Source organism: Equus quagga, chromosome 5 (assembly GCF_021613505.1).
Source record: "Equus quagga isolate Etosha38 chromosome 5, UCLA_HA_Equagga_1.0, whole genome shotgun sequence".
NCBI classification, from domain to species: Eukaryota; Metazoa; Chordata; class Mammalia; order Perissodactyla; family Equidae; genus Equus; species Equus quagga.
Window position 1 is genome coordinate 17,849,468 of NC_060271.1, and position 130,251 is coordinate 17,979,718.

The 130,251-nt window shown below is 38.5% G+C and overlaps 3 protein-coding genes across 4 annotated transcripts in view; all 3 read right to left on the minus strand.

Annotated features, from left to right (window-relative positions):
* ZMPSTE24 (zinc metallopeptidase STE24) overlaps positions 1 to 32,880 on the minus strand; it is a 45,754-nt gene extending 12,874 nt beyond the window's left edge. The window contains exons 1-7 of one of the 2 annotated variants that reach the window (XM_046663078.1): positions 32,564 to 32,877; positions 30,584 to 30,730; positions 23,791 to 23,877; positions 16,663 to 16,779; positions 15,923 to 16,075; positions 14,463 to 14,604; positions 9,226 to 9,410 (exon numbers count right to left, since the gene is read on the minus strand). In XM_046663078.1, the coding sequence (XP_046519034.1) occupies positions 9,226 to 9,410; positions 14,463 to 14,604; positions 15,923 to 16,075; positions 16,663 to 16,779; positions 23,791 to 23,877; positions 30,584 to 30,730; positions 32,564 to 32,686 (954 nt within the window). In that variant the 5' untranslated portion in view covers positions 32,687 to 32,877. Of the gene's footprint in view, positions 1 to 9,225; positions 9,411 to 14,462; positions 14,605 to 15,922; positions 16,076 to 16,662; positions 16,780 to 23,790; positions 23,878 to 30,583; positions 30,731 to 32,563 lie in introns of both variants that reach the window. The other variant, XM_046663079.1, reaches the window with a different exon arrangement.
* A 5,815-nt stretch (positions 32,881 to 38,695) lies between these two features.
* TMCO2 (transmembrane and coiled-coil domains 2) lies at positions 38,696 to 41,567 on the minus strand. The gene is made up of 2 exons (XM_046661758.1): positions 41,077 to 41,567; positions 38,696 to 39,067 (listed from the first exon to the last, which is right to left on the minus strand). Exons 1-2 carry the CDS (start codon positions 41,311 to 41,313, stop codon positions 38,753 to 38,755), a joined length of 552 nt encoding a protein of 183 aa, XP_046517714.1. The 5' UTR covers positions 41,314 to 41,567; the 3' UTR covers positions 38,696 to 38,752.
* A 6,839-nt stretch (positions 41,568 to 48,406) lies between these two features.
* Positions 48,407 to 120,226, minus strand: RLF (RLF zinc finger). Its single transcript, XM_046661757.1, has 8 exons — positions 119,978 to 120,226; positions 94,214 to 94,368; positions 92,721 to 92,802; positions 88,568 to 88,700; positions 82,085 to 82,287; positions 62,643 to 62,779; positions 57,309 to 57,450; positions 48,407 to 53,524 (listed from the first exon to the last, which is right to left on the minus strand). The coding sequence occupies exons 1-8, from the start codon at positions 120,209 to 120,211 to the stop codon at positions 48,872 to 48,874; spliced, it is 5,739 nt and encodes a 1,912-aa protein (XP_046517713.1). The 5' UTR covers positions 120,212 to 120,226; the 3' UTR covers positions 48,407 to 48,871.
* Between the last annotated feature and the right edge of the window lie 10,025 nt (positions 120,227 to 130,251).

Here is a 130,251-nt window from a genome sequence, read left to right on the forward strand (position 1 = left end):
AGGAAACTAAAAACATGAGGAAGAAACAAGAGACTACCAGAAACGACCAGACTGAGTTGAAAAGAACGAAATAGAACTATTTTTTTCTTTTTAAGGTATAGTTTTTGTGAGGAAGATTGGTCCTTGAGCTAACCTTCTGTTGCTAATCTTCCTCTTTTTTTTTCCTCCCCAAAGCCCCTGTACATAGTTGTATATCCTAGTTGCAAGTAATTCTAGCTCTTCTATATGGGATATCGCCACAGCATGTCTTAATGAGCAGAGTGTAGGTCTGTGCCCAGGATCAGAACCAGCAAACCCTGGGCCACTGAAGCAGAGCACACAAATTTAACCATTTGGCCACAGGGCCTGTCCTCCAAATGGAACACTTTTTTTTTTAAGATTGGCGCCTGAGCTAACAACTGTTGTCAATCTTCTTTTTTTGTTTTTCGCTTTTTTTTCTCCCCAAATCCACCCGGTACATAGTTGTATATTTAAGTTGTGGGTCCCTCTATTTGTGACATGCAGGACAGTGCCTCAATGTGGCCTGGTGAGAGGTGCCATGTCCGCACCCAGGACCCAAACTGGCAAAACCCTGGGCCACCGAAGTGGAGTGTGTGAACTTAACCCCTCGGCCACGGGGCTGGAGCCCCCAGATAGAACTTTAAGATTAAAACACAATAGGGGCCAGCCTGGTGGGGTAATGGTTAAGTTTGTGCACTCTGCTTCAGCGATCTGGGGTTCACTGGTTTGGATCCTGGGCGCAGACCTAGCACTGCTCATCAAGCCATGCTGTGGTGGCATACCACATAAAGGAGAGGGAGATCGGCAGAGGCGTTAGCTCAGTGACAATCTTCCTCAAGCAAACAGAGCAAGATTGGCAACAGATGTTAGCCCAGGGCCAATATTCCTCACAGAGAAAAAAGTAAAATAAAATTAAAACACAATGAACTGGGCCGGCCCCATGGCAGAGTAGTTAAGTTTGTGTGCTCTGCTTTGGCAGCCCAGGGTTTCGCTGGTTCGGATCCTGGGAGCAGACATGGCACCACTCATCGAGCCATGCTGAGGCGGCATCCCACATGCCACAATTAGGAAGACCCACAGCTAAAAATATGCAACTATGTACCGGGGGGCTTTGGGGAGAAAAAGGAAAAATAAAATATTTAAAAAAAAATGATCTGGTTAAATAATAGATTAAATATATCTAAAGAAAGAATCAGTGAACTGGAATGTAGAGCTGAAGAAATTACAGAATGCAGCCCCAAGGGACAAATAGATAGAAAATATAAAAGAGTGGCTACCACTCGTGGGAGACAGGATGAGATGGTCTGACATTCATCTAACTGAAATTCCAAAAGATAGACTGGAGAAAATGGTCAACGATACACTCAAAGATACGATGGCCAAGAATTTTCAAAACTTCAGGAAAGACAGGAGTCCTTAGATTGAGGAATGACAATACATCACAAGTCGGACTGAGATAAACAAGTCCATACCTGCAGAACACGAAAATCAAAGAGAAATCTTAAGAACAACCAGAGAAAACTAAAAAGGAATGACAATAAACTCAGAGCAGACTTTTTCAACAGGAACAAAGTAAGCCAGAACACAATGGAAGAGTATCTTTGAAGTGCTAAGATAAATAGCTCAATAAGATAAATAGTCAACCTTCAACTGACATCCAAGAATGAGAGCGAAATTAAAACAATAACAGAATTTTCCTAAGAAATTTCTAAAACATATACTTCTGGAAGAAGGAAATTTCTAAAAGGAAGGTGTGAGATGAATAAGGAACGCTGAGCAAAGAAACAGGTAAGCATATGGGTAAATCTAAATAATGGCTGTATGAAACAATAATAATGCTAACTTGAGGTGCAAAAATTAAACAAGATAAAACTAAAATACAAGATGAAAGAGGTAATTGGATCAAAGTGTGTAAGGTCTCTGGATTGTTCAGGAAGCAGTGAAGATATTGCACATTTTAAGATTTTAAATTATGTGAGAATGCTTAATTTTTAACAGCAATCATTCAAAGAACAGTAATACAAGACCCTCCAAACCTGAATAACAACCCAAATGGAATTTTTTTTAAAACGCTCAATCAGTTCTAAAAAAAGGCAGGAGGGTATATGTGTGTATGTTTGGTGGTGAGAGTGGGGGTATGGAAAGGGCAGGAAAAAAGGGCATAAAATAATATGGTAGAAATAATTCCAACTATATCAGCAATCATAACAGATATAAATGAAATAAGCTTGTCACAAAAAAAAAGACAGTGATGGTTAGTTTGGATTTAAAACAACCCTAACAACAAAATCTGTCTATATGCTGTGTACGAGACATCTCAGACATAAGGACAGTAAGGTTAGAAGTAAAAAGATGAATGTGCCTAATACTATTTCCTCAGAAGATACTAATTGAAAATTGTAACTCTAAAATGGTTGAAATGGGGAATTTCATCTCAATAACTTTTTTAAAAAGTAAGAAGATGACACTTAACAAATATTAACCAAAAGAAAGCTGGCGCAGCTACAGTAGGATCAGACAACACCGACCTAAGGGCAAAAAGCATCGTTAGAGAGGGTCACAAAAGAATGATAAAAGGTTCAATTCACCAGGAGAGTAGACTGATTCTAAATTTGTATGTACCAATAATACTATCACCTTAGAATAGATTAATTCAAAATTGTCAGATTTGCAAAGAAAACCTGATAAATCTATCATAATAGAGGAGGTTAACATACCTCTCTCAATAATTGAAACATCAAGCAAATAAAATATCAATAAAGATATAAAGATCTGAACAAAATAATAAACAAGTTTGATCTACTGGACACGTAAGTATCTTGCAACAAACAATTAGAGAATATACATCCTAGAAAGTGAAGACGAATGGTTTTGAAATAAACTCCAGCTACTTAAAAGGGGAAGTACAAAAAAACAGATGAAAATGGAATTGATTTTGTTTCATACAGTTAGGAAAAATGTAACCTAATGGAAGCACAGGCAGCAAGATTTATTGGAATCTAGGTATTCTACCACTTTACTCCTCCTTCACCAATTTCTCATTTTTAAGGAAAATAACCACTTAAAGCGAGGCTGGGCAGACGCACGAGACGAGCAGGTAAAGAGATTTGCAAGATGGTATTTACATTTATTATCGGTTTTCCTTTTAAATATTAGAATTTAGGTCAGAGTATCTTTGGTAGAGAAAGAAAAGGATGAGAAAACTAACCTAGTTCTTTAAATGGCTAAGAGACACACGTGTCCTTGTACCTTCAGGGAATGGCAGTAAAGAAAGAGTAATGAATTAAAGCATCCATTAATAGACATCTATTCTAAGGGGGAAATTAAGAGGTGCAATGAAGATGTACTGACAAAGCTATTCACTGCAAGAATATTAACAGCAGCAAAAAACTGGAAACAATCCATATTTCCAACAAGAGGAGGATGAAAAAAATAATAGTTTAGAAAGACTAGAAATATATATAGTAAGATGTTTATGGTTAGTTGGCTTATTCCTGTTTTCTAACTTTTCTATTACTTTAGTAATAAGCAAAAATATGGCTGTCTTTGTTTAATAATAATAATGATAGGGGGGCAGCCCAGTGGTGCAGCGGTTAAGTTCTCAAGTTCTGCTTCAGCGGCCTGGGGTTCGCCAGATTGGATCCTGGGTGCAGACCTACGCACTGCTTGTCAGGCCACACTGAGGTGGTGTCCCACATATAAAATAGAGCAAGATGGGCATGGATGTTAGCTCAGGGCCACTCTTCATCAGCAAAAAAAGAGGAGGATTGGTGGCAGATGTTAGTTCAGGGTTAATCTTCCTCAAAAAAAAAAAAAAAATGATAATGGGGCCAGCCTGGTGGCATAGTGGTTAAGTTGCGTGCTCTGCTTCAGCAGCCTAGGGTTCGCAGGTTTGGATCCTGGGTGTGGACCTGTGCACCAGTAGTCAAGCGCTGCCGTGGCGTCACCCCACATAGAAAACAGAGGAAGATTGGCACAGATGTTAACTCAGTGACAATCTTCCTCAAGCAAAAAGAGGAAGACTGACAACCAATGTTAGTTTAGGGCCAATCTCCCTCACCAAAAATAATAATGATGATGATGATGATGATGATAACTGCTCCGACTCATTAATGGCCCAGGCACTGTATGTATTAGATATTTTGTATATAGTTCATTATCTCCACTACTATAAGGCCATTATCATTAGCCTCATTTTATATAAAGAAACACGGTCCTCAGGCTACTGTTTTCACTAGTTACCTGCTTCACAGTATGAATTATGAATTCTTTCATGAAACAACTAGTTCTCTATTTGATAGCATAGGCTCTTGTCTCTTGAAGTCCAGGTTTAGGAAGCTATTTAGAACTGCATGGAGTCACATTCAAAGATACAGAATGAAAAGAGCTTAAACAAGGATCACTTTCCACAAAAAGGAGACTTGCTTATTTGTGGGAGATTGTCAGACAAAATTGGATTGTCTTTTCTTCTCATACTAATTTCACATAAAACAACAGAAAATAAGTACCGCACATCTTTTACTTTTCTATAGCACTTTCCTTTTTATAAAATTAATACAGACTCATTTGTTCCTCACAACATCAAGCTGGGCAAGATGGAAGGTATTATCTTCATTTTAGAGATAAAGAAAAGGAAGCTGAGAAATTAAAATGTCTTGCTTGAGATCATCTTGCTAATAAACAGTGGGGAAAACTCACCCCCACATTCCGGAGCTTGTGCCCTTTCTATTACACATCACCCAGGTTTTCACATAACCTTGGCACGTGCTAGGGAAATACTTGTTTTCTTCTCCAAAAGGGCAGCTTTTCTATACAGCTTTTACATAGTTTTAATTTTCCTCTTACTTAAACTGCTTTTGAGACAGGTTTTCCAACTATTCTAATTGTCTCCTGAAGGGTAAAATTCCAGAGAGTTAAGTTTCCTAGACGTCTTTTAAAATGTTAATAGCCAGTATGGACACATTCATCAAAATGTTAACAGTAGCTATCTCTAAGAGGAGGGGTTTCAGAAAACCTTAGTTTTCTTCTTTTTTTTTTTTTTTTGAGGAAGATTAGCCCTGAGCTAACATCTGCTGCCAATCCTCCTCATTTTGCTGAGGAAGACTGGCCCTGAGCCAATATCCAAGTCCATCATCCTCTACTTTATACTTGGGATGCCTGCCACAGCATGGTTTGACAAGCAGTGCATATGTACGCACCCGGGATCCGAATCAGCGAACTCTGGGCCGCCAAAGCAGAACATGCGAACTTAACTACTGTGTCACTGGGCTGGTCCCTTAGTATTCTTCTTTAAATTTCTGTGAAAAATGAAATGCTCCAGGGGCCGGCCTGGTGGCGCAGCAGTTAAGTGCGCACGTTCCGCTTTGGTGGCCCGGGGTTCGCTGGTTCGGATCCGGGGTGCAGATGTGGCACCGCTCAGCAAGCCAAGCTGTGGCAGGTGTCCCACATATAAAGGAGAGGAAGATGGGCACGGATGTTAGCTCAGGGCCAGCCTTCCTCAGCAAAATGAGGAGGAGTGGCAGCAGATGTTAGCTCAGGGCTAATCTTCCCTAAAAAAAAAAAAAAAAAAAGAAACGTTTCACTGTCTCTATATCATCCAGACTTAAAACCGTCTTTGCATCTCCCACTGCCTCGTACACAGTAGGCGTTCAGTAGGAGGTGCTGAATAAATCACAGTTTCCTCAGCTTCTGCCTCATCTGTGTACTCTCTGTGATTATTTACTTAACTTTCTTTAAATGAATTCAATTTTTAAAACTTAGCCTTATCTTAAATTACAATATTCATGAAATCGCAATATGCTAGTTTTATCTTTTTCGTAATATACATTAGCAAATATCTAGCTATTCAAATTTAAAATACTGATACACTACCTGAAATCATCTCATCAGTGGCACAGGCACTGGAAAGCAACACAGTGAGTGCTGAGTCCACTGTGACCTTCTCCTTCTCTCCCCATAGCAGTAATCAAGGACTTTAACGCAGGCCCTCATCATTCCATGCTTCTCTTGGGCATCTTGATGCAACAGACCCCTAGAAGTCTCCCTGCCTCCAATCTTTGCTCTATCCTATACGCTCTCACCAAATTTTAATCTTCCTAAAAGAAGCTTTGGCCTCTACCCAAATCAATCTAAATTTTCCAGGCCACTGGAAACAACCACTTGATGTCCTCAGAAGTATTTTATAGACTGGCTATTTTCTGGCCTACCTTTCTATCCCCATCTACAAGAATCCATTTTATCATTAGTCTCAGAATAGCCATTGTGTCATTTTTTGTCTCTATAGCTTTATTCATCCCATATCTTCAACCTGAAAAGGCCCATCCCCAAGTCAAAATTCTGCCTAGTTCAAATATCGTCTCTTTTAAGAAACCCGTCTGACCATTAGGTCTGCATTAACTTCTTGTTCGCTTGATGAATGGTATGTAGGTCTGTGCCTGGGATCAGAACCCATGAACCCTGGACTGCTGAAGTGGAGCGCACAACTTAACCACTACACCACCAGGTCAGCCCCCTGCATCAATTTCTTAATTTCTAAAAGCCACGCTATTTCAGCCACTCATGATATTTACCACACTTCACCTTAAACTATGGGCTATTTATATACATATCTAGTCTCCTCTACTTCAGGTTCTTCAGGGTAGGACTATGTCTAATGTATCTTCATCATGTAACTTACACATAGATGCTAAAATATTTGTAGTTATCAACAAAATAAAGCAGGCTCTTCAAGAAGCCAGCAAGGGGTCAGCCCAGTGGCATAGGGGTTGAGTTAGCACACTCTGCTTTGGCAGCCCAGGGTTTGCAGGTTTGGATCCTGGGGGCGGACCTACACACCGTTCATTAAGCCATGCTGAGGTGGAGCTCCACATAGAAGGACTAGAAGGATCTACAACTAGCATATAAAACTATGTACTGGGGCTTTGGGGAGGAAAAAAAAAGAGGAAGATTGGCAACAGATGTTAGCTCAGGGCCAATCTTTCTTTCCTTTTTTTTTTTTTTTGAGGAAGATCAGCCCTGAGCTAACTACTGCCAATCCTCCTCTTTTTGCTGAGGAAGACTGGCCCTGAGCTAACATCTGTGCTCATCTTCCTCTACTTTCTATGTGGGACGCCTACCACAGCGTGGCTTGCCAAGTGGTGCCATGTCCGTAACCCAGGATCTGAACTGGTGAACCCTGGGCCACCAAGAAGAACGTGCGAACTTAACCACTGCACCACTGGGCCAGCCCCCAAGGGCCAATCTTTCTTACCAAAAAAAAAAAAAAAAAAAAAAACCTTTAAAGAAATTAAAAAAAAAAAAAGCCAGCAAAATAACTCAAACTCCATTCAACACACTTCAAAGAACCACCCAATCTTTTATGCCAAAGAGCACTGTTCTATAGATAATGAAAGGTCAGTATTTCATTACACAGCTTGAAATCAGTGGACTACCAACATCTGGGTTTGGCTATAATGCAATTGACCCCGTATGTGGATACCTCTTAAGCAGGGTGACTTGCTGAACTTGCATGATTCTCCAGTGCTGTCACTGGATTACCCTTTCCGGACACAGTTTTCCTATTCATAAGATGACCTTAAGATCTTGTCCTAGCTTAAAATCCTATGAGTCTTGATCAGAACAAAGTGACTTTTATCCCAATATCCTAACTAGTGAGATAACCCCACTTAAAAAATAAAAACAATCAAAGGAGTTAACCCTCTCCCAATGCTATTTAACCCCTCCACAGAATTTTGTTCCATCTACATATATTTCTAACAGGCTAGGCACTTTACTTAGACCATCTTTTTAGGGTCAAAACAGATGCTCAAATGATAATAGTTATTTTCTGGTACTTAGAATGTACAAAATGGAGTACAAGGTTTTTCACATATATTATTTCACTTAATCTTCATGACCCTAAAAGGAAGGCATCTTTAGCCCAGTGTTTCTCAACTAGGAGTGATTCTGCTCTCCAAGTCCCTGCCCCCGGGGATATCTGGCAATGTCTGGAGACATTTTTGGTTGTCACAATTGTTGGGGGGTGGGGTGGGTTTGATACTGGCATCTGGTGAGGAGAGGCCAAGGATGCTGCTAGACATCCTGTGATGTACAAAATACCTTCCCACAACAAAAAGTTATCTGGCCCAAAATGTCAATAGTGCAGAGGTGAGGAACCCTGCTGGCATCATCTTTTTGTTAAGAAATCAAAGATTTAAGCATAAAAAAAAAAGCCATAACTAGAAGGACCTGCAACTAAGATATACAACTATGTACCAGGAGGGATTTGGGGAGATAAAGCAGGAAAAAAAAAAAAAAAGAAATCAAAGATTTATAGAGCTTAACTTACTTGCCCAGGGTTACACAGATCCAAAACCATCTCTGAATGACACCAAAGCCAATGGTACATTCCATCACACATACAAATACTGGTGAGCGTTTCTGATTAAATTTGTGTTATTTCTTATCATTACCCCTCTCCCCCATTTAGTGTTGGTACTTTGGATTTTGCTAATCAGCATCAGCTGACCTCATCCAGGAAAAGATTCAGAAAAAGCTTTCTCAGACTCTCAGGTCAGATTTAATAAATGTCTTCTCTCGAGCTCTCACTGCATCCAATACATACAGCTTCACTGTAGCAATTATCATAATGTACTGTGATTGTATGACTGTCTCCCCTTTAGATGATAAGCTCCCTGAGAGCAAGGTTTGCCTCTTCATCTAGTGCCAAGCAAGCTATCTCAGCGCAGAGTATACATTTCATAAATGTTTGTTAAACAAACAAAACTGACCAAATTACACAGTGTACCTGTACACAGCTACTAAATGACAGAACCAGGATTCACATCCAAGTCTCTCTATTGCCAAAGCCTATAATTACTACGTCTCCGTGAAGCTATAAATTAGGTGTTTAGCTCCTTTTATCCTGCCTGTGGGAATTCTTTGATTATAAACATATCAGGAATATATATAAAGTCCTTGTTTTAAAGATAGCTTATAATAATAACTTTTCTATCTTATGCTTCCAATTTTAACATGTACATTCTGTAAAAGCCTGCAAAGTAGTCAGCATATAATAATAGTGATATTCTCTCCCAAATACCAGAATTATAAAGGGGCCATGGTGTTTTTATTTGATAGTCTCCCTGAATTCAACACTCACTACAGAGAAATTGAGGTTATTTTGAGTTGTCACAGGAACTGTTTATAAAAACTAAGCCAGGGTCTCTTAGGAAAAGAAGAACTCACTTTAACTTTAGCTTTTATTTCTTCACTGTCCCCTTCTCCATCACTGCGGGGTTCCATGCCAGACTCCTCCTGGATGTCTCTGTTTAGTACAGAATACTCTTCTAGTAGAGTGTCAAACAAAACTATTCGCTTGTTCTTGAAGAAGCCATAAAAATAAGCATTGCTGTGGGAGGAGCGTTTAGATCCTAAGGAAAAGACAGTTCAAAGCATGGAAAATAATTATAAAGTCTGGGGTCCTTTGGAGAGACTCCTAGAAATTGAAGTATTGGAAAGGACATTAACATTTTCAAATTGTTTAATACCTGAAGAAAACTGTCTCAACATAAATCACCGCCAGCCGTGGAGAGTCTATTTCCCTGCCGTGTTGCCAACAAATATTTATGCTCATGGCAGCTTTACAGCAATAAGTACATAAGTGAAGGCTAGGTATCCAAGAGTGGAAGGATTCAATCACGGTGAAGCTATGAAATGGAATTTTAAGCAGCCAGAAAAAAATACTTTTGAAGAAATTTAACAAGATACGAAAAAGCTCACCAATATACTATAAAGGATATGAAACTTCATGTATATAAGGTTCCACTAATTGTCATGAAAAACATGAACATGGAAATAGAAAAGCATAAATACAAGACTACTAAGAAATATGTCAAAATATTAGTGTTCATCACTGACTTCTAGAACTATAGATTTTTGTTCTCTCCTTTATACTTTTCCTTCTTTTCCAAGGCTTTTAAAATAAATATATTTACTTCTATAGTCAGAAAAAAATTAAAGCTATTTTTAAGAAGACTGGAAAAAAATACCTAAATTTTTAACAGTGGCTAACAGTAGCTGACCAATGGTTGATTTTTTATTTTCTTCATTATATTTTCCTTTATTTTCTAAATGTTCTACACTATGCAGTGAATTTAGTGGTTAAGAGCAGACTTTGGGTTCAAATCTTGGCTCTGCCATGTATTAGTTGTGTAAATGTAAGGAACTTTCTTAATTTCTTTAAGTTTTATTTTCTTGTTTATGACATGAGGCTAACATCTACCTCCTTGGGTTGGATAACTGATTACAAGAGAAATTCTAAGTAAATCAATTAGCATACTGCCTGATCCATAAAAATTACTATTACTTACATACTTTTTTAAAAGAAGAAACGATAAAATTTATTTCTCTTGAGAATTTGAGATGTCTCAGAAAATGTGAATTTTGTATCTACTCATATTTCTAACGTAAAGTACATTTAGCAGTATATTGAGAATAATACTATATTCTATATATATAGCAGTATATGTGGCAGTATTTTAGAATACAGCAAGGCTTTGGTAAACAGCATCTCTTATTTATTTATTTTTCACTTTTTGGTTTGGTTGCTTAGAAGTTAAGAGCCAAACATGTGGTCCAATTTTGTCAATGTAGGACCTTAGAATCTGAAAAGCTGTGTATCATTCTGAGGTCTTACACTTGTCTCTCATTTTGATCTTCTCCGATTCTAATTTTTAAATTAATTTTAAAATATTTCTTGGAAGCTGCCTTAAGTTATTTATGGAAGTAGGCAGATTGGATGCATATAAATAAAGTTAAATTACTGCCTTAATATTTCCCACTGGTCCAAGCATCTCAAAGTGTGGCCCAAGGAACACTTACACCAAAATCACCTAGGGGCACTTGTTAGAAGTAGATACTAAAAACACCTACTAAGTCAGAATCACTGGGAATGGAGCCCAGGAATCTTTCTTTCAATAAACTCTCCAGGGAATTCTTCCACGCACTGAAGTTTAAGTATCCCTGCCCTAGACTGTAAGGTTTTTTTTACCACTGTGCCTGGCGTGGTGAGTGGCACACATGTAGTGGCATGTAGTATTTCCCTCCTTGAAACACTTTCTCCTCCTCTCTCAAAAGAAACATCAGGTTCTCTTGGTTTTCTTCCTATCTCAATGGTCTCTCCTTAGCCTCTTGCTGGCTTTTCCTCCCCTGCTGACTAGGACTTGAGCCCTCTTTTCTTCTCTAAGTGCCCTCATCCATGGTATTAAACACCATCTATGGGCCAGATACTTCCATATCAAAATTTCTAGCCCTGATCTCTCTCTAGAACTCCAGACTCATATATCCAGCTACCTATTTGACATCTCTATGTCTTCACAAGGATGTCTATAGCACATATTTATTTATTTACTTTCTTATGTATGGTTTTCCCCTGGCCTACTATTGGAATCTCCCTTCAGAGTTTAGGGAATTCTATACATGTAAATCTTGTGAGAGACCGCTTCTCATCTGAGAAATCTCAAAGCCAGATATTTGCTTCCCCTGCACTCCTGGCAGCTAGCCCCACGCTCTGGCTCAGTCAATCAGATGCACCCACTGGGGACTCTGAATAGTTAATAATTATGCAAAGCAGCAGGGCAGTGAGGAATTAATTCTGCAGGTGCTAGTGGCAGGGATGTTAGGGCTGCACACTGCTGAATCCAATAGCAGGAGGCAACAGCAGTGTCCTCATCAGACTGGACCTCCAGTGTGGTTCTGAGTTTCTAGTCTCCCTATGGAATAGCCCATTTTCCAAGCTTGGTAAACTTAGCTTTCCTGGTGACTTTGTGAGCTATCAAATATTGTTTCAATAAGGAATTTTTCTGCTTAAACCAGCCACAGTTGGTTACTATTGCTTGTTTGCAACTAATTATTGCTTACAGAACTCTAATACAATGTTCAGTAGATATCTCAAAACATAACATATCCAACAGAACTTAATTCCCTAAAAACCTGCTCTTCTTCCAGTTTTTTCCATCTCAGTAAACTACCATTATCCAATTGCTCAGGCCAAAAATCTAGGTTGTTATCCTTAATGTCTCCCTTTCCCCCTTATTCCTTCACATGTAACCTATTAGGAAATTGCATCAACTCTACCTCTAAAACATATCCCCAGTGCATCCACTTCTCTCCATAAATTATTATCGTTCTAGTCTAAGCAACCATTATCTCCTATCTAGACTACTGCAACAATTAACTGTTCTTCCTGCTTCTACTCTTGCCTCCCCCTACAATCTATTCTCCAAACAGCAATTCAAGATATTTAAAAAATACAAACCAGACCGTGTCACTTTCCTGCCTAAAACCTTCAGTAGCTTTCTCCCCTGAACTTAAAATAAAATCCAAGCTCCTTACCCTGATTTACAAAGGCCTATGTGGTCCGACTCTTGCCTATTATCTTAGATTTCATGTCATAACACTTTTCTGCTATGCTGCAACCACACTGGACTTTTTTCTGTTTCTTGAACAAACAAAGCTCTGGAAGGTCTTCCCATTGATCTCAGCATGGATGACTCCTTCCTTCAGGTCTCAGCTTAAATTCAAGACCTCAGAGAGGTCTTGCCTGATGACCCAATCTAAAGTATCTACTCAGTCATTCTTCATCACATCACACTAGTTTAGTTCTCTGCTCAGCACCTGCTATCTGACATTTTTTGAGAGCTGGAATCTTGGCTTTGCACTATAATATCCCTATCAATTTACATATCCCTAACACGTGTTGTTATTGTTAGTAACAACATTCATTCAAAATATCTTTAAGGATTGTTACCACTAACAACAAAAACATATATTTCAGATGAGTAAACTTTTGTTTAGCAAAGGTAAGTTGCCCAAAGTCACACAGGTAATTTGTGATAGAGCTAGGATTCAAACCCAAGCCTACTGACTCCACCACCTTACCTGTGAAATGCTATGCTCTGCCTACTCAAATCTTGATTTTCCATGAAGTCTCAACTCACATTATAACCCTCCTTTAATAAAGCCTTTCTTGACTATTTCATTGAAAATCATACAGCGCTGACGGTATATATCACGTATCTTATTGAGTACCTCTACCGTCATATCATTAGCTGTCATTTCATGTTATCTGACTATAACTTAAGTGGTCAGCAACTTAGACTGCCCGTTCAGTAAAAGCCCCTTAGAGATCGTTTTATTGGATTGATCAGTTTGCTACTAGTTTAATATTAGCTAAAAGGCAGTGATCTCAGAGGATAAAGAAGTAGTAGGAATTGGCTTATTCTTCTACCACTTCCCCATAGAAATGTCCCTATTGTGTCTTTAGTTGGGCTGTATAACCTCAGAAGCCACTAAATATCTGAGATTTCTAAACTATTTTAGTCGCTGTTAGTTCATTCTTTCCAATTGTGACCATCTCCGTTCACCCCTGATCCTGTAGTTACTTCTCAGTTTCTACTCCTTCATCCAGTATAGCCGTTTCTCACTGGTAATTTTTTTTAGTTTAGAGGAGGGATGGGCATACGATGGCTTACAGGCCAAATCCAATCTGCCACTTATTTTTATAAATAAAGTTTTATTAGAACACAGCCATGCTGATTTGTTTACGTATTACCTATAACTGCTTTTGTACAATAATGGCAGAGTTGAATAGCTGTGATGGAGATCACGTAGCCTGCAAAGCCTGAAATATTTACTACTAGCCCTTTACAGAAAACATTTGCCAAACTGTGGTTTAGAAGAAGCAAAACTGAAACCTAGAGGGGTGAAGTGATTTATTCAAGATCCCACAGCTGGTAAGTGGCAGAGGCAGGACGAGTCTCATTCATTTACATGGATTTCAATTTACAGGTTCTGAAAGTCCCGGCACCATACAACAGTTTCACTCCACATGGCTGCAGGCCTCCTTGAGACGTAGTGGTCTCATGTAAGCTAACAGATAGCTTAACTCTCAAAAGCAATCATCAAAAAAAGCAGAGTTCAACTAGTCTGAAGTACCCAACGGTACTACAGCTCTTGGTAATCTGCAGATCAGAGTCCTCCAGAACACTGGAAGTTTTGTTGGAGGAGATAAAGGCAATAACGTTGGTTTTGTTTATGAGCCCCCAAACTAGTGCTAAATGGAATTTGACTATGCAAGAGTCCAACTCAACTATCTAATGGAGCCAGGCAGGTAACAGAAGTGAATAAACCAGTCTAGTATACATGATACAACAGGGAGTGATAAAGGCCTTGGCCCAAAATTTAAAACAACCAACCACAGCTACAGGCAACAGCAGAATTTGGCACCAGGCCACCAGTTTCTATCTCTGGATTATGTCATCAACTCCTATAAATCTTAAAAGCCAAAGCGTAAAACCCTCATCTTTACATAATAAATTAAAAAAAAACAAACTGATTCGTTCTTTCATTAAAGTTTTGAGAACAAAGTACTCAAAGAAAAGAAACTACTCAAATAAAGACTTCTTACCCCCAGGAAGCCTTACCTTCAACAACATACACCTTAGTCAAAGGAAAGTCAATACTCTTTGCCATTACTTCAATTTCTTGCTTAAGCTTTCCCTCAGGCAGAGGTGTGAATTTGTCAAATAAAGGGGCAATATAATCAGCATAGATAGTGACAAGCACCTGAAAAGTAAAGGTCAGAGCAACCTATGAACACACCTCAAACAAAAACTACTCATTATACAGGTTCATTTATATTACAACAACTATGTGATCCCAGCCTTGAGAACAGGGACCTTATCTTATTTGCTCTACTATTCCTAGCCCCAAATAGTACCACATAGCAAGTGCTCAACATCTGTTTGACGAATTAATCAAAATGAGTAATCTCTAGGTGGTAATAATTGAAAAGTCAAATGGTCCATTCAAAACTCTCTTGGGGATTTCTGATACTTCATAAGCCCATCATTAACTTGGAATTCTGCCTTTCAGAGTAATCATGATAGACCTGAAGTCTTGCTAAAAAAAAGAACTACTGTGTGCTGTCTGTTATTTGGTTGGTCTGCTAAAATTAATTATCTGCAGTCTGCAAGCATACACTTTGGTTGAAATAGCACTTCCTTAAGCATTTTTGGAGCATTTCCTCTGCTTTCTTTCCTTTCACTTCAATTTGCCACACAACAGATATGTGTAAATCCAACTAGTGCCAATTTTCTGATCTTGATGCCACCAGTGGGAAGTGAAGCAATGAGCACCACAGTAATTCAGACTAAAATAGTGGAGTTGAAGAACTGATAGATGGCATTTTCTGGGGGCTGTGAACAGACCATTTTGATGTGTTGTAGATGTGTGTGTTGTGAAGCAGTTTCAAATACAGGAGAGAGAAGAGGAAAAGAAGGTGTGAGGGAGGGAAGTGAGAGGAAAAGGGAGGGACAAGGAAGAGAAGTGGCAGTGGGGGAGAAAAGAGAGAAGAGAAGAAAGGAGGAAGGAGAAGGGAAGAGAGAAGATGGGTAAAGAGGTGAGAAAGGGGAAAGGGAAAGAGGAGGAGGGGAAAGGCAGGGGAAAGAGGGCAGAAGAAAAGCAGATACATTTATGCTTTCTTTTTCTCATCCCTCTTACATCTACTCTCTCTTTAAAACATCCATGATTTTTAGGCACTGGAGCTCAGTCAAGAGTCATTAAATTATCAAACTTAGTCATCCATTCTGGTAGCAACTCACAAATGCACAGCCCAAAACTGCCTGACAACTGGATCATTAAAAGTAACTAACAACTAGCTTCTAGGATCAGTAAGAGTCAGCAAGAGCAGAAGAAAATCCATGGTCAGAGTCAACTCTCCTATTTCTATACCCAAAAGCAGAAACCAAGGTGGGAATTTATATGACTATCTATTTATATTTCATCTGCTTCTTAAGAACTGTTTACATGCTAATGAAGATTAAATCACAGTTATCTCACCACGGGACTTTTGTAACAGAAATGAAACAAAGATTTTACTCACCAGAGAAACAACTAATGTGAACAGCCAGGCATAAATAAAAAAATAGTCACCCCCGATTTTAATAATGTAAAGTAGAAGTGAGGACACAGGCAATAAAATGCATTGAGTCACAACAAATTTCTTGATTGCATCTTTCATGAAGAACCCCAAAGTCTGAAAAAAGAAATCATCAAAAGAAACTGAGAAACTGCTTTTTTTTCCAGGAAGAATAGCCCTGAGCTAACATCTGTGCTCATCTTCCTCTGCTTCATATGTGGGACGCCTGCCACAGCATGGCTTGATAAGTGGTGTGTAGGTCTGCACCCGGGATCCAAACCTGTGAACCCCAGACCGTTGAAGTGGAGCACGTGAACTTAACCACTACACCACCCGGCCAGCCCCAGAAACTGCTTTTAAAATGACTAATAAGTGAATAAAAGGATATACCATTAAAGCAATTTTAAAAATTAAAAGGCTGTGAGACTATACTATATGACACTAACATCTTACATTACATGTCTTGCATTTTACAGTTTACAATAAATTCATTTAAACATTATTAGCTGAAAAACACTAGACATTAGTGCTACTAGAGTTTATGACAAGACTTTAAAGCATGATCTTTACATATCTGCAGTTCCTTTTTCCTCAATTAAATCATGTGCTAAAATAGCAAATTATGTTTCAATTGTTACCAGCAGAGGACAAAAGCACAAAAGGTCTTCATATTTAAAAGAAAACATTTCCATTCTCTATTTTACCTGTTGATTGAAACCATGTTTTTCTTCTATCACAAAAGTATTATAAAGACTCCATGGCAAACCAGTCGATGCACTGAAAAGTGTAGCCAACAGCAGAAACACCAAGGACTGAGTGATCTAAACACAAGAGGAAAAAAATGGAAGTTTTTATGGTGTAATACTAATTCATTCTTCAAATGAATTTTTAGTGAACAATTGGATAAGTATTTGCTGAGTAGTTACTACTGTCTCAAACAGTACGTGCTTGATTCTATGGGTAATACAATATCTGAAATATCTCTGCCCTCAAGGTTTACTTTCAAGAGAAGCAGGCAATCAAACAATTCCTCTTTTATTACACAGGCACTATATGAAAATTACCTGAAGTCATATAGACCAAATGGTTCCAAGAACTAAAAAATTAGAGACAGCCACATATGCTGGTGAATTCAAGGAAGATTTACAGGGCTGATAAGACTTGGGATCCCACTCTGAAGAAAGAGACAAATTAGTGGCACAGGAGAGAAGAGGAAAGGAGGAAGAATACTACGCAATTTGCAAAAGCATAGAGAGAGAAAAGAGCACTCTATAAATGGAAGATGACAAGATGAGGGTCCTGGTTGGGACCAGGCAGAGAAACTTAGAGTATCAAGAAAGATGGGCCAGGGCAGGTGGGGCAGTTTGTGCTAAAGTTTTCACAGAAAAGCCAAAATCCAATAGAGAAATTACCCTCAAGAATTACTTTAATTGAATTAAGAATTACTTTAATTGCCTTTACAATGAGTCTTAGGAAATAAAAATCCAAGAACTGCCTCATTTCTCATTACAAACTTTTTCCTAGGATAGTGGAGGACAAGGGCTAATTAGTATGAAGGGAGTTGTGGGGAGGGGGGAAGGGCAATGAGGCAAACAGAACCTTTCCTCTCTCCCTCCCACTACACTGTCACTCTCCCTCTTACTCCCCAGAGTAAAACTAAAGTCTTTTAAGGTAAATGCGAGCATACCACACACCACCAAAGCATATTTCATTTGGTAGCAAAGATGGAACCAATGTAAGTTTCTACCATAGGTGGAAAGGAAAGGGGAAGAGCAAGGAAGGAGATGTGCCTAGCTACAACATGCAGGGCAGTTTACTCCACCATTTGTTCCCAAACAGGAAATGGAAAATTTTTTTAAAAGCAATTTCAGGATCTTTCTCAAAACTACTGAATCAGAATCCCATCTCCCCAAAATGCAATCATACTGTACAGATTATCTGAATACCTGCTTTTCTCACTTAACATGTCATGAACATCTTTCCATATCAATGAATAGATTTACTTCTTCATTGTTAATGGCTCTAGAGTATTCCATTGTATAGGCGGACACCTAGGCTATCTCCAGTACAGCATTCATTCCAATACTAAAATGAACCCCTTTATACATGCCTCTCCTGCATTCATTTCCCACAAATTCATAAAAGCGAAATGTCTGAGGTTAAGCTTTTTAAAGATTTTTGACACATACTGTCAAGTTGTCCTCCAGAAAAACTGTACTAGCTTTCGGGCTGCCAGCAGCATGAGACAATTTCCCTACCCCTCACCAATTCTGCCCTATCATCCTTTTTAACTTTTTTCCCAATCTGATAGGCCAAAACAAACAGGCAAAATTCCTAGAAACTTCATTGTTTTAAAATACATTTGTCAATATGGATTTATATTTTTCATGTATTTAATGACCATATGAATCTCTGCCTTTGCTCATTTTTCTGGTGAGGTATTCAATTTTTTCTAAAGCGATCTTTCTATAAAGAGTTATTTCTATATTAAATATATTAGTTCTTAATCAGTCACATGTGGCAATTTTCCCTCAGTTTGTAGTTTGCCTTTTAAATTTGCTAACGGCAGTTTTTCCCACAGAGAAACTTTAATGCAAATCTACCAAATTTTATCTTCATGGTTTCTACCTTTAGTGTCATGCTTTAAAAAATTCTAGATTACATTAAAATTTATAGTTTTTGTTTTAATACTTTCGAAGTTTCTTTGTCTATATTTAAATATTCAATTCATTCTGTGTCTTTATTTTTCTTGTAGGATATAAAATAGAAACATTTTTTCTCAGTTGTCCTAAGAAAATTTATAATTTATACTTTCCTCGCTGATCTGAAATGCCACCTTTATCATATACCAAGATCTTACATCTATGTAGGCCTGTTTCTGGTACTGATGCAGTGTTTAAGCCTTATGACAGATTTTAATATCTGAGAGCAAAAGTTACCAGTCATTATTTTACTTATTCAGAATTTTTTTGGCTATTCCCTTGTCCTCAGGCTTTCTGATTAACTATAAAATGTTTTATCATGTGCCCCTCACAAGCTGCTCTGGGATTGTAATTGAACTCTATTCTTGTTTTATTCTTTTTTTAAAAGTTCATAAATCTCTTAATAATTCAATATAGAGTTTAGATAAGGCAGTGATATCAAGTTTAGCATTCTGCACAGAATCTACCCCCTTTGGAAATCTAGACATTTGCTCATCTCCTATTCTCCCTAGTTTATCAATATATGCTATAAATTCAAGTTCCTTCTGCAAACTAATACGTAAATCATCGATGTCTGGAGCCTTGAATTAACTTAAAACAACTTGATTCCTTCTTAATATATTTCACTTATCTTATGCATAAATACCACTTTTAAATTAATAACTCTATCAATAAACTATCTTACTTGCGTGAAGAAAATGAACAATAGGTCTGCCTATTCCCCCAACCAATGGGCTTATTCCCTCCTTAAAACACTAAGATTTCAAGAGTTTTTTAAATTATTTTTCCTGAATCCACTAAAACAGCCTCTTAAGTGGTCCCCTTCCTTACTATCAGTCGCTCCCATTCCAATCCATCCTACACGCATACCAAATTAATCTGAAACCCCACTTTAATACTTAAAAAACTTTTCATGGCTCTCTAATATAACACTTCAAACCCATTATGTTTTCAAAGATTTTCATAATCTGACCTCAAAAAACTACTTCCCACTAATCTTCTATAAGACCCTTCCACTCCTAACAGACAAGTGTGAGCTAAAGTTTAGAAAGGTGATTGAGTTAGGGAAAATATTCTAGCTGAAAAAAGGAGGTGTGACAGTAAAGTCACAGTGGGGAAATAGGAGAGTATGCAACCCCCAGGAGCTTTACTCAGAAGATCTCTAATTCTAACTCAGAAAGGAGAAGATTCCTAGGAACGAGGTCTACCAGACAATGACAAGGAGTTTGAACTCATAGCTTCTCAAAGCCTACAAGATCTGGGCTCTAGCCCTATCAGTAAACGCTTGAAGGCTCTAGGACACAGAACATTATAAAGGCCTCGGTATTAGGACCGAGTGATCCAGACCAACACATCTTGAATGGCATGATTTATCCCTTGTCTAAGATGAACCTACTCACTCCATCTCATGCTCATGATGTGGCAACAGAGCTCTGGAGCATTCTGAGTCATTAAGTCCATTACCTGCGGAGAAGAGCTGAGCCATACCTCACTGTTGAAAAATAAGGACATTGATAGCAATAGCCCTTATCGGTAGTTTGGAAAAGCAAAAAGTCCTGCCGAAAGACACACTGCCTATACCCAAGATAAGCTGAGCTTCACCTATTTTTCTTCTTCTTCTTCTTTTTTTTTAGCATAGAAATTGGTTTTAGTTATAAGAGAAGTACATGCTCATTGCTGAATTTTAAGAGATAAGCAAAAATAAGGAAATAAAAATTACCAAAATTCTCTCCAGAAAAAACCACTTCGGCATTTTGATATATACTATTTCAGATCTTTTACAGATGTGAAAGTTGTGCACAAAGATGGGCACCATTATATGCAATTGAGAAAAACTGAACCAATTCACATGTTTATCACTAGGATACTAGTTTTATAAAAAATGTGTATGGATATTCACACATACTTTTATTTACATATGTTGCTTTATAATCTGACTTTTCCATTCAATAATAATTTATATGAAATAATAGCACAATAAAATTTTTCCCCATCAGACTGGCAAAACTAAAAAGATTGTGCATATAATAAACATTGGTGAGGATCCAGGGAAAAGGGTATTCTAGTGCTTCATACACTATGAAAGAACATAAACCAAAAAAAGCTATTTTAGGAGGGAATTTGGCAGCATCTGTCAAAATTTTAAGTATACATAGCCTTTGATCCAATTAATTCCATAAATATTTATACATAAGCATAAAGACTGGTGAAATATGTGCACTATAGCATTATTTGTAATAAGGAAAATTTGGAACTAACCTATCAATACACGAGCAATGAAATAAATGATACATGCATATAATGAATACAAGCAGTCCTGCACCTATCAATAGACGAGCAATTAAATAAATGATACATGCATACAATGAATACAAGCGGTCCTCGCTTTACAGAGTAGTGCAGGAACGTAAAAACGACTGCAAACTCAAACTGTGGAGAGCAATCAATAATCAATATAAAAAACTACGATTGTTCTTGATCTTTAAAGTGTTCCTTAATATACTGAAGACTCTCCTACTGTCAGGTCTAAATATGTAGGGATATGGAAAGAATAATAAAACCAATATTTATTTAGTACATCGTAATTTAAAACATTAGAAAAATAGAGAATTAGTGTTTTATTTCTTTGTACAAAACAGGAGTAGTGTGAACAATGCTCGCCTTCTCATTGTGTAACGTATGATATGGAGAGGGCATCTTTTCTCTGCCTTGGTGAATTGCCTTACTCCTCTCAAAGGTTGGATCAGCTTCCAACATTTTATCCTTTAGCTCTCAATGTCATGAAATACCTTCAAGAAATCCTTTAATGTGAGAGTTTTTGCCAATAACGCTTCCTCTGGGACAGCTTCATCCTTTCTATTACAACCACTTTCCCCATTTATATCAATAACGTTGCACTGATAAGTTCCTCTGGCTGCGTATCTAGAATCTCTCTAATGGCAGCAGCATCAGCATTTCTGTGGTTAGCTATTTCTTCTTCTCTAACTCCATGTAGGCTGGATTTGAATTTCACTTCCAGTGTTACCATTTTTCATTTCTTTGGGACACTTCCATCTTTGTTGGTTAAGCCCCTCCTTCGATTATCCAGTTTTGTAAAACGTCATGTGGATTTACAGCTGGAAGGCCAGGAAGCAAAACAACTGCACACTCTGAGTAACTGACTAACAGATGCACAGCGGCCAACCACTGACAGACTGAAAAATGTGACGTGACTGGTCACTGATCACTATGAGCATCTGTTATTTGCACAGTGATTCGTGGACTAAAGAGTTAGCAGGGAAGTTTGTACTTCATACAGTTAGTCATACAATATCTTGTGGTAACTGAAATCTGAACTGTGCCCTTGAGGGACCGGTGTTATTTAACTAAATAGTGGTAACTGAAATTTGTGTATACCAGAACTGTGCAAAACAAGGACTGCCAGTACCATGCAGCCTTTAAAGAAAACAAAAATCTATATACGCGGACAGGAAGAGATCTCTAAACATTGCTAAATGCAAAAATAATGTCTCAGACCATTACATAAAATATGTCCTATTAAGGTAAGGAATACTTTTAAATGTGTATGTATGTGATTGTGTTCATTCATTTAACAAATATTTATAGAGTACCAATTCTGTGACTGGCACTGTTCTAGGCACTGGTGACACAGCAGTGAAGAAAATGTATCAGGTCTCTTTTCCCTTGGAGCTTAAAATTCTTGTCAAGGAGATAGATTAAAACTAAACAAATAAACAAGATAACTGCAGACAGTGATAAGTGCCTTTACAGTCATGTGCCACATAACGACATGCTGGTCAACAGTGGACCGCACAGACGATGTTGGTCCCATAAGATTAGTACCATGTAGCCTAGATGTGTAGTAAGCTATACCATCTAGGTTGTGTAAGTACACACCACGATGTTCACACGAAAACGAAATCACCTAACGATGGATTTCTCAGAACATATTGTTGTCATTAGGCAATACATGACTGCACAAAGAAAAGAAAATAAGGGGACGTGTTTCACTAAAGAGGGATGCTATTTTAGATGGACTGATCAGGGAAGTCCTGAGAAAGTGACATTTAAGATGAGAACTGAATAAGGAGTCAGTCATGATGTTTATATGAAACCCCTTAAATTGTTTCTGAAACAACGCAGAGCATATCTAAGAAAACTGCAGCACCACGTCCGGCAGGTCAGGAGCCTGTCTGAGGAGATACAGAGATATCACAGGAAGAAGAGGTCTTAAAAGAGTTTGACTGCTTTAGAAAAAGGTTTACAGATAAAGGACACAGCATGAGCTGAATTAAAGGATGAGCCCAAGGTATCTATAAATGTAGAGGAGAGCCATCATTTCAAATAAACAGTCAGGAAAGAGAGAACAGACTTGGCAGTTTCCAAGGAAAAGTCAGGAAGGAGTGTCCCAGCATCCATTACAGGTGGGAGTCTTAGGTTTAAGGCTTTGCCCAGTAATGAGTTCCTGGAAGAGCCGGTAGTCAACTTAAGCAGTGCAACGGAGATGCTAGGAGATACTCTGTCTTTGTTTGAAGCACCTGCTAAGGGTGTATGTGGCACACAGTATCTACTTGGTGTGGGTTCAATAAAATCCATGCTTTCCCTTTCATTGCATCAAGTTATTCCTGAGAAGCAGCTGCCTAAACAGAGACGGCATTTCCCAGATCCCTTGCATGTAAGACTAAATGACTGGTTTACCAACAAAATGTGAAAACAATAGACAGGTATGACTTTGGAGCCAAAGGAGTTAATAAGAGCATGTACTTTCTCCATCCTCTCATTCCATCTGCCTGTTGGATGCAGAGAACTCTGGGGCACTCGGGGGAAGGCAGAGCCATAAGATAAAAACAGACTAGGTTCCTGGCTTATCACACATAAGAATGTCACCTGCTGACCAAAAATACTCACTCTGGGCCATTATGTGATTGAGAAATAAACTGTTCTGATAAGCCATTGAAATTCTGGGGTTTGTCACAGTAACTAGCATTACCCTAACACAGCATGGGTGGACAAGCACTATACAGACAGAAGCAAGCCTAATGATGGTAGGACCCAAAAAATTAACTTTAGTATAAAGCTGGCCAAGCGAAAAGACAGAGTCTGACAAATACATGCTAATGAATCACATACCTCATATTCTGGTCCAAAGCCAGCATAGCCACAGAACCGTCCAGAAAGTCTCCAGAGATAAGGGATTCCTCCAAAGAGAAGAATAAGCTATAAAACAAGGCATACTTTAGTTACATTTGAACAGCACTAGAAACTATCACATGAGAGCATTTTATAAAAAAAAAGGACAAAATAATTATTTCTAAAGAAAAAAGAGACCTGCCTTATTTAGGATAGAATATACGTGTAGATAAATACAAACCAATTGAGACAGCAAGTTTAGACTGGTAAAAGATTTCTGCCTGTACATTTTATATGGATGAATTAGTATGGTATATGAATTATACCACATACCATATACTGTGAAAAGCTGTATGAGAAAAAAAAAGCTTTTGCCAAAAGACCACAATAAAAGCTTTACAGATCAGGAACTAAGCTTAGAAAGGTTACACAATTTGTCAAAATCCCACAGTTAATGAGTGACAGACATGGGATTTGAACCAGGCTATATGGTTCCATAACTGGCTTTTCCTTGAAAGGAAACAGCCCTCTTCAGTGAGGACAAAGTACTAGCATTGGTGTAAGTGGAGAGTCACGTCCACTTACCAAACTAGTGGGACAGAATGGGCTATCTGTGCCTTCTCTGGGTAAGGAAAAGGTGAATCCTGAGTCTGGGTTTCATAAGAGGAGGCCCCTTTCTCAGCGCAACCCTTTGTCTTGGGCAGATAAAGTGAACACAGATATTCACCAAATCACTATGACATTCAAATGAGGGAGCAGCTCTTAAAATTAGAAGAGAATACATGCTTAAGAAACATGACTTCCAGGGGAAAGGTGGGGTGGGGGGTGGGCACAAAGGGTGAAGTGGTGCACCTCACAACACGAATGACAAACATTAATGTACAACTGAAATTACACAAGATTGTAACCTATCATTAACTCAATTAAAAAAAAAAGAAAAGAAACATGACTTCCCACAACAGATACTAAGTTTGTGGAACGCATTTTGTCAAGAGGAATTAATTTATTTTCTCTTTCTGTGGAGGCTCAGGAACATGACAATCAATCACACTCCTTGGTTAGAAGCACAATATTCTCATCAGTTCAGACACAGTTCCTCGCAGTTTTGAAGGTTCATGGCACTATCACATATTTCATGGGTAGCCTTTCAATCTACTTTCCATGTTTATATATGTATCCATAAATAATACGGTGATTTATGTATGCTTTTTAAGACTATATATAAATGATATCATATTGTACTTACCATTCGATAACTTGCTTTTTACATTCTACATTTTTTTAGATCCATTCATGGTGATTTTTAACTTTATTTGGTATTATCAACTTGTTCTCTAAAGTGTTTATACCAGATTACATTCCCACCAGCAGTACTTGAGGGCTCCTCTCCCCCACAATCTCACCCACACCTGATGCTGTCCCTCCTCTAGATTTTTACCAGTATGCTGGGTTGGTTTAATACGGTCTCTGGAGAGCAGCATCAGCAACAGCTGGCAATGGGTTGCAAATGCAAATTCTCATGCTCCACCCCAGAACTACTGAATCAGAAACTGAAAGTGGGGGGCAGGCCTGGTGGCGCAGTGGTTAAGTGTGCACGTTCCACTTTGGCAGCCCAGGGTTCGCCAGTTTGGATCCCAGTGCAGACATGGCACCGCTTGGCATGCCATGCTGTGGTAGGCGTCCCACGAATAAAGTAGAGGAAGATGAGCATGGATGTTAGCTCAGGGCCAGTCTTCCTCAGCAAAAAGAGGAGGATTGACAGCAGTTATCTCAGGGCTAATCTTCCTCAAAAAAAAAAAAAAAGAAAGAAAGGAACTGAAAGTGGGGTCCAACGGTCTCTAGGTAAATCTGACATACACCAACATTTGAAAGCCTCTGTTTTAATAAATTGCCTTTTTAAAGACTCCCTTAACTCTATAGCCAGCTATTTCCACTTTACTACAACTAACTCGATCTTGGACACAAACCCTGTTTTCCCAAAAGACGTGCTTTGGCAGCACTGTATGGTATATGCTCCATTTGTTGAACTAATTGACTTGGGATGGCACTTCTTTCATCCTATTCTCGATACTAATAAATAATGCAGAATTAAGGATTTATAATGCTTTTGGTGAAAGGCTGGAACACCTATTATTAAAAGTCCAGCTTTTAAGTAAGTATCAAGGGTAGTTTTAATATGAACTTTGAATGCATCTATGAATTCATTTGGAAACTGCTGTTGCAAACTTTGTCTAACATACCTTGGGGAATGAAAAACAAAGCACAGCAAACAATAAAGTTTCTTTATACTGATAATCTCACTGAGCATGCGTCTGGCGATGTCCTATGAAAAGAACTAATGATCCCAACAAAAGCAAGCCCAGTGCTTTTACATATACTATTTCACTAAAGCCTTGAAAAGCAGGCAGAGCAGGAAGCACAGTCATCTCTATTTTACAGATGAGGCAACCGAAACTCAGAAAGGTTAAAGTAATTTGCCCAAGGAAACCCAAGGACTAAGTAATTGCTATGCCTTGAGCTCTGTACTAAGTGCTTCATTTACATTATCTTACTGAGTTCTTGCCACGAACCATATGAGATATGGTTTAATACCTATCTATCCTCATCTCAAAGAGGAGAGAAATGAGGCTCAAAGAGGCTAAACTGCTCACTCAGAAACACACAGAAATTGGAGAAGCAACAATTTGAACTTTTCTAGCCCTACTCTACTCCCTAGCTATTCCGTTTCTTAAGAGGGCTCTTTATTGACAGCTACGAGATTTCAGGAGAGTCTGTCTCAGAGAGGCTGGACATTTTCTCTCTGGGTGCTCTGTCACATGTGTGTGAACAGTGGCACCTGTAATTGGTCACATAAGGCCTCTGCTTATGTTCCCTCAGGTAGAAAGTACCGAGGGGAAAGAAGTCTAAATTAATCTTTGCACTTGTTCTTTGTGACCAAAGCATACAAACTTCTTTTCATTTTAATCAACACAAAACAGGAATTAATGAACTTGTCTTCAAACAGGACAGGATTTCAAAGTAACACAAAGTGCTTCCTATCTAACAGTAAATATAGCTACTGATTCCCGAGGATAAATTTAGCACATTTGTGATGCAGTCGCTAGACTTTCAAGAATGGTTTCTTTAATGTAATTTTTTGTTTTTTTTTAAAGATTGGCACCTGAGCTAACAACTGTTGCCAATCTTTTTTGTTTGTTTGTTTGTTTCTGCTTTTTCTCCCCAAAGCCCCCCGTACATAGTTGTATTTTTAGTTGTGGGTCTTTCTGGTTGTGCTATGTGGGATGCCACCTTAGCGTGGCCTGATGAGCGGTGCCATGTCCGTGCCCAGGATCTGAACCAGTGAAACCCTGGGCTTCCGAGGCAGAGCGTGCGAACTTGACGGCTCAGCCACGGGGCCGGCCCCTCTTCAACGTAATTTTAAAGACTCAGAAGAGAAGAGTTTGAAATCCAGGTCTCCCATTTATTAGTGTCACCTGGCCATTAAACAGCAGGCCATTTAATTTCTCTGAGTCTGTTTTCTCATCCATACAAAGGGACTAATAATGTATATACTTTCCACCTCAGAGCACTGCTATAAACATCAAACAAAATAATAAGTAAAAAAACAAGATATGAAGTGAAAATCACTACCCATACAATATTATGAGGATGACTATTACTGTTCCAACCTTCGCCCGTCAGTACTGCTTCTAGTTGAGCCGCAGCACATGACAAAGCTCTCATTCCACACGTGTACTCCCCGTACCTCCATCATCCCCTAGAACTCACTGAACAATTCCCACCATCACCAACCATACCAACCAAGCTATTGCCCATCTTTCCTGGAACTGTTTATTGGTGACAACCAAGGAGACTGAAAAGGGTTTTCTTGTCATTTTACAATGACCATGTGGGGGTAAGTCAAAGAACTTCAAAGAATCAAACGTCAATGAAGAACGAGGATAGCGTCTAAATTCACCATCTCTACGTTCATCTCTTCTGAAGGCTGATTTCCTGCTTGGACCCTGTCCCTAACAGAAGAAATGCTTCAGATAAGTTAACCAAAGCCAAACATAATCCACAATAATGCTACCTTTCTTGGCTTCAGTGGAAGGCATCAAGTTTTAATACTAATCTTCAATATCTCAGTAACTAAACCTGGATTGAACTAGTAAGAAAGTAACAAAAAATCAATATTGAGAAGACTAATTAGGGGCTGACCTGTGGCCGAGTGGTTAAGTTCACGCGCTCCGCTGCAGGCGGCCCAGTGTTTCATTGGTTCAAATCCCCGGCGTGGACATGGCACTGCTCATCAAACCATGCTGAGGCAGCGTCCCACATGCCACAACTAGAAGGACCCACAACTAAGAATATACAACTATGTACCGGGGGGTTTTGGGGAAAAAAAGGAAAAGACTAATTAACTAGCAATCACAGTGTACCCCAAAAGCCAATGCAATTTTATTTTTCAGATCATTTAATTTTTCTAAAATACCAAGATTTAACTCTTCTAGAAGCTTTGCCATTTTCCATCATATTGAAGAAATGAGAGAGGTTTCTAATAACTTGGTTCTAACACACCAGTCTTACTATTCCGTATTTGTCAAGGCAAATTTTGCGACTAGCTAGGCAATTTTGTTATCATTTAACAAAGCTACAAATTGCCAGTTCCTTCTCTGTAACTGATGAAACAATTATGGTAGCCGATCTCAATTATTTCCAATTTAGGAATCTTTCTCTTAGTGGTACTAGGCGATCTAAAAGAGTTCTGGAGGAATAGTGATGATAATCATGATGATAAAAATAATAATAGCCAATACTATGGAGCACTTACAATGGATCAGGCACTGTTCTAAGCATCTTACATATATTAACTAATTTTAACTCTCTCAACACTATGAATGAGGAACTATTATTACCATACAATTTTAATAGATGAGAAAACTGAGGCACAGAAATGTTGAGTGACTTTTGAGGTCACACAGCTAGTATGGTAGAGCTGAAATTCAAACTCAAGCCACCTGAGTTCAGAGTCTGCTCCCAACCTAGACACCATGCACTTTCAACAGTTCTTAGAGGTGGAAAACCAAAAACTGGTTTTTGGGGGTAGAAAAAATTTTAACTTATTTTATGTATAACAGATATACATACATAGAGTACCAAAACAGATATACAGTGCACCTGTGATATTAAAATTTCATGGAGGAACGATTAAGAAAAAAATGTCTAAAAAGATTCAGGGTCAGGGGCCAAGGGAGATCATGAAAAAAGACTGAGAAACACTTCTCTACACTATACAGCCTCTCTTCTTTTAGCATGGGGATAACATTGGCCTTGTTTTGCTAGGTAAAAATGACCTGTCACTCATTGTTTCTTTCAATAAACATGAATGATGTGCTTCTTATATGTCAGGCACTAGGTATAAAATGATGAACAGGGGCTGGCCCTGTGGCGCAGTGGTTTAGTGTGCACATTCCACTTCGGCGGCCCGAGGTTCACCGGTTCGCATCCCGGGTGTGGACATGGCACCACTTGGCAAGCCATGCTGTGGCAGGCGCCCCACGTGTAAAGTAGAGGAAGATGGGCACAGATGTTAGCTCAGGGCTAGTCTTCCTCAGCAAAAAGAGAAGGACTGGCAGCAGTTAGGACAGGGCTAATCTTGCTCAAATAAATAAATAAATAAATAAAATTACGAACAAGACATTAAAAGTAACCTTTGTTTAAGGAACTACCAGTCTGCAAGGTAAGCAGACAAATTCAATACAATGTGATAAGTACTTTGATAGCAATTAATGATAGGATGCTACCTTACCCAGACTTGAAGGACAGGGGAAGTTTCAAATGGTTTTTCAGAAGAGATGATGTCTCAGCTGGATCCTAATGGAAGAGCAGGGTTTCATCAGCCTCCAGTGAGAGAGTGGACTGAAGAGGGAGGGGAAGGGCACCCTAGACAGAGACACCAGCATGCGAAAAGACTCAAAGTCATAGAAACCAAGGGAAGCAGGAGATGGATAACAAAGAGAGCGAAAGAACTTGGGGGAAGGAATAAAAAGATGAAGCTCAAGTAAGCAATAGCCAGGTCAAAAAGGACCTCAAAAACCATGCCAAGAAATCTGGACTTCATCCTGAAGGCCAAAGCAAGCCAGTGAAAGGTTTGATGTAGGACACTAACACGATCAGAACTGTGCTTCAGGATTCTTTGGCTGCCACGTGGAGGACAGGTCACAGAGATAACACAGAGGCAGGGAGACAAGTGAGGCCTGCTACAGGAGTAACTTACAACATAAGGTTCTTCTTCACACCTGGCCTCAGTGTGACAGTTACCATATTCTACAATTTTCAACTGACTAAACAGTTATGTTTTCGTCTCTTTTGCTCCACACCCATTACTATCAATAACAAAGGTTAAGAAAGCACCCTGGGATGTGTAGGTGTGGTACCCTCTTCTGTGTCACAAAAATGTGAAAATGAAAACAAACATAACAAATTATTATTAGTATTATTATTATTTTAAAGATTGGCCCTGAGCTAACATCCATTGCCAATCTTTTTTTTCTTCTTCTTCTTCTTCTCCCCAAAGCCCCCCAGTAAATAGTTGCATATTCTAGTTGTAGGTCCTTCTGCTTGTGCTACGTGGGATGCCACCTCAGCGTGACCTGATGAGCGGTGCCATGTCTGCGCCCAGGATCTGAACTGGTGAAACCCTGGGCCGCTGAAGTGGAGCGCACGAACTTAACCACTCGGCCACAGGGCTGGCCCCCAAACATTATTAAACAATTTGATAGATTATCTCTCCAAGAAGTAAATTACTCACAGTGCCTTCAATCTCTGAATAGAGTCCTGACCAGAAGCTGAAAGTACTTTTATCCAGCTGATACAGTCGAGATTTCTCAAATGTTTCTGAATCCATGATCTGTCCTAACTCCAGTGGCACATGAGTTGTTGTTTTATATATCCGTCTCTGAAATAATTTGAAGAAAACACTTTAATGAAACAGTCAAACCAACTCATTATTTATTACAAGTCATTTATGATCAAACACTGAATGCCTTACAGCATTAACTTGTTAAGCCTGTTGAATTTGCTTTATACATACACAAACGCTGCATTGGAACAAGTACACTGACCACGAAAACAACTGATGCAGGAAAGTAAAAGCAGAACAAGAGAATCTGAGGCTAGCTGACTGGGCAAAAGTAAAACCAAGGTTGTCATCACACTTCAGTTTGTGTATGCCAACCAAAATTGTAACATCACAAAGGGTACCACTTACTCCAGGTATAACATACATCCTGTAATAGAGAAAAGAAATTCATGGAGAGAAGGAAGCAAATATACTAACCGTGAGTATTAACAGATATTGTGGCTAGTCATTAAATTTGGTCCTAGAAGCCAAATTCAGGGAAATTTGAGGAATGAGAGACAGAAGCATATCAGATCGTCAAGAAAGACAAACTTTCTCAGTATACCAAATTCTAACAGGTAATTTCAGCCCTTGGGACATAATACAGGGGATACCAAACAATATAACGGACAGCATCTTCTACAATGATTTTACAACAAATGGCTTCTCTATATATTGTGCACCTTACCCAACCCTCAATTAAAGGCATTACATTAAAGCATAACTGAGTAAAGACTCTATTGAAAAGCAGTTCCTGTAACTAGGCTTATTACTAAAGTAAGACAGATAGATATTCAGTACCCACTCCCAATTTAGACACTATATACTCCGTGTTCACTTTATGCAAAGGATGTTCTCTAGGTCTACAAGCTTGCGTACTAACGAAGCTATCCGAAGAGCCATGTCAGAGAACCTAGTGCCACGCAGCTTAGCCTCACTGAACATCCTGAGCTAAAAGAAGAGATCAAGATGTAACCCAGATACTGACAGAGGAAAATTAAATTTTGTAACTTAAAAATTCATGCAGAATGTAAACTGAGAGAACAAACTGGCAGAGGAAAAAGACTGTAATACTCAAGAAAAAGAGTTCCAGTGAGTTAAAAAGAGAAAGGTTTTCAAAACCATCATGGTTGACCCAATTCAGCGACGACACCGAAGAGTGTAGTAGGTAAAGCAAACCAGGAGTGAGAGTTTGCAATAAAGCGGTCAATTAAATTTAAAATCGATCTCATTTAAAAGTTTAGATCTGTAATCCATCTATTACAAGCTATTAATTATGATAATCTCCAGGGAATGGTTATGTAACTTTCACTTTCTACTTAGCTGTTCTTTTTAAACTAGAATAATAAAGATGCTTTTAAGAAAAACAAGAAAATACTGTTCTTTGGGCAAACATATATACACTTTTTTTAAAGGAAAAAAATCCTTCGGGTCCTTGGAAGGATTGTGAAATCTTTATTTTCAGAAAATGGTGTCCTAATCCGGTGGGTGAGCATGATTACACAGTGTCATGGGTAAATTGTGATTCTAAAGTTTTAGCAGCTTCCTTTTGAATGGGTCGCTGCCAAGGATAAGGAGGTAAGTCTGGGCCAGAGGATCCTAAGGACGCTGTGGGGCAGGCACAAGAGCTCAAGCCTGACAAAGCGGAAGCCCTGCCTATCTTTCACCAGGCCCTAACCGGCCTGGGTCCCACGATCACGCTGCGGAAACCGTCCCTGAGACACCAGATCCCCGCCAGGCAACCCCGCCACCGGGCCGAGTTAGGAGACTCAGCTGGGACCACAGGGTCGGGGCTGGGGCTGGTGCTGGCGCGGCAGCCATCATCCAGGGACTGGGGTCGGACCGAGGCTGGCCGGGGGTCAGGGTCTGGTGGGCTCCGTCTAGGCTCACCTGCCGCTGTGCTAGGAAGGTCTCCCAAAGATACACTGTCCACGAGAAGAGCAGCACGGCCCCGAAGATACGCTTCTCGGCCGGCATCTCCCACATCGCGTCCAGCGACGCCCACATCCCCATGGCCACCCGGTTCCGCCAGCTCCTTCAGCGTGCGCCGGTGCCACACCGACACCAGTCCCCTCAGAGCCTCCTCGCAGTGTCACAGCGATATCCGTCCCTTCCGAGCGCCACTGCACCGATACCCGCCTCCATCTCACCCCTTCCGTGCACTCGGCAGTGTTACACAAACATCCTTCCCCAAGACGACGCCCCCAAGGACTGCCTAGTTTCTGCCGAAAAGGCTAAGCTCCGCCCCCCTCACTTCCGGCCCGAGAGGCTCGAGAGCCCAGAAGCCGACTTCCGGCCTCCGCCAGACCCGGTCCCGGCACACGCCTTGATCACGCCGTGTTGCGTTGCACGAACATTAGTCCCCCTCCCTTCCACGCCGGTCCCTGCCGAGGGTTCCGGCTTCCCTCCTGGGCCTGGCAGCTCGGCGGAGCTCTTCGCTTTCCAGCCTCCCGAGGAGCAGTTGCTTCCCTTCGCTGCGAGGCTTGCCCTGGCCGGGCTGCGGCCGGTGCTGCGCTGTCCCCGGCCAGGACAAGCGGGAACTGACGCAGAGTGGGCCGCCGCTCCCGCCCTACGGAGGCTGGAGGAACCGGAGAGGAGCCTTCTTCCCAGGCTCTAGAAACCATTTCCTCAGCCTAGTGCTCTTCGGGCTATGCAGTGCCTTCCCCGGCGTACCTAAGGCTAAGGGGATAGTCGAGAGCGAGACTGGGCATTCTAAGGGCAGTATTTTGACCGGTATTAGGGTGCTCTGAATTCAGGCACGGTAGAGAGAGGGCGGTCCTGATGAGAATTCTCCTGTAAAGATCTCGTCTCTTCCACCCTGAGTGAAGTCGGAGGCGACATTTTGCCTGAGGGCGTGCCCTGGAGCAAAGCAAGGATAGCGTAGCTTAGAAATACCTAAAATGAAAGGATCTTACTTTATCTAGAGACGAACTCACAGCTGAGACCAAGCCATATCTGCCTTGGAATTCAGAAATGTCGCAGGAATGTGAAATGTCGCAGGGACGCCTGTTAACACGTTTATTTGACTTGAAAAGTGAAAATTTTTCTGACCGAAAAATGTCTGATTTGGTTAGTTGGTTTGACAAAGAGACTGACGTTTCTAATTTGCATAATTATTATTTACAATAAGTTGAGCTAAATCTGCAGCTGCAACTAATATGTATATAAATTACAGTGATATTGTAATGCTAAAAGATGTGTTGAAATTAACAATATCTCGAATTTCCCAACTCTTCCTAAATACTTCTAAGTGAGAGTAATCAGTATAATTAAAAGTCACTTGAGAAAGTAAAGGACTCTAATGACAGAATAATGAATTCTTTTGCAAGTCAGATGATTTCCAGTTCTTTGCTTTCAACAAACTTAGTGGTGGACCTAATTGAACTGTCAGCTGACAAAGGAACACCATTGGATTTTTGGCATATAACTCAGAAGGAAACCAAATAATTAACAATCCTCTAACAAAACTACCAGCATCCCATCTATTTATGTGAGCAATATTTCTCCGCACTGTATCTATGAAAACAAAAAAGAAGTAAAATCGAAACTGAACCCTGTTAATCTAATGGCAAAAAATAGTCATTCAGATACATGAATTAATTGGTGGGGAAGCCCCATCCATCTCACTGAGAGATGTGTTTCCAGTAGAATTTTACCTTTCATGCTTATGTATTATCAAAATTTGTAATCATGTCATTTTGAGCAGCTATATATTAAAGATAATTGTAATGATTACTCAATTCAGAAGAATTCTTTCTAATATCTAGAGCCACACAGTTACAGGAAAATTTTTAAAATTTTACTTTAATACATACATGTTTTTATTGCAAAGAAGTGATCAATAAAAGGGTTTTCAAACATAAAAAGTCTTACATTTGGATAACCTTTTATAGGAGAGTAGAACATAAATATAAGTTAGGGATGATAAAAGAACAGTGTAGAATTACCGAATGTTAAAAAGCTCATTCATGTAATTTTAAATGGATGATGGTGGTTATCTGATTGTTATGTAGATTCTATTGCGAACATTATAAAAAGTGGTTTAGCAGTTTTATCTTAAATTGTCATTATTTACAATTTGCCAGAATTTACATCCATTGCAACTATTTAAATTTATGATAAAAACTTTTAGATACCAACTTAAAAACATACAGGAATACACTTTTTCCAAATTCTCTCTCATTTGGGCTCTCATTGCTCTGTCCTCTTGAGTCTTCTCGTCTTCACCTGTCTGGGTCCTTCCAGCCTGCTGCAGTTAGTCCAAAGCTTCCGAGAAGATCCTCCACCCACACTTTGTGGCTCAGAGCACAGGCTTAGAGCCAGGCTGTTTTGAGTGCCAGTCACAGCTACGCCACATATTAGCAACTTACTCAACCTCTCTGCACTTCCTCGACAGGAAAATGAAAATCATAGTACTTACTTCTTCGTATGGTGAGGATCAAATGAGAAAAATCAGGTAAAGCTCTTAGCAACGTATGTAACTCTGAAGAAGTGCCCAATAAAGATTAGCTACTAGCTCCCCATACTTGGAAGAATCCCATCATAGTGTTGATCTGTCACCATGTGTCTACAGAGAGAGGGGAACAGGAAGCTGGTATGAGATTTCTAAAAGTCAAGACTGGGATTCACTCATTCATCCAACAAATAGAGTGTCTGCTAAGTACCAGGCACTGTTCTAAGTGCTGGGATTATGGCAGTGAAGCAAACAAAGCCCCTTTCTCTCCTGAAGTTTACATTCTTAGTGGGCTGGGGTGGATGGAGGAGTTGTTAGATAATAAGCAATTACGTAACAGTAAAAGTGGAGGAGGTGATAAGTGCTATGAAGAAAAAGCAGGTAAAGGAGGATACAACATATTGGCATGAGGGGCACTACTTTATGTAAGATGCTCAAGGAAGGCCTCTCAGATTAGCTGACATTTTGGCACAGACCCAAGGAAAGTAAGAAAAGAAGCTGTGTGGGTATCTGGGGAAAGTATGCCATGCACAGTGAACAGCAAGTGCAAAGGCCCTGAGGTCAGACAGCGCTTAGTATATTTGAGGAATAGTAAGAGCGTGGTAAGAGTGGAGAGAGTAAAAAGGAGGGAGAGGGAGGATCATGCCATCATGCACAGTTTTTTAGTTGAGAACTTGACTTGGAGGCCGGCCCCATGGCCAAGTGGTTAAAGTTCCGTGTGCTCTGCTTTGGCGGCCTAGGTTCACGCAGGTTTGGATCCTGGGTGTGGACCTACCTCACTCATCAGCCATGCTGTGGAGCCATCCCACATACGAAATAGAGGAAGACTGGCACAGATCTTAGCTCAGGGCTAATCTTCCTCAAGTGAAAAAAAGAGGAGGATTGGCAACAGATTTTAGCTTAGGATACCTCTTCCTTACGAAAAAAAGAAAAAGAACTTGACTTGTACTCAGAGGAAAATAAGAAGCCATTGGACGGTTTTAAGTAGAGGAGTAACATGGTCTCTTTGGCTACTGTGTAAGAATAAATTGAATGAGAACAGAGATGGAAGCAGGGAGTCCAATTAAGGGGCCACTTCAAGAATCCAGGTAAGAGATGATGGTAGCCGGGACTAGCGTGGTGGCAGTGGAGAGAGAAGTGACTTATAGAAAGTGGATAATTACTTGTTCCCCTTTGCAGAAAGATAGTGTTAATAGAGGTCTTTGTGGAGACTGAAATGGGAGTCTGAAAACAGGCTACTGTCTGGGTTTTTAGCCAAAGGAAAGAGACTGAATTTGGAGAATAAGGATTCTCCTCCCCAAAGTGTGGACACTGGTGTAGGGCAGTTCATCTTCCCCATCTAACCTGAATGGTAAAACAGCTCTCCAGCCCTTTCCCTAGCTTGCCTTCACTCTCTGCTTGTCAAGAATCCAAAGTCCCTTAACTGATGCCCTGGACATAAGTGCTCTGATCTCAAGAAAAGAATGACCCCCACTAGGAATGACTACTTGGGAGCAATTTCTTATGATTGTGGTGTGAATCACACATCCTTTCTGGGGAGCTGAGAGCCAGGAACGAGGTGACCCCATCAGTTTCTACCACACAGTGCACCCTAACAGGATGCACAGGCTGTTCTATCTTTCGCATCTAGCTCATTCTATTTGTCTCCCATGCAGACTACCAAATCTATGTCACTCCCCTGTTTAATGGCCTACAAAGGTCCATTTCCAACAATATGGTATGACCTTTAAGGCCCTGCATTACCTGACATCAGTCTTCTCTTCTAGGCCCTTCTTCTGACACTTTCCTTTGCTACACCCCAGAGCAGTCACCAAGACAAGATGCCTGGAACTACGCAGGAAGATGCTGAAATTTAGACAGCACAAAAAACTGAGACATTGACTTCAAAAGATTGCACGACACTCCAGCAGCATAGTTAACAAACTTCTCACCTACAGTCAGAGAAGGCAGGGTTGATAACTCCCATCTGTTCTGTTCACCACATCATGAATTAAAGCTGACTTGAGGATGAGGTTGGTGTGTCTTACCCCGAAGCCAAAATCCTTCACTGTAGCTTTGGAAATAGCCATTTCTTCAGCCATCCTGAAACTCTCCTTGTTCTCCACACAGGCCGCTCGTTTTTCTTATGGCTCAGCGATGATCCCATCAGCAGGAATACCTTCCATTTCGTTGTCTGCCTATGTAACCCTTTATGGGACAACTCAGTGTCACTTCCTCTGCAAAGCCTTTCCTAGCCCCACCCTGTAATCACCGAGCTGCTTTTGCGCTGTGTAGTGAAATTTCATCTTACACAGGGGTTGCATTTAAATGCCAGTGCACTGGACAAAAGTTATGATCAAAATTACCCTTGGAAGTCCCTTAAGAAGATGCCACTTGGGAGACTGCTATATTGTCTCCTGTTGAACAGCATAGCCAGTTTTCCTCCAGTATGGCAACAAATCACTGTTCATTTGCACACCAAATGGAATATTTTCATTTAGGTGTCAGATAGTTAGGGGCTGGCCTGGTGGCGCAGGGGTTAGTTCGCACATTCCACTTCGGTGGCCCAGGGTTCGCAGGTTCGGATCCCCGTTGCGGACATGGCACCTCTTGGCAAGCCATGCTGTGGTAGGCATCCCACATATAAAGTAGAGGAAGATGGGCACTGATGTTAGCTCAGGGCCAGGCTTCCTCAGCAAAAAGAGGAAGATTGGCAGCAGTTAGGTCAGGGCTAATCTTCCTCAAAAAAGAATAAATTAATTTAAAAAAAGATAGTTACAAAGTGTGTCAATGACTGTAAACATTTTTTGTGGCAAAAATGCACACACTATAAGGCATGTGTGATCTGAGACCCACTAAAGGGACCATCTACTCCCATCTCCTCAGTAGGGAGTGGACCTGCACGTAGGTGCCTCCTTTCCTTCTCCCCTCCCTGTCAAGCTGGGATTCACATGAGCAGAATTCACCTAAGTTCAAGGTATGACTCCACTGTGTTACAATTCTTTGTTCTGAAATTACCTGTCCGACCAGCTAAACTGAGTGCTCTTGAAACACTCAAGACAGATTCCCAAGGATTATCACAATGCTTAGCACAGAGTAGGCAGCAGTAAAAGTTAGACAAAATTACACAGTCTCCTTTATGTCAGTGTCCTTCATGTCCACCCCCATCCTTGCCCACCTCTGAGTAATTAATGCAGGGAGACTCCCAGGCTACATACAGTACTTACCTTTGGACCAAAGACCAGCACAAGGGCCACCCTACCTATATAGGACACTACACAGCATTGCCCTTAAACAGCACTTTCTTGCTGTTTTTATTATATGCAATCCAACTTTTTCAACATGGAGCTCAAGGCCATATCCCTGACGACTTTCCCTTCTTTTCCCACTCCCATGGATTCCAGTTTGGCGATCCTTTCCTGTAGTGCTGCAGCAGTCTCCAGCCTACCAAGCGGGCACCACAATACCAGACGTTTTTAACCACCCATAAACACCACATCACCCTACCACACAGACACAAGAAGTTAGGCCCTGGTGGATAGAGAGCCAGTCCTTGCAGGGTAATTTCAGTATAGTTGTCTATCTTTATTGATACACCACCGCACACATGAGGGAAACAGTGCTTTTCTGGAAAAGATTGGAGTCCATCACATTTCGGATGTGGAAGTAAACCCTGATGTGGGCAAGGGACTCTGGCAGTCGGAGCAGCTGCAGTAGGGCTCAGAGGAGCAATCCCTCTTCACGGAAGGTATTTGGGAACTGATCATCCCCTCCAGGTCCTTCACTTTGGTTTCCACCATCTGAAGTTTTTTCAGAATTTTCTCTTGCAGACCCAAGGACAGGAAGAGCTTATTGTCTTGACTCGGGAGAACAGTTCCTTCTGGGTTGACCAGAAAAGCCTGAAAAAAATCTGAGCCCTTCTTGTAAAGCTTGTAGAGAGTGATTACAAAAAGCAATATTCTCTAAAATAAAACAGAAGTTGAACGTTGTTTATTCATGTGAAATGCCACGGTTTACTATAGATGCAAAATAAAATGAAAACCTAATAGTAACAATAATCCCTCATTCCTATGCCAAGCCTCCTGTTTAACAAAACATCTGCACATCTATTTCGTTTTTTGGTCTTCACCACAAAACAGAGTGGCAGGCAGGTCAGGGATTATTATTTGCATTTAACTAATAAAGACTATAATAATAGATACCATTTGCTGAAATTTTGCCACATGCAGGGGCTCTGTGCTAGGAGTTTCCTTGCCTATGCATGACCTATTTATGTAGAAAAAACAGAACTGAATAACCATTTAGATAATTTCCAGTTTGGACTCCGTGGTTGTCTAAGGTCATATACTTGGAAACGGTAGAGGCAGGACTGGAATCCAGGAATTCTGACTTCCATGTTTGTTCTCTCAGAACACAGTGGTCTGAAAAACTGGATTTCCTGGTCATGAAAAATTTTTTTTTACTATACTAAGATAGATTCCTGCCAGGATAAGAAAAAAACCAATCATCTTTTTTTTTTTAATAGTAACTGGCACTGTTTATTGAGTACTTATTATGTGCTAAGCTTTATACCACAACATCTCCTTTAATCCTCACAAGAACTCTGAGGAAGGCACTGTTAGCAAACCCATCTTATAGATAAGGAAACGGGTTTAGAGCATGTTTGTTCTCAGGTCACACAGCAAGTGATGAAACCAAGATTGAAGCCCCAGAAATCTGACCCGAGAGCCCATGCTATTTACCACTCATTATACTACCTCTTTTTCTTGGCCGAGGTGTTCAGTGGGCTGTGAATTCATCTTTGTGATTGAGCTAAACATTAACCAAACAAGAGAAGAACCCAGAATTACAGGTAAGAGTTTGCCTTTTTGCCTTATATTCTACTAGCTAACTGAAATTGGTGTATATGAGTATGTATACACACATATCCCTGTTGGGGATAGAGTTCAGCTGGATTATATCAAATGAAATTTTGGAGAACTGAATTTGGAATCCTAAAAATTGGGTTCAAATCTCAGCTTTTATGTGCTTTGACATTCTATGTCAACTTAGATAGGTGATAACCAAGTTCCCTCGCCTACAAAATGGAGATAATCCCTGCCCTGCCTACCACGCAGGGTTTTCAGAGGTTAAGAGAATGCATGTGACCACAATTCCTCAACAGGAATGACATATGAAAATAAGTGAATGCTACGAAATGATCCGGTAATCACTTCTCTCAGCATTTATCAAGCAAACCAGTCACCCTTTAAGAAAGTCTCCTTTAAATCCTACCTCCTTAAATTTCCACTAAACCTCAATGCACATCAGTTACCTTGTTTGTCATATGAAAATAAACTCTACCCATTTCATGGAATTATTGGGATTCTCAAAGCATTTTGACTATACAGTAAATACAGCTATTATTATTGGTGATTAAACAGATGTAAAATCCTAAATGTTTCTCATAATCCCAATGATACTCCTATTCCCAAAAAGAGCCCTTGTATATTTATAGAGCCCTATCTTGTCAAACCAAGGAAATAATGAAAACATCGCGATGACCACATGAATGTACATGCCTCCTCATCAGTTACAGAGCAGTGGCACCGTGAGAACAGAAAGGCCAAACCCAAGATCCCAGTTATACTCCTATTAAAGGTACCCCACATGGTGTCTGGCACATAGAAGACACTCAAAGATGAATAAGTGATTCAACAAATTTGGGGGTAATGCTGCCTTCTCAGGTTATGAACCTGTTTGTTTCATCTATTTTAAGACAAGCCAAAGACCATTGTGAGAAAGAGCATTTTTATGCTCAAAATCTAATTGGTAGAAGTTTTTAAGGATAGCCTAGTTTCAACCAATAGAGACAAGGGTTCACCCTTGCTCATCTGATGGTCTTAAAACTGAGTGGCAGCAATATGGGAGAGAACTAATCATATTTCAATTTGTAACTATTTAAATTTCTCTGTAACAAAAAGAGTATAACCTGAATTGACCGAACACTTTGTTTCCATAAGGCATATACTCCTACTCCCAACAAAATCAAAAAGAAAATCCCCAGGACAACTTGCAGAGCCGGAGCAAGATTATCTAGTGGCCCCAAATTTGTTTGCTGAGGCACACTAGTCTCTCCCAGAAGAGCTGCTTGTAGCCAATTCCATATTGAGCTCAGAGAGAGATAATCTGTGATGGTGTTCCAGATAGAAGATGAAGATGTTGACATTTCAGTAAGACAGCAGCTCCAGGAACTACATGTGCAGAGGCTTCAGGAACCTAGATATGAGCTAGGGAGAGTAGCCTGGGAGCCGGGGTGTTCTGGAGTCATTGTGAGCTGTGCTCTGTGATGTCACTGTTCCAAAGGTCAGCTTGCTTCCCACTCACCCAGTGAAACTTCCCACTCAAAACCAACCAGGCACTGGCCTGGGTTGGCACTTCTGTCACATTGCTTTCTCTGATCTTTCGCAAGTCCTAGCTCTAGCACAGTACTGTCCAACAGAACTTTCTGCAATGATGGAAATGTTCTGTGTCTGCTCTGTCCAACTGTGGTAGCTACTAGTCACTTGAAATGTGGATGTGTGGCTGAGGAACTGAATTTTACATTTAATTTAATTCAGTTGAAGTAGCCTCATGTGGCTAGTGGCTACCCTCCTGGAGAGTGAAATTATAGAACATTTCCAACAATCCATGGAATGGACAGTTATTATTTTCACATGACGCATGAGAAAGCTGAGGTTCGGTGGAGATTTGAGGAGATGCGCTTAAAGAGGGCTTTCCTAAAGAGTGAATAGTTTACCCGGGAAATGTGGAGGGAGGCTATTAATGGATCATTTTGTAGTATTCCCTTCTTTCATATGTCACTATTGTTTAGAAAGTGTGATTTGGGAAGGCTTTTAACATATTTGAGCCTCATTTTCCTCATCTTTTTATAGATGGGGATTCCACCTCCTTCACAAGGTTATATTAGGAACAAACGGTATAATTTTCTAAGCACTTTGTGAACACTAGCTATCTGCACCATAACCTATGTGATATGTTATCAAATCAATTATTTACTGACTAGTACGAATTTACTCAGCAAGGAAAATATAAAATGTATGATGTGTTCCCCAAAAGCTTAATGAAAAAAACATAGTTCACACACCAGTGTATAATCTAAATTGTAAGATCCACTACAAGGACAGCAAGAATTCAGAGGAGGGTTTGCACCGAGAGGAGGGGTACAATAAGGAAGGAGAGAAAGGCCCAGTTATGACAAGTAGTTTTCAGAAAAATATTGTCTGATGCTATTCCAACTTGGTCCTTCTGGTTGACTGAGACAGAGAACATGAATTTGGGAAGCCTGGGGGAGAAGAAATTACAGTTTTGTTCTTGCAAAGGAGGAGGTATGGCAAGTCATTTGATGTATTAGAGACACATCCAGAAAATGGAGTCCAGAATGCTGTTGGAAATATATAGTACTTACGTCAGGGTGAAATGACCTCCTGATTTAGGAGTGACTGCTACTGATGTTAAACCCACAGTCTGCTAGTGACTGACCAGAGCCAGAATCCTTTCTAGCAAGGAATAAAAGTTATTCAGAAAAGACTTGGGACTGTAACAGGTTAAACGTAGGTCAGAAACCATTAAAGAATGGTAACCAGAAACTTTTTCGAGAAAGATAGGGTTGTGAGAACTGAATCACTACCCAACTCCCTACACTAGATTAGATCCTGGTTACATGGCACCTTAGACTTCACTTTCAAAGCTCTTAAAACTATTAGTTACTTGTGCAATTTTGTTTTAATATGTCTTCTCTATTGTAAACTCAAGGAAGACAGGGACTATGTCCATTTGACTCCTGTATCCCCAATGCTTGGCACATAGCAGGTGTTAAAAAAAGAATATATAATATATAATATATATATATATATATATATATACACATATTGTGCATGTGTGTGAGGAAGATTGTCACTGAGCTAACATCTGTACCAACCTCCATTTTGTATGTGGGACACCGCCACATTATGGCTTCATGAGTGGTGTGTAGGTCTGTGCCTGGATCCGAACCTGTGAACCCCAGGCGACCAAAGCTGAGCACGTAAACTTAACCACTACACCGCCAGGCCAGTTCCTAACATATTTTTAAGTGAATGCAAAGTCCCTTAGAATTCCAAATATCTTTATAGCCTTAACTGTTTATTCGCCAAGTGCCTATTACCATATTTGTGTACTTGTTTATATAGAAGCTTTATAGAGTAGGTGTTAAGAGGATAGGCCTTTGGGAGTACAATGGATCTGGGTTCAAATTTTGGCTATTTGACTATTCACTAACCTTGTTACCTTGGCCAAGTTACTTAACCTGAGGTTCAATATCTTCATTTGTAAAGTGGGAGTAATTCCTACTTTGTAGAGCTGTAATGAGAATTTGATAATTTGTGTAAAAGGACCATGCTATATAAATAGATAAGGGCAACTATTATTTGTGGTGACATTTATAACCAAATACAAGGTATTGTAAATCTCAGTAGTATAAGGTGCTTCAAAAAGAATCTAGTTCGAAAAACCCACTTATTGTTTGACCCCCTCTTGGACACCTGAATACCTCCAGTGATGAATTTATTACTAGGGAAGGTATCTCAGCTCACCTTTAAATAGTGTCATCCTCCATCTATCCATCCAGCCAGGCATCACTCAGTCACCTCCACTCAGTAATCTTCCACATCATGTCCTATTTGGACTTTTTGATTTATGCACTGCAATTCATGACTTATGCAACACCTACTTTCAAGACTTCAGTAGGGGAGCCGGCCCCGTGGCTAAGTGGTTAAGTTTGTGCACTCCTCTTCAATGGCCTGGGGCTTCGCTGGTTCAAATCCTGGGTGCGGACATGGCACTGCTCGTCAGGCCATGCTGAGGTGGCATCCCACATGCCACAACTAGAAGGACCACAACTAAAATATACAACTATGTACTGGGGGGATTTGGGGAGAAAAAACAGGAAAAAAAAAAAAAAAAGATTGGCAGCAGTTGTTAGCTCAGGTGCCACTCTTTAAATTGAAAAAAAAAGCCTTCAATAGGTTCTTCATTGCCTTTTAAACAAAACCCACAATCTAAAACATGGTTACAAGGCACTAAAATACCTGGTTCTTGCTTATCTATCCAACCTTCTCTCCTTTCCTTTTCCCATTTATTCTCTCAACTGTAGCCATACTAGACTCGTCAATGTCACTAACACACCAAGCTGTTGCACCTCAAGGCCTTGGCACATAATTAGATTATCCTCTCTAATTCCTGTTGATTCTTCAGGTTTCAGTTTAAGCACTGCTTCCTTAAGGAAGTTTTTCCAGTCTGAGCTTTTTATTTTTTTGAGAAAGATTAGCCCTGAGCTAACATCTGCCACCAATCCTCCTCTTTTTGCTGAAGAAGACTGGCCCTGAGCTAACATCTGTGCCCATCTTCCTCTACTTTGTATATGGGACGCCTACCACAGCATGGCTTGCCAAGCGGGGCCATGTCCACACCCAGGATCCAAACCGGCGAACCCTGGGCCACTGAAGCAGAACGTGTGAACTAACTGCTGCACCACCGGGCCAGCCCCGGTCTGAGCTTCTTTTGCAGGACTCTGATTTAACTAATCATTTTCGTTTTCCTCACTAGACTCTAATCTCCGTAACGCAGGAAACTTACTTTGTGATGTTCGACACTCTCATCCCCAGGAGCTAGCAGATGGTATGTGCTTAGTAAATATTTGGCTATAGCTTTCCTGTGCCTCCTGTCTTCCTTTCCAGGCTAAACCTGCCAAATACAGGTTGACAGGTTTTTAAATCTCCTGACTATCCTGGTTACCTTCCTCAAAGTGGGCCAGACCTCCAACTGCAGTCTGTCATAGAATCTACCCCTGCAGGTGTAGACCAAGCAAGTCAGAGTAGAGTGGGCCACTCTTTCTAATCTCAGCTTTGTCATAGGAGGCTTTGCCCCTGGATTAGTATAAAGCCAGGAGGCATCACAGTCTCCTGTGGGGTGGAGAGGGGACTGGGCAAGTTTTCTGACTTTTAGAAGGTTCTTACAGAAAGAAAAACGGGCTTCTTCATAGGTCACATGTTATTCACAGAAACAACATGCAGCGGTTTTCCATCTCTTTCTCAAACGAGGAAACGTCAACACTGGCTGTACGGCTGGAGTTGGATCTGCATGACCTGGCTTTTACCTACGCTTTGAACTTTATTTCCCACTATTCACTTTCACAAACAACAGAGTTTAATGACAGAACTGTGGTTTTTTTGGCACTTTATTTTTTTGAGGAAGATTAGCCCTGAGCTAACATCTGCTGCCAATCCTCCTCTTTTTGCTGAGGAAGACTGCCCCTGAGCTAACAGCCGTGCCCACCTTCCTCTACTTTATACGTGGGACACTGCCACAGCATGGCTTGATGAGCAGTGTGTAGGTCCACACCCAGGATCTGAACCTGTAAACCCCAGGCGGCCGAAACAGAGCACGAGAAGTTAACCACTAAGACACCACGCCAGCCCCCTTTTGGTACTTAAAATACCACCTGCAACTTTCCATTTCCCTTCCTTCACCTTAAGTTCCCCTCCCTAATATTTTCCCAGTCAGTGGAGATTGGCAGCTAGGCTCCCCCTCTTCCTAGCTTTTATCAGCTTGGCAAGACACTTCATCTCTATCTTAAGTTTTCAATCTGTCAAATAAGGATACTATCAGTACCTACTTCATGGAGTTATGAAAATTCAATAAGATAATTTTATGTAAAGAGCTAAAAAAAGTGTGATTATCCTGAATTCTCACAGCACTTCCCACTTCGTGTTCTAGGTCACTGCTGATAGAACGTTTCTGCGTCTGTGAGTCATCTGGAGATCTGACTAAGATGCAGATGCTGCTCCAGAGGGTTTGGAGTGGAGCCTGACATTCTACACTTCTGACAGGCTCCTAGGTGATGCCTGTGCTGCTGGCCCACTGCCACACTTTAACAATGTTTAAGCTACTCTAGCCCTCACATTAAAAGTCCACAATGGCAGACACTTCAACAAGTTTACTTTGGTATTTTTACCTCCCAAAGCATCTGGAACTGTCTGTGAGTATGCATGTACTGAAATGTATGGTTAACGACTAACTCTGTCATCCAGTGACTATGTCCTTGGCAGTGCAGCTCAGAAATAGGCAGCCTGGGACTGACAGAGGATAGGTTGGGGACAGAATCCCCAGGAAGGCTAATCAAAAACTTTCCTCTCCATCATTCCCCACCATCTTTCACACATGTGCTCATGAACATGGGGAAACAGTGAAGCAAGAGAATTGTGGGTAAAAGGGAAAAATGAGTGTCAGCCACTCTCGATTTCCACCTATCATTTTAAGGGGCATTCTTGAATTCAAAAACTCTTTGAAATAAAGTCAGTGCCTCCAGTCTGTGCCAGGGTTGGGACAAATCCCAGAAACATCAAGTAAAAATGAGCGTACTAAAAACTTCAAAAATAACCCTTTGACCTTCTGTATTATCACATAACCACACATGCTAGTTTTAACATAAAACACTGTCTTCAGTAAAGATCAAAGGAACCAAGCTTCTCCAATCAGAATCAAAAAATGATCTTAGGATCAACTATTTAGGCTTAATTGAAGCAAACTTTCAATTGGGTTCTAAAAATTAGGGTCTGATTCCACTGGTCCTTCCAGGGGGTTAGGAGTTAGGAGTGGTTGAATGGATATAGTTCAGTCTTAAGCAAACTACAGTTTTCTCTTGTTCTGGGCTAAAAATCTCTAGTAGGAGGAACTTAAAAAATGAGGGCACTAGTTGTTTCTCATGTTCAGATTACAGAAAAGGGCCTTTCAAGATGATCACCTATACCTCCTTTTTTTTTTTTTAAGGAACATTAGCCCTGAGCTAACTGCTGCCAATCCTCCTCTTTTTGCTGAGGAAGACTGGCCCTGAGCTAACATCCGTGCCCATCTTCCTCTACTTTCTATGTGGGACGCCTACCACAGCATGGCTTGCCAAGCGGTGCCATGTCCGCACCAGCGATCCGAACTGGCCAACCCCGGGCCACTGAAGCAGAACGTGCGTACTTAACCCCTGCGCCACTGGGCCGGGCCCCTCATTTTTTAAGTGAGGAAACTGAAGCTCACAGAAGAAATTAGCTCGAGGTCCCAAGAAGTCAGTAGTGGCCTCAGCCTCTAACACATTCCACTGTTTCTGCCACTTTTTCTTTCAACAGATTCTTATGTAAGACTCTTCTGTTACCTACTGAAATCTGAGCCAAAAAACAACTTGTGGATGGGGGGTGCTTTAGACTCTTAGGGTGAGGAGTTGGCAGAATGAAAGTTCTGAAGAGCTAACAAAACAAGGAAACAAGGTGTAAGGGTCAGAGAAAAGGTCTTAAAATCCTAACCGCAGGCTCAAGAAAGGGATGTTATGAGTATCTTGAGTCATTTCATTGCTAGCTAATGAAAGTGGCTGAAAACTTCAAAAGGAACAGAGAATAAAGCTGCTGTATTTACATTGCCTTCCTTATCATTAGACCTGGATGTACCACAGTCCACTGAAACTCAACACATCCAAAAACCAAACTCAACTTGGCTTTCCACCCTCTTCCCAAAAACCCATTCCTTCCTCTTGTAATTCCACAACTGGTTGCATCACTATGAATCTTTTAACGTATTTTTTTCACCAAAGGCTCAACAATCCTCTTTAAACTTGTCAGTTTCATCTCCTCTTCCCTCTGCTGCAACTGTCGGTACAGACTCTCACCAAGTTTGCCTCAGTTACTTCAACAGTCTTTATCTACTGTTTCCATCCTCTGCCCCTCAAATCACTCATTTCAAGTGATCTATACATTATCGTTATTTTGTTTAAAATCCTTCAAAGGCTCTCAGCTGCCTATGGACTCAGTTCCAAACTCCTCAGTGTTCACGGTTTGGTTCCTGCCTACCCATTTCTACAATAACCCCATCCACCCCAGAGCCCTCCTTTTACTGCCAGCCTAATAAATTATTTGTAGTTCTCTGAAACATGACTTCGAACCTCTGAATTTGCTATGCCCTTCACATTCTGCTTGGCATACCTTCTCCTTTCTACCTGGACAATTCCTGGACATCCTCTTTTGAGAGCTAGCATGACTCCTAGAGCTAATTACTCAATCTTAGAATTTTCTTTCCACAAAAATTTCAAGACAACAGTTACTCAAAAAGAAGCTTGATCTGAATGGTTTGGTTAGTAAGAAATGAAAAACTACTGGGATAAAATATAAGTGCACATTCCAGAAAATACAAGTGCAATTCCACTTTATGGGTGGCATGAAAACTCATTATGAGTAAACAAGAAATGGGTGAAAAATTGTAATTTATTGAAACTCAACTCAAAAAATATAAGATGCTGTAGTGTACAATATATTACACAAAGCACCCTCAGGTGCACATTCAAGTCAAGTAAGAACTCCGTATCCCTTTCCCTAGCCCTCCCACCCTGGGATCTTAGTATTTGTTCCATATACAATCATGCACACTTAATTTGAAAAAGGAAGCCCCAATATATTTTGATGTATTAATTAGCACCAAACAAGAGTACAGTTCCATTTTTTTTAATAAACAAAAAACCCAATCAATAAACCAACTGGAGAGCTAATGGACTCAGCCAATACTGCTGACATAGATATTATACATTCATGTAAATACACAGCCTATTCTACCCTAAAACAATGGTGTGGTTGGTTCTCAGCCTTTGTTCGAGTTGGCAACTGTCCCCATGTTGCAGTGTTGGAGCCAGTCTGTTTCTAAAACAAAATTGCTACTTAGGAACTTCCGACACAAAGCTCATCTGTCTTTTTTGTTGGAAACAAGTCTAAAATTGGTGTGGAAAACTTAGATCTTTCAAGGACAACCACTGGCCGAAGATAATGAAGCTGTTTTAAGGCAAGCTCTCCACAGTCTGTTAATGCTTTGTCCAATACGACCCTCAGGTTTTCCAAGGAAGGAACTGTTGCTGTCTCAGCTACTATTAAAGGTGGGATTGCAGTCAGGTTCTCATGAATTGTGGAGTCACTGGAAGAATGAGGTATGTCAACTTCAGGGTCATTGTCATTCACCATGTTGTTTGCCATAACAGTCCCTGTTAAGTCATTACTGGGCTGTGAAGAATTACTTAATGTTAAGTGCTCTGAAGGTTCCCAATCATCAAAATCGTCATCTTTCTCTTCACTTTCCTGAATAAATTTCAGAAATGAAGATTCAAATCCCATAGGTTTATAAGTCTTCAAATCAAATGACCTGGGCTGTGCATGCTTCCTAAAATTCTCTTTTGGGACATGGGTTAAATTTTTTACAGTGTTTTCTTGCCCTGAACTTTGCTGCCCAGTTTCTGAGTCTTTGATCCTTGGTAAAGGCAGCTGGAAACTTGTGAAGTAAGTCCCACTTTCAGTCCCATCAGAATTAGGTATGGAATTTTCTATTTTACAAGGAGGCGGCTGAACTATATTACATTGTTCCAAAGAAGTGGTTTCTGAACTATGATTACATTTCAAAGTTCCTCTGTACAGCAGAGTACCTGCATCAAATACTGGGCTGCCTTCTGTACATCCTTTCTGACCTCCATCCCTTTCACTTGGATGAAGGGAATCAGTGTTCTGGACAGGTATGCCACTGTCACCTGGGGAATGGCTGTGCTTTGTGTGCTCTGATTCACAGCTCGTATTTTCTTCTTTCTTTATACAGGGCTCTGCTTCAGAAAGGGGCTCCTCTTTAATTTTGGTACCGTATTTAACACAAACGACAAGTTTTTCCATCTGTTGCTCTAAATAGGCACTACTCATCTGATGGGTACGTTTGTAATGCCTCACTATGCTGCTCTCCAGCTTCACCACAGATAAGCATCCTTGAACCATGCAGGGGTACTGAGTGTGCTCAGACTGCTCCACACACATATGGAGGGCTTCAGCTCTTGTTTTAAAACTAATTGGAGCCTTCTTTTCTTTGATTAAGCCGCATTTTTTAGCCTTAGCATTAAATGATCTCCTGGTAGTCTGATGTTCATGCCCCTGAGTATGAGCTGTTTGACACACCTTTTCACTCCTTAGCAGCCTTTCATTTGCCACTTTCTGGCTTCTAAACAGATCATCATAATAGTCCTTATGTCGGTAATATACATGTTGAGAATAATTACTGCGATGGGTGAAAATCTGGCCACAGCCATTAAGATCACAATGAATTTCATAATCTGAGTGTATTTCTCCTTCAATATTATGCTGTTCCATCAAGTGGTGCTTCAACTTGCTGAAAGTATAAAAAACAGCAGGGCACTGAGGCTGGTTACAGGAAAACCTTGCCGCAGACTCAGCTTCAGAAAGCACTTTAGGCTCCTCAATCTGGTCTAGGTTATGAGAGTCACTACAGTGCTTAGCAAGAGCTTTGGAACACAGGAAGCGTTTGTTACATTCCTTATATTTGCAAGCAAATATCTTTTTACATTTGACAAGTTCCCTTTTGGTTCTTGCTTTGTCTTTCTCTAAACATAACTGTTCTTTGTTGTACTGATGTACAGTTCTGTAATGGCGAATCAAGCCTTTCAGATTGGTGAATGAGGAGTTGCAAGTTTTATGGATACAATGGAATGGTTTGTGGTATTTATTCAAAATGTAGCAGAGATTTCCTTTAGCAACAGTTCTCCTGCTACCTCTCCCCTCTCTTCCTTCTCCTTCTTCTCTATGGCTACCTATTGGTGATGAAAGATCAGATGTTTTACTTTCTGTTTCTTCACAAGATGACTCCAAATCTGTTTCTGAACTGCATTCATCCTTTTTAGAATGACAGTGTGGCTTCTCAGAGTTACTGTTGGGAACCCCTCCAAGTTCTGTAGAACAATCACCCTTCAACCTCTCTACTGAGCACGGGCCTTCATGATCACATTTTTCATTATCTAATAGTTTGTGAGTTACTCTGTCATGGCCAATTTGATGTTTATTTTTATAATGAATCCTAAGGTGTGTTTTTCTCGTAAATGACCGTTGGCAAATATGACACTGGAATGGAGAATACCGATGTTGAAACATGGTTAACTGAAGGACTTTCTCTTTTGAATAATTATGCTTTCTAAGATAATGCATTAACAAAGCCTCTCTGGTCACAAATTCATATTTGCATCCTTGAAGCTCACAGAAAAAAGGCTTAGCTGCCAACTGTGCAAGGTACTGACTTGGCATATTCTCATCTTGATTCTGAAAATTAAGGTCTGAGATAGTAGGTGAAACCGATTGAAGAGACTTAGCACCACTGGATGGGTACCCCTGCAATGACCCTGAGAAAGATCCGTGTGTTATTGAGTTTTTCAAGCTTAAATGTTTCAAGCGTAACAGAAGTTCCAACATGGTATCCTCTGTACATGGCCTTTTAGAAGCACAAATGGAAACATCTGAGGAATAACCTTGATGTTCTCGTTTACATTTAGTATGAATATTGTGATCTAGACCTTCATCTGGGGAGTCACTGTTTGTATCTGAGCCGGGTTTAGGTTCTGCATCAAACTTTTCAGTTGTTTGATTATGTTCATTACCCAAACAGGGAAAGAGATCTTTTGTCTTTATCTTCTTCGGTTTGAAATGGTATGGATGAACCTTCCGTAGATGTTTCTGCATCCCTTTTGCGTTTTTGTATGTGGAACCACAACCATCAAAACCACAGGTAAACTTAGTCCCATCAAAACAAACTGCCACACTGGAACATTTTTCTTTTAAACTGGAGGGCACAAAGACTTTCTCATGAGATAATAATATATCCTGCATGGTTTCAGAGTGATCCAGTGTGTCAATTAACTCTTCATTCATGGAAGCTGAAGAGCTATGACTTAACTGATCACTAGAATTACTGTCACTGTTTTCTTTCAGATTTTCTGCAGTTTCTATTTGAGAACTAGCTGATCCTGCACAGAAAAGAAGATCCTCAGGTAAATGTGACTTATCAGTCTGGTCAAGTAGATGAGGCTGATCAATACAATCTTGCTTTTCACCTGCTGCAGGCTCCTCAAGTTTCACTGATTTCTTCACATCTCCATTTGAATTTTCAACATTATGCATTGAGAGGTGATTCTGGTATTCAATTTTGGAATAATAGAACTTTTTACAGCCAACAAAGTTGCATGTGTAAGACGCATCCCTAAAGTGTTGTGCTTCATGGTGGTAAAGCTGTCCCAAATCACTGAAAACAATATTACAGCCATTTAATTCACATTTATAACGCAGATCATCATGTTTTTGTTTATGGTTAAGCAGTTCATTCACTGATCCAAACCTGGCATAGCAATCTATAGATACACACATATAAGGTTGAGGACCACAATGTACTTGTTCATGCTCTCGCAGGTGAAAAGCAGACATGAAATGTCGACGACAGTAAGTACACTTCTCTCTTCTATTTTTCATATCCAAGTAGTGCTTGGCATTTTCATCATTATTTTGGTGTTCAGCTTTAAGATGCACACTTAAGTATTTAAACTGCTTAAACACACGGGAACAGTCTGTGCCAGGACATGGGTACAAATCTCTGTCTTGCAGGTGGCAATCTTCTAATTTGCTGAATGTGACATATTCATGAGACTCTCCTTTGGCTTGTTCATTCAATGACTGATTTTGCTCCAGAGTTGCAGAGGGGCTCTTGGGACAAACTCCCTTTTGAGAGCCTTTCAACAGTAATTTCTTTCTAGAGCGGTCCCTTCTGCTTGGTGGCATTTTAACATGTTCCATCACATGAGGAACAAATATTTCTTTTCTCTTGAATTTTTTAATACAAACCGGACAGGTGTAAATTCCATCTTCCATATGCATCTTAGAATGATGAAGAATCCTGGCCTCTATACATTCCCGCTTACATAACAAACAGAAAAATTTATACTGAAGCCACCTCTGGTATCTTTCTGAAGAACCAATGGGTTTTTTGTCTCTTTTCTCCTTATGCTGATCGGTCAAATCTCTTCTTCTATATTGTTTATCTTCTTTACCTTCCTCATAGTCACTGAGAAATGACTCTAAAACATCTGTATCATTAATAGACATTTCATAGCCACTTAGATCATCATCAGAATCTGAGGCTTCTTGTCCTAGGAGTTGGTGGCAGTGTCGTTTTAAAGTTTTCCAGTCCCAAAATTCAGGATCAAAAGGCCAGTGGGCTTTTAAAGCTAATAAAAGCTCACATCGGAGAGAATTTGGAACTGGTGCGTTTTCTTCATCAAATTTTTGATCTGGTTGCAAATACAGTTCTTCCAACATATTAAATCCATCCAAACTGGGTTCAATTAAGAATTCTGTAAGCTGACAGGCTCGTCTAACTTCTAAATCTTCTGGCAAAAGACAAGCAATTGTTTTACAAACTGATGCCTTCATTTCTTCATCCTCACTTGATCTGAGTTGAAGAGCTCTGACACATAGTAAAATCGACACCCCAAGACCTGCATCTTGTGCCTATAAAGAAACAGGGAAGAAAGGGTTTTTTTTAAATTATGGAAACATGACATAACTTTCACTGATATATATCTTATAAACTTCTCAAAACTTTTAGAGTTCTTAAATTTTATCTTAAATCTTCCTTCCTGCAAGTTACATTTCGATCCTTCCTGTCTCAACATGCAAAGGACTGAATTATATGCTACAACCATGAACAACAACAATGTACACTTACAGAGCATCCAACTTTACAAGGCAGTGCATATTAAATCACTCCCTAACCTTCAAGGAATTTACCTATATGCCAAATGTATAAATAATAAAGCCACATGAATTCAAAGGAATTTAGGATAAATAAGGTCACTGAAGGATTCAAAAAAGAATTGTCTTAAGCTGGGTAGGAAAGATAGACCTTAAATAAATGGGTGCAAGAGGAAACATATGTATAAAAGTGAGTCTAAAATTGAATTCAATTTAAGAAACTCATGTGTCATGAACACCTGGGTGTTTTCAAAACCTTAAGGCTAAAATAATTCTCCCCATTTTCTCCCAAAAGAATTAGTACTTTATAGTTACAGGTGTACTGAATCTCAGCTTCTTACGGGAAAACAACAGAAATTAGAAAATCTCTATATAGCAGCAAGTTCTAAGAAACCAGTCAAAAATCAGAGAAAAAATCTGGTCATATGTGATAAAAAGGTAGTGCATACTAGATGACTCTTTTATGTGAGAGCTTGAAATGGAATGCAAAAGTAATATGAGCAAAGAAATGTGGGATCTATTTGGCAGAGTGGCTTAAAATGCAGTACTTAAGAACTTAGAATTTCAAGTCTTTGAACCCCAGTTTCACTACAATGACAAGTTCTTAACTCCTCTAAGCCTCAGTTTCCTCCACTGTAAAACGATAATAGTAGTGGTAGTATTAGATTTTCCTAATGTTATAAAAATGAAAGAAAATAACATAAAGTGATTACTACAAAGTTGGCACACAGAAATATTCAACAGAACACCATGTAAAATAACTGAGGAAAAATTCCACCATTCAAATCAGTAATCAGTTTGCTTAGCAATTATTCTGTGTAGGGTACCATTCTAAATGCTGAGAACACAAAGAAATGATTGCCATTAATTTATAGAACCCTTACTACATCTTCAGCATTATTCTAAACATTTCATTTTTCCTTTTTCTCCCAAAGCTCCCTGGTACATAGGTGTTTATTTTTAGTTGTGGGTCATTCTAGTTGTGGCATGTGGGATGCTGCCTCAGCGTGGCCTAATGAGCAGTGCCATGTCCGCGCTCAGGATCTGAACTGGTGAAACCCTGGGCCACCAAAGCAGAGCATGCGAACTTAAGCACTTGGCCACAGGGCCAGCCCCCTTGGCATTACTCTAAATAAACTCTTTGCATACATCATCCTCATTTTATAGGTGAAAAAACGAAGGCTCAGAAGGTTAGTTGCCCAATGTCACCAGTTAGTGAGCAGAGAAGCAAGGATTAAAACAAAGTAATCTTTTCCCAAAACCTGAGTTCTTAACCACTTTACAGCTTACACTGACTCCAAAGCTTAACAGATTTGGCTATATCCCACGTGCCCTTGATACAATATGCCAAGCCACTCTTTGTTCCTTCAGCTTCCTGGTTTAAAACCTACCAATTTATTCATGTCCATCAACTTCCTCAAAATTTAGCTCCACATTCCATATCCTAATTCTGATTTGTTCACCAATACTTTTACAAGTAACTTCTTCGTATACGTGTTCAAAATGTATAATGCTATTTCTAGTTTCTTTTTTTTTTTTGAAAAGCGTTCTTAATGATGTCACAAATTTTACCCATTTCAACAAGATTAGGCTGTTTAAGAAAACCCAGGCCATCGCAGCAGAGCACACTGAACTGAACCACTAAGACCAGTGGGGCTGGCCCAGGTGAGTGTCTTAATTTGAAAGGAATTCTACACTCACTCCTCTTCCACCTACCAGTCCATATCTTTTCTACCTTCAGGCTAAATATCATAAATGAGGATTATAGTGGAAAGTGCCCTAGACTGGAATTAAAGAGACATGGGTTCTGGTTATACAGATGGACAGCAGATTCCTTGGTCTGTGTCAGAAACTCACTTTCCCTAGTCCTCCAGCAGCTTTCCCCTTTTCTGTGGTTCCTTGTAGTAAGTAGAATTCTAAGATGACCACTAGTGACCATCACCTTTATATAATCTCCCCACCTTGAGTGTAAACGGAACTGTAAATATGTTATGCTATCTAGCAAAAGGGACTTTACATATGTAATTAAGGCCTCAAATCAGTTGATCTAAAGACAGGTAGATTACCGAGGTGGGCCTGACCTAATCACTCGAGTCCTTTAAATCTAGGTCTGGAAGTCAGACATGGAGGAGGTCAGATTCAAAGGAGGATTCCCTTGGCCTTTGCTGGCTTAAAAACGAAGGCATGGAATGAGGGAGGCTTCTAGGAGCTGAAAACAGACCATGGCTGACAACTAACAAGAAAATGAGGACCTTAGAACTACAATTGAAAGGATTCTGTCAACAGTAAAATTGAGCTTAGACGTGAATTTTCCAAAGAGCGTATATGTAAAAACTCAGCCTGGCTGACACTTCAATTTCAGCCTTGTGATACTCTGAGTAGCAAACTGTGCCACATTGTGCTGGACTTCTGCCCTACAAAACTGTGAGCTAATAACGGGTGCTGTTTTAAGTACTAAGTTTGTGGTAATTAGTTATGCAGCAACATAAAACTAATATTTCCCTTGAAGATTAAAAAATAAAACAAAACATTTTAAAGGCCAGCTGTAACACTAATTTTTTTAAACAAGGCAAGTTCTATAATTACTTGAACACGTTCTTTCTGTGATAGGAAACACAAACTCATTCATAGGGATTAGAAATAATTATCACCTAACTTATCTGACCATGAATTTGCTTCTGATAACTGTTTTATCTTTTTATATCTTCACTGGAGAAGGCTAGATCAACATATTTCAAATAAAGTACAGGATATAGAAGGTTGCGTTAAAGGAGATGGGGAGTATCAAAGATACAACTGTGCCTTGACTTTAGTATAATCATCCCTTAGATGTTGTCAAAGAAGTAACCCATAGAACATACCCAGGAGCCATTATAGATATGGGTATACAGAGCTCAGTCAGGAAGAGATACTAAAAACAAAACAAAAATACAGCATGGCATAAGATTAATCCCAAATCTCTGGGCTGGTAGTCTTAGCATACGTCTATAGGGCTGAACTCAAAAAACAAGGTTTTATATATGGCACTTCATTCCATTTTAGGAAATAGTTATTTCCTAAAAATATCTAACTTGTCTTCTATTTGCACAGAAGTTTACAATTGTGTACAGTCAATTCTGGAACTGTTCTATTACTCCAAAACCTAGAAAGGGTATTACTCCATCCTCAAGGAGTTGAAAAATACAATTATATTTTCTTCATTTATAATTATTACGTTAATTGGCAAAGAAACATGCATGTAAGATACAGAACACCGTTCTAGAAAAAGCAGATAAAGGGCAGTGAAGGTGACAGCCAAGAAACATAATCTTCCTTTCCTCCAGTGGTCTGTCACTTCAAATCACTATTTTCCATTAAGAAAAACTGTAGGTTCCTAAGAAGTCAATCTGTAGAAACAGCAAGATATGTCCAATTCCATAATCTTACTAAACCCCATTATTTCCCATTTTCCCTTATCTAAAAGTAGCTGCCTGGCAGAAGTTATCTCCCTACTAATTTCTTGCCTCCAGGACGATCAGCATAACAAGCATAAATTACTCACTTCAGTTTGTATAACTCGAATCAGGCAAAACAAATGCTGCTGTGTTTTAGCTATGACACCAAACTGACGACAGCGCTCCAAAAACGTGTCTAAAGAAGGGTCGATTCTTCTTTGCAGTTTACTCCAAAAGAGAGTCAATTCCCTAGAAAAACAAAGATTAAGGTCAAACATATAAAGCAACTAGTATTTGTTACTCACCTCCCCACCCCATTTTTGGTTTGTAAAAATTAAGCTGACAGTAGAGTAAACAAAAACTAGAAGAAAAAGCTGTCTATATTCCCTACTGCTTCCTTACAAACTGGTAAAATTGTTAAGAATCCTCCTTGAAAATCTTCCCTACTTCCTTATTCTTTTGTGTCTAGGGAAAAATAAAACAGACTACTTCCACTATGCTGACATTTTAAAAGACTTCTTAGATCTCATCTTGTTCCAAAAAGGTTTTACCCCTTATACTGGTAATTATACTGACTGAATTAAACCCTATCCTAGCGGGCAGGGATCATTGGACATCACTACACTGCCAACAAAAAGTATACAATTAACGAATATTCTAATGGTACACTTCTCCACTAATCTCATGGGCCCCTTCCAGCTCTAAAACGTCATGATGCTGTTTAGGCCTGTATTTTGGAATGTTTAAATATTACTAATAAAATTAGTAAAATGGCACCTATGGAAATTGTTAAAATACAAGAATCTCACAAATATTCATTATGGAAACAAAGAAAAGCTTGAAAAAAATAAGTTAAATAAAAGATTGAATGGGTTAAGAAAAAACTCTCAAGGAAAAGCACTAGAAATTCAAAAATGCCCAGGACAGAAATGCTAATGCGAATGTAAGAAAAGCTACTTAGCAACACTGAAGAGAATGTTAGCCCTTAAAAGAACCTTGGCTGTTTTCCATCCAACTTCAATGGATACTGTATATTAGTTAAATGATTTTCATTTTAAAAACCCCATATTATTTTCACAAGTCAGTTTTAGAACACTAATATCCTATTCTTGCTGTTAACACAACTATTACAGTTAGTTGGGTACAAATCCAAAGCTTAAGAAATGAATATAACCTCCTTTTATAATAGATTCAAAATAAAGATATTTACCAGAACTTTTTTTCTTATACTTTTCAGAGGTAACTAAGATTCTCATATGGTGAAATTCTTACATAGATGTAAAATTTGCTTCAAAGGCTGAAATGAATATACATCTCAAAAGATATATGATTAAAGCTTATAATATTTAATGATGGCAAATTTGAGCTATAACAAATAAAATTAGCTTAAAATGCCTTTAAATATTTGTCTTTGGTGACTAGTGTTGCTTTCCTAACCAAAAAAAGTAAAATTAAGACAGGTCAGCTTTGAAAATAGCTACCAGACAGGTAAGCAACTGGGATGACTGCTTGTTTTTTTTAAACTCACAGGACTGCTTCATTCAGATGTAAGCATCTTAGTAATAAAAACCTTTGAGAATAGTGCAAAATTCTGAATAACAAAGGAAATGGAAAATTATATATTCTCAGAGATCAAAAAGGGAGTATTTATCAAAATATATGTATGTGAATTCGATCCTATTTGAAAAGAAGTATCAAAATCAGTAAAACCTGATTATGAAGAAAAAAGGCTAAAGGATATCTACTATCTAAAATTCATCAACTGGCTGGAAGTTTAAAGTTAGGCAAATCTGCTAAAGTGATAAAAGACAGGTTGAGATTTAAGGTCTCTCAAATAATTTTTTAAAAATAAATCAGAAGGTCTAGGGCTTGATTTATTCCAAATTAAGAATTTCAAGCTCTAGTTATCTTAACTTCAAATAACCATGTTTCAAAAAGGACATTCTATCATGTATTTTCTATTTTTATACATATTTGCAGTTACAAGTCAATGATTTAAAACCACTATTTATTAGCCTCCCAAACATATAAACATGCCTGAAACCACGACAACCAGCAGATTACTCATGAGAATGCCAAGATGTCACTTTAGTCATCCATTCAAGTCTGCACACTGAAATAATGAAACCACCAATGAATAGCAACTTAGAGCCTGCTGGATCATACACACACTAGGATAAACACTTCTCCAATTACAACAGTGACATGATTTTTAAAAATGGGCAACCCTTAAAGAATATATTGAAAATGATCCCATCATATGTATGCTTCCAATGTTCAGATTTACTGCACCCTCGAATTAGCCCACTGCCTACCTCAAGTCAACAAATTATACACAAGCTCATAAAATTGGAAAGGAAATTTAGTTCTATTAATAGTAGGTAATACATTTTGGCAAAGATCTAGCTACTGAGCAAGAAATTTAAACTATACTGTTTCTGCACAGCAACACGCCCGTGAAGTCCAGTTAACATGTCACACTGAGATCTAGAATTGAGGCATTTTACAAATGAGGCAAAGAAAACTTTGTGGAATTAAGGAATGATCATCCCCTAAAGAAGGCTCCTGCAAATACAGTAGTTGATTCTCATGACCTCTTTTTTCCCCTACAAGATTCAGTTAAATAAAACATGTATGGATAGCTGGTCTTCACCAGGTGGCAGGGACTCAGCTGTGAATTAGACAACATACATGATGATCCAGGTATATCAGTCTAGTTGGGAGAGAGGAGACACAAATTCACATCTGAAGGAACACAAACGTACAACATACAAGATTTAAAAGCTCTGAGACATTACAGAAAGCAAAGCTCAACCTATCAAATACTCAGTGAAAGCTTAGTGTGGAGGTTCAAGGTTCAACTGTATGATTTTATTTTTAAAGTACTGGTGATAATTACACGTCTGTTATATACACTGTCCCATTCAAAACGGTTATTTTTCCCACTTGCACGGCTACTCTACTTATGTCACCACTGCCAGACATCTACAGGGAACTCATTCCTCCAGCACTTCTTTGCTTTTTGTAAATAGCCAAAAATCTTCTGGATCAAGGCTAATGAATAAGCTAAGTAATATACCTTCTGAGATGAATAATATGGTGACTGCTATAAAGTAATGATATATTTTATTGTGGTTTGTAAATGTCACTGGAGAAAATTTCTGAAAGAGTAAAAAACTGTTTTGGGTGATAGTTATATAGTTTATATTTTACCTATTATCTTCCACGATGATCAAACTCAAGAAGGATACTTCCAATAAATAAATTCTAGTATATATGTTTAAAGATAAGTGATGGTTTTTATTTCCTATTCCAACTTTATTGTCGTATTTTTACAAATATCTCTCATCAAAAATACCACATAATAAAAAAAATTTCTTTTCTAGACAAATACTTTATATAGCCCACTATTTTCACACCCTATTTGAATCTACCCGATTTGAATAGAATTCCTGGGATTCATTTTCCTTAGTAAAAAAAATAGAAAGAAGAAAAAAAAGTCTCTGAAAACAATAGAAGGGTAAAAAAAGTTTCCAAATTCTAAAATTTTAGACTCTATTTCTTTTTGAATTGTTTGGAAGAAGCCTACTTTTAACAAAGTGTGAAGTGATTTAAGATTTTCTTTCCTTCATTCATTATAGCTCCTCAGGAGGCCAACAAGAGGGCAATCCCTGTTAATCCCTTCCTGCTGCAGGGGAACAGCACTAATCCTAGAGCCACTAACATCCTCAGAAGGGCTAATGGTGGCTGAGAGAAGAAGGGAAGAAAAAAAGTTATGGGTCACTGTCAAAGGGAAGTAGTATCAGGAATATTAAAAGAACGGTGTGACTATAGTTTTAAAAACACTTTTAGTCTATAACATATCCCACATGTGATTTTAATATATTCTTTGCACTGAAAACCTAGCTATAACTAGCAGGTATTTTCTCATTATAAGCAAAGAAATTAACTCTAACAAGAAAAATTGGGATTTGTTCCTCAAGTAAATACATCTATTTCCTGAGGTTAAAATCTTTAATCTCTAATGCAGGGGAAAAAAACCTCTTCCACTTGATTTAGTGATCATAAACCTCACTGCTATTTAACAGTTCTTTTTATTTATATCATCTCTTTTTTGGTTTCTTAACAAAATGCCCACAATGATTATTACAAAATATATTTAAGTCCCTATCCCACTATTTCCTTTCTCACAGGACATATAACTCTGGCATAATGGACTTAGTGGCAGAGGACTGAAATCTGAATTCCAGCCATGTGCCAAGAAACCACATAGAAAAAAAGCACTGGATTAGGAGTCAAACAACCTGGCCTTGAATCGAAGCTCTACCACTTTAGCCTTGAGACCCTGGGCAATCACAAGACTTCTCAGATCCCTCTGATCCTCCACTGCCTCATCTATACAATGATTATTATGAGGATTGGGTGAGATAATTTACAGTACAAAAATAATATTTCTATATACAATAGTAAACATAAAGAAATACAGTAAGATACAAAATGCTAATAACGATAAAACTATATAAATACACAGATGCTCCAGAGGGAGATCAATGAGGTCTGAAGTACACAAAAGGTTTTACTATAAACAAAATGCTCATTTCCAACTTCAAGTCATCCTTAGGTTCTGAAATATTCAAGGTTCCTCTAACCAAGATTATGCTAATCCAATCCGTTCTTTGAATTAAAGCTCAAATACTACCTCCTCTCTGACACCTTTCTTAAAACACTGGTGTACAGTGAGCACCTTTCACTATCTCATATAGCATTATCCCCACCACTCATCTCATACTTATTGACAGAGTCTTGCATTTTAGAGATTTCCTGTGTATCAGGTTTGTCCCTCTGGCCTAAACAGAATCAATACCATCAGAATGAGAGAATCATGGGTTACAATTACTGTTTCCTTTTTAGCAACTAAGTACTCTGTAAGCAAACAAGATATAAACTGAATTAAAACCAAACAATGCACTTCTGCTATACAGTACGAAAATTGCAAAAGATTACTATTCAAATGGATTTCCTTCTCTAGTGCAAGACTGACCTAGAAACCTAGATAATTAGTGGGTTTCCAAATAAGAGGGGGAAAGTGACTACCAGAAGATATGATAAATGTAAAGGAAAACAACATAACACCAATTTGTCTCATATTGCCATAATTTTATCTTCAAAGACGACAACATATATTGGAGTTAACAGACAACCCTCTTTGGAATGGTTAAGAGGAGCTCAAACTTTTTACCCTTTATGTTTTGGACTCTTCTGGAAAAGATTAAACCAATAACATCTTTAATTAAATAGTTTAGCTTGTAAGCGAGATTTAATTCACCTTATCATTTAATTTGCTTAGACTTCAAATTTGAAACAAACCAATGTTTTACACAAATCCTAAATGCTATACTATGTACTCACAAATAAAGGGAATAAAAACTAAATATACTTACCAAGAACAATATACACTTGCAGTTTGGAGCTGCTGGGTAAGGTAAGTCGTACAAAGAACAAATGCTGTGTTATCCTGACCCTCGGATTCCAGATTACATATGATGTCTAGTACTTCCTTGCAGTCGACCTTTGCAATCTATCAAAAATGAGATGACTAAGTCAAAAGGAAAATGGTGACTTTCCTGTAAACTCTGTTATATAACGTGAAGCTTCTTTATAACGTTTTCTATCTTTGATAACTGATGAGGCAAGAATTAGAAGGAAATAATTTCCTTCTATTATCTAACAGCTGAGTCTTCTGGAATGACTATTTCATATAGGCAAATATTAAATGGAGAAGAGAATAGATGCTATAAGGAAGTTTCACTGAAGTCCCAACACAGATAAAAACATTTTTGTACAGTTTTAAAAAAATTACTCATGAACACTGCTACCATATAAATGAGTTGAATTATGCGTAGTAACTTCAGGTTATTTTCACCTGAAGTACCTCATCTTTTTTTTGTTTTTCCTTTCTTTCTTTTTCCATTTTATTCAAGTCACTCTAGTTACAGATAGAAAAATACAAGGCTTACCCTTACTGCCAGTAGGGCTAAGGGAGGCCTGCTGAGAAACTGTTTTAAATACAACTGCTGTATTAACATATCATTTTCTCATATAATTAAGGAAAAAATCTTTTGCATAACTGAATTTTTCAAACTAAACACTTTTAGAAACACATCTTTTTCATCTACACTATTCATAGAAATCTTAAAAAAAAATACCTCTGGGAAAATCAGCAGAATTTCCTAGGGGTCTTTTTGTATACTGGTAAAACAGGAGAATAAGAGCTCTAACGACTCCCACTCTCTATTTTATCACTTCTCTGTCAGAATAGGAAGAACATAATCTATTTCATGACTGTGTCAGCATTAGAAATGTCAATTATACCAGGAACCAAATATACAAAACAATAATTTCAGGACAAATGAGGTATGTGGAGTTTAGCTCATCTCTTCCAAAGTGCCATGCAGTTCTAATTTTAGTCACACCCTTAGGTAGTCACAGAAAGACTTCTTTCAAAGCTTAGCTCAAAGGCGATTTTCCTCTCAGAATCGTTCTAACTTCTAAGACCATGTTAGAATTCCTGTCAAAAACTCTACTCTCAAATTCCTCCTTTGCAGCATTTATCACAACTGCAATTCAACCATTAGTTGAACAACATATTAGCATCTGTCTTCTCTGCTAGAATATAAAATCCATGAGGTCAGGGGCTACATACATCTTTTTCAATCTCAGCATTTATCAGCGTCTGGAACATAGAAGACAGTAAATAGGTGCTGATGAATAGAATGCATAAATCAAGTTTAATCAGGGTTAAAAAGTTTATGTTTACAAAGTGAACCCTTTACTATTCTGTGTTTCCTAATCTTTTCTAATACAATGAGATGACATAAGCAGTAGAGTGTAGTGGTTAAAACCAATTATTCTAGAACCAGATTGTGCATATTCTCTTCTCAGCTCTATAGCTACTAGCTGTGTGACCCTGGATAAGTTACATAACTTCTCAGTAACTTAGTGCCTCAGTTTCCTCATCTGTAAAATGGGTGTAATAGAACCTCCCTCCCTCAGAGAGTTACTCTAAGAATTAATAATATGTTTTAGTACAGCATAGTGACTACAGTTAATACTGTATTGAATATCTGCAAGTTGCTAAAAGAGAGCAGATCTTAGAAGTCCTCATCACAAGAAAAAAAAACTGTAACCATGTATGGTGATGGATGCTAACTAGATTTATTGTGGTGATCATTTCACAATACATACAAAGATCGAATCATCATGTCGTACACCCGAAACTAATATAATGTTATATGTCAATTATACCTCAACTTAAAAAAATGTAGTATGTGCGTCTATTAAAGTCACAGCTCAGTTTTAAAATAATGTTTTTAAAAGGATTGGCAAATAGGCAGCACGTTAAAAGTGCCATTAAAAATTGTTTTTGTGAAATATATAAATTTTAAAAAGTGAACCTTAAGAATACTAGAAAGCATTTCAAAAGATCACTCTCAGATGTAATATCACTCGATGCAAATTTACATCTAATGAGTACTGGGAGGCAAAGTAAAGTTGCTAAAGCTTAAAACATAAAGTTAAATTCAGTTTTCAGGGAAAAAAAAAGACCTCATCATACATTATGAAGATAAAATTTTACTGATGCCCTAAACAACCACGTCCTCATCCCTAGCTGAATGAATCAGAAGCATCATCCAGAGAGGAAATGCCCACCACATGGCCACTTAAAACTGCACTGACTGAAGGACCAAAATGAGAATTCCACTGCAAGTGAAAACAGCTGTTCCAGAGGAAATACCGCCTACCATCCATGCCATGTTAAAGTTCCTGTCAAAACCCGAGAATTCTAAAATTTGATTTTGACAGCAATATAACATCTCCAAACTGAGAAACAGCACAAGAAACTCTCTAAACCACACACATAAATTAGAAAGGAAATAACATACAACTTGCATTTCTAGAACATTTTTTATCCTTTTCAAATAACTTTTATTATATTATCTCATTTTATCAACACGATAAATCTGTAAGATTAGCAAGGCAGGCAACATTACTTTTACTTCACAAATAAAAAATGAGCCTAAGGGGACCGGCCCAGTGGTGTAGTGGTTAAGTTTGTGTGTGCCGTTTTGGCGGCCCAGGGTTCACGGGTTCGGACCCTAGGCATGGACCTGCACACCACTCATCAAGCCATGCTGTGTCAGTGTCCCACATACAAAAAATAGAGGAAGACTGGCACAAATGTTAGCTCAGCAACAATCTTCCTCAAGGAAAAAAGGAAGACTGGCAAAAAATGTTAGCTCAGGACCAATCTTCCTCACAAAAAAAAAAGAAAAAGAAAAAGAAAAAGGAGGGCCTATGAAGAGAGTGTTTCTTGTCTCAAGTCATTTTGGGAAATAATCAGAAGTAATAGTAAACAAAATGAAAAACTAATCTCATGTTGTTTTATTCCTATGGGGAAGCCTTTACATTTTAAAAGGGTATATTTCAGAGATGTACAGGCTTTCATCTTTTGGAAAGAAAGTGGTAAGAAAAAAGGGACAAAAGTGAAGAAAATTAGAAATATACATTTCAAGTAAAAATTCTTTAACCTAAAATGATGGGGGAGGAAGGAAATGATAGGAAAAATCTGGATGAGTTTATAAGGTATATATAGTTTTATTATTTCCATTTATTACAAATACTCTACAGATGATCACTAACAGTTAGTGCATATTAGGCCTAAACAGCCCCGCCTCCTCTCCCCTGCTCAGCCAATTCTTCTCATCCTTCAAAATCCAACTGAAACTCTGTTCATTAAGAAGTCTTCCTTCAGAAGACTGCTCTAGCACCCAATGATGTGTCTTGCCCCGCTCTGAATTCACAGCATCTCCTCAACACTTCTATTTGGGCTATTTTTTCTTCTTCTTTGGGTCAACTTTTGAACTAGTGACTCACACTGGCCTTTACCATTCATTTCACTTTTTTGTGCTTGTACTTTGGTCTCCAACTAGACTACAAATTCTTTGAGGACAAGAACACAGTCTTATAAATGATATCCAAAATCCTCTGTGCACAAAATCTCTTAGGAAGGAAAACAGCCACATTAAAATGTTTCTATCTGTCAAAGCAGCGCTATTTACTAAGTACCTGTACTATGCTAAATACAGGGAATACAAGCCAACCTGATTTTTGCCCTCATGGAACTCACAGTCTAGTCAGGGAAAATAAATAAGGAGGCAGGCAATTACAAAGAATAACAATGTACGTTAAATGCTACACAGGGGGCAGTATATAGCATATTCTTCAAATACCTTTGGTAAGAAAAATCTACCCTAAATCTGGAGGATTGAAAACAACTTCCTTGATGAAGTCACAATTAAGATGAGAATTAAGGAATGAGTAGGAATAAGCCATGGGGAAAGGTAGAGCAAAATACAAAAATTGTTCCAGACAGGGAGAAAAACACATGCAAGGGCCTAACGCGCGAGAGTGTGCATAATATCGGAGGAACAGAAATATATTATCTCAATACAGCTAAGGGTAACACAGCAGTATTGTTGGAGCATCAATCTAGGGAGTTCCTAACAGGGAAGCACTTTCGTTCTTCGAGTATCTCAGTGCCTTCTGAGTCTACCATAGGGATGCTGATAACCATACTCTCACACTGGCCTAATCTCTCTACTAACTTCTCAAACTTCACCTCAACTTTCTCAAAGTGTTAAATATTTTGTAGTAAACTTAAAATACTAAAATTCTTTTAGTTTGTGCTTAGTATTGCCATTTACCTGACATTTAGAACACCACTATATGTCTGATAATGAAGTTTCTAAGTGGTCCATAACACCTAAGCATGGTATCTTACACACATTTTTATTATCCATTTACATGATTGTTTTACTTCCATCAAGGTATCTATTGAGAAAGTAGGACTAGTTTATGGTGGTGTTTTTGTACAACCTTCCAATTCTATAACACATTTACTTCACATGCACTTATTTAGGCTAATAACACAGAAACGTCCTTCTAGACTTATTTTCCACTTTCATTTAAGTGATAATTAAAAAAAAGCTGATCATTTTTACAAGTGAAGAAACTGAAGCCAGAGTTTCTTTAGTCTGTTATCTGCCCCTCCTTATAGACTCTAAATCCCTTGAAAGCTGGTACGATATTTTCCTTTTTTTGGAAGATTAGCCCTGAGCTAACTGCTGCCAATCCTCCTCTTTTCGCTGAGGAAGACTGGCTCTGAGCTAACATCCACGCCCATATTCCTCTACTTTATATGTGGGACGCCTACCACAGTGTGGCGTACCAACTGGTGCCATGTCTGTACCCAGGATCCAAACCGGCAAACCCCGGCCCGCCAAAGTGGAATGTGTGCACTTAACCGCTGCACCACTAGGCCAGCCCCTGGTATGGTATTTTATTTCATACTTTTATCTCCCTTAGTGCCTGCTTCAGAATCTCTGCATGACAAATAAGCACTCAGTTAACATTTTTTTAACTGAAGAGAATCTCAGCATGTGACCCCAAATACTTGTATTTTCTTGAATACAGAGAAGAAAGAGGTATGACAAAGAAATAAAATTAAATAAATAAAAAGAAAAATCCAGGTAAATTAAAATGACATACTTTTAACATCTCACTAATAATACAATATAGTTACACTACTTGTCCTCAACCTTTTGTAATAAATAGCTTAAGACCACACTAAAAATCAAATATATGCCACAAAATACTCTTCAGCTAAAGTAAATTAAAATGAAGGTCACTGACAAGCTTTTGAGAATTTCAGTGAGTATCTAGAAAATACCTTGTACCTGGATAGGGAATCAAATAATTTTTTTGTTCTTAAACATGATTCCTATCCCTGGAGTTTACTATGGAGTTTACTATCCCATGGAGTTTCCAGAGCCATTAAGACAAGTAGGACACATGCATCAAATAATTAAATCTTTGTTTATTATCCTTATCTTATCAACTAGCATATATGTTCCATGAGGGCAAAAGTTTGTTTCGTTCACCATTGTATCTTTAGGGTCTACAACAGTGTCAGGCACATGGGGGAACACCAATAAATATTTGTTGGAATGAAAGATAACTACAAGATAAATAACTTAGTGGTCACCAAATGGCAGAATGAATAAGTGGGACAGATTGAAGACAAGAAGAACGTGGACTGGAGTAAGCAAAGAAGTCTCCGAGGAAAACAGCTCTTGGGGGATATCAGGGTCTCAAAAAAAGATGCCAGAATGAGCAAACTAATAAATGTGAGAGTAATCATGGCGTGTGTGTGTGTGAGGGAGTGGGGGGTGGCGGGGGGGGGGGGTAGGTTATCTGATGTAACTGTAAAGAGTGATATTTACCACCTAGCTGGCAGTCCGTGAATGAAAGGTTGAATCAAATAAAGTTAGAGACAATGGAAGATATCCTGAATAAGGCCATGCCATAGAGTTCTCCAGTTTCACAGTACACAAAGGTAACCAGCTAAGGAGGTTAGTGGGAACTAAAATTCACTCTGCTTGCCAAGCCCTAAGTGTTGGCATGGGGTTTTTCCTCTCAGAAGAAGGGAGACCTCTGAAAGGCAACCATGTGAAAAGGGGCATAATGGAGCATGGTATTTTTTGCTGATTTCAATAAAGGTACCATGTGAGCTAATGACAGTAGGAGACTGGAAGACATGAAACTCATCGTTTGGGTTTTATGGGGAATCAGTTTGCTGTTGTTGTTTCTTTTGGATACACATCTGAAAGGGATGACTTGAAATTAGTAATAGTTTTTAGTTTGATTACTTCTATTTATTAGATTTCTGATTATGAAAATATTTATAATCAAAAACCTGAAAAATACAGAGAATAAAAATTGTCCTTAGATATTACAACTCAGTGATAACCAATGTTAACAATGTGGTGAGTTTTATTCCAGCATTTTGTCTATACACACTAACTGTACAGGATGGATTCAATATAAGACTACTGCAAATATACACCTATTTTAAAGAAAGGTGAGATTGTGCTGGCTGTATATTCCTTTGTTTCCCGTAATGTTCTGCTGTAACTTAAGTGAGAGTTTTTGTCAGCCCACAAGATAAACAGGAGAGGGTAAGAAGACTGTAGAGACAGAAGAGCAATAAGGAGATGTGAAGAAACAAAAGCAGTGGAAAGGTAATAAAGATGATGATGATAATGTTTCTAACTCATCCAGCATTCCTATATGCCGAGCACTGCTCTACAAGCTTACATAAACTATTACATCTTCACAGTAGCTCTACAATATAGGTACACTACTGTCACCCCCTTTTGCAGATTACAAAACTTGAGGCACAGAGAGGTTAAGTAACTTGCCAAAGGTTATACACGTAGTAAGAGGCCCAGGATCTACCCCAGCCAGTCTGGCTGCAGAGTCCATACTCTTAGTCACTATAATATATTGAGATGTTTTAACAGTAGAATTGACAATATATTATGACTAAACAGAAAGGAAACTATACCTTTGGTTTTCCTCAAGTGTGTGTTCCTTGAAGACAAGGAATGCTGATTATTTTATTTCGAAGGGTAGTCAATAACCATCTACTGTACTGAAATGAATGGAAAGTGAGCAGAACTAGCTAAGAACTTAGAAGCATCTGAAAGACTACTCAGGATCATTCATTCCACACCATGTTCTCACCTTAAGCCTCTTCCAAATCCTAAACAGTTCCCTCAGATCTTTCCTAATTAAAATTTACTTCATAACAAAAGTCTGATAAACTTAATGATACAAAAGTACAAATCATGCATAAGCACTATCAATGGCATTTGAATTTACCAGTATCAAAACTTTCAGGATAAAGGCACAAAGTGGCTAATGCTGGAAACTCAGGTAGGAAAGATGAAAACGTACCACCTTACCCTATGAATTTTATACATAATGGTTACAAACCTCCCTGCCAACCCTAATGCTGAATAAGGAATAAAAACAAAGAGTTGGATTTGACAAGATTAATGCCTGAAAATTCTCCTGTGGCAAAGCACTTAGAAATCATGGATAAAACCTAACAAATGTCTTTTATAAATGCATAGCTGAACACTCAACAAAGTAAAAGAAATCACTAAGAGGAAAAAAATGTTTAAGTCTAACTAGAGAACTACCCTAACTCACCAGATCGTTGCTAATTTCACTAAGAGGTTTGGATTTTACAAGTTGTGGATAAGAGATTAAAAGGTAAGTTTAGTTTGCTCTTCTTTATCTAGTACTTTAAGGTAGATGCTTAGGTTATTAATTTCAGATCTTCCTCTTTTTTTAAATTGAGATAACACTGGTTTATAACATTATGTAAATTTCAGGTGTACACCATTATATTTCAACTTCTGTACAGACTACATCGTGTTCACCACCACAAGTCTAGTTTCCATCTGTCACCATACAAGAGTGCCCTTTTGCCACCCCTCACCCCCATTCCCCTCTGGTAACCACCAATCTTTTCTCTGTATGTGTTTATCTTCGACATATGAATGAAATCATACAGTATCTGTCTTTCTCTGATTTTTTTCGCTTAGTGTAACACCCTTAAGGTCCAGCCATGTTGTCACAAATGACAAGATTTCTTTTTTTTATGGCTGAATAGCACTCCAGTGTGTGTGTGCGCGTGTGTGTGTACATATACACCACGTCTTTATCCATTCATCCATCAAAGGGAACTTAGGTTATTTCCAAGTCTTGGCTATTGTGAATAATACTGCAATGAACATAGAGGTGCATGTATCTTTTTGAATTAGTGTTTTTGTTTTCTTTGGATAAATACCCAGAATTAGATAGCTGCATCATATGGTATTTGTATTTTTAGTGTTTTGAGGAATCTCCATACTGCATCAATTTACATTCCTAATAGCAGTGTACAAAGGTTCCCTGTTCTCTACATCCTCTCCAACACTTATTTCTTGTTTTATTAATAATAGCCATTCTGACAGGCATGAGGTGATAAGAGATCGTCCTTCATCCTTCTTTTTTAAGATTGCCATTTTACAACTATAAACTTCCCTCTAAGCGTTGCTTTAGCTGCACCCCATTAACTTTAGCATGTTGTGCTTTCATCATTCATCTCAGTGTATTTTATAATTTCTTGGGGTTTTTTTTTTTTTGATCCATTGCTTGAGAAGGTATGTTTAATTTTCACATATTTGTGAATTTCCCAAATTTCCTTCTGTTACTGATTTCTAATTTCATTTCATTCTTGCCAAAGAATATACTTTGTATGATTTCAATCCTTTTAAATTTATCAATGTTTGTTTTGTGGCCTAACATATGCTCTATCCTGGAGAATGCTCGATGTGCATTTGAGAAGAATGTATACTCTGCTGCTATTGGGTGGAGTATTCTATAGATGTCTGCTAGATCTGGTTGGTTCATAGTGTTGCTCTAGCCTTACATTTCCTTATAATCTAGCTGGTCTATCCATTACTGAAAGTGAGGTGTTAAACTCTCCAACGACTATATGTCAATTGTCTATTTCCCCCTTCAATTTTGTTAGCTCATGTCTTTTGGGACTCTTGTTCCTCAGACTAGATAATCTCAACTAACCTCCTTCATTCAAGTTTGCTGATTCTTTCTTCTGCTAATTCAAATCTAATGTTGAGCCTCTCTAGCAAATTAATTTCAATTATTGTACTCTTCCAACTCCAGAATCTCTATTTGGTTCTTTTTAAATAACTCCCATTTCTTTACTGCTATTCTCTATTTATTGAGACATTGTATACTTTCCTTTAATTCTTTAGACGCAGTTCTCTGAACATACAATTGCTCTTCATTATTTGCAGATTCTGTGTGTACAAATTAGCCTACTTGCTAAAATTTCTTTTTAACCCCAAAATTCATTACTCACAGTGCTTTCACAGTCATTCATGAATATGCACAGAGCAGCAAAAAATTTGAGTCTCCTGATGTACATGTCCCCAGCTAAGGTCAAACAAAGTGATGCTCTGCCTTCTTGTTTCAGTTCTCATACCGTAACAAGCATCTTTTTCACGTTCTACTTAGTGCCACTTTTTTTGGATCTTCCATGCTTTTCATTGGTGATTTTGCTGTTTAATACAGCACCCAAGTGGGGCCTGGTGGTGTGCTGGTTAAATTTGCACACGCCACTTCAGCAGCCCTGGGTTTGCAGGTTCGGATCCCAGGCGCAGACTACACACCACTCATCAAGCCATGCTGTGTCAGTGTCCCACATATAAAGTACAACAAGACTGGCACGATGTTAGCTCAGGGACAATCTTCTTCAAGGAAAAAGAGGAAGACTGGCAATGGATGTTAGCTCAGGGTCCATCTTCCTCACAAAAATACCAAAACAAAACAAACAGCCCCCAAGTGTAGTGTAGCAGTGCTGTCTAGTGTTACTAAGTGCAAGAGGCTATGATGTGCATTACAAGAAAATATATTTGTTAGATAAGCTTCATTCAGGCACAAGTTACAGTGCTGTTGGCTGTGAGTTCAATATTAATGAATCAACAATATAAACATGGTGTCGTTAAACAGAAGCACACATAACCCAAGGTTATGTATTGATCAGCTAACAAAAATGTTGTGACCAGAGGAACCTAACATTGTACTTCCCCTCAGAGCAATGGTTTCAGTATTTGCTAATTCATTGTTTGCAGTGACTATATAAAACATAACTACCACAAATAACAAGAATTGACTTATTTGTAAAAGCTGATTTAAAGCCCTGTCGAAGGGGTTAATTTCCAAAATATATAAAGGACACATACAACTCAACAACAAAAAACAAACAACCCGATCAAAAAATGGGCAGAGGATACAAACAGATATATTTCCAAAGAAGATATACAGATGGCCAACAGGCACATGAAAAGATGTTCAACATCACTAATCATTAGGGAAATGAAAATCAAAACTACAATGAGATATCACCTTACACCTGTCAGAATGGCTTTAATTACCAAGACAAAAAATAACAAATGTTGGAGAGGATGGCGAGAAAACGGAACCCTCACACACTACTGGTGGGAATGCAAACTGGTAGAGCCACTATGGAAAACAGTATGGAGATTTCTTAAAAAAATTAAAAATAGAAATACCTTATGCTCCAGCTATCCTACTACTGGGTATTTATCCAAAGAACAGGAAATCAACAATTCAAAGATATTTATGCATCCCTATGTTCACTGCAGCATTATTCACAATAGCCAAGACACAGAAGCAGCCCAACTGCCCATCGACTGATGAATGGATACAGAAGATGTGGTATATATACACAATGGAATACTATTCAGCCATAAAAAAGGATAAAATCATCCCATTTGCAACAACATGGATGGATCTTGAGGGTACTACGTTAAGCGAAATAAGCTGGACAGAGAAAGACAAACACTGCATGATTTCACTCATATGTGCAAGACAAACACAAGGATAATAAGAACAGATTAGTGGTTACAAGAAAGGAAGGGAGTAGTGGGTACAAGTGATAGGGGTAAAGAGGCACATACGTATGGTGACATAAAAATTAAGACTCCTGGTGGTGAGCACAATGCACTCTATACAGAAACTGATACATAATAATGTACACCTGAAATTACACAACGTTATAAACCAATATGACCTCAATAAAATAACTGAAAAAACAAATAAAGTCCTTTGTCTACTAAGCCCAACATCTGTGTGTCCTTAGGAACAGTTCTATTGGCTGCTTTTTTCCCTGTGTATGGACTATCACATTTCCTTATATGGTAAGTAGATATTTTAAACAGTATATTATGGCAAATGTGGAAATCAGACTCCCCCACCTCTTCAGGGTTTGTTAGTGTTACTATTTGTTTGTTTAGTGATTTTCCTGGAATAATTCTGTAAAGTCTGTATTCTCTGTCATGTGTGGCCACTATAGTCTCTGTTTGGATAGCTTAATTGTCAGCGACATATTCAACATATTCAAGAAATCTACTTAAATGCCTTGAACAAGTGTATATCTCTGCTTTTGCCAAGCAGCTCTGTTTTGTGTGTTGGGCACGCCTTCAATATTTCAGTAGCCAGTTTCCAACTCTGCCTTACCTTTCACTTCCTACTTGTGCAGCACCTCAAGGTAATCAAGAGGTGAGTAACTGGAGCCTTCTCAGGTCATTCCTTGGCAGATACACAGACCTGTACATGTGTGTTGCTTTCCAGAGCCCTTGGAATATATCAGAGGTTTTCAAAGTCCCCTATGGACATCCCATATCCCAGTTTTTCTCTTCAATCTTTTTGGCCAGTCTCTGACTGGTAATGCCTCCTCAGACAACTGTCATGTTAAGCAATCACCGTTAATTGTTTTTGAAAATGCCCTGGGCACAGAGCTTTTGGCAGAGGGAGCTCTGAGTCAAATAAAGACAAATCCTGAGGAGGGAGCTTTTGACAAAGTTGCCAGATAGGCCAAATAGTGAGAATTCTCTGGGCAATTTGCAGAATTCCAAAACCATTCTGCTTCCTCTGGTGGCTGTTAGGCTGCTGGTTTTCACAGTCACCATAGTTTTGAGGCTGTTTGTTTTCAAGCCTGGGGAGAGGGAGATGGGAAGTAGGGCAAGGTAAAATGTCACCAAACTCACTGCTCTTACTGATAGCCATCAGTTTTTCTTGAATAAAACCTCCTTGGATTCTGGTAAGCCTTTATTTAACTTCCAGAGTTCTCAAAAAGTTAATCTCATTCATTCTCTGGTTTCAAATGCTGATGACTTGGAACTCTTAATTTCCAGCTCCGACCTCTCCCCTAAGTCTCACATTGTGTGAATACCGTCTGCTCCCTGGTGTCTTGTTTACCTTTGTATCCCCAGTGCCTAGCAGTGTCCTCTAATGAATATATGTTAAATGACTGGAAGGACATCTATTTTATTTCTTACATTAACACGTAAAACTAAAATAATCTTAAAATAAAATGCCTAATATTACTTAAAAAAAAGAAAAGAAAAAAGATCACGTTGGCTATTGTAGAAAATGAACTGTGAGCACAAGAACAGATGCAATTAGAAGACTTTCATAATAATCAGCAAATTAAACATCAATGGTACGACAGGGGCCAACTAACATAAAAGAAGGTGGGTAGAGGCAGCCTATCTGTCTTCCTAAGTTATTTTCATGCTTCGGCTACCAGGGTAAACTAGCATTCAGGTCAGTGCCATTACTGGAATATTTTATCATTTACCTTTCTCTAGAATAGTGATTTTCAATCTAGTATTTTCCTGATCAGTCTGAGATGTAATACAAATAATTTGCTCCTAATAACAGATTTTAAAAACTGAAGCTGGTAAATATTTTTTCAAAAAGGAATCAAGGTGGATTTAAGGTTATCCATATAAGCTTCACCGCACTTGCAACTTTGAGTAGGAGAATGGTGGAAGTTAAGAGTCTACCTTTGGGAGAATCGTCCCTGTTAGGTTCATAGATATGACCTGAAAAAAAAGCTGTGCTTCCAATCGCCTTCTTTTAAACTGTAGCAATACCACAGACCAGCACTATGCTATCAAATGGTCACCTGTATGTTTCTTAAAGAAATAAACGGTCATTGATGTTTCTAATTAAACCCTCTGACTATGTGTATCTGAGAGCAGCCTGAAATGTCCTAGTGAAGTCTTGAAAATGATGTGTCTGACTAACTCTCCATAATGATCCCTCCAGCGTAATCACACATCAACCAGAATACCCATACATAACCCATGAAAGGCAGACTAGAAGTGAGATCCAGATACATACTACCTCCTGGGAAGATGTCTCTTCAAAGCTATTTAAAAGAACTCTGCTGTAGGAGATGAAATGTTTATTAGGCAAATCTTCAATTTTTTCACACAGCCTTTCTACCTTCAGTGCAATTTTTGAGTGTACATCTCATTCCCCATATGACCATAAGAATAAAGTAAAATTATTTAGATTTTAACATTCAATTTAATTATACATTTTGTTGTTATTCCTTGTTCAGGATCCATTTTAATCTTGATTCTTATTTAAGCTACACCTGGAATTTCTATGCTTGTTTACTTTTTCTTCCAAATTGAATTCCCAGTGGGTCCTGTTTGAATGTATTTGCTCTGTTTATCATTTATACCTAGTGACGGTGTTAATTCCCAACAGTGTTACACTGGTGGGTAGATTAGGTCCTGTTTTCTTTTCCTTTCCCCATCATGAGAAGAAACAAGTCTCTGCTACTGTGTCTATTAACCACATTAGACACTGAAGATGTAGTTCACTTAGGGATCGACAGAAATGGACCTTACTTAACTATGCCAAAACCCCTGCTGACAGATTTCTTGGCTCTTCATAATAACAGAAGTGCTTCATGTTTAAAACATCATTATCCTTCATCATATGTGTGGAAAACTTGATCTTTGCAAAGATTTCCTCTTTCAGTAATGAAAAAATATAGGAAACATCCACTTGGGACACTAGGCCATGGCCAGGTTTCTCTCATATGTAAAATTAAAATCCTCTCATACGTAAAACTTAACAGCAGTGTCATGCCATCGCATTCAATTCTAAATGAAGTACTTACAACCTAAAACTCAAGGATTCCACTGAGTACTAAATTTTGGGTTTTGAATTTTGGCTTTCAAGCTGACCTCATCAATTAATCTTAATTGTATGTGTCTGGCTAAATCTTCCCCAACAGAGGTTTCCCATTACACACATCCATTACTGCGATACCCACAGGTGCCAACATACAAGTACTTTTATTCCCAGCTGTTGCTCAAGTTAATTCGACTTCGCTCCTGAACTGAGCTGAATAGCAAAAAGTGTGTATAAATCTACCTTAGAACATATGCTGATTTTAAACTCCAATTAATGAACATCTAGTGATTCATTAGTACTTTTCCAAAGCAAATTTTAAAGATTCTCTTTAATTCTGTTCTCACTTGCAAAAGGAAACATCACTGGATAAGAGAGTAATTACGATGGTACCAGTGTTCCTTTTTAAAATAATTTTATGGATGTGTGTTAAGTGTTTTTGCATTGATATATTTAACAAATTAATCCCAAACATTATAAAAATGTTTTAAATCACACCTATACATGTATAAGTATGAACGGCATGATATACCACCAAGATGTTTCCTATTAGAACATGGCTCACCAGTGTTTACCAACTAGAAATACGTTGTACAGTGGAAGAGGGCTGGCCAGGCAGCCAGGAGATCTGTGTTCTAGCTTGGGCTTGGACTCCATAAGTAGCTTAATGCAGGTAGGGCCTTGGAAACATTACCATCTTGGCCTTAGTTTCAACACTGATAAAACATGGAGGGTTAAACTAAATGTTATTTAGTGGTTGTAATACACTGGAAAATCTGATCCTCGTAGAGCAGGGGTCAGCAAACATTTTCGGCAAAGGGCCAGACAGAAAATATTTTCAGCCTTGCAGGCCAGGTGGTCTCTGTTACAGCTACTTAACTCTGCTGTTATAGAGCAAAAATAGCCATAGACAATAAACAAATAGGCATGACTGTGTGCCAGTTAAACTTTATTTACAAAAACAGTTAGTTGGGTGGATTTGGCCCACAGGCCACAGTTTGCCAACCCCTGTTGTAGAGAATCAAATCACATTTCCTATAGTCCAGTGTCTTGCAAACTCAACAAATTTGTTGAAAGAAATTATATAACTTTAGGAAAAAATCCTGTTTTATTGACTTGTTATTAATAAACCAGGAAAGATCACGTAAAAAACAAAGCTGACTATCTTCCCATTCCCTCCCTTGCCATTCTAGTCAGTGGCAGAGCACCGCCATTCTTCCAGGCCTTATGAGTGTCTTGAAGGTATTTTTACACATCATCCTCTACTTTTGTCCTGTCAGCAAATCCTGTCCCTTCTCCTCTTGCTAACTCCAATCCCTTCTCCTAAACCTAAGGTATACTCTAAGATTCCTAAAACACTGTTTCACTCATTTCACTTCCTACCTTCAAAACTTTCCTAATTTCTAATGCATCAAATCTAAGCTCCAATGCATTGGAGTTCCCAAGGCCTTCCTTTTCCCCCAGGTATTATTTCTCACAAGACCTCAACACCCACTCTCTGCCCCAGGCAAGGTGTTCTCTAGTGGGTCCATGCAAAGTACACATTCATTTCTGTGCCTTTACTACCACAATTAGTTATCCTACAACCATTCCTTCTACCCATCCAAATCCCACCATTATTTCAAGGTACAACTCAAGAATCAATTTTTATAAAGCCTCATATGCCAGCCTACAAAGATAGTTTCTATGTGTACACTTCTACTGAATTTACGGGCAGTACCATATAGCTTAGTACTTATCTTCCTATAACTGTTTCTGAAAACCAAACTAGGCCATACATACTCCTCTGTATTTGCCAATGCCTAATACAATGCTAGAAACAAAACACGTATCAAATAAACAAAGGCTGAGAGATTAAAGGAAGACTTAGCTGGTAATGTCACAGGATGAAAAGGAATCAAATTGAAGCTCTAAGATTTTTGCTTCTTCTGAATTCTTTGGCAGATATCAGGTGGTGGGAATAACCATTACTACATCTTACTCTTATTAAGTTTCCCAAAAACAAAATAGTGCAGCAGTTATTAGAGGTAAGCAGTTTCTCATCTCCTTACCCTCCCCATGTAAATAAACAAATCAGCATAAAGGCTTACAGTTAGTCTCTTATGAATACCTACTATGTGGCTAAGTATTCCTCTACAATGCAGGGATATGGCAGTGAACCAACCTATGTCCCTGTCCTTATAAAGTTTTCAATCTAGTGGGAGGAAACAGAGAACAAGAAAATACGATGTCCAGTGGAAGTAGTAGTTAACATGTACTATAAAGAAAAAACAGATATAGTAAGGGGACAGAGAGTGATGGGGTCCATTTCAGACGCGTTTGAATATATCTATAATAATGACAGCAAGATATTTATTGAAGAAAAATAGGAGAGAGTAAGGGGATAGGGTGTTATTTTAGATGGAAAAGTGAGAACGGCCTCTCTGATATGGCAATATTGAGGAGACGTGAATGATGTAAGGGAATGAGCCATTCAAATTATCTTGCTGGAAGGGTACTGCAGGTGGAAGGAATAGCAAGCACAAAGCTCTAAGGCAGAAAAACGCTTGGCTTGTTCAAAGAACAGCAAAGACAAGGTGGCTGGAGAGCAGTGAGCACTGAAGGTCAGAGGCAGTTAGAGAAGCAACCAGGGGCCATAACACATAGAATAAAGACTTCTGGATTTATTCTGAGGAAAATGACAGCTGTTGAATGGTTTTGATCAAGGGAGTGACATGGCCTGACTTAAGTTTTAAAGAGATTATTCTGGCTACATTTGGGAGGAACAAAATGTAGAGGGCAAGACTGAAAGCAAGTACACCAGTGCGGAGGCTTCTGGATTCATCTTTGTATCCCCAATGCCTAAGACAGCATTTGGTATATAAATCCTTAGATATATACCACCTAGGATAATACTTATTATCCTGTATCTTTAATATAATATTAGTGATAGTATACCAAACTCAGGTTTGAATCTCAGCTTAACCACTTTAAGCTTCATAACCATGAACCTATTACTTAATCTGAGCCTCACTTTCCTCGCCAATAAAATGGGGCTACCTAAGAGTTGTGAGGATTAAATGTGACAATGTACATAAAGCATTTAGCATAGTGCCTAACATATAATAAGGACTCAAAAAAAAAAAAAAAAACCAGTAGCTGGTTATTCACTACCTGCCCTGCCCCTACCACCTCCAACACTGAGAATATAGTTGGAAGGAAACTGACTTTATTCAGAAGAAAACTCATAAAAACAAAGCCCTAATATCAGGAGCTTAGCTGTGGGCATGTTAGGTTTGAGATGCTATCAGTAATACAAGTAGAGACAGTGATTAGGTAGTTGGATATATGAGTCTGGAGTTCAAAGGAGAGGACTGGGCTGGAAATAAAACATTTGGGATTCAGACCACATTTGGTAATCAAAGCCACTGAGTCTAGATGACATCACCAAAGGAGTAAGTGTAGATAGAAAAAGAGAGGACATGCAAGGACAGAGTCCTAGAGTACGGGAACATTTACTCATCAGAAAGATGAGGAGGAAGAGCAAGGTAGAAATGAGAACGAGCAACCAGTTAGGTAGACGGAAACCAGGAGAGTTTCCACAAGCCAAGTGGAAAAACTCTGTCAGAAGTTCAAAAGACAAAGTTAAGAAGTCAGATTCAGTAAAACGAAAATTGAGACATCATCATTGGATTTAGTGATGTGGTGGCCTGGCAGGGGTGAACGCCATATTAGAATGTGTTCAAGGAGAAAAATGTCAAACAGTAAATTCAGACAATTCACTCAAGAAAGTACACTGGAAAACCAGGAGGGAAATGGGGTGGCAGCTGGAAGGGGAAGTAGAATCTCAAGATTCTTTTTTAAAAATGGAAGACATAACAGCATAAATGCTGACGGGATGGTTACAGCTGAGGGGGAAACTGATGACACAGTAGAGAAAAGGAGAACTGCTGTCCCATTATCCTTGAGGGAGCAAGAGCAGATGGGATCTGATGCAGAAGTCAGGGGGACTAGCCTTCCCCAGAACAGATGTAGTTTATCCTTAGTAACAGAAGAGAAGGTGTATATGCAGAGATGCAGGTAGACGAATAGATGTCATGGAAGTAGCTTATGGAAATTCTCTTCCAACTGCCCGAATTTCCTCAGAGAAACAGGGAGAAAGTTCATCAATGGAGAGTGAGATGGGATAGAAGGTATTATAGCATAGGTTTGAAGAGAAAGGAAAAAGTATGAAATGGTAATCTAAGAGTGGGAGAGTGACTGAACTAAGGAAATACAATGTGACTGAATTAAAGTAAAATCCATTGGCAGATTTTTCTCCACCCAAGTTTAGTGCCACTGGTGCCGGTAAAAATATAGAGTAGCTGGAGATTTAGGGATAATCAGGATACTGGTTAGTCAAATAAGTACAATTAATTAAGGGAGAGAACAGCAGAGGAATTGAGTGTGTATGAAATGGAGTGATAACACTGAGTGACTATGGAAAAGCAGAGTACAGAGGGAAGTGAGTCCATAAGAAGGATGAGGGAGAGCAAAAGGTAACAGGATCAATAAGTTGTTGGTCTTGGTGGAGTCTGTATATTAAAGGAGTGAGGAGGAAAGACAGAGTTGCATATTTATAGGTGAAATTGTCATAAAAGTTTAAAAATTACTACAGCATAAAACCAGATCCTTGGGATCCCTACATTTAATAAGAAAATTCAGTGTAGAGGTAAAATGAGAATACTTATGTCAGATCTGAACGACAGGGAAGAGAATTAAAGACGATGGAATAGAGCCTAGGAATTCCTCATTTTTCTCTGTATAATTTATCAAAAACTATTAGAGAAAACTAATTCCAACTTTTCTAAGGAAAACAATGATTCAGGTTAAAAAAAAAGGATGCAATCTGACTGATAAAATAGTTTTTAAAAAAACTCAATTACTTAATTATTTTCCATGATATCCAGTTTGTCCACTTAACCATTGTTCAAAACGTATTCATGGGTTCTAAAGTTCTATACTTCTCTGCTTACAAAGTTAAATGTATAAAGCTACTTAAAGTTAAGCGCCATTGTCTTTAGTTTATCCCTTGACACCAGTATTAATAATTTCTTCATTTCCCAAACACAGAGAAATCATTACTTTAAGAAGAAAAAACAACTTTCACGTTTAAAGATTTAAAAGCAAACCATCCCCCAAACACATAAACATCCATCTGCATATTCTTTAATTATCTACTTTTCAAATCCACCTACAACACATAACTTTATATTCAATCTGTTGAACAGTTAAATATACAACTAAAATAGTACTTTTCAGTAGCCTGAAAAAATGAGTCTTGGTTTTCATCCTGCTGTGCAATATTTATCAAAATCTATTAAATTCATAGTAAGTGTGAATGACAACAGCAGTTATCTGCTTTACTCACCTCCTTAATAGCATCTTCATTAGGGAGAATGGAACATAAGCATGTGATATACGCTTGCTGAAAGGATGACACATTTGAAATTTCTTTAGATTCTGCACACAGTTTTGATAAAGCAGTAGCCTGGGAGATACAGTTAGATTTCAACAGATGTTTTATTCGCATTTGGAGAAAGGAAGGACCCTCTTGTGCAATCAATTTATTGACTAAAAAAAGAAAAAAGAAAACAGTTTAACAAAACATGTCAAGGGTGTTAAGATGAAAGTTTGATATCTTTTGTTGTTGTTGATTTGTTTTTAGTGACTAAAAATTCCTTTGATATAACTGGGAAGTTTATTCTGGTCTCAATACTCATCCAATAGAGCAGAGCAAAATAAATTAATTTTGCTAATGATTCTCATATTACTTAGTAGTTTTCTTTTGAACACCAAAACTTTTAATAAAGCTACTAATATTTCACCAAAATGAATCATTTAACCTTCTCCTCCCTCACTTTCTGATAAGGACAGTAAGACACAGTGAAATGAACTATAAGCGTAACAGTAAGAAAAAGAAGTAACCTATGTAATATTAAATACCATTGGAACACTGAGGAGGTACGAAGCTTTAAGCTGAGTGTTTTTATATACCTCTCATTTATTCTTCACACCACCACCAAGGCAAGTATTATTATCCCCAGTTTAAGGTTAGGAAAATGAATATTCAGAGAAATTAGGTAACTTGCCAAGGATTCCAAAGCCAGTGGTGCTCTTTCCTCTAAACCAGGCATTTCTCAAAGTGTATTCCACCGACCAAAACACCTGAGAGATATTCCTAGAAAAAAAAAGGATTCCTTGGTCAAATCTCTGAACAGTCCTGCAATAAAGAAAACTGTTCACTTTTATTTAACCCAATGTTTCCCAAACTGATTTGACCAGAGAACCCTTTTACGTATATTATCAGTACAATGTACTGATAATGTTCCTGATTCAGTACACACTTTGGAAAATGCTGCTCTGAATAGTACTGAAGATTAAGCACCTGAGCACTGATTTGTACAGTGTTCTGGACAAGCCCTCGATTTATGAATAGTAGATACTCAACAAATGGGTGATATCATTACATAGTATTATTTAAAGAACAGAGGTGAGAAAACTGCATGTCAAGACAAGTAGGGAGCAAATAAACTGCTTCAGGTACTGCTTCAGGTGGTTCATCTAAAATAGTGTTTCTCAAATATGAAAGTGTCTTCTGAATCACCTGGGGAACCTTATCAAAATGCAAATTCTAATTCAGTAGGTCTGGGATGGGACTAGAGATTTTTGCTTTTCTAAAAAAAGCCTCTCAGGTGATACCCAAGCTGCTAGATCTGCAGGGGACATATGAAGTAGAAATCATTAATATTAACCATAAACCACTGAAGGGGAGGGGCACAAACCATTCACCCACTCTTAACTACACAGCAAAATCAACTGTAGAGTTTTTAAAATTCTCTTTTTTTAAATAGGTAATACCATATTGGCACATCACACAAAATTCAAAAGGCACACAAAAAAGGGTAGAGTTGAAAGCTGCCTCCCCACTTGTGGAAGATGTGAGAAACTAATGCTGGATTCAGATTATACATGATGAAAAGCAAAATAAACCAGACAAAAAGAGCATGCACGCACACACACACAAGTTGTCTCCTTTCTACTCTGACTCCAGTCCCCTAGTCTCTCTCTCCAAGAAACAGTAACCATTTCCAATTTCTTCTTTATCCTTTCAGAAACATTCTGAGTACAGAAGACGTATTTCTTTACTCACTTAATATATCATACAGGTCATTCTATCATCACTGGACATTTACAGCTACTGCCATACTTTTAACAACTGAACAGTATTCCACTGTATAGATGTACTACAATTAATTTAAGCAATCCCCTGCTGGTACACTTGCAAGCTCTTTCCAATCTTTGGCAATGACCAATAATGCTACATTTTACAGCCCTGTACACAGGCCGTTTCACATATGCAGGACTGTATCTACAGACAAAATTCCTGGAAGTAGAACTGCTGCCAAATTCATCTCCAGAGATTGTACCAATTTCTACTCTCACTACTTACAGGTAGACAGTACACATTTCCTGCAGCACTTCAAAAGGGTCTGGATTCCAGAGCTCCAACTCTGGAGATTTTGATTTAGCAGGTGGAGCCTGGACTGAGGGGTGTGTGTGTTTGTTGTTTTGGTTTTAAATTCTGTAGATACTCTAATATGCAGTCAAGGTCAAAAAACATGGATGGAAAGCATCACTTTCACTTGCACTTCTCCATTTTAGTCCCACAAAATGAACTCACAATCACTATCTCCTACTTACATAGCTCCTCATTCTTACTTCTATTTTCCATAATGGTATTCTCTCAATCACACAGAAATGAAATTTTGGCATTATCTTTCCTTGTCAACTCCTTTCCTCAAGGATATCAACTCAGTTAGTATAACCAAGCAATTCTTTTTAAAACTCTCTCCAGCGGGCTGGCCCCGTGGCCGAGTGGTTAAGTTCGCGCGCTCTGCTGCAGGCGGCCCAGTGTTTCATTGGTTCGAATCCTGGGCGCGGACATGGCACTGCTCATCAAACCACGCTGAGGCAGCGTCCCACATGCCACAAATAGAAGGACCCACAACGAAGAATGTGCAACTATGTACCGGGGGGCTTTGGGGACAAAAAGGAAAAAATAAAATCTTTAAAAAAAAAAAAAAACTCTCTCCAAACTAATTTGTCCATATTATTTCTCGCCAGCCCTACATCCTATTCTGCCTGACATCAGATTCTGTTCTGTGTATTTGCCCTACCAAGTTGTAAGCATTTTCACAAACCCCACACCTGCAAACAGGCATGTAATCTACACAACCCACCCCCTTCTAAATTCCCACAGCATTTTACTTCCTTCACCACACTTAGTTTTCTCTTTAAGTACAGTAACAAAGGGTTATAGAGTATAAAGGTTAAGATCTCAGGTTTTGAAATCACCAATCTGAAGTTGAATCATGACTCGCACACATTCTAGCTATGAGACCCTTGGACAAATTAACTGACCTCTCTGAGCCTCTGGTTTCTTCATCTGTAAAAAGGTTTTGCAATATCCACCTCACAGAGGTGAAAAAATCATAAATGAAATACCAGTAATGCAGATAAGACACTCAGCACACGGCAAGGCAGAGGGCAAATGCTCAATATTAGTTGTTGTTATTTCTCTCTGATATCTTCCTCATTACACTACCAGCAATTTGAACAAATACATGTCTTGCTAACTTTTGTATTCCCTACAACAGCACTAAGCACAATGCCTTGTATATTAGAGATATTTAATAAAATCATGTATTTTGCTACTGAATGGTTATCACTCATCAATCAAATGCTTTCAATATCTCCTCACCTGGGCTCAAATTCTGCCTCCACAATTTTAACTATGTGGCCTTGGACATATGTAATCTCTCACCTATTTTATGGATTAAATGAGATACAGCAAGCACTAATACAACACCCATCACATAACAGGTACTCTATAGGTCTGCTATTATTTCTATGAGATAAAACTATTTTACTGAATACATTATAACTACAGTTAAACCGCTGTATCAATTTTTAACATACAGATCAATCTTGCATTTTAAAAATCATTCTAAGTTATGTTAAAATCAATTTTTACTTAATGTTACTTTCTAAAAGGAAATCCACCCATACTCTTCAATACTTAAAAGGATATAATAAATGCACACTGAGAAGTCTCATTCCCAAATATGATCCTTTCTGTATTTTTTTCCAAAGATTTTAATACAAAAAAATTTTTAATCATATATCCTCTCCTCCATCTAGATTCAACAACTGAACTGTTTTGCCATATTTCTTTACCTAGCTTTTCTTTTTCCAAGCCATTTAAAAATAAGTTGCAAATATCATGACAGTTTACCCCGTATATATTCCATCATGTAAAAAATGGTAATATTTAAGGCCCAGTTAAAAAGCAGTTTCTTTTTTTCTTTTTTAACAGGAAAGCCTGCTTTTGTTTTTACTGGAGGCTCAGGTGGCATATAACAATTCATAAAATGGCTTCAGAGGTGGGGGGTAGGGGTAGAAGAGAAGCAAAAAATAAACTGGGTTTGGAAAGAAAAACAATTAGGAGGAGGTAAGAGCTGGCTGGTTCCTTTTCAGCCTGATTTAGGGGAGGGAGTTCGTGCCTCTACGCAAGATGGATCCCTTCCTTCAACCCACGGTAGGGGAGAGAGAAAAAGCAGCGAAGGGTTGTTGCTTTGGCCCTCCTGAGCCTCAAGGAAAAGGAGAAAAGCCAGTGTTTTGATGTCATGAATCAGGAAAGTAGGGGAGGAAGGTGCTGGCTAGGGTATAGGTCAGTTGGAAAAACTGGCAGATACCAAATGGTAACTCTGGGTGTCCTCTGAGCTCTGAGTTGGAATCACTCCGGGGGCAGGGGGGTGAAAGTCGGGGGGCCAGGGCCATGTGGTCCACTGTTGATGGGGGCTTAGGTCTCTGGGGCTGTGGCCTGCCTATGCCCAGGCAGCTGGTGCCATCACTCCTGGGGCTCAGGCCATGAAGCATCAATGGGGCCTTGGCCTTACCATCCCCACCTTCTATGGTAGGCTGCTGGGTGTGGAAAGGCCTTCAGTACATGGGCCAGAATCTGGGTGGGGGGACCCACTCATTTCCCTGCTGATCACGTCAGGCAGAAGCATCAAGAACTAGTCATTATTACACACTTCAGTAATAAACTGGGCTTATGGGGGGGGAGGGGATTGGGAATAAAATTCAAGAATTCAAAGCAGAAAAAAACAAAAATCCTATAGACTTTTCTTTTATTCAAAAAAACTACTGAAAAGCACTTATTGAGTTCCTCGGATGTTAAAAAAAATGTGTACTTTTATGCTTCTGACTACTACATTATTGAACAGAAGACAATGAGATGATAATCATTACTTTCTGGCATCAAATGTTAGTATCTGGGCTGCATGGGCAGCAGAACTATAAAGGAAGCTTTCTAATCTTTTGACCGGAAATTAGGGTAAGAGCCAACTGAGAAAGCAGGCAAGCCACAGGCTGCTCACCACTTATACCGTGGTTCTCAGAATAATTCCTTAGATATGTAGGTATTCTGTCTCCATTCAGAGTCTTATAGATAGTGGGTAGTTCATTAATCTTTATTCAATAGATACAATACCATGGAATGTTGGGCAAACAGTGCTTCTCCCCATTTCTTGATCTTTTCTACATGAAAAGAAATTAAGTACTGTTAACTCCTGAGGTGGGGTGATATATTTAATTAGTACATCAGGGGAAAATAAACAGGAGACATTTAACGGAACTCTATCCATTTTCCTCTTGGGCTTGGACCTGCCTACAAAGAGCATGTGTTCTTCTCCACCCTAGTCAGGCCTTATCTGGACTGGGATCTGCCTAATTCTGGCAATTCTGAAATTATTTGGCTCTGTCCTCTAACAACGTTTTTTAATAACAAAGGTGATATTTTGGCCTCCATCTGCCTATATTTACAAAGGGATGCCATTTATTGGGAACCTCAACAGAAAATAAACACCAATCTCTTCTCTATTTAATAGCTCTTTTCCTTACTTTTTTCCTTTTTTGTCAGTCTAACTGATAAGCAGAATTATCAGAGGAAGGGGACCAAGAGAAAATCTAAGTACCCTTACTGACAATCTTCTCATTTTCACTATACAGAAAAACCAAAGAGCATGTATACAGTAGGTTGTCAAACCTGGTGAATGAATAAACTAACTGGAATATTTTAAAGCATCAATATTCAAACGGCCTGTACTAAGACCTAAACTAAGGAGGTACCAAAAGTGTAAATAAAATAAAATAAAAGCTGTTCTGAAACTCATTTTTATTCCCAAAACATACTTAACATAACAGAATGTGATCCTTTTAATTTTCCACTAATTTAAAGCAAATGAAATCACAATTGTTGGTCATATCAAATGAGATACTTTTGTGTGTCTAGAATGCAAATGTCAACTCAAATTCATAAATCTTCTGGTCTTAAACCAACAATTTTTTGCAAACAAAAATTTTCATTCTTTGCATTTCTATACAAAACACTAAATTCCATATTTCATAAGTTTAAAATAAAATAGCAGTTTTTTTCATGGTCCTCAGCTGTAGTAACCAGTGAACAAAATATGAGCAAAGTTCTACTATATACCAAAGACTCAGAAGCAGATTATTCATTTCTTCCTCAGGAACTTTGTATGAACATTCTCACTCAATGCAGCATTTTAAACTAAATACAAAGGGATACTTAACACACTACCAAAAAATGCAAGAATCCTTAGGCAAAACATTAAATGCTAATGGTTAGCTTTTATTATTCAAAGGAGAACAGAATGACTGGTATAGATATACAGGTGAAAATTACAAAATTTTAACCCATAAATAATTTTAATTCTCTTAGAACTAAATCCTCCTTCAATATAGTCAGTGAAATTTTAAGGCTTACCTTCTTCTGTTTCTACTGGCTGTTGAGACAGAATTTTAAGAAGAATTGGGTTTTTCCACACCCCTTCCTTGGTAACATGAACCAATATTTGTAGGTTATTATTTCCAAATTCCAATAATGCATCATGTGACTCCTAAAACAAAAACAGCATATCCAGAAAACAGGCTAATAAGCAATATAAAAAGTAGTTTTGCCTTTTCAATATATCTGGACATCTATGCAAGGACCTCTATCTTGGATTTCCTAAAAAGAAACAAGTAGAAAAGCAACTATCCTGAAAGCTTTGTAAAATTCTGTTGCTGTTTTAAAAGTAGGGTGTGTTTTCACTGTAAAAGTGCACCTTTATAATGTTTTCCTGAATTCTCCGTATGTAAAATTATCACAATTCAATTTACATCTTTGCATTACTAATTATTTTAATTATTTAATTATTTTAAGGCCTTTGGTACAGCTTTCTTTTAAAGGATTCTACAGTATTCACACAGGCAACCTATTTCTTCCAAGAGAAATACTAAATAACACCAATTGTTAATATACTTTTTTAGTTATTTAAATTTTTCTATCAAATGACTTTTTAAATGACGTGGCTCTCTATACTGTCATGGAAAGTATACATTGTTAGGTGTCATTCTACCGCCTCAGAAAACAAATAAAATGTAATTGCCAATGGTTTGTTCTTTAAAATACTTATAAACACAAAGGCTGGAAAGAAAGATGTCAGAAATTTAACCTGACATAAATGGTTAAGTGTATCTCTCACTGTCTTCTATTACTAGTGGATTATTGGTTGTTCCCATATTCTAAAATTTGAATTCATTTTCCCTTATTTTAGACTGCTGAAATTCTCAAAGAACATAAGCTTCCATTTATAGGACTATTCCTTTGTAAAATGTAAGTTAAAAACGTTCCAGGGCCAGCCCAGTGGCATAGTGGTTAAGTTCATGTGCTCTGCTTCAGTGGCCCGGAGTCCACAGGTTCGGGTCTCTGGTGCAGACTAACACACCACTCATTGAGCCATGCTGTGGGGGCGTCCCATATACAAAATAGAGGAAGACTGGCACAGACGTTAGCTCAGGGCCAATCTTTCTCACTAAAAAAACAAAACAAAAAGCCAAAACAAAACAAAATGTTCACAGACATAAGAATATAATCATATTCACTTAAGTAAAACATAAAAAAAAAGTTCATTTTTTCACCTTAATTTTCATGTCAAAATGACAGGTTTTTAACATACACACTCCCAATATGCTGAGTTATCTTCTGCTAAGAAAGGGTTTAAGATATAAAATGAACACAGGAAGTAATATTTCCAATTAATAGTTTACTAATAGCAATATTTAACTAATGCTGCAATTTTCCTTTAATGGCTTGACATGTCTTCAGGCTTCTTTCTCCTTCACTTAGGGCGACAGGTATTTACTTTGCAGTGAAGATGAAGACTCCACATGAACATTCCAGAATTTTCTGTGTTAACCATATTGGTAATATGTAACAGACTACCACTACACTTTAGCAGAAAACACTATCACCTACCATGATACACAGCAACTAAAATAAAAAGCCACAGTTTTGGTTGAAAACAAAAACAGTTTCTACTTTTTCATCTGTTCAAAATACAGTTTATTCTGAGTAAGAAGGATGTGTGTAATCCTTGGTTACCAATAGATATATATTTATTACAGCAAAATTTTTTTAAAAAGTAACATTAAATAGAGTCTTTAAAAGCTATGGTGGAATTTTTAAAATAATTTTAGAACTTAGATTTGTTTCTTTCTTTCTTTTTTTTTTTTGAGGAAGATTAGCCCTGAGCTAACATCTGCCACCAATCCTCCTCTTTGCTAAGGAAGATCAGCCCTGAGCTAACATCCATGCTCATCCTCCTCTGTATATGTGGGACGCCTGCCACAGTATGTCTTGATAAGCAGTGCACAGGTCCACACCCAGGATCCAAACTGGTGAGCCCCAGGCCGCCAAAGCAGAACGCATGAACTTAAGTGCAGCACCACTGAGCCAGCCACTGTTTCTTTTTCAAGGTAAAAATATCCTGCTCCACATCTTGTACTCTACAATACAGAAATACTAGAGTAAGATGTTCACTCTAGCACTTTTTACAACAAATAGTGAAGAGATTTGGCCAAACAATTTATGGTGCAACCACATAAGACAACCCCAGGCAGTAATTAAAAAAGGAGATCTATATATGCAATCCTAGACACATACGCCCATGATAAATTAAGTTTTAAAAAAAGTTGCAAAAAATGAGGATCTTATTTTTGTTTATTAAAAAATCCATTTCAGAGTGTATTTTTATATCCATAGGGAAAAGGTCTGGAAGGGTTACACAAGCTGTCAACAGTGATTGAGAGTATTCTATCTATGGCCTATTCTGATAAAACTATTCTCTTATCAAAAGTATCCTCAAAACCCTCTGCTGCCTTGTCTATTTATCATCTAAAATAGGAAAACTTCAAGGTTGTATTTTTTAGATTTCAACAGGGACCATGTCTTACATTTATCTGTAACTCTACTGCATTTATCTTACTGAACACTTATTCAAAAATACCTCCTGGGGCCAGCCCCATGGCCAAGTGGTTAAGTTCGCACACTCTGCTTCGGTGGCCCAGGGTTTCGCACGTTCAAGTCCTGGGCGCAGACATGGCACCACTCATTGGGCCATGCCGAGGTGGCATCCCACATGCCACAACTAGAAGGACTCACAACTAAAAATACACAACTATGTACCGGGGGGCTTTGGGAGAAAAAGGAAAAATAAAATCTTTAAAAACAAAAAACAAAAAAACCCAAAATATACCCTAAATGTCTCATAAATGCTGGAAAAAGTTATACAGGTGGGAAAAAAAGGCAAATATTTTATTCAGGCATACAATCTAAGAAAAGAATGAAGAAATATGAAAGTATTCTCTGCGCTAAGGATACGAATGAAAATAAGAGTAACAGCCCTAATAAGTAGATTTGCCCTTCTAGAATGTTGTATGTCAGGACAAAACTTCTGGTGGGCTTCAAAACACAGAGTGACAAAATCAATGTGCCAAGTATGAAAGATGATTTTAGCAGCCATATTAACATGTAAGGAATTAGGACCACATTACAGGGATTAAAATAGGCCAAGAATATGAGAAAGAATCCTCTCCTCCCCAAAGAGAAAAAGATTAACGTTCTATCATTTCATTTTGGGTTATATATCCCAGAGGAAAGAAGTTTCCAGATAATGAGGCATGTCTGTTAATATGCAAATCTTTACTTGTGTCTACATGAAACAGGTCCAGGCTACTATGGAGTTTGTGTCCTCCAAGAAGCAGTTAACAAAGCAAGCTCTGGGGATAAATCTCAGTGTAACTTTGGGTGAGCTAATTAACCTCTCTACACCTGTTTCCCCAGTTGGAAACGGAGATTCCTACATTATAAGGTTTGTAATTTGATCAAAAGATATGAAACACGTAAAAGATCATGTAGAGCACTGGCACATAATTAGTGATAATAAATGAATGAAGGCTATTACTATTTATTATATCGTATTTTTTAAAAATAGTTTTTCTGTCTCTACCAGTTACAGGCAAATTTGCCTCCTGTTGCTGGCATTGCACTTGCTTTTCCTCCTACCCTACTCTCCCTTTCCAACTTGCTACTTTCTGATCTGCTCACCTACTACGAAAGCTGATAATCAAGCCAATGAGAGGCAACGTAGCTCTCTTATAAGTAAAATGCATGAACAGAATCTATGATGACAATTATGGCTGTACAGGAGACTTTTAATGCTTGACACAATCCCTGAAGCGTTAGGGGGAAATTAACTAGACAACTGTACTATGAATAATCTAAATATAGCTACCTTATAACCATATACGATTTTACATTTTTAACAGCTTTATTCTGTCTAAAGGTTTGTTTTTGAATAATGAAAACTTTTTTGTTGATTTCCAAGCTATGTAAAGGCTAACAAAACCAAATGAAAGAAAAAAACCACAATTTTTAAGATACCCTCTTCATCTGGAAGGCCTCCTTCTCATTTCATGAATACCAGTACTACAAATATGTTTTTCTTCTAAGTTTCCAATTTTAGTTTTCTGGGAGAAATTAACTAGGTGTCTTGGATACCTAAACAGAAACCTTTTTTGAGCCCGAATCAACTCACCTGTAGAGTCTGAAGGAAGAGTACCCAGACTTCACATGGCAGTTCACTTTCAGACACTGAAAGCAGTAATTCAAAACAACTCCTACAATATAAACAACTAAGTCAGTATATAAAGGTGGTTATAGTCATAATCAGGTACAGTATAACAGTGATACTGAATATACATTTTACATTTGTTTAGACTATTCCAAATTTGTTTTTATTCTTCAAAATTTTCTTCAACATTGTCATATTGGCTTTTCAACTTTAAAACGGAGAAGAAAAACCAAGAGGCTTTATAATTACGCTGCTGCTTTAAGACATTTGGTAGTAATATAAGCCCTTTAGAAATCATATTCCAAGCAGTTTTATTTAGTTTATTAGGGTATGGGGAGGGTACCCATGTAAGAACCATTCTGATTCCAGAAGACAGAAACACGAGTTCATGCTGTTGTCAATTCAGCTGATAAAGTGATAAATACATGTAACTGTCATCTATATAGGTTCCTGTCACTTGCAGAGGAAGCAGAAAGACCGGCAAGGTCATTTCTTTACCTCTAACAAATGAAGCAAGAAAAAAAACCAGTTTCTTCTTTCTACCCTAACCATTACCTGGAAGAAATAACAAGAAGAATTTTAAAAAGGAAATGCTTAACAACTTGAATAAAGACCAACTCAAAATACCAATCAACCAACACCTCTCTAAAATCTTACAGAATGTTATTTTACCCCTTAGCATAGGTAACAGAGAAAGTGGGATTAGCAGGAGAAATAATGGGATTATAAAACCAAGAATGTTTGTGTTTCATAAAGGTATGGTGTTTCAGGTTTTGGGCTTTGGAAAATAGAAAGGAAAACAGGTAAGGCCAGAGAAAAATAAAACGGACCACCCAGACTAGAAGTTATCCCATCAAACAATCCGTAAAGTAAACCAAGGGGACTCCCCAGCTAAGAACTAAATAGCTGTGTATTTTTTCAATTTGTAGATGAAAACTACATTAAAGGTGTAGTTTTGTCTGCTACTAGGCAGCCAAATATTAAAACAGCAGCTAAATCATCAAGGACTCTTAGGGTGGTAATCTAAGAGTCTACTCTGATACTACACCTCAATATTTTCTGCTAGTAAAATTATTCTTAGTTCAAATAATATAATTGAATCGCAGAATTTCATAGTGTTTCTCCCCAAAGTGTTCCTCAAAGACCACTACAGTTTGCAGATACTCTGTCACTTGAACTGATCTATACCTAAGGACAGAAGTATCATTCTTGGATTCTAAGCCTGAGTAGGAAAAGTGACTCTAGAGGCAATTAAAGATTATGTTGTTTGGCTGGAGCTTCATTTGTACTTTATCTCCTGGGAACCTGAGCATGAAGGCTAAGAGCAAAGAAAATTTCGTTAGAAGGTATAGCTCTAATGGTGCTCTGAATAAAGTCCTGCCACAGTAAAGAGAAGTCAGGCAAACATTACAACCAAAAGTACTCAATTTTAAAGTGATTTAAGTTCTTAAACTTACAGTACTAATCTGCCAAGCACTAAGAGGACATCTTCACATTCAGTAGTTAAATACGGGCGTGCACTGGCAAAACTTTGGATGGCAAGTCGATATACCTCCAGAAGATACACAATATGTTCTGATGCATTCTTGTTGCTTGCATATTGCAATAAGGTCTAAAATATAAAATTAAAGTTTTAATTATTTGAAAAATAAAAACAATGAAACAAATAGATTATCTTTGTTCTTAAACACACTACCCACACCACCCTGTCTCTTTTTCCCTAACAGGTGCATATACCTTTTACTTTCCTCCAGTTTGTTTAGAGGATTCTATTTTCATCACTTAATGAATTGTTATGATGAGTTAAAGAAAAGTGAGAACTGTTCTTTTGACATGAGAACAAATCTAATAGTAGAGCCATAAAACACCTACAGTTGTTCTCACTAGAGGTCTCAAGTTAACGTCTCTGAAATTCAGTGAGTTTCGTTACTACAACATTAAATTGAGCACCAACCATGTGCCGAGCACTGGGTCTACAAGAATAGGACTATGATCCCTGCCTTCTACAAGAAAATACTATTGAGTATGGCCTTCAGTTCTAGAGCTCCATAAAATCCATTTTTTTCTGCACACACAGAATTGATTAGGCTTTATTTACACTAACCAATTTATAAAAGGTTGATGTTATATTTGTATTTTTAATGAAGTTTTTTTTTTTTTTTTTTTTTGAAATTAACATATAGGCCAAACGCCAGTTTATTTGTTTACAGTGGGGGATAGTCATATTACCATCCAAGGTACCCCATTTCCCATAGTTTGGTATCTAAGAAGATATCTGGTAAGTAGGAAATCTAAAACAAAGGAAAATTAAACCACAATAAAGTCTAATATGTTACATGTGCCCAACGCTAAGAATCTGTTGAAATGATAGTGGAAAGCCAGCTTATGTTCTCTCTGGGAAGTGCTGGAAAACTACTGCCATATTCTTGCCTAGGGACTCTCTAGGTTCCAGGGAGCTGCTCTCTCTTCTATTAACATATTTCTTTCTTCTAACAAATGATTAGGTTTTACTTATGCTTAAATGATATATCTAGTTAGATTAATACTTGAATTATACATAGGCAGGATACAAGTTTTTCCCCCAGAATACACCTTCTGACTGGGCTAGGGGGTTCCTAACAATCTTTGGTTGGGACTACTTCAATAGGAAAGTTTTTTTTTCAGAGGGTAGCTTCATCTTGAGTGAATTACATATGATTTGAATTGATTACTCCCAAAACTTCAAACATTCCTAACGTCCTGTCTTCACTTTGATTTTTCTGCCTAAAGAACTACAAATAGCCGTGGTAACAATGCCGGATTCCACTGGGTTTTCTGCAGCTTCAGTTTCCACACTAACAGTCCCTATATCAGTTCTGATAATTAAGAACTGACTGGTCTTGATTACGTGGGGCGGGGGGGCCTACCTTACAAGGAAATACATGATAAACCTTTAAATCATATACAGAAAAAGCTCTCTCAACTAACACATTGGATTGTCTGATCTTTGCATACCTGAATGATCAAGCCAGTTAAGCTATTTTAGTATATCCATTCAATTAAGTATCTTTGCTTTATCACAGACACTTCAGAGAAGTGGGCTCCTTCTGTGTTTTCAGAAAAGCATTATGTCCCCATTTTCAAATCCCAAATTTTAATAAAAAAGAAAAAACCTGAATAATAACAGGATCATAGAACTGACTCCATAACAATCCTTTCAGCTAAATGAATAGAGAGAAGTAACAGAGAATATGTGCTTATCTGTTATGTAAATAAGATTTCACATAATCTCTCTTAAAAAATTTATTAAAATCTATGTTAGAAAGAAATTGTTTTAGGTCAGCAAATTACTTATTGTCCGAACTGGTTAACCTAAAAAGCAGAGAGCTTTCCAAATTTATATTCAGTACGAGATTTTATGCTCTCTAAAGTCAGATACCATGTCTTATCAATATAGGCCTAACATTCCTCCACTCACTTCTAGCCCCCACCCCCAGACATTCTCAAGTCTCACTAAATGTTTGTTGAACACATTCACCATTTTATTCATTTGACAAATATTTATTGATGGTCTATTCTATGTATAGCGCTAGGTGCTGGTGAAAAAGATATGGGGGGCTATCTTCATGGAGCTTTCAGAACGAGTCAACACAACATGACAGTTGAAACTACACATGCAAATTAACCAACTGCTGGCTAAAGTATGCAAAGAGAAGGGCAGAGTGTATACAGATCAGGTGTGTCTTTCCACAGTCCCCCCCTTGCCACTTAGAATGTTCCTGCCACCAATCAATATCTTCTGACACAGACATTCCATTAAGACTTCCACAAGTCACATAATTTCAAAGATTCAATATTTTTTATATTATTAAAGATTCAATATTTTTTATATTCCTAAATCTTTTCCCCCTCATGTGTTAGTCCAATGAAACAGTGAGGTCTCTTTAATATATCCGTTATGGGCATACTCAGGGCATCTGAAGAATCACTGGAACAATCTTCACTATCATCTTTTTTAAAAGCTCAAGATTAAGCTGAATGAATTATAGCCATCCAAATAACATTTTACATATCTCATGTAAACAAAATTCTACCAAAAGCAGTAAGGTCTCATTTTCTCTTTAAAAATTTAAATTTTAGACACCAAAAAACCTGAAAGAGAAAGGAGTAATAAATGATAATATGACTCCCTCAAGTTTACTGGCATTCTGCAAAGACCAAATTAATGGGCTCTTCTCTGTTTCAATAAACTCATTTATTCCACAAATGTCTGCCATGTGCCAATAGTGTGCTGGGTAATGAGGATGGAGACTCTCCCTGCCCTTAAAGAGCTAACTACACTGAGAAGTCATGTATAGAAAAATTAGCCCAATCAGGCACCAACTTTGATGATTTTAAACATTCTTATTGGGGTGCTCTCATTCGCATCCCAGGCAGATTACTCTCAAGTCCTCGGTATATACCTTAACTGCCAATTAGACATTTCCATCTGGATATCCTATTCAAATTTCCAACTCAACATGTCCAAAACAGACACATTCCTCAGCAAATATGCTCTTCCTCCTATGTTCCATCTGCCTCTTTTCAGGAGTCAGAGCTAAAAAACTATCTTTGAAATCACTACACCAAAGTTTGTTGATTCAACCTCAGAAATACCTTCGTCTCCATTCCCTATGCTTTATTTCTATAGCCAGTGACCTAGATCAACCCCCCAACATCCCTCCCGAGCTACAACAGTTTACTTCTCTAGGCTAAATACCCTCCAGTTCTGTAAATGTGTTATAATCATGACATACTTGTATAAAAAACTTAATGCTCAGGAAAAAAAAAAAACTAGAAGGAACTCAACTAAAATGCTAATACGGTTATCAGCACTGGGGTAGTGGTAGGATTATGAACAATTTTTTATCATCTTTATATTTTTTAAACTCCCCAAATTTTCTTTAATAAGCATTATTACATTTATAATGAAGGGAAAAAAATCTCCCCTCATCCCTACTCTATCTACACTCCCCACTACATAGTTTCAAAGAGGTTGGCAGTATCCTATTTTCTGAAACTATCAAGGAGGGAGAATTTTCTTTCAGGATGGTCATAATTTATGCAGGGATGCATTCCAATTTAAAATTCAAATGGTTCAAGACTAATTTTTCCAATGAAATAAACAAAATTAATATTTTTGAGCAATAGTATGGGCTAGGCACTTTCCTAAGAGCTTTACAAACTACTAACATTTAATACTTACAACAACCCTGTGAACTAGATGATTTACCACCAGCCCATTTTAAAAATGAGGAAACGACGGCATAGAGAAATTAAGTTATCTGCCCAAAGTCACTCAGCAGGTAAGTGCTGACTTCAGGATTTGAACTAGGGTCATCTGACTCCAGAGCCCACGCTTAATCAGTTTGCTTCATGTCTTTTCAGAATGCACAATTCTACAACTATTTTAAGGGCACTTTTAAATTCTGCTTTTTCCCCCTTAAGCATTATGTTTAATATTTTGCAGCAACTAGTATCATGGTCATCATTTGGCCTCCTTCCTGAGAGTTTACAACATCTAATTTTCAATTAAAGTGGCTGCTTCTGGGGAAAGTTTTCCAGTAATGGTGATGACTGACACTCCACACTTTAGAATGTTGGTGGTTCACAAAGAAATGACAAAATGTTTCTGGTATTTACTGTTAAAGCTGCATGTCCTATGCCCATAGGAAATTATGTGACTTTTAATAGAGGAGGATTTGCATTATTTCACATTTTGCACATAAAGTGAGAAGTTTTACTGATTTTAATTTCTCAACAGATGAAATTCCCAGAATTAAATAAATTTGAGTAAAAAGTGATTGCACTATGACAAACAGACTTCCAGCAGGGGGTAGCACTTGAGCTGGAATTGTGAAGTATAGGTCAAGTCTGAAAACGTGTAAGTGAGGGGAACAGGAGGGCTCCAAGTAGACAACAACTTGAACAAAGTCAGAAAAGACAACTAGAACAGATGGGGACAAATGGTCAGTCGGCAAGGAAGCACCGGAGGCTTCCCATGAAGAGACAAATCTGGGTGTGAGATGAAATGGAATGGGAAGAGAACAGCTGGCTGCTTATACTGAGAAAGTGACTAGAGTAAAGGAAAATCTTTAAGTCTGTTACATACATTGCTATTAGGCACCCCTCTCACACTTTATACACTGGCTACATTTGGTTTTTTTTTTTTTAAAGATTGGCACCTGGGCTAACAACTGTTGCCAATCTTTTTTTTTTTTTTTTTTTTTTCTGCTTTATCTCCCCAAACCCCCCCTGTACACAGTTGCATATCTTAGTTGCAGGTCCTTCTAGTTGTGGGATGCGGGATGCCACCTCAACGTGTCCTGACGAGCGGTGCCATGTCCGCGCCCAGGATCCAAACCCTGGGCCACCGCAGCAGAGCACGCTAACTTAACCACGGAGCCGGCCCTAAACCCAGAAATATGACTTACTTATTACTCTATCTACCTATTCATCCATCCTGATTAAATTTCACTGGATTCCATCCATCATCCAGCCTACCAAGATTATTTTTAGATACTGATTCTGTCATGGGATTTAACTGTGCTTTCTAGCTTCATTTTGTTTTCGATTTTTAAAAGTACTTTGTGCTGTTTTATCATAAAAGTAATATCACTTACTGTTTAAAAAACAGGAAGACAGATAGATGGAGAAGTAAAAATAAATATTTCAATAATCCACACTATTACCACCCAGAAATAGACCACTGTTAATATTAAGTTCAAGGGGGTTTTATGCCTAAATTAAGCATTTTAATAGAATCATACTAGATACTGTTTTGTAAAGTTTTCTTCAATATCAGTATTTTTATAGCTGCACAGCCTCGTGTGCATACCACAATTTATTACCCAATTCTCCATTTCTGGACATTATAGTTTCTATCTTTGCATTATTATACATAATGTTCAGAGCACTCCTCTACCTAATTTTTTCCATGTATCCAAGACAATTTTCTTAGAATTATGTCCTACAAGTGGAATTGCTGAGTCAAAGGATGAATAATTGTTATGGCTTTGTATAGTGCCAAATTCTGCTCCAGAAAATTTGTTCCAATTATTCCTATTATTATTGTCAGATAGTGACAGATTGAGGAAATGTCACAATTATTGTACCTTACAATCTAAACACAATTTTTTGAGGGTCAGCTGGATAGGGGAAATACAATATTTTATTTATTCAATTTACAATCCTTTCATTATTGTTGCAGTTAAAATTTTTCATACATTTCTTTTATGATATAATCTTAAAATTTAATTACTATAGTACTCTGTGTTATCTTCATCTGAATTATCAATATCAGTGAGGAAGAGACCTTGGATGAGAAGAGAATCAACAGTTAACTTTAATCTTCCAAAAAACGAAGAGGGAACACTTCCTAACTCATTCTATAAGGTGGGCATTACCCTGATCCCAAAGCCAGACAAAGATTATAAGTACAGAAAACTACAGACCAATATTCCTCATGAACATTGATATAAAAACGATCAACGAAATACTAGCAAACTGAATTCAATGGTATGTTAAAACAGATTACACACCATGACCAAGTGGGATTTGTTTCTGGAATGCAAGGACGGTTCAGCATATGAAAATCAATGTGATATTCCACATTAAGAGAATGAAGAGGGAAAAAAACATGATCACCTTAACTGACGCAGAAAGGACATTTGACAAATTCAACACCCTTTCATAATAAAAAACACGCAACAAACTAGGAATAGAAAGAAACTTCTTCAAACATAACACAGACCATAGATGAAAACCCAACAACTAACATTTTACTCAATGGTGAAAGACTGAAAGCTTTTCCTTTAAGATCAGGAACAAGGATGCCTACTTTTACCACTTCTATTCAACATAGTACTAAAAGGTCTAGCAAAGTAATTAGGCAAGAAAAAGAAATAAAAGGCATCCAAATTGGAATGAAGTAAAAGTATCACTGTTTGCAGATGACATGATTTTATATGTAGAAAATACGAAAGATTCCACACAAAAAAACTATTAGAATAAACATTCAGCAAAGTTGCAGGACACAAAATCAATACATAAAAATCAGTTGTGTTTTTATACATTAACAAGGAACAATCTGAACAGGAAGTTAATTACTCCATTTACAACAGCATCAAAAATATTGTTAGGAATAAATTTAACCAAGAAAGTGAAAAACTTGCACAGTGAAAACTACAAAACCTTGCTGAAAGAAATTAAAGACGACACAAATAAATGGAAAGACATGACATGGAAATGTTCATGGATTAGAACACAATATTGTTAAGATGTCAATACTACCCAAAGCAATCTACAGATTCAATGCAATCCCTATCAAAATTCCAATGATAGCTTTTTGCTTTGTTTTGGAGAAACAGAAAAATCCATCCTGAAATTGATATGGAATTTCAAGGGACCCTGAATTGCGAAAACAATCTTGAAAAAGAAGAACAAAGTTGTAGATCTCATACTTCCTGATTTCAAAATCTTCTATAAAGTGATGGTACTCAAAGCAGTGTGTACTGGCATACAGACAGACACACAGATCAATGGAATAGAACAGAGAATCCAGAAATAAACCCTTACATATAAGGTGAAATGATTTTCCACAAGGGTGCCAAGACCATTCAATGGGGGACAGGACAGTCTTTTCAACAAATGGTGCCAGGAAAATTGGATATCCATATGCAAAAGAATGAATTAAGACTTTTACCTTACAACATATGCAAAAATTAACTCAAATAGATTTAACAGCTAAAAGCATAGAACTTTCAGAAGAAAACAGACAGGAAAAGCTTAATGATATGGGATTTGGCAATGATTTCTTGGATGTGATACCAAAAGCACAAACAAAAGCAAAAATAGCTTAAATTGTACTACATCAAAATTAGAAACTTTTGTACACTAAAGGACACTACCAACATACTAAAAAGGCAACCCACAGAACGGGAGAAAATACTTGCAAATTATCTATCTGTTAAGGGATTAATATCCAGAATATATAAAGAAGACTTAAAACTCAGCAACGACAAAATAAAACAACCCAATTAAAAATGGGCAAAGGACTGGATTAGACATTTCTCCAAAGAAGATATTAAATGGCCAACAAGCACACATAAGATGCTTAGCGTCACTAATTAGGAAATGCAAATCAAAACCACAAGACACCACTTTACACCCATTAGGATAGCTATTATCAAAAAAAAAGAAAATAAGTGTTGGTGAGGATGTAGAGAATTTGGAACCCCTGTGCATTGTTAGTGAGAATGTAAAATGGTGGAGCCACTGTGGAAAATGGTATGGTGGTTCCTCCAAAAACGAAACACAATTTATCATATGAACCAGCAATTCCACTTCTGGATATATACGCAAAAGAACTGAAAGCAGGGACTTGAAGAGGTATGTGTACAATCATGTTCATTGCAGCATTATTTACAACAGCCAAAAGGAGAAAGCAAACCAAGAATCCATCAACAGATGAATGAATAAATAAATTGCGGTATATACATACAATGGAATATTACTCAGCTCTACAAAGAAAGGAAATTTGACATATGCTACAACATGGATGAATCTTGAAGCCATCACACTAAGTGAAATAAGCAAAGCATAAAGAGACAAATACTGTATAATTCCACTTATATGAGATACCATAGTCAAATTCAGAGACGTAGACTAGAATGCTGGTTGCAGACACTGGGGAGTGGGAGGAATGGAGAATTAGTGTCTAATGGTTTCAGAGGTTCAGTGTGGGAAGATGAAAAAATTCTGGAGAGGAATGGTGGTGATGGTTGCATAACAATGGAATATATTTAATGCCACTGAACTATATACTTAAAAATTGTTAAAATGGCAAATTTTATATTATGCATATTTTGCCACAATAAAAAAATATAAAAAAAAAGAGTTACCTCTATGTCTCAACATTTTAGATTAGAAATTTTCAAGAAACAGAAGTAGGTGAGTGTGCAACAGGAAGACTAGAGAGAGAGAGGAGGATAAATTCAAATATCTCCCATTTTCTGCTTCAGTGAGTCACTACTACTAAAAGGATTGATCTGAAATACTTCTTAAATCTGGAGACTTTAAGATCCAAGCTTTATCACACTGGGGAAAAGTAACACAATTCTGAGGTAGCTGTGTAATAGAGTGAAATAATGTCCTTTGGGTGTGGATTCAAACCTCTGTCTCCATCATTTACCAGCTAACCTCTCTGGATCTTGGTTTTTTAAAATCAGTCAACTGAAATTGACTGAGTACTTATTTTGCGGCAGGCATTGTGCAATACAGATTTTTAAAAACTTGTAAAAATATATAACAAAATTTACCATCTTAATCATTTTTAAGAGTACAGTTCTGTGGCATTAAGTATATTTACACTGTTGTGCTATCATCACCAACATCCATCAACAGAACTCTTTTCATCTTGCAAAACTGAAACTGAACCCATTAAACAGTAACTCCCCATTTCCCTCTCCCTTCAGCCCCTGGCAACCACCCTTCTACTTCCTGTCTCAATGTGCAATACAGCTTTAATAATATTATACTTTCTATGTGAAAAAGCAACACAAGAGTGTGGTAATGGCATCAAGGTAGACAAACAGACCAATGGAACAGAATAGAGTCCAGAAATAGACCCACACACATACGGCTAATTGATTTTCAACAAGGTGCAAAGGCAATTTCTCAACTCAATGAGAAAGCAGTCTTTTCAAAAAATGATGCTGGAACATTTAGATATTCATATTAAAAAAAAGAACTTCCATCCATCCCTCACATAGTATACAAAAATTAACTCCAAATGGATCATAGATCTAAATGTAAAACTTAAAACAGTAAAATTTCTAGAAGGGAACAAAAGACAAAATCTTTGTGGTCTTGCGTTAGGTAGATTTCTCAGATATAAGATAAAAAACAATCTATAAACAAAAATGTAAATTAATTTAAGTTTATCAAAATTAACTTACGTTCTTCAAAAGATACTGTTAAGAGAATAAAAAGACAAGCCATAGCCTAGGAGAACTTCTTTGCAAAGCATGTACTATTTTCCTTGACCCTATCAGCTCTGTGGTTATAGAAGCAATCAACTTAACAGAAGTAACCATGGCTTGGCTGCTCTTATGCCCACCTAATAATGTAGGACTTTTCTTTCCTGTTTGTCTCACCCAGTTTTTCCTGGAAGTTCTTGATGGTATCTCACATGAGTTCACCAACAGTTGTCCAGAACGAGTGACACTCTCCATGTTCTTCTGCTTCAGTTCACCCTTGTTGTGATCTGCTCCCTGCAAGCTGGTGAAAAGCACCTCAGCCTTTCCCCATGCCCACATCACCACAATGTAATCTGTGTCATGGCCAAGAGTGTTCCCTCCAGAGTCCCAAGTGAACCATAGGCAGAGAATGTGTGTAACTTAGAAATGATACAAATCACCATCCCCAATCTGTCTACCCTTTGGCATCTAAGCCCCAGCACTAAAAAAAAAAGAGAATATCTATATCTATGTTATATTTTTGGTGAGGAAGATTGGCCCTGAACTAACATCAGTTGCCAATCTTCCTCTTTTTGCTAGAGAAAGATTGTCGGTGAGCAAACATCTGTGCCAATCTTCCTCCATTGCGTATGTGGGACACCACCACAGCACAGCTTCATGAGCAGTATGTAGGTCTGCATCCAGGATCCAAATCCGCAAATCCCAGGCTGCCAAAGCAGAGCGCACAAACTTAACCACTATGCCACCAAGCCAGCCTCAAAAAAAGAGGGAATGTATTTGATAAGGGTTTGTCTCCAGAAACACATTCCTCTCAAAACTCAACAATAAGATGACAATTTCTTTTCAATGTGCCAAAGATTTGAAAAGATATTTCACCAAAGATATAAGGATGGTAAATAAGCACATGAAAAGATACTCAACATAGTAAGTCATTAAGGAAATGCAAATTAGAACCACAATGAGCTACCATTAACTTTAGAATAGCTAAAATTAAAAAGACTGGCCACACTAAGTGGAAAGGAGGTGGAAAACTAGAACTCTCATACATTATTGGTGGGTATGTAAGATGATACAACTACTCTTAAAAACCCGTCACATGACCGAGCCATTCCACCTAGGTATTTACCCAAGAGAAAGAGAAAGTATTTGTCTACACAAAGACTTACACACAAATGTTCATAGCAGCTTTATTTGTAATAGCTAAAAACTGGTAACAAGCCAAATGTCTATCAACAGGTGAATGAATAAACAAATCATCATATAGCCATATTATGAATACCCAGGAATAAAAGCAATTAATTATTAATATATACATGAATTTGAAAATAATTATACTAAGTTAAAGAAGCCAAACAGAAAGACTGGATAATTTTATTTATATAAAATTCTAAAAAATACAATCTAATCTATAGAGACAAAGCAGATCAATAGTTTGAGTGAGGATGGAAACGTGTAGAGGAGGAAGGTAAGAAAGAAGAAATACAAAGGGGTAGGAAGAAACTTTTAGGGGTGATGGATTTGTTATCTTGATTAGGGTGATGCTTTCATGTGTATATAGATATGCCAAAGCTTATCAAATTGTACATTTTAAATATGAGCAGTTTATTGTAAGTCAATTATACCTCAATAAATGTTTTTTAAAAAGACAAATGGGAAATAAAATGCACAAAATCATAAAAGGAATTTAAATAAATTTCAATGTCTTGATTGTCAGATTTTTAATTTTTACTGCAATAAAATATAAAACTTCTGTGCATAAAGATAACATAAAAAATGAAGAGATAAACTGGAAAGAAGATAATTCTAATGTATATGACCAACAAAGGATTCATGTCTAGAATATATAACTTCATAAAAACTGTTATGAAAAAGACAACCTAACTGAAAAAAGGAGGAAAAAATAAGAAAAGGCAATTCACAGAAGAGGAAATCTGAATAGCAATAAATATATACAAAAAAGATAAAGAACCCTTCCCAAGTAAACAGAAAAAAACAAAACCACAATGAGATACCACAGTCCACTCATCAGAATGGCTAAAATTAAACTGTGTGACTACACCAAGTACTGGCAAGAACGTGGGGCAACAGTAACTTTCATACTGATAACTAGCACAAACTGCTGCAAATACTTCGGAGAGCAACTTGGCAGTATTTATTATAATTGAAGATAGACCTATATATGAACCCAGGAATTCCACTGCAAGCATAAACCCTAAAGAAATTCTTGCACCCATGTATCAAGATATACTGGAAAGATATCCACCCCAGAAGTTAATGTAAATACCTTTAAATCCAACAACAAAAGAATAGACAAATGAACTGTGATATATTTACATAATAAAATACTACACACCAGTGAAAAATGAATGCATCAAAGCTATACATACCACTATAGATGAATCTTAGAAACATATTGAATTTTAAAAGCCTAAGAATACACACAGTACATCATTTAAGCAAAGCTACAAAATACTACTATACATTGTGTTGAAATGCACAAATGCAAAGCATAAAGATGCAGGGGAATGATTAAATACTAAAATCGGGATGGTAGTGAGAGGGAGATGGTATCTGTGAAAGGATACATAGTTAGCTTCAATGGTTTTATTTCTTAGGTTGTGTGCACTTTAGTACGTTCTTTACTACTTTGCATGTTGGAGATATTTTATTTTTTAAAAAGTTACATACCCGTCAAAGCTCTGAGCAAAATGGATTTCCAACCTATATTCCCTATACCCAGCCTGGAGGGATCTACTCAGGAAGCTACTGGAGAGTACCCTACCATATCCAAAATATAAGAGAGTAAAACAAGAAAAAGACATGACGGCCAGGAAATAGAGGATCTAACAAGAGAGAGAAGCCAAAACAAGCACTAAAACAACAGCTGATAAAATGGAAATTATTTAAAAGGGTAATACACAAGTACAAAAACAAGTAACATAAAGTGAATGTCCCATTAATTCTTCACTGAAACGCAACAAATAACACTTTTGTGTAATTGTAATTGTCTTTCACAACTTTTTCTATATATCACTGCTTTATAAAATGAGATAGTTTTCTAACTTTATTTTTAAACAACGCATCTTGGATATCCTTTCACATCAATACATATAGCACTACCTTTTTTGCCTGTTTAAACTTTATTCGAAAAAATACTGAAATACAAAAAAGTAAAATTCACACAATCACACCACCTACAAATTTTGTCTGCAATAAAGAAGTGAGAGATCACACCTGTGTTCCATTCCCACTCCTCATCCCCAAATAACTCCTATAAACAATTTCGTGCATGTGCCTTATATACAAAGACAACAGCTTTCTAATTCTTTGTAATAATCTCCTGGGTTCAAATGTTTTATGGCTCTGGGATGTTCAAAGGGTACTTAGTTTTTGGCATTTCCAAACCTAAAATATCTCTAAAAACCCTCATCCAGTCCAAGATGGATTCCTGGCATTTCTGCTCTTCCTTAAATTAGTAGGGTATTCCCTTCTTAATCACACATTTGCTTTAAATTTTTAGTTTAGCAACCAACATCAATGAAGCTGATAATACAAAAGTAGCATGAAAAATCATTTCTTTATAACCTACTTGGAAAAGAGCAATAATGTTGCTTATTCAAAATGATTTATATTAGACTTCAAAATTATTATGCAATACTTAGGCACTGGGAATTGTTTTACTTATGTTCCTGTTGCCTAAGGACAAACTAGCTGGAAGGTGGATAAATACACATGATCAAACACTGACTACTGCTCTATTGTATCATAAGCAAATCTAACACAAAAAAATTGTTGAATATGTATATTTTCCGCTAGACAGTAAACTCACAAAGGACAAGAACCACATCTGTTTTTTCATCAAAGCAGACCAGAACCCAGCATACTGAGTAGTACATAGCAGGTATTCTGTAATTATTTGCTTTTGATGCTTGACACTATTGTTAAAGGATATGCTAACTTATTTTTGAGGTTTGATTAAGACAGTTTTTCAGACACATATCTTTGATTAGAGTGAAATACACCTATATACTAAAACAAATTCAACTAAGTAGATTTGATTCCAAATTCTCATTGCTTCATTCAAACCCTATAAAGGAGGAGAGCGGCAAAATGTTGAACAAACTGCACTTGTGAAATTTTAAAAAGGGAATGCTTAGATCACATTTTTCGTTTTTTAGATCATATTTTTTAGAAGGGTGCTCACATCAGATTACAATGATACACTAGTCCTGAATTTTGTCTGGTGGCAAACAGATATGCCAAAGTTCAGAGCTATTGCTACCATAGCCTATTCTGATCCTCAGCTAGCACCCTAGATTGAGAGGGCGTTCCCCCTTAAAAGCTTTAAGCTGGAAAGGGAATGGGCTGGATAACCTCTAAAGTTCTTCCCCTAAACATAAGATTCTACGATTTTATGAAAACATGGCCAGCTTTTCCCCAGGGACTCAAATCTAATGTATTACAAATTCAAATCATTTTTGATATATGCATATTTCAGTAAAACGAAATACATAATTTAAATACCAAACAATAAACCAAAGTTAAAGCCAATAGCCAAAAGAATCAAAAATATTTTATATAGAATGATCTGTTGGTTGCAACAGATCAAATCCATTATACCCACTAGAAACCCCAAAGAGCACCCACATTGCTTCAATACAGCAGACATTCATTGTAAATTATACTTCCAGTCTACAAAGCTCATCATATGCTCTCTAAATCTAAAACTATGCCAGCAAATGCTCTGTAAAGATCTAGGAAACTTCTTTTTTCTTTCAATAGGCTGTACATTGACCGGAAAATAGAAAAAGCTGCTCTACATGAAATTCTTTTGTAAAATAATATTCAAGATAGAAAGGAAATAAAGAAATTGACACAGTGGATACCTATCTGCTATCAAAAGCTATGCTAAGGGCAGTGTTGTACTGTTCTATTTGATCCTCACAACCAACCATGGGGTAGTTTTCTATTATCCCCAATTTTATAGACAAGAATATAGTTCCAAAGCAAGTTGTTGGAATGAAGAGTTAAAGTGAAATCTCCTAACTTCAAATCTACATTCTACTGGATATGTTCTCCATTTCATAAGACAATAAAACATCAGACTGACCAAACGTGATGTTTTATCCACACTTACTGTCAGAACTAAGGGATAATCTGCTCTAGATTTAACATTTTCATTTACCAAGTTCTTTAAATGCTGAAATCAAGATTTCACTATGGGGGCCGGCCCCGTGGCCAAATGGTTAAGTTTGAGCGCTCCACTTCGGCTGCTCAGGGTTTCACCGGTTTGGATCCCAGGCACAGATGCAGCACTGCTCATCAAACCATGCTGAGGCAGCATCCCATATAGCACAACCAGAGGCACTCACAACTAGAATATACAACTATGCATTGTGGGGCTTTGGGGAGAAGAAGAAGAAAAAAAAGAAGATTGGCAACAGATGTTAGCTCAGGTGCCTATCTTAAAAAAAAAAAAAAAGATTTCACTATGAAGGAAAAAGCCAAGTAAGGATAGTGAGCATGACAACTAATGTAAACACACAATTTCAGTTCAAATTAGTAGAGTGGTTTCCACTGGGATGCGCGTTTACCCTAGAGGAGTAAATAATAACCTATGAGGGGGAAGGAATATATTAATAATACTCTTATTTAAATGAGTTTTCAAAAATCTCATCCCTTTTATATTTTTCTGTTTGCTTATAACATATCGGTACTGTACAAATAAAACATATTAGGGCTGGCCCGGTGGCACAGCCGTTAAGTTCGCACGTTCCGCTTCTCGGCGGCCTGGAGTTCACCAGTTCGGCCCCCGGGTGTGGACATAGCACTGCTCATCAAGCCATGCTGTGGTAGGCATCCCACATATAAAAGTAGAGGAAGATGGGCATGGATATTAGCTCAGGGCCAAGCTTCCTCTCCTCAGCAAAAAGAGGAGGACTGGCACAGTAAGCTCAGGCTAATCTTCCTCAAAAAAAAAAAAAAATTTAAATATTCATTTATTTCAATAAGGATGCACAAGACAAATGTTTGGAGATGATTCAGAAAACAATCCTTAGCAAATGATTTTCAACAGAATTATATAATTTTGGAGGAGAATCAAACCTTAAAGGTCATCTCATTTAAGCAATTTGAGGCCCCAAATAAACTCATGTGGCCCAACGTCAAACACCCATTTGGTGGCACTTGATTTGAAAAGATATAAAGGTAACAATATAAGTTAGCTAATGGAAAGCACTAGGGTCTTTCCAGTTATTTAGCTATAACTTAGTCTTCCCAGACTCTAACAGCATTGATATATAAGAGATCAATAAATGTTTGTTGGAAATGAGTACACTGAAAATCTCTCACAGCAACAAGCAATTACTAATCAATCACTATTGGAATGTATTATACATTCCAATGGCTTCAGGTTAGGTTGCAACTAACTATATGTTTTGCTTCTTGAGAACCTCAAAGCAGCATGGAATCTCAAGATTACATGATCATAACTCGATGATTAAACACAATCAAATTTTAATGACTTTTAACTAGCAACATTTTAAAATACAGGTATGTAAAAATAAAAAGTAAAAATAAACCTCACAGGAAAAAATTTAAATATCTAATACATAGAAAAAATAAGCAAATGCTGTTAAAATGCAAATTAATATAAGTGTGATAATTTTTTACTATTAGATTGGCAAATATTAAAAAGTTCAATAACACCATAGTTGGCAAGGATATAGTGAAACAGGGACTCTCAAACACTATTGGTGGAAGTACACATTCAGCTTTTTGTAATCCAGTATTCATGAAAATTCAAAATAAGCATTCTCTTTAATCCAGTAATTTTTAATTTCTGGAATTTATACTATAGATATAAATAACCAATGTTTAATGTTCAAGGATGTTCACTACATTATTTGTGTTAACAACAAAAAAGAACACAGATGGTTTATTCTGGTACCATGTTCACCATGTACCGACACACAAAATTGTCTTCAATATATTAAATTAAAAAGTAAATTACAGAAGAGTGTGTATTTGAGTTTTTAAGAATACACAAGAGACTGTTAACTCCTCTGGGGAGTGACTGGAGGGATGGAGGGCACAGGAGACTTTGACTTTCCCCATAAACCTTTTGTAGCATTGCATTTTATGCCTTGAGCACTGCTTTTATAGTTTAAAAAAATTTTTTTTAATTAAGAATGTTAAAGGTTTTGCTACCCGTAGAATTTAAAATCAATGAGGTTTCAATGGAATACTATGTAGCTTTTTAAAATTTTTTTTAAATAAGCCTTCACTTTATTTTTTATTTTTATTTTTTTTGAGGAAGATTAGCCCTGAGCTAACTGCTGCCCATCCTCCTCTTTCTGCTGAGGAAGACTGGCCCTGAGCTAACATCCATGCCCATCTTCCTCTACTTTTATATGTGGGATGCCTACCACAGCATGGCTTGCCAAGCAGTGCCATGTCCGCACCTGGGATCTGAACCTGTGAACCTGAGGCCGCCGAAGCGGAACGTACACACTTAACCGCTGCGCCACCAGGCCAGCCTCTATGTAGTTTTTTTTCTAATGGGATAAATGTGTGTATTCCACATGGAAAGATGTCTATAATACATTAAGTGAAATAAGGAAGTTTTAGTATAAAGTTTGATATTATTTTTCTAAAAATAGTACATATATATGTACATAGCATATAGAAAAATTCTGTAAGTATACATTTCCAAACTGTTAACCTAGGAAAACATAGTATTGGGATATAAGGGTGTATGTGACAGTTTTCATCTTTACTCTCTCTTCTTTTCATTGTTCTAATTTTTAACAGTTAGAATGTATTCATGGGTCCAGCCCCATGGCCAAGTGGTTAAGTTCGCGCACTCCACTTCAGCGGCCCAGGGTTTCACTGGTTCAGATCCTGGGAGCGGACGTGGCACTGCTCATCAGGCCACGCTGAGGTGGCGCCCCACACAGCACAACCAACTGCACTTATAACTAGAATATACAACTATGTACTGGGGGGCCTTGGAGAGAAGAAGGAAAAAAAAAAAAAGGATTGGCAACAGCTGTTAGCTCAGGTGCCAATCTCTAAGAAAAAAAAAGAAAATATTCATGAATTGCTTCAGCAATTAAACATTTTAACATTTATATATACACACATACTATATATGTATTTTTCCAAAAATCAGATAAATATACCAAGCTATGAACAGTGAGATTACATGGGACTTTCACTTTCTGCTTTATGCATTTATACCTCTTAGGTTAAGCTTTTAGAACGAGCATGTATTAGTTTGGAGTCACAAAGTACATACATATATTGAGTTTTATTACTTTAAGATAACATATATTTTAAACATATATATGAAAAAAGCAACCTAAAGAAAACAAAATTACAAGTAACAGTAGGCCAATTTTATACAACCATATATCATAAAAATGCAATTCTCAAGCTAGGCCATTCATTTTATCGTATCTGGTAATAATTCTTATAAGTGTCCATATTAGTAAAGTATTCTTGTGTTGGCTAATGTGACATACTCAGGTTATATCCTTGGGAGTAAAAATACTATGAAATCAAATGTCAGCAGAATAAGCTACTAGACCCCCCCAAAAAAGGACAAGAAAGGCACTTAAACATTAAAGACGGGCCAGCACGGTGGCACAGCAGTCAAGTTTACACATTCCGCTTCTTAGCGGCCCAGGGTTCGCTGGTTCAGATCCCGGGTGCGGACATGGCAACGCTTGGCAAAAGCCATGCTGTGGTAGGCGTCCTACATACAAAGTAGAGGAAGATGGGCATTGGATGTTAGCTCAGGGCCAGTCTTCCTCAGCAAAAAGAGGATTGGTAGTGGGTAGCTCAGGGCTAATCTTCCTCAAAAAAAAAAAAAAATTAAAGAAATCAGGCACAGCACAAAAATGAAGAGAAACAAATACATTAGTAGTTTCCAGGCTAGCTAATGTTGCAGAAATATGGGTAAACCTAAATGAATAAACCTGAATTCAAGATATGCCTGAAATATAAGTCATTCTCAACTTCCAAAAAATTATAATACTGTACACTGAAATATTTTTCATATAGGACAATAAGTATAATTTAAAACCTGCAAAAACTTTGGAGGGATTTTTTTTTTTTCCATAAAAAGCTCACAGTCATGTTTTAGGCTGAAACTAGGGAACCAAAACCCAGTAGTCTACAGAAATATACGGCAATCAACTCTTCACCAGAGTGTTTTGCCTTACCTTAATGAAAGAAAAGCATGTGATTTTTGGGCTGACACAGGGTTCAGAACACAGCATTACGTTAAATGTTTGGACCTGCTAAATTTAGCAAATGCTGCACAACACTTAATGTTTCTCTAGGAGATTCACAGTGCAACTTAACATATAAAAGGACACCTTAAAAAACACTTATCCTGGGCAGGTCCCATGGCCTAGTGGTTAAGTTTCATGCTCTGCTTCAGTGGCCAGGGTTCAGTTCCCGGGTGCAGACCTACACTACTCGTCAATGGCCATGCTGTGGTAGCAATCCACATACAAAAAGAGGAAGACTGGCCCAGATGTTAGCTGAGGGCAAATCTTCCTCAAACAAAAAAAGAGGAAGATTGGCAACAGACATTTGCTCAGGGTTTATCTTCCTCAGGGAAAAAAAAATACTTATCCCAACTTATATGAACACAGAATCCTTATTTCAAGAAGTACTTACCAATACACACATCTCACGGAACAAAACACAGTTTACGAAATGCTGATATAGGAAAAAGAGCATGGGCTCTTTTGTTACAGCTTACTTATTAACTAAATGCCCCTAGCACAGTTACTTAACTTTCCTGGGCCTCAGTTTTCCATCTGTAAAATGAAAATAATATCACCTACTCAAGTGCTTGCCACATAAAATATGCTCGATAAATTAAACAGCCCCTCTCATTTTTCTTATGATGGCTTGTTTGTTGGTTTTACACAAGCAATGACAGTTTTAGGAATCTATTTTTTATACCATCTTGCTCAATCCCTTATCCATCTTCAGGTTTTCAAGTATGGTGTCAATCACACCAAAATAATGGTTTCAATCTGGCTAAGCAAACCTTGTGGAAAAAGTCATTACTTTAAATATCTGTGGGATATAAGCAGCCATAGGAAGTTCTTAGAAAACATAGATAAAATAAAAATGAGGTTCTACTCTTACGTAATCAAGATACAAAGAACACTAAGACCTAATCCCTGCTGAGTAGCAGCATAAACTAGCTGACAAAAAATGTCCCTGTTTCTTGATAAAGACCGGTTAAGACTTGCTTGTTACCCTCAGGAAGTCTAGGTGGCGATTTAAGGAAGAGAGGAGATGAAAGATCAACAAATATTGAGTACCCATCAAGTTCCAGGGGCCATCCTAGGCACTTAGGTAAACAAAATAGTCAACACCCTCAGAATGCTTACATTCCAGGTGGGGAGACAAACAAATAGACAGATAGTACTCAGTGACTTGAAAAAATACACAGCAGTGTTAAGGAGTTGGAAGAATACAGGAAAGAGCTGTTTTAGATAAGACAGTCAGAAAGGCCTCTGGGAGAGGTGACAGGTGTCTACACTGAATGAAAACAAAGTACATTTTAGCTTGCCAGTGATTCACAGTCTTGAAATAAGAGGTGCTCTCTATTTAGACTTTTTATTAACATTGTTCAGAAGAGCGTGATCTACAGGTAGACACAGCCACAGTATACACGAGACTGGATGGCACCACAATAAATGGCATCACCCAAAGTTCCCACTGCTTCAACAGGTCGCATTTATAATACGTTTTGGTTATATGCACTACAAACGTAGCTTTTTGCTATTGTAACTACCTCTCATCTAGTTCTATCTAGACATTGCCCAAAAGAAGGCAGCACAAGGAGAAAAACTAATGCACTAAAAAGTCTTTAAAATGAATGAAAGAGGTAATGCTCAAGAGTATTCATGGCCACCAACCCCAAGGAGTTAGGAAGAGTGATCCTCCCCATCTCAACATCTCCAAACTGCTTTCCTATTAGGCTAACTCTTCCTAACTACCAGAATGCCTACCATTTTCTCCCTCCATCAACACTAGCCCTCCTTCTACACATCTAAGTGTGTACATTATTAAATGAATGGAGGCTAAGTTGCCAGTAACATCTTCAAGAAATGACCAGTATCTCCTATCCTGTTCCTTGACAGTAATTTCATATGGTAAAATCGCTTTTTTACATACTAGGTTTTACTTTAGGTGTTCCTTTTGGGTACTCTTCTCTTGTGTGTATCATCAAGTCCTTACAATATAATTCATTCAACAAATTAGTTTTATGTACCAGGTACTGTATTAATTGCTGAGTACCAAGTATACAAAAAAAACGAAACAAGACCCCTGCTCTTGTTGGCTTACTAGTCAAAGCAAGAGACAAACATGGAAACAAACATTCAGGCGCCACACTTATGTACAAGATGCTACTGAATATACTAAGTGAAAGAATCACTTCACTCTGTCTGCTGAAATCCGAAAACACTTCTGAAAGACTGTAAATATTTGAGCCAGGTCTTAAAGGATAAATAGGCAGATGGGAAGGGAGGATCCTGGGGTTAATCAGTCAGACTGAGAGATGGACAGTGTTGTGAAGGTGGACCAAAAAAATAAAGAGGCTAGAAAGGTGGCTGCTGGGGGGCGGGCGGGGGCGGGGGGGGGGGGGGGAGCGCGGGTGGTCCAGATTCTAATAGGCTTTGTATGCCAGGCTAACAAGTCTGAATTTTATCTTGCCTTTGGGGCAGGAGGCCATTGAAGAATTTTAGGGAATAAAGTGACTAACAGGATTATATTTACAATTTAGAAAGAACACCCAAATAGATGGTAGATAAGGCCAGTCAGAAGGCAAGGGAGATTAGTGAAGAGGTTGCCGCAATAGGATATTATGAAGCCTGAACCAAGAAAGTGACAGTAAGAAAGAAAATCAAGAGTTAAAACCATAGGTATGTACATGGTATCAAAAGAACACAAACTAAGAGGAACTCTACCTAGTGAAATCAGAACGCTTCACAGAGGAGGTAATATTTGCACTGAGCCCTAAAGAAGGAAAATTTCCCATGCAGAAAGTGAGGAAAAAGACAGAATAGCACAATGAAAGGGAAAGACATAAGAACGCTTGATGACCTGAGAGCTTGTTAAAGCAGTAATTCTCTCCTTTTGGAGATCAGTCAGTCAGTTGGTAATATTTACTGAAAGCCTAATATGTCTTGGATCAAAGAATCAAATGAGACTTAAGATTATCTTTCCCAAAATGATGCACTTAGAAATTCAGTCAAAATTTTAACCAGAGTAACAAGTGAGATGACACTTTGGTCCACGGACTCCAAGTAAAGCACCCTCTAATAAGTAAGAATAGGACTGGGGTGATGGGATTGGCTAGGTAAGAGCTGAAAAGTAAGGGGGGCAGGGTTGTGAAGACTTTTTAGCCCAAGGCTAAGAAATGTGATAACTCAGACAATTCCGGGGGCATGGTTTTTTTTTCTTTTTACAGAGATTGTCTTACATAGTACACACAATAATGTATTTACATACAGAACAATAAGTACTATTATTATTTCACTTGCAAATGAGAAAACTAAGATTCAAAGAAAGTAACATGCCCAAGGTACCACAGCTAATTTAAATGGTGAAGCCAGTATGCCTATCTGACTTAGACCCTTTGTACTCAATTACTAATCTAGGAAAAACTGAAAAATATGCAGTACTTATCTATTTTAACCACTGAAAAATCTACAAAATCACTGTTAGCCCAGAACCTAAAAATGTCTCACATAAACAAGGTTTACTCATAAAACTACTTTGCCTGGTATTCTCAAAGTATAATCATTCACTTAATTAATTTCAAGTTTGTTAATGAAGTCTACCTAAAAAGTCTTCAACATGTGTGTTACAAATAGAACTACCAGTTGTAAAACTTCAGGAATTTTGGTTTCCAAAATACAGCAAAAACTTGAGAAGGTATGATCAATTTTTCAGCAAACAAAGAAAGACTGTTTTCTGGAGTTAATCTTATCCACACTGTCTGGCAGACAATGTTTTCAGAAAAGGAACCAAGGGAAAGAAGAAGAAGAAGAAGAAAAAAACCCCACATCGCATAGTCACTGAATACAAATTCTCACTCAATACAACTTGATCTAAGTATCATTTTCTTAGTAACTATTACTTCTGGAGTTTCGTTTTTATCATCTTCACAAACTTCTGAAAATTGAAAACATGCCCAGAATGAAACAAGCTTCTCTATCCTTTCATATGTTAGTTTATTTCTTGATTTGGTGCAATTCCAAAGATAGAGCCATTTCTTCTCAGCGCTGCAAGAGATGGAGATCCAGTCTGTTGCCTGAGGGATCTACCTGGAACAATCTAAGTTTCTAGGACAACAATTCTAAACTAAACATCTGATGAAGATACTTTTGTGGCAGTTAAGCATCCCAGAGAGCTCAGGTCAGGGCTTTATGATAATGTAATGCTACTACCTATCTTTACATATTATCCGCTTGTAGAGGGCAGGTACCTATCTCCAGCGCTCAGTGCAATGTCAGGCACACACACAATCAGTGTTTCCTAAGAGGATGAATAAATCTTATTCTGCCTTTCAAATGTGAAACCAAGAGCTACTCAACCAAATTTGGATGGAGAAATTTTTCCTGCTTCATTATAAATTTTTATTTTTATTTTTTTTCTGTATCTGGTGAGCAAGGACACCCTAAGTTGATTTTATCTGGGCTACTAGAAAAAATGTGACACAAATATTGTGACAAATATTGCAAAGAGCTGTATGTAAACTTTATCTGCTATTGTTTGTATAAAGCATTACAAGGAGATAAAGATCAGAGAACAAAATATAATTTCACAGTCATAGTTTGCCCAAGGTTATTAGCTAGTAAGTGGTAGAGCTGCAATTAGGACCCAACTAACTCCCAATCCAATGTCCTTTCTATTACAATATATCGTCACAGGAACACCTTTTCTTATTTCATTTATTAGTCCAAAAAATGTTCTCCGAAAAATGTTAGGCCAAAAAATATCTTCACAGAAAAGACAAATTACAGGGGCCGGCCTGGTGGTGCAGCAGTTAAGTTCGCACATTCTGCTGCTACGCGGCCCGGGGTTTGCCGGTTCAGATCCCGGTGCGGACATGGCATCGCTTGGCAAAAGTCATGCTGTGGTAGGCATCCCACTTACAAAGAAGAGGAAGATGGGCATGGATGTTAGCTCAGGGCCAGTCTTCCTCAGCAAAAAGAGGACTGGCAGTAGTTAGCTCAGGGCTAATCTTCCTCAAAAAAAAAAAGACAAATTATAAAAGTTCTTTTTAAGAAAATTCTTCTGTGCCCTCACATCTCTAGACATCCCCAAGACTCAAAACATGAAAGCATTCAGTTAAAATAAGAGCTGCCAGCACTAGGCATAAAGCAAAAAATATATATAGTATCCTTTGAAAAGCTTCAATTTGATTGGTTACATTCATTCTTGTTATCTTTCTAGGAAGACAACTCAAGCTTAGAAACCTTACCCCAAACTCTCAGTTCTTCTCCGGTCCTCCTCCTCACTCTTCTTTGTCCCATTAGCTCCCCCTTCTTCCAAAGCACTGTTTTCCTTCTCCTCTCTACCTTTGGCACTGGAATGCTCCCCCGACACACCTTCACATGACTCATTTTCATCCTTTCAGCCAAGGAGCCTTCCTGGACCACCCTATCTAAAATGGCTTCTCCCAGTTACTTCTTTCTAAGTACACATCACAATCTATAGTTCACCTTTTTATTTACTTTTACTACTTAACTGTTGTTGGCATCGGGATGTCCCATGAGATCTCCCCTCACCGCTGTCTCTACACCACCTCCTTTTCCATCATTACCAAAACTGCATGCGGTGAGTGCTGTCTTATGTTTCCTCAGCACTTAGTAAAGTGTCTGACACCATCCTAAGGAGTCAGTAAAAGTTTGTAGAATAAATGTGTGTAGTAAGTACGAACGCTCATTACTAGGAAGGAAGCAAAGAACATCTTAATACCTCATAGTGCAGAAATGCTGCAGGCTGTAGACACAAAAATTGGAGCGATACAATGTATGGAAAAATTAGCAAAGACAAAATTCCATTCAAAGAGATGAGGTGCTTCTGGCTCAGCTGAGAGGAGGGAGAAAAGCCAATCAAGCAAGTCCATTTTTGATTCTCCTCCGGACCAAAAGAGCAAATTGTCCCCCAAAATTATAACTTTGGAACACCGCAATTTATTCAGCACACTCAACTACTCATTAAGAGTCTAAGTACCAACATACTAGGATTATTTTCCATTCTCTAAGGTATACCAGGTGAGGAACAGAGGCATGGCTCTGAAACCTGATAAAACAAACAGCAGAAACAATAACGGCATATCGTTACATCTATAAAGGACTCGAAAACATTGAGAAAAACCTCGGAGCGATCATGGAGACTAAACTAAACACATCAATAAATATGTAAATCACAGGTTAGGACCCACTATGGCACAGAAATGGTCACACAACTGGCAAAAGAGACCACACGCCACATCTTCCTCGATCCTCTTCTACTCAAGGGACCAAACCTCCACTACAAGGCTCACCAGCCTCATTCCTGGTAGCACAATCCTCAAAGGAGTACAGAAGGGGCGAAAGGACGGCTTAAACGTCAAAAAAAAAAAAAAGCGCAAAAACCCAACCACCACGCGGCTCCGCAATCTCTAATCATGAAGCCCTAGACGCCTTTCAAAGCCAACTGTCATACCTTTTAAGGGACCAAGAAGATGTTCACTCCAAAGATAAGTCTCTGGCCACAACACATATCTCCGGATTATTCAGAAAAACCCAGGTTTTCCAGTTTGGAGATGTGCACTCTACTCAAAAAAGGATCTCCTGGCAGGAACGAGTAATCAATCCCTGAGGGGGCAATGGCGCTCCAACCACTCGGCCGGGGCACGGGCACCGGCGACAGGGCACGGCCCTTCCTGGGAGCCGCGGGGGCCCTCCGGGCTCCTCTGTCCGGCCCAGCGCAACCCGCCCTGGTGGTGGCCAAAGTCGGGCAGCGGCGGAGGGGGGCCAGCGGTTGAGCTTCCGAGCTGGGCCTTCCCGGCCCGGGGGCGCGGCGAGACACGGAGGTGGCGCCTTTCAGCGCGGTCCCGGCCGCGGCGTCGGCTCCGGGGCCTCTTCCCCCGGCCTCCCCGCCCCGCCGCCCTCGGCCAGCCAGTCAGCCTCTCACCTGGCAGAAGCTCCGGCAGTAGTTCAAAGATGAGACCTCCGACACCTCCTGCTCCCTCAGCTCTGTCTCTAGCTGCCACAGACACGGTCGCAGTCCCGGGGCTCCCGGCGCCGGAGATGCGGGGCGATGACCCCGAGCCATGGACTCCGTCTCGGTTCCGTCTCCGGCTCCGGCTCCCGCCGGAGCCTCGGCCCCGGCGGCGGCGGCTGCGGCGTCTCCCTTTCCGTCCGCCATCTTCCCACGGCCCAGCAGCGCGTAGGCAACCAAGCCACGTGACTCAGCCCTGGCCCCGCCCCCGGCCGCCCGCGCGTGCTGACGCACTCCCTAGCGACGCCGGCGCCCGCCGGATTCCGTCACGCGGCTTCGGGGCGCTCCTGCTCTCGGCGGCCCCCGCATCCGCCGCCCTGGCAACAGCCTGTCAACAACTGGCCAGAGGCGCGTTCCCATCTCAGCCCTGGCAGACCCTTTGGAGTCATGGGGTCGTGGAGCCACACATACCTGTAGACATGATCTAGATATGAGGGGGAGGACGTTTGAGCTGCGATCTGAAGAATGAGAGAAAGGTGCCCTGAGAAGAGCCTAGAAAAAAGCATCTTCCGTAGAAGGAAAATAAGCAGCAGAGGTTGTGAAGCCCAAATGAAGACCAGCTCCATGGGAACTTGATTTATAACAGAGATGTTTTTACAGGTCGGGAGGGAAAGGATGAACTCTTCAATAAATGGCGCTGAGATGGTTTTTCCAAAAAGGGGGAAAAAAGATTTCTACTCAAACCATATCCAAAAATAAATCCCAGATAAAGACCTCAAAAATATTTTTCAGAAAATACGAAATATCTTTACGATATCAAAATAGGGAAGAATTTCTTAAGATCCAAAAAACACAAACCATAAGGGAAAATATTGTTGAATTTGCCTTTAAATTTGTTAATTCTGTAATAAGTTTTAACAGACGGCACACAAAGACAAGCCAAAGATGATATTCACCATATATATAACCATAAAAGGGTTAATAGCCAAAAAAGTTCCCAAAATCATAAGGGAAAAAAAAGCAAACAATCCAATAGAAAAGTAGATAAGGATATAAAGAGATAGTTCACCTGAATGCCAATAAGCCCATGACAAGACATTTACCTTCACTATAACTATCAAAGTACCAACTAAAACAACAGTGAGGGATAATTCCATCCTCATCAGATTTGCACAAATTTTAAGTTAGTTCCATCTGTTAGGAAAATGGAACTTCTCTACTGCTGGTAGACATATAAATTGGTACATCACTTAGGAGAAGAATGTGTAATATTTAATAAACTTGATGATGCGCATGTCCTGTGACTGAGCAATTCCTAATAATAGTAATAATAATAATAATAATCGATATTCATTGAGATTTAATATGTGCCAGGCACTTTTCTAAGTTCTTTACATGTATTAACTCATTTAATCCTAACAATACTAAAAGTTACTATTATTACCCTCATTTTACAATTCAGAAAACAGAGGCACAGAGAATTAGTTAACTTGCCCAAAGTACGGAACTAGTAAGTGATAGTGCCCAGAATTCAGTCCCAGGTAGTCGGGTCCAGAATCTGACCTCTTAACCATTATGCTGCTGATATTCATTGCAGTACTATTTATAATGATAAAATATTGGAAACAACCTAAATGTTCAACAGTAGAGAGATGGATAAATAAATTGTGGTAAGTTCACACACTGAAATATTATACAGCCAGTAAGTGAATGAATTAAAACTGTATATATCAAAATAATAATTTTGGAAAACATAAAGCATGATAAAAAGAAAATGGCAAAGGCTATATATTATTGCATACTCTAAATTTTAAACAAATGCTGAAGTAGTAAAAGTATTAAAACAAGGGACTGCATAAGAATGGTACGTATCACCTTTAGAATGGCAGTTCCTGGGAAAAGAGGGGGGAAGGGAGGTGTAAGAAGAATTCACTGTAGCTGTACAATGTTTTAATTTTTTTTTAATCAGAAGTAAATATTCAATCAATCATACCAGGTGCATTGAGCACCTATTATGTGCTGGGCCCATTCCCGGGTAATGGAGATTCAGAGGAGAACATGTAGTTTACATTTTAATGAACAAATGTGGTTAAATGTCAATGTTATTAATATTCGTGTGTTAATTTTTTTTTTTTTTTGAGGAAGATTAGCCCTGAGCTAACATCTGCTGCCAATCCTCCTCTTTTTGCTGAGGAAGACTGGCCCTGAGCTAACATCCATGCCCATCTTCCTCTACTTTATATGTGGGACGCCTACCATAGCATGGCTTGCCAAGCGGTGCCATGTCTGCACCCGGGATCTGAACCTGTGAACCCTGGGCTGCTGAAGCAGAACGTGCACACTTAACCGCTGCGCCACTGGGCCAGCCTCTCATATATTAATTTTAATGTGTAAATCTGCATAGTGGGCACAGGGTTGTCTGTAATATTTTTCTCTGTACTTTTTTTGGTATTTTTACAATACAAATAATTAGGTTAAAAAAAAAAGGAGAGACGATCAGTGTATCTGGAGCATGGTGCATAAGAGGCAAAGTGGTGGAGATGAGGCCAGAGAAGGAGTAAAGGGCCAGATCATAAGGACTTATAGCGCAGGGTAAGCAACGAGGATTTAAAGTGAGACAGACGGATAACCACTGGAAAGTGTTAAGTGGTGGTATGACATCATCTGACTTACATTCTGGCTGCCATATGCAGAATAAGTGGTGGGAGGCAAGGATGAAAACAGAGCAGCTACTGCAGCAGTCCAGATGATAAAAGTGAAGAGATGAAGGATTCATTTTAGAAGTAGAACCAACAGGCTAATGCCTTGGTTTTGAGGAATGAGGGAAAGAGGAATCTGGAATGGCTACATGGATTTTGGTTTAAATGGTTGGCAATGATGCTGACTGAGAAAAATGAAGACTTAGGAAAGAACAGATTGGGGAAAAAGGGAGGGAGAACCAAGAGTTCTGTTGGGGACAGATTGTTTGATTTTCCTATGAGACGTCTAAATACAGATATCAGGTAGGCACTTGGATATACGACTGTGGAGCTTCAGAGAGGGCGGGGCTGGAGGTGCAGAGCTGTCCGTTGATATGTCCCCTGTTATTAGACAAAAAAAATCTTCCTTGACTTCACCACATCCTCCTCTAGTTTCCATCCCACTTTGCTCTCTTTCATAGAAAAACTCTTCTGAAGAGCTGGCCAAACCCTCTGTTTCCACTTACATTCTTTTCATTCTTGAACCATTTTCAGCCAGGTTTTCATCCTGACTCCTCACTAAAACTTCTCTTTTTAACATCACCAGTAATTACCACTTTTGCTGTGTCAAATGGTAAATTCTCAGGCCTGGTTTATCCACTCTCTTAGCAGTATTTGGCATTGTTTTTTTTTTGTTGTTTTTTTAAAGATTTTATTTTTTTCCTTTTTCTCCCCAGAGCCCCCTGGTACATAGTTGTATATTCTTCGTTGTGGGTCCTTCTAGTTGTGGCATGTGGGACGCTGCCTCAGCGTGGTTTGATGAGCAGTGCCGTGTCCGGGCCCAGGATTCAAACCAACGAAACACTGGGCCGCCTGCAGCGGAGCGCACAAACTTAACCACTAGGCCACGGGGCCAGCCCCTGGCGTTGTTGATCATTCCCCAACATTTCATTTTACTTGATTTCCAAGTCTACACTTTCTTCTGGTGTTTCTTCTTGGTTTCTTTTCTTGTTCTCCCTTCTCTTTCTGATTTCTAAATGCCCCAGGCATAAATGTCCGTCAATCTCTTTTCTATGTACACTCATTGATATACTCATCCAGCCTAATGGTATTAACTATTTATAATGGTTATAAATGGTATTAACCACTTATGTACTATTTACTGTATACTTATAACCATTAATACTCTCCTCAGGCCCAGGCAAAAAGGGGCCCTGCCTCCACAAATCTTAGTCCACCCCTCCACATACACAATATAACTATATTAAACAACACATAGAGGCCTCTATCATTCAAGATCCAGCACTTACCAAAAAGTATGACCCTAAGTATATGCTTTTATAACTAACACTGTTCAGGCTCCAGCGAACCTCTTCTCTCTATCTCTTGCTATGTCCTCAAAACTGAAAGCACCAAAAGAATTGAAAGCAGGGATTTGAACAGATATTTGTATACTCATATTCACAGCAATATTATTCATAATATCCAAGAGGTGGAAGCAACCAAGTGTCCATGGACAGATGAATAGATAAACAAAATGTGGTATATACATACAATGGAATATTACGCAGCCTTAAAAAGGAAGGAAATTCTGACTCATGCTATACCACAGATGAACCTTGAAGACATGCTAAGTGAAATAAGCAAATCAAAAAGAGACAAATATTGTATGATTCCCCCATACCTAGAGTACCCAGAATAGCCAAAGCCGTAGAGATAGAAAGTAGAACAGTGGTTGCAAGGGGATGAGGGGAGGGGAGAACACGGAATTAGTGTTTAATAGGTACAGTTTCAATTTGGGAAGATAAAGTTCTGAAGAAGGATGTGGTGATGGTTACACAACGATGTGAATGTACTTAATGCCACTGAACTATATCGTTAAAAATGGTGAAAATGGCAAATTTTACCACAATATAAAAAATCTGAAAGGCAGTTGCATCCTAATGCCTTTAAGGTTTTGTGTTGTGCCACTTAAGAGAAACAGGCATTGCTTCAAAGTGCCGAGAGAATTTGAACAGCAGAAGCACTTAGGTAAGAGAAAATCCAAATTAACTTGTTATACCCTTCCTCTCCCATAGCACAAGTTCAAGATATTCGTGGGTAACCAAGTATGGTTTCCCAGGACTAGTGAATGTTCCTTTTTTTCATTGCCTCTCTTCATGTTCCACTCCATGGTTGGGAAACAGCTGATGAATTAGCATAATTTCCCATGGTGGCTGAAGAAAATTTTGCAATATTAAACACTTCCTATAACCCTTAAATTTTATATAGATATAGATATTTATCTCTCTATATGCATATGTATATCTCTGTCTAGATGTAACATGAGTGAAAAGAGAGACTGATCCTTTACTTTGTTAATAGACGAGCAATGAGTGCTACTGCATAGGGAATAGTTTTATTTTTATAAAAATATTTACTAAAACAATTTAGTTTTTAAAAATTAAATTAAATTTATATTTCCAGCATTATTTATATAATTTTGATTTAAATTTTTGCTATTTTTGTATTTTGTGTTTTAATTTTAACAGATAATTTGAATTTTTTTTTAAGAGTTTTCTGTTTTCTGGGGTTTTTTTTTAGAAAATTGGCCCCTGAGCTAACATCTGCTACCATCTTTCGTTTTGTTTTGTTTTGTTTTTTCTTCTCCCCAAAGCCCCCCAGTACATAGTTGTATATTCTTCGTTGTGGATCCTTCTAGTTGTGGCATGTGGGACGCCGCCTCAGCGTGGTCTGATGAGCAGTGCCATGTCCGCGCCCAGGATTCGAACTAACGAAACACTGGGCCGCCTGCAGCGGAGCGCGCGAACTTAACCACTCGGCCACGGGGCCAGCCCCGAGACACATTTTTATTTTAACAAAAGAGAGCATTTGAGGAGAGGGAAAAAATTTTGTTAGAGTTGTTTCAGCATGAGATAGGAAAGAATACTTACTAGATACGTGCAGGAAAATTTCAGGGCTGTGTTGAATGGCATTCATTCATTTTTGTTTAACAAGTATTCATTGCCAGTCTACTATGTTTCAGGTCCTGTCCTGGGGCAGAAATATGTCATGACATCCCCGGGTTTTGTATTCTTTTTTCCCACAAGTTACAATACACTTCATTTGTTTGTAACTTTCTTTAGTCATGTTCCAGGTCTACGGATACTCCCAGTTCCCCTTGATGGAAGCTGGGTGTTTCTCAGTACACCATCAGTAACACATTTTCAAGTGACAACTTAGGGTAGTTTCATTTTGCGGAGTCATCTATTCACATTCAAAAAGCACTGTGCACGCCTGCTGTGGTCATGGTAACTTCCTCTCAATACAGGTAAAAAGCAGAGGGTCCGGGGGTCAAGTTTGCTTAGTTTGAATCCCGCTTCCACTGCATAGCAATTGTGTGCTTCTAGATCATTTAACTTCTTTGAGCCTCAGGTTCCTCTTCCTAAGGTGGGCATAAAAATAGGATGTATGGGGCCGGCCCGGTGGCTCAGTGGTTAAGTTCACATGTTCTGCTTTGGCGGCCTGGGGTTCACTGGTTCGGATCCTGGGTGTGGACCTACGCACCACTTGTCAAGCCACGCTATGGTAGGCATCCCACATATAAAGTAGAGGAAGATGGGCTTGGATGTTAGCTCAGCAAAAAAGAGGAAGGTTAGTGGTAAATGTTAGCTCAGAGCTAATCTTCCTAAAAAGAAAACTAAAAATAGCATGTATCTCATAGGAATGTTGTAAGATCTGATGAGATGTGTGTAAAGTACCAGAATAGGGACAGTAAGACACATAGAAAGCACTCAATAAGTATTATTATTATTACTCCCATGAGGTTCAGTCTCAGATAATAACTTTAGCTTCCCTTATTGTAGACCCCCACATGTACTGACTGTGAAAACGATCTATTTTCATGACTGTCCTGTGAATGACAAAATGATCAGAGGACAGACACCCCACATTGTGGGTCACTGAAGGAGACGATTAGGCTAGAACTTCTGATTGAAAGTTGAAGAACTGGATTCTATCATTTCACCTAGGTGGTGAGTAAGTCACAAGAGCCTAATTTACTAATTTATCCTGAAAAATATAATGGCATCCCTATAAAAAAGTCAGCTTGGGAAAGAAAATTAACATCAGAAGCATTAGCTTACGGACAGTAGGATTGGTGTTAAGGGAGCCAGAAGATCTTAAACCACCCCAATTCCAACACCCAGGCTTCTCCCATAATTATTTTCTATTCTCTCTCTTTCTCTTCCTCAAAATCTAACCAGGTTGAATGGCAAATTCTATCAATTTGTCCTCAGGGAATTTCTTCCATCCATCTTTTCTCTGATCCATTTCCACTTATTCATGCCTGGGGAATGAGAATGTATGCATTACAGAACATAACATCCTCTAAGGGTCTAAGAAGCTTGGAGGGCAAGTAGCTGCCGGATGAGGGACCAGTGTTTATACCTCAGAATCTCATTTTGAATGATTACCCTTCATGACTGTCACCGCGCCCTCCCAGGCTCTCTCCCTTGGACTCGCTGTCGTCACCTCACTGGGGCCCCAGGAGCTCAGTGCTCCTTCCTAAGAGGCTTTGTTACTGTGTTTTGATGAAGGGTCTGGGGGTCCAAAGGCAGAGAAGCCCCAAAGGAGATGGAAACCCCCAAACCTCACAGACGCTGTGGCAGCCTTTTCCTTCCTGCCAGGGAGTCCCCCAGGAGCTCTTCCTTGCTCTGCCTTTTGGGGGATTTTCTCTTGTTCGGACCACCTCCCTTAGACAAGTCCTGCTTTTCTCTTGCTTGGGCTATTGCAAGAGCTTCCCACAGGTCTCCCTGCTTCTCGGTCATCCCACTTACTCCCTGCAATTCATCTTTCTAAAGTTACCTCCATTGCTTAAAAAGGTTCAACCTCTTCTTGCTTCAAATAGAATCAAAATCTTCAGCCTGGCCTTTAAGTCCAAGCACTTATCACTTGCTATTCCTTCACAGAGTTGCTTGCAAGCTCCTCAAACATGTCACCACCCCACCCCGAGTTACACACAGTTTCCCTGCTTTTGTGGCTTTGCTCAATCTGTCACTTCTTCCTGGAACTTCCTGCCACTTGTACTAAATGGATAAGACACAGTATCATCCAGTCATGGTAGAGTGGCCCCCAGCTACACTGGCCTTCCTTCAGCCCCTGGAACCCTGATCTTTTTCTTACCTCAGGGCCTTTGTACTTGGCTGTTCTCTCTGTCTGGAACACTCTTCACCTGCCCAGCTCCTTCTCAGTCTTCAGGGTTCTTCTTTTAAAGTAGGTCCCTTGCTTTCCTCTCTTTTAGCATCCTATTCTTTGTGTTTCCTTCATAGCACTTACCACAATCTGTAATTATACATTTAAGTATTCGTTTATTTATTTACCATCCCCCCCAACTAGATTGTGAACTTGCAGACAGTGTTCATGTCTGTTTGTTCCCCGCCCCATTTCAGTGCCTAACACAGTGCCAGGCCACAGTAAGCGTGAATGTTTCCTGAATGCATGAGTGAGTGAACGGGTATAGTGCGTGGAACTCATGGTCTATCAGCAGCAAAATCCCTACATCCTCAATCTCTTCTCTGCTTTGACTCAGACCTTGCTCTCCCCAAAGAACACTGCTCCCCACAAGGGCTGGCTTTTCTCTGCTGTTCACTTAATAGATTGGGGCCTCGCACAGACTGGTTGCTCTGTATATGTTTATTTAATTACCAGTTACTGGCTATGGCCCTTTCCCTTCCGTCTAATGAGTGGACAGAAAGATAGCCCAACAGGGTGAAAAGCAGTAGTAGTTCAGAAGTCAGACAGACTGAGATCGAATCCTAACACTGCTACTGCCTAGTTGGTGATCTTGACCAAGTCTTTTAACTTCTCTGAGCCTCAAGGTTCATCCTTTAAGTTTAACAGAATTTTAGCTTGAGCAGAGATCCCTTGTTGGGCTGGCCCAAGGAGTTAATCTACACTGCCCCCTAGAGGACTCTTGTGGACTCCAAATCCCAGGAATGTGAGGATCTTTGTGAACTGCTCTGACCCCCTGGAGAGAGAGGAGGGCTCCAGCGCAGCCCTGCAGAGCACTGACAGTGTTGGCCCCAGCACAGACAGTGGGCCACAGGTGAAAAGTTCACTGGTCTCAGAGGGCAGCACAGACTTCGACAACGTCAGCAATTCTCAAGCAGCTGAGTGACAGCGGTAGTTCCAGTTATTTCTGAGAAATGGGGAAAAAAGGGGACCTGGTTGAAAGACTGAATTTACTACGACTTAAACAAGTGGTGGATTGTTCAGAGTTTGGAGATTTGGGATATTGCTAAATATATGATACATTTATGTTAACAAAATGTAAGTGAGGTCAGGGGTATTTCTGAGCCACATGTTAAATGAGGATAATAAATATCTACCTGTCAGGGTTGTTGTGAGGATCAAATGAGAAAATGGTTCATGTAAAGTGTGCGTATGGTACCTGATACATATTAGATGCTCAATAAATGGCAACTGCTATTATTCTTGAAAAGAAGGCAGCCCCTCCGCTTTCCTTCCTTATGCCATGTGACAAATTTATTCTCTATTAATAAAGAGAGAATCAAAAAGATGGATTGAAACAAGAATATGGTAAACTGCACTGTTTTGTAGTTTGTCTTTTGCTTTTTGGTTTAGTAATAAAATACAGATATTCTCTTAATAAATGGAACATCTGTGGTTAAATATATTTTAAATCCACAAAAAGGCAATAAAGTGAATATTAAGTGGTTGCCAGTGGCCAGGGGTGGGGGGGTAGAAATTGGTTGAGAAGAGGCACTCAGGACCTTTTGGGGTGGCAGAAATGTTCTAAATCTTGCTTGTGGTCATGGTTGCATGTGTGTATACATTTGTGAAGGGGCAGAGATATCTGGGAAATCTCTGTACCTTCCTCTCAATTTTGCTGTGAACTTAAAACTGCTCTAAAAAATAAAGTCTACTAAAAAATTTCAGAAACATAGTTACCTATGTGGCTCACATTTCCTTTCTATTGGACAGTGCTCCCTCGTAGGGTGATAATCTGTGATTGTTACTCACCTCATGACCACGGCTTTAAGGTAGACTTTGCATAATTTGGCTTAGTCAATAAATAATATTTCCAAATGTTTATAAACTTTATCCTGGATTCAAGCCATTTTTACAGATTGAACTTTTTCCAGTTGATTTGCTGTCATTGATTTCAGTATTCGGCTTGTTGTGGCTTGCATGTCCCAAGGAACTGAAAACTTTCTTCTCCAACTGGCCTGTTGCCTCCTCCAACACTATACATGAGATCCCCAAAGAGCTGCTACTTCCTGTCAGTAACAAGATGTACCAGGAGTTTCCCTGCCTGGAGATTTGGCACTGGCTGCCCTCCAAGAAGCCCTGGTTCCTTCCAGTGAAGAATAACTGAAGGATTTAGGCACTAGGGCTGCATCTGTATCATTCTCAGTGACCGTTGGGTGTCAGCTGGCCCACAGCAAAGCAAACGTTAACCATCACTGGCTGAGTGGAAGCCTTTCAGAGTCATGAGTTCAATTTAACCTTAACCTCACCATTTTTATCTTAGTCTAACACAATAATTCTTTTTTTTTTTTTTTTTTT

Coding starts and splice junctions, on each gene's coding strand:
- TMCO2 (XM_046661758.1), bottom strand. CDS start 41,313: ATGTCAACATCTTCATCTTCTATCTGGAACACCATCACAGATTATCTC. Junction 39,068..41,076: donor AAAGTGTTCGGTCAATTCAG/GTTATACTCTTT, acceptor GTTTTATTTTAG/AGAATATTGCTTTTTGTAAT.
- RLF (XM_046661757.1), bottom strand. CDS start 120,211: ATGGCGGACGGAAAGGGAGACGCCGCAGCCGCCGCCGCCGGGGCCGAG. Junction 92,803..94,213: donor GTGCTTGGCAGATTAGTACT/GTAAGTTTAAGA, acceptor TTTATATTGTAG/GAGTTGTTTTGAATTACTGC. Junction 57,451..62,642: donor GCAAGTGTATATTGTTCTTG/GTAAGTATATTT, acceptor TTGTTTTTCTAG/GGAATTGACTCTCTTTTGGA.